The 126,471-nt window shown below is 48.2% G+C and overlaps 4 protein-coding genes and 1 non-coding gene across 11 annotated transcripts; 3 read left to right on the forward strand and 2 right to left on the reverse strand.

Annotated features, from left to right (window-relative positions):
- The first annotated feature begins 178 nt into the window (after nucleotides 1-178).
- On the forward strand, nucleotides 179-250 carry Trnap-cgg. The gene has a single exon. It is a non-coding gene; the product is annotated as a tRNA-Pro (tRNA).
- Nucleotides 251-33,854: 33,604 nt separating this feature from the next.
- On the forward strand, nucleotides 33,855-88,802 carry LOC122369063 (neurotrophin 1-like). Its single transcript, XM_043343441.1, has 9 exons — nucleotides 33,855-34,111; nucleotides 52,685-52,745; nucleotides 54,008-54,134; nucleotides 59,468-59,549; nucleotides 68,683-68,769; nucleotides 85,323-85,426; nucleotides 85,775-85,921; nucleotides 87,228-87,355; nucleotides 87,724-88,802. The coding sequence occupies exons 1-9, from the start codon at nucleotides 34,097-34,099 to the stop codon at nucleotides 87,930-87,932; spliced, it is 960 nt and encodes a 319-aa protein (XP_043199376.1). The 5' UTR covers nucleotides 33,855-34,096; the 3' UTR covers nucleotides 87,933-88,802.
- A 442-nt stretch (nucleotides 88,803-89,244) lies between these two features.
- On the reverse strand, nucleotides 89,245-102,093 carry LOC122369064 (peptidyl-prolyl cis-trans isomerase E-like). Of its 4 annotated transcripts, none has more exons than XM_043343444.1 (7): nucleotides 100,424-100,467; nucleotides 94,146-94,289; nucleotides 93,391-93,510; nucleotides 92,200-92,388; nucleotides 91,575-91,592; nucleotides 91,186-91,341; nucleotides 89,245-90,604 (listed from the first exon to the last, which is right to left on the reverse strand). In XM_043343444.1, exons 1-7 carry the CDS (start codon nucleotides 100,439-100,441, stop codon nucleotides 90,299-90,301), a joined length of 951 nt encoding a protein of 316 aa, XP_043199379.1. In that variant the 5' UTR covers nucleotides 100,442-100,467; the 3' UTR covers nucleotides 89,245-90,298. The 4 variants fall into 4 exon arrangements, with proteins under 4 accessions (XP_043199379.1, XP_043199378.1, XP_043199380.1 ...); XM_043343443.1 differs by lacking the exon at nucleotides 91,575-91,592 and adding an exon at nucleotides 91,402-91,432 and having other exon boundaries at nucleotides 91,186-91,328; nucleotides 100,424-100,466; XM_043343445.1 differs by lacking the exons at nucleotides 91,575-91,592; nucleotides 100,424-100,467 and adding an exon at nucleotides 101,974-102,093 and having other exon boundaries at nucleotides 91,186-91,359.
- A 4,730-nt stretch (nucleotides 102,094-106,823) lies between these two features.
- On the forward strand, nucleotides 106,824-114,232 carry LOC122369065 (putative nuclease HARBI1). The gene is made up of 7 exons (XM_043343446.1): nucleotides 106,824-107,053; nucleotides 108,723-108,848; nucleotides 109,161-109,363; nucleotides 109,686-109,881; nucleotides 110,258-110,377; nucleotides 110,814-110,942; nucleotides 112,961-114,232. Exons 1-7 carry the CDS (start codon nucleotides 106,992-106,994, stop codon nucleotides 113,145-113,147), a joined length of 1,023 nt encoding a protein of 340 aa, XP_043199381.1. The 5' UTR covers nucleotides 106,824-106,991; the 3' UTR covers nucleotides 113,148-114,232.
- Nucleotides 114,233-114,385: 153 nt separating this feature from the next.
- On the reverse strand, nucleotides 114,386-118,225 carry LOC122369066 (variant surface antigen E-like). 4 transcript variants are annotated; one of them, XM_043343449.1, is made up of 5 exons: nucleotides 117,948-117,985; nucleotides 117,722-117,812; nucleotides 116,035-116,197; nucleotides 115,613-115,705; nucleotides 114,386-115,186 (listed from the first exon to the last, which is right to left on the reverse strand). In XM_043343449.1, the coding sequence occupies exons 2-5, from the start codon at nucleotides 117,800-117,802 to the stop codon at nucleotides 114,540-114,542; spliced, it is 984 nt and encodes a 327-aa protein (XP_043199384.1). In that variant the 5' UTR covers nucleotides 117,803-117,812; nucleotides 117,948-117,985; the 3' UTR covers nucleotides 114,386-114,539. The 4 variants fall into 4 exon arrangements, 2 of the variants coding, with proteins under 2 accessions (XP_043199384.1, XP_043199382.1); XR_006254347.1 differs by lacking the exon at nucleotides 116,035-116,197 and having other exon boundaries at nucleotides 117,948-118,007; XM_043343447.1 differs by having other exon boundaries at nucleotides 117,722-118,225.
- Nucleotides 118,226-126,471: the final 8,246 nt, after the last annotated feature.

Below are 126,471 nucleotides of genomic sequence, written 5' to 3' on the forward strand. Positions count from 1 at the left end.
TTCACAGCCGGCATTAATGAGCTTTCATATAACGTACCACGCCTTTCACTGTGCGGCGTTGACGGATCTAGTCCAGATAACGGCGCCAGCCACGCCTCTCCTTCCGGATAGCAGGACGGTGAAAGTAACGGTGCATCAAGTAAGTATTGTCGGCTTGAAGTCCAATCGTTTCCTTGTCGGCTCGTTGGTCTAGGGGTATGATTCTCGCTTCGGGTGCGAGAGGTCCCGGGTTCAAATCCCGGACGAGCCCAATAGTGTTTTAATAGAAATACATAGGTACAGTGGATCTAGTAAGGATCTCCAGACGAAACTAGATGGCGTTGAGCCTCAGTCGAGTCCATGTGAGATTCAAGGAGAGGTCACTACCGAGCTGAGCCCGGTGGGGAGGTGGGGAGGGGCGAGGGGGCGGGGCGGTTGGCGAGGTCACGGTGCGGGTGACCTGTCAAACAGCCCCGGCGCGGTGGGGCACTGCCGCAGGCAAATGGCGCACTCCAGCGTTGTTCCATATCGCGGAGGTGGGCCGGGCGGCCGGCTAGCTTGGCAGTTGGCTGCTTGGAAGGAAAGGATAATGAGGCATGGGTTTGCTGTGGCCGGTTTATCTACTGTCAACTATGATGAACCCAAAGTAATGCAAATGTGATGTTTGTAATGCAGCTGGCAATGCAATGCTAGCGAATGCTCCGGGCGCCCAGTAGCTATAACGATTAATATTATTTATGTCTCCTGAAATTTTCATTGAATATAATTCAAGCAATAGAAAGATCGTATCGTTCGCCAGTTTTTTGACCGGCTGGCGTTTCTTGCGTAGAGCGCCCTTTGGTAAATAATTATCACGCAGGTGATTTTTTTACTGGTAAGATGGGCCTTTCAGGTCAAATCAAGTCGCTAAGAGAAGATGAGGAAACGTAAACGAATGCCACATTTTTGTGCATGAAGTCTCGAGTTAAAAAAGCTAAAAGTTAATATACGTGTAAGCAAAAAACAATCAGATCAGTTAATAAAAATATTTGACCCGAAATTAGCCTCTGTTTTGTCTGACCATGATTGCGTGTAAGACACCGGTCCAACAGGGTTCAACCCGGCCTAACCTGGTTCGGCTCCCCCTTCTTTTAATATTAAATTTGGCCCGAACCTTCTGAATGAAAGGAATCACAAGGACAGAGTCCCCGCTAAGCTGAGCTTGTTGCGTTGACCCTGCTCTCTACCCTCCGATCAAACAATTCCTGGTCTATGGCAGAATTAGAGTCCAAATTTTAACGTGCCGCACATAGCCGCGCACGGCCGGTCCCCTCAATGACTTCGCCTGGCAGCGGCCTGCCACCAACCACAACCATACCCGTCAGGAGGCTCAAAAACGTCAAACACACGTCGCGTTTCGAACCCGGACTTTTGTAACCGGGACGAGCGCTCTCACCACATAGCACATGGAGTCCAACGCTCTACCGACCGAGCTACCGGGACGGACATTTACCTTGCGGTTTCGCCTCGTGACATTGACAGACGTCAGACACTTTGGCCGAATTCTAGCCGAAACACTGAGCAGGCTGCGCAGGGCGATAGGTGCTCGTAGCGTTGAGATTGGGTAACCTGTGAGCTGAATGCGATGTCGTGAGTTCGAGCCCCACTCCCGGGTCTGGTTTTATCTCGACACGAACCAAACCTTTCCTTCTACTGCAACACAGATAAGCACGATGACATCTTTCCCGAATATCTTTCCCTTATATCCTCTCAAAAAGTCAAAATTATCGCTTATAAATGTTAAGCAAAGTTTCATTATTAAGAAAATATTTTTGGACATTTTTCTGGAGCCGTTTCAAATCTTTTTTTCTTTTCTGATTCTTTTCGGCCCGATAAAACCCGCCAAAACTGATCGTGCCAAATGAAAAACATCTAATTCAAAGAACAGTTTAGAACAGCCTCATCATGCATCATGAAAAGCATCATGCAACTATCGACTGAATAGTTGCATGCTATTAATGCGTCCTAGATTTCAATTACCTATCATTGCTTAACATTTTGGCTGGAACTGACGCTGCCTCTGGCTTGCCCGTTTGTTTGAGATAATGATTCCCTTCAGTCGCATTCTTGCCGGTTCCACATGAACAGGATACCACCATACCGGAGTGAACGCACCCGCAACCATCATCCCCTCCCCTCAGCCTGTTGTTGTTGTTGTTGTTGTTGTTTCTCCCTCTGCTCCTCACGGGAGCATAGCCAGGCGGCTCTGGAAGCGTCTGGCGGCGGCCGCCAGGGCCGCCACCACTGAGGTCTCCCGGACCTCCTCCAGCCTGGGATGGATGTGACCCAGGGTTGAATGTCTCAGTCGCATCAGCGCCGGACATCTCAGCAGCACGTGTGCCGGCGTGTCAGGCTCCTCATTGCACAGGGGGCAGCGGGCCGCCACACAGCCCTCGTCGCGGCAGCCCTCACATCCCACAGAGGGAACGGCCCCGATCCTGTGCAGGTAGGCCCTGGAGCCCGACCAGTGCCCGGCTCGCAGCTGGTGGACGTCCACCGCGCGCTCCCGGTCCAGCCCCGCCACCGGTGGGGGGAATCGGCCCCCCATCAGCGACCGGAACCAGCCGGGGGGCCAGGCCCGGACCGTGTCGTCGCGGGCGGCCCTAGCCACCGCTCGGGTGATTGTCCTGATGTCTGCAGGCACGCTGTCTTGTGGTAGTTCCGCGGCCTCTCAGCCTCGGCGCAGTGGCGGGCGGCCCTGGGCGGCCCACTCCCGGCGCTACGCACGCCCCATGCGCCGTGATACCGCGTCACTCCCCCTCCCTCCTTCCCCCACAATGACCGGTGACCTCACTTCCCTCGGGATTTGGACTCGCCCTACCCCGACCGTAGCGCCACGTGGTGGCTCTGGAGATCTTAAATAGACCCACTGTACATACTTGAGTCCCGAATCATCAAAGAATATTGTGGCTCATGGTGATACCAAAGCAGCTAGTGGTGCCTATCGGAACCTGGACCTTCGGAATTCTGATTTTATCCAATGTCCAATTAGGAATTTGGTTGGAGAGAGGCAGCAGGCTTTGAAAAAAAAAAAATGGACAAGTCAATCACGCAGGTACCGAAAACCAGTGCGTAGATGAATGATCGGTTATTAGCCGTAACAAATATACGTTTTTTTATTATAACTACTTACCATAGATACTGTAGTACGGTGGTCATACCCACTGATAGATAATTAGAATTAAATGTAGGAAGAGGAACTAACTACCTAATATATTAACCCTGCTCGATGTCCCAGCCCGCCCATCTGGCACCTGGCCTCTGCTGTGAACTACACTGTAAAAAATATTGACGAGCTATGTGTCAAAACAAGGGTCTCGAAACAGTCACCAGGTTGTCAATGCTTCCGGTACCTACCACTTGACTAGTTACCGCTTAGTTAGCTTACAGGCTGAGAACTATCCAGATCGTTATGATCCGGTATTGTAATGATACCCTAGGTGTACCTTTGTTTTGAAGTGCTGAATTAACTATCAAGGTTGTTTGACGTTTGTTTTCGCCTCAATCCGAAACGAGGAAGACCCTCATCAAATTATTAGGTGAAAGCCAGCCTCAGGATGATCAAAATACTAGGGGTAGTTTTGTAATAGTAATCTGTGAAGGTTGAGGAACAAGCCGTAGCAATGCACTCGTCACTAAACCAGCCTGAGATTATTCGCCAGGTAGCGGCTGCGTTTCCCTACTTGCTGAATCATGTTAGCAACTTTCCATTTCCAGACACTTTTTACGGCAAATAAATTGTTGGGTTATTTGGAAGGTGAATGACAATTTTATTTCTATAAGTCAATACATTTGTATTTCCGATTGCCCTAAAACTTTTTTTTTAATCGTTTGCGGTAGGTTTTTATTGTTCGCAATAAAGTTGCGCACCTGTGAATCCTTCACTTAATGCGTTCCCGGCTTCCCGGCGCCAGCTGTTGCGCTGTGCCGTGCCGCGTTCGGTCGGGGGTGCGCGAGTCTGTGCAGTGCGAGTGTTTATCACTGGGCAAACCTGTATCGTTTCCATTTGTGCAGTGTCTAGTTATGAAGAATTGCTTGCCGATATATGACCTGCAGTGATCGACGTTCTGATTCAATAACTTGCCATAAGCCATTATTCTCAACCAAATCGCGCAGAGACGTTTGCAAAGTTGTCGAGGGGGGGGGGGGGGCGAAACAAGAGCGATTTTAAATGAATTGCTCTCCATGCAGTGCAATAGGACTTAGGTTTAATTTTTCGAAAGTTGTGGAGCCGCCCCCGGTGTCCGGCCTGGCCAACTCTCTCAAGAACCGACAGCTAATTGAACACTGAAGTTTCACTACGACGATTTCCGCCAAAGTTATGAAGAAAGGGCAAGTGCAAGAAGTACAAAACTTCTCTTGGTAATCAAAACTTAGGTTTGGCAAATTCCAAACCCTAAGTCACTACAACTGTGGAAATAAATAAGCTGGTTATTGACGGCCAAGCTCTGGCCAATCTGAGGTTCAGACCTATCATCAAGTTCATGAGGCAGCTGCGGTTGGGCGGCTCACGGGCTCCACTGCATAGGCTCAGACAGGTAGGTACTCTACAAAATGTCGTCTGTGTTCTTAGGTTCAGATCTATCGATAGGTATGTGCATGCTTCTGATTCGATTGATAACTGTAAACGGGCGCTGGAAGTGAAAGATTTGCTTGATATACGAAAGGTGCATTGCAAGAAAGCATATTATTTCAGAAATACACTTTCATTTTATCTTGAGCGTTTTTGGAATGGGCCGGATGAATTCGTCATCAAACTGGTAAGGGATTTCGTTTGAAGACCACCGATATTTAATAATATGATGGTCTTCAAACGAATTCGCTGGCAAATTCGATGACTGGATTGGGCGGCGTAGGATCTGCTGGTCATCTGACTATGGGTTGAGCAATACGTTAGTTTTGACCTAGTTTGAGCTTCATTCGTTAAGTAGGAACAAGACGATGCTTCTTTTGAGCATCGTCACTAAACAAGCCGCCCTCGTTTTGACATTGTTTTTCGTTATTATTGTTACTAGGTACTTTGTTACCATACACAGCATTAACGAGGACCTGCTTCCAAAACAAGGCAGAAACGCTCCAGCTATTTTTGGGACGTGGTAAAAACTAACCGACACCTGGTAACTGTCATCTGACGAACACAAAACAAGCCAGGGGCTCGCAGCGTGTGTCAAAAGTAGGATGCAAAACTAGTCTGTACCCCCGACATTTAGCGTTGAGAATCATTTGACGAGGGGCTAGTCAATATTTTTTACAGTGTACAGGTCAATGGCCCAGGCGTTCTGACCTCTTGACCTCAACCCACCTTTCGACTTGACCTTTCGGCTCCAGTGGCCAGCGGACCTGTCACAGGTGCGAGAGAAGCACGCGCTAGGATTTTCCAGGACTTGACAGTTAAATAGCACACACCTAGCGGAAAATTAATATTGTCTTTGGCTTACTCAACGACGCGTGCCGGAGTTTTCTCTGGCAATTACCGTAACATCACCAGACCTAGAGACAAATTGGTCGACGGCAGGACGGCACGCGCTGGGACTTTCCCAGGATCCGGCGATAAAATCACCAGACCTGGCGACACAGAATGGGTCAGCGGCCACGGTCCAGCATGCCTCCACCTGTCGGACTTCCCGAACCCACCAGCCTGCCGGCCGGCAATACAGCGACAAATGAGCGCCCTTATAGCGCTACTAACTCCAAACTAGCTGCTCAGAGTCACAGTAGCAATTGTTCGCCATTAAACAGCGGCGTGCCGCATTTGTCTGTTCACACTTGGAGCGCAGCCAGCCGCGCGCGGTAATCTGGTGTGCGGCAGTACCGCGCGGTAATCTGGTGTGCGGCAGTACCGCGCGGTAATCTGGTGTGCGGCAGTACCGAGCGGTGGCACGGGGCGGGGATTTCCGGCATCCGACGCCAGGCTTGTAATGACCGGCCTGGCCCACCAGTGAACAGAACTCACACGGCCACGGGCCAACTCTAGTTAAAGATATCACGCACACACCGCAATGGTGTGTTAAAAAAGTGGAGAAGTTTGTTTTGACGGTAATCAAAGCTCAGTGCAGGAAACGCCAGCGTTCGCTTCAAATTTGGGGCTTGTGTCATGAGAACGCATTTAAGATGTGCTCAAATCTAATCTCAAATGATGTCTTGGGCTTGGCACCAGCTCGTAGCTGCATGCTTATCACCTCCTGAACACGGGGTGCTTCATTGAAGTTGCGGCTTTCGACTTACGCCGGGCCTAAAATGGCCAGCGGCGGCGAGTGGCAGGGCTGCGCTGCTATAGGTATTACCATCACTAGCCCACTAGGGTTTCGGGCCTGAAATAGACCATATACAAGGGAATCTGACATGAATCACATGACTGTGGGCGTATTTACAAATTGCAACCGAGCTCCGCCGTGGGGTAAGGTGGGCAGGGGTTTTTGCACTACGGCTGCGGTTGAACTACCGTCTGTGGTAGAATTTTCAGGACGATGGCGCGTTTCATACGAAATCTGGCGCAATGTTTGTTTGCTTCTGAACTTGTACTGTTATTGCTGTGAATTCTTGAAGTGGGAGTGTTTCAATAACAATTTGTGGATTATTTGAGTTTCTTTATATTAACATAGAAAAGTATTATGAAACATTTTGTGGAAACTGCAAATACTGATATGATCAATTACTTAGTTTGGGAATTGATACACATTTTGTAGAGTAGTCTGGCAAATGGTGTAACAAACAAACCTCAAGCCTATCATGATCTGAAGCTGTTGTAACAAATCAAAATTGCTTTGATGTTACATAGTACCTTGTTGGAAAGACTGGAGCATGGTTCAAGATGATGCGTAAAAATTCAAGATTTGTGCGAAAGCTTGTGACTGAAGAACGAAAACAGTTTGATATGATGGCTCATTTAAACGTGGAAATGGACGACAAAAGTAGAGTTTCAACATTCCAGCATGTGAGAATAACTTCAGAAATTCATAGTTCTTGTAGTATTGCATTCTTCTTATGTACAGTTATAGGTTTTGTTAGGGTATTTCAAATTCATTGTGTCAGTTGAGATATAGATGGATTGCGGAAAAAATTTAGAATCATTGCATGGTAGCTAGGTACTTGTTCGGTAAAAAGGTATGCGATGAATGCCATGAGAAGGTTTTTTATTTAATATATGGTCGTTGTTGTACCTACAAAAATGCAAGCTTACTAGCAACTAGTTTCTGAATCAGAATCAAATCGAAAGTATTTGCCATGAATGTAAATATGTACCTGCAAAGTATGTCAATAAATTTGTGTGATGTTGACCAGATAGTTTTATCATCTGGGCATTTATGTCGCTTCTTACGTTAGGTGTTAATGTGATGATGCCCCCCTGGGGGTCCGGAAGCGGTGGGGAGTATGTTTTCAAAAAAATTTATATTGTTTAATAAAATTTCGTTCATCGGGGGTGTTTTCTGTCCGAGATGGTTGCCGACCTGCGCCGTTCTCTGGAACGACCTCAGGTGAGTGTTTTCGGCTGGTAGATCCTCAAATGGTTGATTGATGAGTTGATTTTCTTGCTGTTTGATTTCTCTCTTGTTCAAACGTAATTACACACCCATTTCCAATTGCTGGTCGGTCCGTTGGTTTCAAGCTGACCGATTCCTTTCCGCCACCGTTCCTTGCGCCTGGGGCTCGTCACAAACAATATTTATAATGAGGCTGGCTTGTCGCTTGTCAACATATAGTCTTCACTGCCTAGGATGGTATCTGTCTCATAAGGAATTTAGGACACGGATGTCTCCCCAAAGCATATAATTTTGATGCCTCCATTGAGGACATAACCTGAAGCCACCATCTGATACCTGATAGCTACCCACCATTCTCTCCCTTTCTAATGCCTATCATCCCAAAGATAATCGAGTACATCCCCATTTAATGTCGCCCTCAATGCTGAGATTAGATCTCCCGCTGGTCCTTACACTATATGACGCATACCTCAATCTCCCTCAGACTCACTCTCTTTGTCATACCTCTCTCATCCCACTACAATAAATTTGATCCCGCGTCGACCTCTCAGTCCCTCCCAGCAATAGTTCTAACTCCCTCCAGCGGTACATATCAGGGACAATAAACGCAATTTGTTCAATAGACTCCGTGATTAGGGTAAATTTCATCTAAGCTTACTCTTACCTCCCAACGACTTATCGCGCCCTATTCCAACATTGGAATCGTGTGTGCTCTTCCTAGCACCTCTTGGGCTCCCTGGCCCAATATCCTCGAACACCTACATCACCTGACCCTGATTACTTGTCTAAAGGTGCAACGCAGGTAGCGATTACATTATTAGCGTTCGTCGATGGATGTGATTGGTTCAATCAATCTCTGCCGGCCCACTCTGTTCGAACACCTACATCATTTGACCCCGATTACTTGTCTAAAGATCGACGCGGGTAGCGTCAGTTATTAGCGTTCCTCAGTGGCTTATGATTGGTCCGTCAACCTCTGCCGCTCACGGCACATCTCTGTTTCCCTACTAAAACCCCGCGGCCGGACGTTGGTTACTGACCCTTGCAGCCCTTCTGTGAGAGACCGTCTTACGCGTTTTCACCTAACGAACCGGTGGACACAATCCTGCTGCCCGGCGACCGCAGTCTCACTGGGCTCATAGACAGGTACCTACTCCGTACTCTCATGCAGTCATGGCACCCGCAAGTGGCGCCTTTGAATCATTGACCGGTGTGACTCGAAGACTCCATGACTGAATCTATCCTACAATTTTATCCGACGCCGTGGAATCCTGTCCTGCAGATGTGTGTTCAAGCGCGTTAGCGTCATGAGTGATACATGCTGCGATCCTTTCCGACGGTGGACTTACCTCACCTCATCCTGGCGGAATTACCCCTTCGCCTCAATCTATCACCTTCGTATTTTGTCACTCACCTTCGGCGGAGTGCCCCCTCGTCCTGTCTCTCTGACTCACCTCTCAGCTTGGGCGTCTTATGGCGTTCTTTGTTCTGATATCTGCCTAACATATTTACTTACTTACTCCGTAACGTGAGACAGTCCAATCCTAGAAGACTTAGACGTATCAGCAGAGTCAAAAACACATGAAAGTGTTGCAACATACCTCCTCTTCGGCTAGCATCCATCCTTAGATCTTTCCTCCCTTTGTAATTCCGGTTTCAATAGCTATCGACCACTTCAGGGTCACTCCTTCTGTGTCTCCTTACCTGTCTGACCCGTAGAATCCCTTCAGTCCATGTGCGCACCGCTGCGCGGTACGAATCAATTGTTACCCGCGACCCGAACAAAAAAATCATTGGATAGAGAAATCTGCGCCGCCAAATACTCAGACCATCTACTACTCCTTTCATCTACACGATATTTACGCCTATCAGCCGAAACGTCTCTACCGTAGCTTACTATATTCACTCAGTGACGTCATATTTCTAGGAGATTGCCAGTTTCATACTTGTTGATCGGTAGTGACGTCATAAGATCCTGTCGCCTGCGGGTTAGTACATCCTGACCTCTCATCGTTCAACCTTGGAGACGCTAACTTTGATCGGAATTTCAACTCGACTATTCTGAGTGTTGCCTGTGTTTTAATGAAGTAATTCTCAGTAGTGCCCAATCATTTGTGATCATGAATATTTTTATGTGGATTGTTGTCTGGCGTCCCTCGCCACGTTGTCGCAAATTTCTCTGGGGACGTAAGTATTTGCATCAAGGGAATTCTAAGGTAGTGCGCCGGATTAGTCTCAATTTGGCATTTCAATTTAAAAACAATCCGACTCATGTGATTTCATGTTATCTTACTGAACCGATTTATGAGAGTCAATTTTATAATGCAGATTTTTATTGACATACTCGACCAGATGATTTATTAACTTGCAATTGACAATCGACTTGTGGTGTTCTAATTTAAGGAAGCTCGGTTTACCGATTGCTATGTTGTTGAAGGTATACAAATTTTGGCAAACGTGATATCCAATTATTCGAGTGGGAACATCAGCAATGAGAAATGTTTAATATCAAATCAAGGGGGGGTTGTGTCCAGTCCTGAGGACATGTTAAACTTTCAGACAATTTTATGCTATGTAACTGGGATTGTGCGGTCGGTTGGCAGGCCGAGTTCAGCACAACAAGCTATGCTTAGTGCGAGCTCTGATTTTTCAACTCTGCCCATTCACCCATTCAGACTAAATTAAAAAAAAAGGCAAGAGCAGCAACTTTTAACAAGCGGATGGGAACTGGCCAATGGGGAATGGTGCTAATTTCAAACTAACTTGATGGCTCGGCAAAGACTCGACTGGTGTAATCATCGTTGTATCTGTTCCGTCACCTGACAAAGTTTGTCATGTTCAATGATGCCTTATAAATTTCAATTCCAGGATATCCCTTTTAGGTGAAACCGCACTGGTCTGAAACTGTTTTGCTAGCATCCAAGGCCAGATATGAGATCAGTGTGACCTGAGGGGTCAATGGTCATTGACATTGAAATTCCATGTTCAATAGATCATGTCAATAGAAAGAGATCAACTAACGGATGTTACCGGGAATAATATGACTTGAATTGTTGCATGTTACTGATTTATCATCTGAATTCATTAATTTCAGCGTGTCCCTCCAAAACTTTGTAAGTACAGTTGTCAGTAGCTTTTCACACCACGCTTGACATGAGATGACTGTCTCCTAGGCTTGGGGTGGCAATGTCAAAGTGTTAGTGATGCGCGCTCAATCATAACACAATTAATTCTCCATTCCTGCCTTTAGCCTATAATTGTCTGCTAATCTGAGTCGGTAGCATGCCTCGCGGGGTAGAGTTTGGTTTCGACTGACAAAGGGAACCAGTTTCTCCCAGAATTAGACCGTAGAGTTGTTCACCAAGATTTGCTAAAATTGGATCATATGCGACTGCTGTCTATTTCTCCCCTTTTTGACCACCCACATTTTTGTCCGTCTTTTCTACTGAGGTCATCGTGGGTCAATCGTTAAAAGAAGGGTTCGTCCAGCTGTCTTAACAGATAATTTGTTTCTCTCAACAGGTCCATATTGGTGCATTGTTCGCGGTGCAGCTGAGGGCCGGGTACCAGCGCTCTTTCCGATCCAGCGGCGAGAGACCGGGTTGTACTCGAGATTCAACTGCCCTTGCCGTTGGCCTTATCTGGGTTATATTAACATGACGGTCACTTTGCCTGCTGGTTAAATGAGTTATCATACCCTACTCGGATGTTTACGATAAATTAAGTGTAATTTAAATGCAATGATCACTAAATGTTATTTAGATCATTTGAGAATGTGCCCTGTGATCAAAAGCTATCTTGTTTGATTCCCTCATATGTTAGATGTTGAAACGAAGTTGAAACTCAGACCTTTGGTTTGTTATTGCTCTGAATCCTTTAAACAAAAGATATTTCATCGAATCTATACGATATCTGTAATTTAAGCCAACGCAGAGAGTTAGGTGATAACCATTTTTAAATGCTTGTAATTATGAGCTTAGCGGGAATCTGACCTTGTTCCACACCTGACCGGCGACCATTCTCGACTCATCGACTCATCGAGCGTCGACTCATCGACGCTTTTGGCGCCGCCTAGTGGATGTAGTTGTAGGTTATACGGGCTAGGTGGCAGTAGAGTGCCACGCATCTAATTCGTACCAAAAGCTTCATTTATGGGGTCGATCTTTGTAAAGACTGAATTAAAATGTTTTGCTTCGACATCCTCCTCCCTCTTTCTCTCTCTCTCTCTCTCTCTCTCTCTCTCTCTCTCTCTCTCTCTCTCTCTCTCTCTCTCTCTCTCTCTCTCTCTCTCTCTCTCTCTCTCTCTCTCTCTCTCTCTCTCTCTCTCACTATGATCATTCACATTCGCTCTCTCACTCACCCACTCATTTCAGTCAGTCACACGCAATTGCGTGCCGACACGAGGGACCTCTTGCGGCAGTTTAGGGAACCAGCTTGGTCTATTTCACGCTAGGCGGCACTGCTAGTACTGTCAGCTGCATCTGAGCGCTGTCGGAGTTTGCACCGGAGGCATTAGACCTTGTAGGTGGCGCTAGTGGTGCTACCGTTGGTGCGTCAATTGACCTGTTAATTGTTTAAGGTCATGTTAAGGTCAAGGGTCATACATTTTTCATATCGCGCGGACTACAATCGCTCAGTTTTTAGTAAAACTCACGGGGCCCAACATACTCCCAAAATTAATCACAAATTACTTCAAGGAACGGGTGGGCGTGGTCACGTTCACGATCCCGGTGTTAACTAACTCGAGTGAGTTGGAAGTGTAGGCAAATGCTGCCCGGCGGCATAATGCGTGGTGTGACCGTGCACGTTACATGGTTCCTGTCAATTAATTGGGGTCTGCAGACTGTTCAGTAATCCGATCTGAACAAAACGGTCCTTATCATACCTGAATGGTGATTAATGGGCGGTGATAATTTCTCGCTTCCCTCCGTAACCAACTCTAGTTGTGTACAACCAGGGTGACATTTTCACGTCATATTGAACGGTAACTCGCTTGACGTTTATGATTAAATTGTCTCAAATGATGCATCAACTTAACAACCGTGGCATTTGTACGTTAATCTTTGATATACCTCGAAGGGAGCGAGCATCGACATCTGTTAAATACCGATAATGCTAGGAGAGAAAGGAAATTGATGGACATATTCCGAACAGCGATCAATTTACAACGATTGAAATGGCGAATCAGCTTGGCTTCGGCTATATAAACTCGAGTCACGAAACGGCTCAAGGCTGATTTAATAACGAACCGGAAGGCGATTCAGTTTCCCCATGTTCTTGTTCTGGCGCTGGGCTGCCGAAGGAGCAGAATAATGTTTAACGTTTACGATGTTTTACTCTCCTTATCCAATTGTAACTGTAACACTAGATTGATAATGGATTGAAACGCTGGTCTACCGGGCCCAAACTAGTTAGATAATGAAACAGCTTATGCTGACCTACTAGCAAAAAAAAAAAACGAATTTGTGGTGGTCGCGTCGTGAGGGCGTGATCATTGCGTTTCCGTTGATTCGTGATCAGATCGCCGCGGTGTAGTCCCGGTGAGCCTGTGATGTGATGCCGGCGTACGGTCGTATGGTCGACGTGACAACTTAAAGATATTACGTTAGCGGTCTCTGTGAATCCGAATCAGCAACATATCCGGAGTAACCCTCCCTTCTTTCCCAGACAGATTATTGAATTTTCACGCTATATTTACAAACGGACGATACAATGCTGGTCATTTTCAACCGGTGTACCACGATCGGTTGTCAGCTCGCCAATGCCAACTTAGCCTTAAATCTAATCCTAACGCCCTAACCGCAAAAAGATTATTTACAAAACATCGCCAATTGGACTGTCATGACGTCATCTGACGTAGTTTGACGCGTCAGTGGTGACCAGCGCCCCAAAAAAATGATACCACCTGACCGGTTCCCCTCCCCTTTAATACATTGAATTTCACACCTCACTGCGGCCAGACCGCGCGCGCGATGGCCGACAGATAGTGCCACCCCAATACCAATGTAATGGTGAGCCATTAGCCTACACTGACCATTACTGACCCGCCCGGGCTGTCCCTCTAACCCCTCTGTCTATCCCATAGACAAGGCCGGACCAGTCAGGCCCATTAGCCCCTTCCCGCCTTTACAAACAGACGCATCACTGCCGCGCTGCTCGGTCGGGAGCGGAATGTAGCGACCATCTGCCCTCCCTTCCCTGCCGAATAACACTCCCACGATGTTAAATCCATTACCCTCTAATGGTGGCTCAGGTTAGACCCCAGGGAGTGGCATTTGTAATCCAGATCAGAGACATCCGATGGGTAAATGGGAGGTGAATTGTCCATGACGGGGAGGCAGTCTTGATGAGGCGGACAGATGAGATGACTCACTTGACAGTGTTTGATGATTGCTGTCCACTTTAGCTGAGGTCCGGTGCAGTGATGATCCGATCAGCAGAGAGGCCGCTCCGGCCGAAGCCGGGCGGGGCGGTGTCCCGCGCCGAGTCCCGAGGCGTCTCTGGTGGTCGGCCTCTGGTGGTCGGTCTCGGGTCTGTCTCCCCCTTCTTCTCCTTCTGCATTGAGTTTTGTTCTCCTGTGATTTCCGGGCCGGAGGTTCCGGGCGTCGCCGGGCCTCGCTGACCGGGGCAGAAAATTGGCGACATCCCGTCTCGCATCCGGAGTCGAGACCGTCGCCCTCCTCCTCCATTCCGCCGGAACGTGACGTCATCCTCACTTGCTCGGCTCATCCGTCTCAGCTGTCTCCTGCCGGATGACGTTTTCACACTCGATTTTCGCCGGATGTCGGTCCCTGCCTGTGCCGGACGGCTGACCGCAACGACATCCTCCCATCTTCCTGTCAGCTGCGTCGGCAGGATGTGCGTGGCGCCAGGCGTCGGGAGGCTGGTCCAGCACCGGGAGCAGGTGTTTCCGGCTGCGTTGCGTTTTTCGGCGGCCACTGCGCCGGCCCGGATGGGTGTGTTTGTACTCCACCCTTCGGCGAGCCTTTGATCTTCGCTAATGGTGACCGGCCGACGGGTCGGGGGATCGTATGGTCGACTCCCTCCCCACGCTGGCTCGGCGCCGCGGCAGGCAGTGTGATCGTCCTTACGTATAGAGTGTGAGAGATGTCCTTTTTGATGTACGGAGAAAAAAATGTCACAGCTTCCAGCTGTTACATTTTCAGGCTTCTTCTTTTAATTGTGCCCCCACAATTAAGGATGGGCTTGTTCTGCATGGTAGTCGGCTGGCCTTCTTCGTCTGCCTTGGCTAGGACGTTGACGTCCTCTGCCTCCCTGCGATGCGAGGGTGCTGTTTCTGGACTCCATGGGTAACGTCTCCTCGATCCTCCGACAGCTGGTTGTGGTGTAGCCATCCCCCCCCCCCCCCGAGGTCAGTTCCCTTGCCACCATTTGCCCTAACCTAGCTTACACCCTAACCATCCCATTAGTGACACTCCCCCCTTTCGGTATTCCATCCCCCGAGTTAACTACAGCAGTTCATGTCCTAATCGTTTTCCCCCAACATTCGTAAGGTGGTTGCCTGACAAGCCGAGTAACCAGTAAGTATAACACATCTGTTTTAAGTACTACACACCATCAGATATCTACCCCTACATAAAACCTAATGACACACCGCGCGCATATTGTCACATCGGTACATACGTCGCTCCATGTTGGTACGACGGCCCGTGGTGGCTCCTTGGTAGCCACTTGGATGAGAGGTCTTGGGCCTTCCCACCGATCGCCGCCTGGCGTGACCCCCTTGGTTGCTCGTGTCCAGGCCGGGGTCGGTCGTCGTAGTCGTGTAGTCCGCTTTGTTGGCGCTAGGGCATCGGGCGCTTTTAGAGTAACGCCTCTGCCAACGCCTTGGTCGATCTGGTTCCCTCCATGGTTGGGCGCTGTTGTCGTGAAGTCCGGTTCGTTGGCGCCAGGGCATTGGGCGTCTTTGAGCAACGCCTCTGCCAACGCCCTGATCGATCTGGCTCTGCCATGGTCGGGCGCTGTTGTCGTGAAGTCCGGTGGCGGTAACCCGCGAGGGTGCTCTGGAGCTGCACGCCTCAACGCCACAGTGGTAACGTTGCTTGCTCTGATACCTGGAACAAAAGAGAAGGGGAGGGTGCTTCTTGGGTCGAAGGGGGGAAGAAGGAAAGTATAAGGCGGTTGGACATGACCCTTGGAGTGGGTAGGATGGAGTTTGGGATGGTTATTGAGCAGGATTGGTTTTACTGGGGTCTGTTGTTCGTCCTCCATGGAGCACATCAACTCTCCGTACCTCTCCTTGGTGACCATGCCTTCGTTTCTGTATTGCAGTTATCTGGGCGGCCTGTTCCTGTTTCACCAGCTGCTCCGTGCGTTCCCATTCGTTCGACCCACTCAGCTGCCCCGCATGCCTCGAACTTCTGGTTTCCAAGGATTCCGTTCGGTGTTTGCGCGACTTGGTTAGTCGGTCTTCGAATTGGTTTGTTGCAGGTCAGCTCAACCCGATGTTCGATGGTTCTATGACATCACGTCCTCAGGTTCATAAAGGCGCTGTTGTTCGTTTATGTGTTCTGCAGCTGTTTCCTTCTTATCCAAACCGAGCGCCTTGGTATCCAAAATCTTCGGATCCATACTTCCTTCGTCCCCTTTTCCCGCTTAGCCAGACATCCGAGTGTTTTGTTCGCTGACACTACGACTTCTTGACCTTCGTTACAGTTGGTGGTCTTGATCTTTGGTCTTCGACGTCTCCTGCTTGGGTGGTGGGGAGTTTAGGTGAGTCTTCTGCTGGTGGGTGACTTTTTTCCACGGCTCGTCTCGACTCAGATGCTGGTGGCGTTGCTGGCTGGCTGGATTTTCTCTCGAGGCTCGGTTGGATATTCCTTCGTTACTGCTTGGTCGACTTCTCTTCTCGGAGTGATGTTTCCTCCTGGAACAATCCATCTTGGTCCCTCCTTCTCCGACACCGGTTAGGTAGAGGCCGCCGCTTTCTTCTAGTGTCGCCTCCTTCCGGCTTCCGTTCTCCAGGATGGTTTTGTTGGCTACAGAGATCCAAAGCTTTCTATTGACTGCTCGACGATGATGCTGTTTTTCAGACGAAGCTAACTCCGATGATGGCGTCATGGTGAAGTTCGGCATACGGGAAGGCGTCATGTCTTCTTCTGTACTCCTAACTTGAAATTTACTACTGTTTCTCAGGTAACCAGTTATATGACCTGAGGCGGACCGAAGAACCACGCCCGCGATTTGGGAAGACTGGCTGTTGATGTCTGACGTGCGACGCGAGAATCAGTGCCGGTTTCCTTTGGACCTCCTTTCGACGAGAACACTTTATACGTCGGTCCGTGTCTCGTGCTGTTGATGTAGCAAGGTGGTGGGCTTCCGTGACCAGGTTAGCTGTTTTCTCCTCAGGCTGTCTTCGATCACCTCTGATTGAGATTCCCGTAGATCCTGGCGTCGTTTCCTGTGGAGGTTGAAGGAAAGTTGCGTCCATTCGTTACCGGCTGATTCCCATGCGAATGATGATGTCAGTGTCCTTGATGCCGTTGATTGTCCGGGAGGCATTCGAAGGCTCGGTGCCGCGGGTGGTGGTAATTGTAGCACATACAGAGTAAGTCCCTCTCTCGCCTGGCTTGGTTGTCGTATTTGTTGAACCCCTGCGGTCTTGAGGTCCGGTACGTCGCCATTCCTGTCCGATTGCTTGGCTTTGCTCTGATCGACTTGCTCTTGGCACGTAGACTTCTCCTTTTCACCGTACTCAACGCCAGGTCAGTTTTTGTTGTGGAGTTCGGAACCGCAAGATTAGCGTTGCATGGCTGGTGTGTTTCCTCCCGCTCCTCTTGATCTCCCCCTCAGATTTTCCCGTTGCTCGCTGGAGGCAGGCTTTGCTCTTCGCGTTCCAGTCGTCCCGACGGCGCAGGCTTCTTCTCAGGTTCCTCCTCCCGCGTTTGGAAAAACTGCCACGATCTGTCCGACCACTTGTTGCTGCGGATACGGGAACCTTCTTGTGTAGCAGCTCAGGACCTCCCCTTCCCGGTGGCTGGCTCCCACTGCTTCTTCTTCATCTGCCATTTCACTTCATTGTCAAATGTCTTGCATTTCCTGCACCCTTGATCTTGATCTTGTTGTGATCTGGGCTAAACCAGTAACATATGCTTGCGCGTGTACGAGTTGGATCCTTGTGATCAGATTGCTGCTCCTCTCGAACCTCTAGATGTTATCTTGTCTTTGTTTCTTCGTAGTGCAGTGTCTCCTCTAATCTCCTTTACCGTCGATCTTGTTTCTTTCTGAGCGGCTTCTCGATAAGTGCGACTCTGCTGATTGCATGTTGCATTTTGTGACTGCAGTTCCCTTTGAATAACTGGGTTCAAATTTGTCCCTTTGATCGCAAACTTCTTGAGATGTCATGATGGTTCTTCATCTTCTTCAGTCTTCTTTCTCCCCTTCCTGGCTCGGTTAGGTGTAGCACTGTTGATTGTAGGTTCCGTGCAACATAACTGAAACGCATCTGAACAGCTCGGTATGATTCTTCATTCTTGATTATCAATGCCTGGAACGCAACGTCAATGCTTTTCTTAATTTTACCCGTCTTAGATTTCGCTTTCCTTGATTGGATTTTGTGCAACATTGCTGAGTCCATGTTGCTGTTGCATGCAATAGAACTGCAACGCCACCGCACGACTGGATCCGTCTTTCCTTCTTGCCCGCAGATTTCTTGGACACAACGCCAATACTTCTTTTTACTTCTCCGGTCTTCGGTCTCGTTCTTCTGGATTTGGATTTGTGCAACATTGCTGGTTCCGTGTTGCATGCAACCGCCTTGCAATGCCTCTGAACAGCTGGACCTGCTTCTGTCTCCTTGACCACTAACTCCGTAATTGTTAATGTTCCTCCTTAAATTTTCCAGTTTTGACCTCGTTCTTCTGGGTTTGGATATGCGTAACTTCACTGATTGCATGCAACAGAACTGCAACCTTTCTCGATAGCCGGATTCAATTGTGTCCTCTTAACCTCAGCCTTCTTGGATGTTATGAAGTATTTTTGAATTTCTTCTGTCTTCGGTCCTGTTTTCTGGCTTCGGGTATGTGCCACATTGCTAAATTGTGTTGCACGGAACTTGCAACGCCTCGAAACAGCTGAAGTACTTTCGGACATCTTGACTATCACCTCCTTGAATAGTGTTCTTGAATGTAGCATGGTATCCTCCTTGATTTCCAGCGTTTGGTTTCGTTTTTTTTTTGTTCCTGTATGAGCAACATGGCTGATTTTCATGCTGTGTGCAACTGGACTGCAACTTCTCTGTACTGTTGGGTTATATCCTGTGTTCATAGCCATAACCCCAGTTGATACGTGGTTCTTCTCCGTAGCTCCTCCAGTCTTCGATCCTGTTTTTCTCTGGCTCGGATATGTGCAGCTCGGTTGATTGTATGATGCATGCAACTGAGCTGCAACTCCTCTGGGCTGTTGATGACATCCTGTTTTCATAGCCAGTGGATACAACGTGTCTCTTCTCCGTAGCTCCTCCAGTCGTCGATCGTATTTTTCTTCTTGGGCTTTGGTATGCGCAACTCTGCTGATTGCATGTTGCATGCAACTGGACTGCAACTCCTCTTCCTCCTCTGGACTGTTTGATGATGTCCTGTCCTGTCAGTGAGTACAACCTGTTTCTTCTCTATTGCTCGTTCAGTCTTCGGTCTTGATTTTTTCTTGGGTTCGGGTATGTGCAACTCTGCTGATTGCATGTTGCATGCAACTGGGCTGCAACTCCGCTGGACTGCAACTCCTCAGGACTGCTGGATTATATCCCGTCTTCATAGCTAGTGGATACAACGTGTTTGCTCTCCATAGCTCCTCCAGTCTTCGAACTTGATTTTTTTTTCTTTGGGTTCGGGTATGTGCAACTCTGCTGATTTCATGTTGCATGCAACTGGACTGCAACTCCTCTGGACTGTAACTCCTCAGGACTGCTGGAATATATCCCGTCTTCATAGCTAGTGGATACAACGTGTTTGCTCTCCATAGCTCCTCCAGTCTTCGAACTTGATTTTTTTTTTCTTTGGGTTCGGGTATGTGCAACTCTGCTGATTTCATGTTGCATGCAACAAAGCCATTGCCCCACGTTGGGCGCCACGAGTGTGATGATGCCCCCCTGGGGGTCCGGAAGCGGTGGGGAGTATGTTTTCAAAAAAATTATATTGTTTAATAAAATTTCGTTCATCGGGGGTGTTTTCTGTCCGAGATGGTTGCCGACCTGCGCCGTTCTCTGGAACGACCTCAGGTGAGTGTTTTCGGCTGGTAGATCCTCAAATGGTTGATTGATGAGTTGATTTTCTTGCTGTTTGATTTCTCTCTTGTTCAAACGTAATTACACACCCATTTCCAATTGCTGGTCGGTCCGTTGGTTTCAAGCTGACCGATTCCTTTCCGCCACCGTTCCTTGCGCCTGGGGCTCGTCACAAACAATATTTATAATGAGGCTGGCTTGTCGCTTGTCAACATATAGTCTTCACTGCCTAGGATGGTATCTGTCTCATAAGGAATTTAGGACACGGATGTCTCCCCAAAGCATATAATTTTGATGCCTCCATTGAGGACATAACCTGAAGCCACCATCTGATACCTGATAGCTACCCACCATTCTCTCCCTTTCTAATGCCTATCATCCCAAAGATAATCGAGTACATCCCCATTTAATGTCGCCCTCAATGCTGAGATTAGATCTCCCGCTGGTCCTTACACTATATGACGCATACCTCAATCTCCCTCAGACTCACTCTCTTTGTCATACCTCTCTCATCCCACTACAATAAATTTGATCCCGCGTCGACCTCTCAGTCCCTCCCAGCAATAGTTCTAACTCCCTCCAGCGGTACATATCAGGGACAATAAACGCAATTTGTTCAATAGACTCCGTGATTAGGGTAAATTTCATCTAAGCTTACTCTTACCTCCCAACGACTTATCGCGCCCTATTCCAACATTGGAATCGTGTGTGCTCTTCCTAGCACCTCTTGGGCTCCCTGGCCCAATATCCTCGAACACCTACATCACCTGACCCTGATTACTTGTCTAAAGGTGCAACGCAGGTAGCGATTACATTATTAGCGTTCGTCGATGGATGTGATTGGTTCAATCAATCTCTGCCGGCCCACTCTCTTCGAACACCTACATCATTTGACCCCGATTACTTGTCTAAAGATCGACGCGGGTAGCGTCAGTTATTAGCGTTCCTCAGTGGCTTATGATTGGTCCGTCAACCTCTGCCGCTCACGGCACATCTCTGTTTCCCTACTAAAACCCCGCGGCCGGACGTTGGTTACTGACCCTTGCAGCCCTTCTGTGAGAGACCGTCTTACGCGTTTTCACCTAACGAACCGGTGGACACAATCCTGCTGCCCGGCGACCGCAGTCTCACTGGGCTCATAGACAGGTACCTACTCCGTACTCTCATGCAGTCATGGCACCCGCAAGTGGCGCCTTTGAATCATTGACCGGTGTGACTCGAAGACTCCATGACTGAATCTATCCTACAATTTTATCCGACGCCGTGGAATCCTGTCCTGCAGATGTGTGTTCAAGCGCGTTAGCGTCATGAGTGATACATGCTGCGATCCTTTCCGACGGTGGACTTACCTCACCTCATCCTGGCGGAATTACCCCTTCGCCTCAATCTATCACCTTCGTATTTTGTCACTCACCTTCGGCGGAGTGCCCCCTCGTCCTGTCTCTCTGACTCACCTCTCAGCTTGGGCGTCTTATGGCGTTCTTTGTTCTGATATCTGCCTAACATATTTACTTACTTACTCCGTAACGTGAGACAGTCCAATCCTAGAAGACTTAGACGTATCAGCAGAGTCAAAAACACATGAAAGTGTTGCAACATACCTCCTCTTCGGCTAGCATCCATCCTTAGATCTTTCCTCCCTTTGTAATTCCGGTTTCAATAGCTATCGACCACTTCAGGGTCACTCCTTCTGTGTCTCCTTACCTGTCTGACCCGTAGAATCCCTTCAGTCCATGTGCGCACCGCTGCGCGGTACGAATCAATTGTTACCCGCGACCCGAACAAAAAAATCATTGGATAGAGAAATCTGCGCCGCCAAATACTCAGACCATCTACTACTCCTTTCATCTACACGATATTTACGCCTATCAGCCGAAACGTCTCTACCGTAGCTTACTATATTCACTCAGTGACGTCATATTTCTAGGAGATTGCCAGTTTCATACTTGTTGATCGGTAGTGACGTCATAAGATCCTGTCGCCTGCGGGTTAGTACATCCTGACCTCTCATCGTTCAACCTTGGAGACGCTAACTTTGATCGGAATTTCAACTCGACTATTCTGAGTGTTGCCTGTGTTTTAATGAAGTAATTCTCAGTAGTGCCCAATCATTTGTGATCATGAATATTTTTATGTGGATTGTTGTCTGGCGTCCCTCGCCACGTTGTCGCAAATTTCTCTGGGGACGTAAGTATTTGCATCAAGGGAATTCTAAGGTAGTGCGCCGGATTAGTCTCAATTTGGCATTTCAATTTAAAAACAATCCGACTCATGTGATTTCATGTTATCTTACTGAACCGATTTATGAGAGTCAATTTTATAATGCAGATTTTTATTGACATACTCGACCAGATGATTTATTAACTTGCAATTGACAATCGACTTGTGGTGTTCTAATTTAAGGAAGCTCGGTTTACCGATTGCTATGTTGTTGAAGGTATACAAATTTTGGCAAACGTGATATCCAATTATTCGAGTGGGAACATCAGCAATGAGAAATGTTTAATATCAAATCAAGGGGGGGTTGTGTCCAGTCCTGAGGACATGTTAAACTTTCAGACAATTTTATGCTATGTAACTGGGATTGTGCGGTCGGTTGGCAGGCCGAGTTCAGCACAACAAGCTATGCTTAGTGCGAGCTCTGATTTTTCAACTCTGCCCATTCACCCATTCAGACTAAATTAAAAAAAAAAAGGCAAGAGCAGCAACTTTTAACAAGCGGATGGGAACTGGCCAATGGGGAATGGTGCTAATTTCAAACTAACTTGATGGCTCGGCAAAGACTCGACTGGTGTAATCATCGTTGTATCTGTTCCGTCACCTGACAAAGTTTGTCATGTTCAATGATGCCTTATAAATTTCAATTCCAGGATATCCCTTTTAGGTGAAACCGCACTGGTCTGAAACTGTTTTGCTAGCATCCAAGGCCAGATATGAGATCAGTGTGACCTGAGGGGTCAATGGTCATTGACATTGAAATTCCATGTTCAATAGATCATGTCAATAGAAAGAGATCAACTAACGGATGTTACCGGGAATAATATGACTTGAATTGTTGCATGTTACTGATTTATCATCTGAATTCATTAATTTCAGCGTGTCCCTCCAAAACTTTGTAAGTACAGTTGTCAGTAGCTTTTCACACCACGCTTGACATGAGATGACTGTCTCCTAGGCTTGGGGTGGCAATGTCAAAGTGTTAGTGATGCGCGCTCAATCATAACACAATTGATTCTCCATTCCTGCCTTTAGCCTATAATTGTCTGCTAATCTGAGTCGGTAGCATGCCTCGCGGGGTAGAGTTTGGTTTCGACTGACAAAGGGAACCAGTTTCTCCCAGAATTAGACCGTAGAGTTGTTCACCAAGATTTGCTAAAATTTGATCATATGCGACTGCTGTCTATTTCTCCCCTTTTTGACCACCCACATTTTTGTCCGTCTTTTCTACTGAGGTCATCGTGGGTCAATCGTTAAAAGAAGGGTTCGTCCAGCTGTCTTAACAGATAATTTGTTTCTCTCAACAGGTCCATATTGGTGCATTGTTCGCGGTGCAGCTGAGGGCCGGTGACCAGCGCTCTTTCCGATCCAGCGGCGAGAGACCGGGTTGTACTCGAGATTCAACTGCCCTTGCCGTTGGCCTTATCTGGGTTATATTAACATGACGGTCACTTTGCCTGCTGGTTAAATGAGTTATCATACCCTACTCGGATGTTTACGATAAATTAAGTGTAATTTAAATGCAATGATCACTAAATGTTATTTAGATCATTTGAGAATGTGCCCTGTGATCAAAAGCTATCTTGTTTGATTCCCTCATATGTTAGATGTTGAAACGAAGTTGAAACTCAGACCTTTGGTTTGTTATTGCTCTGAATCCTTTAAACAAAAGATATTTCATCGAATCTATACGATATCTGTAATTTAAGCCAACGCAGAGAGTTAGGTGATAACCATTTTTAAATGCTTGTAATTATGAGCTTAGCGGGAATCTGACCTTGTTCCACACCTGACCGGCGACCATTCTCGACTCATCGACTCATCGAGCGTCGACTCATCGACGCTTTTGGCGCCGCCTAGTGGATGTAGTTGTAGGTTATACGGGCTAGGTGGCAGTAGAGTGCCACGCATCTAATTCGTACCAAAAGCTTCATTTATGGGGTCGATCTTTGTAAAGACTGAATTAAAATGTTTTGCTTCGACATCCTCCTCCCTCTCTCTCTCTCTCTCTCTCTCTCTCTCTCTCTCTCTCTCTCTCTCTCTCTCTCTCTCTCTCTCTCTCTCTCTCTCTCTCTCTCTCTCTCTCTCTCTCTCTCTCTCTCTCTCTCTCTCTCTCTCTCTCTCTCTCTCTCTCTCTCTCTCACTATGATCATTCACATTCGCTCTCTCACTCACCCACTCATTTCAGTCAGTCACACGCAATTGCGTGCCGACACGAGGGACCTCTTGCGGCAGTTTAGGGAACCAGCTTGGTCTATTTCACGCTAGGCGGCACTGCTAGTACTGTCAGCTGCATCTGAGCGCTGTCGGAGTTTGCACCGGAGGCATTAGACCTTGTAGGTGGCGCTAGTGGTGCTACCGTTGGTGCGTCAATTGACCTGTTAATTGTTTAAGGTCATGTTAAGGTCAAGGGTCATACATTTTTCATATCGCGCGGACTACAATCGCTCAGTTTTTAGTAAAACTCACGGGGCCCAACATACTCCCAAAATTAATCACAAATTACTTCAAGGAACGGGTGGGCGTGGTCACGTTCACGATCCCGGTGTTAACTAACTCGAGTGAGTTGGAAGTGTAGGCAAATGCTGCCCGGCGGCATAATGCGTGGTGTGACCGTGCACGTTACATGGTTCCTGTCAATTAATTGGGGTCTGCAGACTGTTCAGTAATCCGATCTGAACAAAACGGTCCTTATCATACCTGAATGGTGATTAATGGGCGGTGATAATTTCTCGCTTCCCTCCGTAACCAACTCTAGTTGTGTACAACCAGGGTGACATTTTCACGTCATATTGAACGGTAACTCGCTTGACGTTTATGATTAAATTGTCTCAAATGATGCATCAACTTAACAACCGTGGCATTTGTACGTTAATCTTTGATATACCTCGAAGGGAGCGAGCATCGACATCTGTTAAATACCGATAATGCTAGGAGAGAAAGGAAATTGATGGACATATTCCGAACAGCGATCAATTTACAACGATTGAAATGGCGAATCAGCTTGGCTTCGGCTATATAAACTCGAGTCACGAAACGGCTCAAGGCTGATTTAATAACGAACCGGAAGGCGATTCAGTTTCCCCATGTTCTTGTTCTGGCGCTGGGCTGCCGAAGGAGCAGAATAATGTTTAACGTTTACGATGTTTTACTCTCCTTATCCAATTGTAACTGTAACACTAGATTGATAATGGATTGAAACGCTGGTCTACCGGGCCCAAACTAGTTAGATAATGAAACAGCTTATGCTGACCTACTAGCAAAAAAAAAAAAAAACGAATTTGTGGTGGTCGCGTCGTGAGGGCGTGATCATTGCGTTTCCGTTGATTCGTGATCAGATCGCCGCGGTGTAGTCCCGGTGAGCCTGTGATGTGATGCCGGCGTACGGTCGTATGGTCGACGTGACAACTTAAAGATATTACGTTAGCGGTCTCTGTGAATCCGAATCAGCAACATATCCGGAGTAACCCTCCCTTCTTTCCCAGACAGATTATTGAATTTTCACGCTATATTTACAAACGGACGATACAATGCTGGTCATTTTCAACCGGTGTACCACGATCGGTTGTCAGCTCGCCAATGCCAACTTAGCCTTAAATCTAATCCTAACGCCCTAACCGCAAAAAGATTATTTACAAAACATCGCCAATTGGACTGTCATGACGTCATCTGACGTAGTTTGACGCGTCAGTGGTGACCAGCGCCCCAAAAAAATGATACCACCTGACCGGTTCCCCTCCCCTTTAATACATTGAATTTCACACCTCACTGCGGCCAGACCGCGCGCGCGATGGCCGACAGATAGTGCCACCCCAATACCAATGTAATGGTGAGCCATTAGCCTACACTGACCATTACTGACCCGCCCGGGCTGTCCCTCTAACCCCTCTGTCTATCCCATAGACAAGGCCGGACCAGTCAGGCCCATTAGCCCCTTCCCGCCTTTACAAACAGACGCATCACTGCCGCGCTGCTCGGTCGGGAGCGGAATGTAGCGACCATCTGCCCTCCCTTCCCTGCCGAATAACACTCCCACGATGTTAAATCCATTACCCTCTAATGGTGGCTCAGGTTAGACCCCAGGGAGTGGCATTTGTAATCCAGATCAGAGACATCCGATGGGTAAATGGGAGGTGAATTGTCCATGACGGGGAGGCAGTCTTGATGAGGCGGACAGATGAGATGACTCACTTAAGCATAGTAATTACGGATGAACTTTGTGCCAATATCTTCAATGCACAATGTATGTAGCATGTCTACAACCCTCACTGATCCTGCTATAGCTATAGGTGCATTTGGCACCAGCTTGACCAAGGGCATGAACTTCACAGTTGCACAACCTTTTGTCATGTACCACCAGTCACTTTTTTACTTAAGGTGCACATAGCAGTGCACACAACAATGTGCAGAGGGCGTACACAAAAACAACATGAATAGTGTGCACTATGCACAGCATTGTACCCTGATTATTTGAATATTTTGACCACTTAACAGTCAACAGTCAGGAGATAATTATTGAATATCACATTTATTATACATCACTTGTCAAACAAGAGCATGATGACACACATTTTGACAAGCAATCATGGTAGTATTTCAATAAGTTGGACAGTCACCTCCCTGGGCGTCATTTTCCTAGGAAGGTACCTCTGCAGGTGTTGTGGTAGGCTAGGTTGAATTGGGTTAAGTTAGGCGAAGTAAGGTGGTTAGGACCAGGCCAGACCGTAAGGACTGGTCAGGTTGATTTTAATCTTTCATTCTAATTTGACATAGATACCTATTACCTATGTATTTGCTCCAGCCTGAATTTCATTAGGTAATGAGTTAATTTTGCTTTGTTTTTATCTGTCTTGTTTTGTGTTTTTGTCCCTTATATTTTGCCCCATAAGCAAGGGTGGAGCTTTTCCAGGGAAGGTGGTGGAGCATGATTGGAGGCGCTCAACCAGACGGCATAGGATGGCACGGTTTCTGAACGCGCACTGATGCCTGATTCAAGCCACGGTGTCTTCATGCGGGGCGGCGCGCTACTTAAAAGTCCCTAAAAGAACGGGAAGTGATGCCGATAGAACCTTCAATCATTCTGGGCTAACGCTTATGACTTGGGAAAAGTCGCGATCCCAATTCAATCGAAAACCTGTGGGCTCTTGTTCAGCAGGAGGTGCATGAAGAGCCACCCGTCATAAGCACTGCTCCACCGCAGGCACAGGTTTAGACGGCGTTGGTCCGCATCAAAGCCAGTGTGCTGGAGAATTCATTGGCTGAAATGCTCCAGAACATTCACCACTGTGTTTTTATGAAAGTTGGCTACAAGCTCAGTTAAAAGAAAAAGTATCAGATTGTTTTGCTTTTTAATTACAGCTGCAAGAAAGTTGTCCGAATAATTTCGTTACACCCCCTGTAATGTTCAAGTGGTTGCTAAATTCGAAATCAGCTCCAAAAACTAGCCTAGAAACATGTAAAACTCGAAAAATGAACCGAGGTCATCAAAGGTCATTGAGCTGACCTGACCTTCAGGTGACCTTGACACCCACCCTAATGCATGGGACCAGCATCATATCACATGTTTCAACGGTTGAAACCACGTGAAGACTGCAACCGCGCGGCTAATGCGAGCCGACATACGCCGAATCGCGATTCGGGCCAAACATGGTCTCGAGAAATAGGTCACAGGTCAAAGGTTATTTGGGTCAGGTCATGAAATTTTCAGGGTAGGTGTAAAATTGATAAAATCGGGGGCATTGAAAGTTTCGTCGCGATCGGACGGTTTTTACGCGAGTTACTCACGAAAAACCGATAAAGCGCACCCGAAAAGGCAGAAATATGCACATGCGATATCCTATACTGCGAAAAAAAGTGCATCATTTTTTAACGTCGCCGACAAATTGTAATTACCCTAAGCTCAGGCAGATTATGGTAGAAAATCCCCCAAGTGAAATACACTACGGCGGAAATAAAATACCCTACGGCGGAGCTCGGTTGCAATTTGTAAATACGCTGACTGTGGTGCTGTGCAGTGTGCAGCACTCAGATATGCCTAATTAATGCGTACGTGCGATTGCTGACGTCACTGGTCCTATGACATCAGCTTTTATGTTTCAACATCAATATAGCCGGCACTAGCGCTGGGTTCTTTTCTACTGACCACTATACATATTACATAAGCAGGCTGCCACTATTCTCCGACCCCTCCCGCACAGACGGACCACCTCTATTACCGCACTGTGTCGCATGCAGACGGTTGTAGTTACGTTTCACCTCTATCTTCCCATCTTTTCGACACCGACGGTTCTCGTTCCGACTTCTGGTGATCGTTTGGATCCCAGAACAGACAGCATCTGTCCTTCTGTCCCCTCCCAATTCCAGTACAGCCAGCCGCCTGCGGTCATTGTTTGGAGTTTACACCCCGACCGACATTGCGACACACACAGACACACCCTCTGTGAGGCGGTGGATGTGCAGTAGAGCCATATGGTACGAGATGGGAGGATAGGAGGGAGAGGTCTGCAGCATAACGAGTGACGTCACTACCCGGAACTGGTGACGTCATTTTGGGGATCAGCTGTCCATGGGCAGAGTCCGCCTGAACGAGAAAATCAGCTAGTCGATAACCGGTAGCCATTAGCCAGTCTGTTATAAAGGCCCATCCTTACCACGTTTAACCCACGAGCCGCTGGGGGGGGGGGGGGGCATAAAGTTGCCCCCCTTTACGTTTTGTAAAATATCTCCGAAACCTGATAAGCTACGAACGTGAAACTTGGCATAGCTTCAAATGAATACCTAGGCAATGTTTGAGAAAAGTTTGGTGGTTGTAGCACCTAAGATGACGTCACAGTGACGTCATAAAGTTTTGTCGTTTTCCGATATGGATCGTTTCTGATGACGCTGAGCATGAAACTCAACTGTAAATGAACTAGATAGCACTTGCTGTCATCCTAAAACATCTAACTACATTCCATCTAGTTTCTGACCAATAATCGACCCTTTATATTCGGTCCCATATATCTGATGTATCGTGAGGAATATGAGAGTCGCAAATCTATAATTTCACTTATGACGTCACTGTGACGTCATTTCAAATGGGATCGACACCAAATTTGGACACAACCTCGGCTAGGTATTCAGGAAGGTGTGTGCAAAGTTTCGCTTCTCTATCTCTTCGCGTTGCGACGATAGCGTCGCAGAAGTAAAGGGGGGGGCAACTATATGCCCCCCCCCCAGCGGCCGGCGGGTGGCGCGGAGGCCCAGCGGCCGCCGGGTTAAGAGGGGTGAACAATGAACACAGGCGTAAAGCGATAGTTGCTTGTGCTAAATCACTAGTAAAATGCGTAGGTAAATATAAATACCTACAACGTTATGAATATCAACTCGGATCTGCACGTTGCACAATAAAAATTTGGTAGCATGTATTTAGCAGAGACCAGAGAATACTTTGTATACGTGCGCAAAGGCCTTAGTGACGCAATCGATGAGATAATACGTAACGCTATATAATACCAACCGACCAATCGTACTAGATTTGGAAATCATCATCATGATGTACTAAACATAAACTTGGTGCCCCGTTTGCAGTATAGTAACACAATTTGTTCATACATTTGCCCTGATGAGATGATGGCTTGGATAAAAGTGCACAATACTTCCACTTAGTGTGGGTTAGTATGGATAACTCTGCTCACTGAAAAAGACCAAAAATATATAAGTAACTATAGGAAAGGTGGATGGTGGAGTGTGGCAGCCGAGGCAAGAGCCAAAAGTTTGCTTCACAGTTTCACAACGCGCATTGTACAAGCAACCGCAGCAATTAACTCCTAATCTTCCCGATGTTTTTCATTACACTGTGGGAATTTCGGAGGCTCCTTAATGTTGACCAAATAATCCAGAATTGGAGGATCCGGAAATTCACATTGGTGGGTCGCTGAAAAAAAGTTCGGCTGAACCTGTTTGTATGATATAAAACTTTATCGGAATTCACTGGGATTGTATTGCGGATGCAAGTCCAAATATTTCGGCCAATATTGTTTGGCCTTGGTCACTGGACAACTACAATAAATAGCCTTGAATAACCCTATAAGTATAGCTCACATTGCAGCGATACCCAAAAAAAAATTTTTTTTTGGGTATCGCTGCAATGTGAGCTATACTTATAGGGTTATTCAAGGCTATTTATTGTAGTTGTCCAGTGACCAAGGCCAAACAATATTGGCCGAAATATTTGGACTTGCATCCGCAATACAATCCCAGTGAATTCCGATAAAGTTTTATATCATACAAACATAAACCTGGGAAAAATATGACTCTAAAACAGCACTGAACCTGTTTGTCAGTGAGTATGTGAGTATGTGAGTGAGTTTGTCCAAGCTTTTTTGGACCTGGAATCAAAATGGGTGGACCGATCGGGACGAAAGTGGGACCGTTTGATTCGTCTCCGGCGAGGTAAACTTTTGGTGCTGGCCTTGGTTCGCTCGGTGCTTCGTGGCACATGCTATTCCGCTTCAAAGTTTCGGTGACACGAAATTTTTTGTCAAGGCTACAGGTCAACCCGAGGTCACCGGCAAAGCCATACTGGCGGGACACATCGGTAACACCTTGAACCAGTTTCCAGGGTGGTCACCGTCTGCGAGGGGTGCAGGCTGCACGTGCTGGGGTCGGAAAACCGTTTTGACGTGAGGTCCTCTGGCTCAAAGAAATTTTAAGCTATCAACCTCAAAATCGGTTCAATGGTAGTCCCAGGCAAGGCCTCCAAAATAATGCACATTTGGTTGAGCTTAACTCTGTGGTGCATGAGCTATGCACGTGCAAGCCGATTGCACCCCTTCGTACGTTGCCACGCCTGCAGGGTAAACGGCAGCTCTAACTGGTTCAAAACTTGCAGGTCATAAGAAGAATACATTTGATCACGACATTCCGGCGAGATAATTTATCTGTTGGTTTGGAGTTCGACAGGGGCATTAACCCGCGCCCGGCTGGGGGTCCTGGATTTCCACGCCCTGCTGGGGGGGGGGGGGTTGAACACCCCCCCCCCTTGTAACTCGGCTCCTGGGCCACGTAGCGATACGCGGAAGGCGGCGTTCGAAAGAGCGTCAAAAATAATGACGAAATCACTTCGGTCAATTTTTTGGTCAGGTCAAAGGTCAGGTCACCAGAGGTCATTGAAGGCAAAATTTCGCCGATTTCCAGGTCGAATGTCGACAATTTCCAAGAAGCCAACGCATAACTCGGGAACCAATAGAGCTACAGCGAAGCGGAAAAGCGCATTCGATAGCACTATTAACGCCCTTTCTGAGTAATTCTCTCAGATTTGACCTAACGTCAACGGTTTTGCCTGCAGGGGGCAAAAACTGCAAAAATAGAGCCGATTTTTTCGGAAACAGTTTTTCTGCAATAACTTTTGACCCAAGCCCTGTACGAGCTTACTTTTACCGGCATCGTGTTCCTCTCGTCAAGACGCATCGAATGAACTATAACTTGACCTTGAAAGGTCAAATTCAAAATTTGACCTCAGGTCAAGGTCATGACCTGACCGGAAAGGGTCATGTTGCATATCAGTCGATCTGTATCGTCGAGCTGAACACATCTAAGGCGTTTTCATCGCTCTAGCATGCCCCTATCAAAAGTTATTTGCGAAAAACTGTTAGATACCATTCGTGACCTAAGATGACCTCAGGGCATACATTAGGGTCACGGACACCATTTTCATGTTCAGTGTGTCTAATCCACTTGTAATTCGGTGTTTGGGAGTGTTTATAATGTCTTTCGTCCAAAAGAGGCGCATTTCAATTTTCTCCCATTGACTTATAATGGGGAGGTCGCAAAATTGACCTGACCTTAGGTCATCGATATCAAAATTCTGAGATATACATTTTGTACATGCTATTGCTCTTAGCAATCGCTGAAAGTTTCAAAGCGATCGGTCATTCGGTGTAGCTATGACAGACATTGAAACTTTTTATGAGGTGAGGTCACTTCAAGTGACCTGGTGACCTGACCTTAAATGACCTAGGTCTGAAATTTTCACAACATGTGTAGAATTGATGTATGATAAGGTGTACCAAAAACGGCGGCGCTCCGCGCCGCCGTTTTTGAGATATTCGCAAAAAACACAAGGGGGGTGTTCAAACACCCCCCCCCCAGCAGGGCGCGGGTTAAATTTCGACTACAGGGTCGAATAGAGACGACATGCTGCATAGTGCATTCGACCTCATTATTTCGTTTTAGACGGTAATCATTATCATTAGAAAAAGCAAAACGCTTTCTTTTTAATGAAGTCATTGGGCTATGGATCCTCCAATTCTGGCCCAAGGCAACGCACGAGCGCTGCCGGCATCTAGTTATATAACGATGCCGCTTTGGACCCTGATGGCTGATAGCCTCGTTCAGTACCACGAATGGTATTAGGTTCCCGATGTCGTGACGTGGTGTCGTGACTTTTTTGTTACCAAAATCACAAATTCCCAGCAAGGCTGCAGCCTACACAGACACATTTGTTATACTGTTGCGTCCTAAGCACGACAGCGGGGCCCTCGTCACCAAATATTGCAAACACCAGCTGATTATTTTCAGAGCCCGTAACACCCATTTCCTGGCTACCCGAGATAGGGGACACCGCCGGTGACGTAACACTGTCGTGGGAACTCCGCCACTGGCCGTCTGTTCTGTGTCCCAGTGACGTCATTATGACGTCAGAACAGCCGCACAGTCTGCCTGACTACCGGGCGGACGGCTGGTGTTCCATGCTCTGTCCGCTCATTATGACGTCACAGCAGCCACCCTGACTACCGGACAGCTGGTGTTGCGATCTCTGTTAGCATTGCAGATGTGGGAACGTCTATATTCAGATTGGTTCTGCTGAGCCGAGGTCCGGAGCGCCGCTCTCGTTACTCCGCGGCCTTCCTTCCAGTTTCCTCGGGGTTTACCTGGGGAAAGTACTGTACCCTGCGGACCGCTCCGGTCGGGTCCCTGCGGTGAACGGGGTGCGGGCTCCTCCACATGGCTGTGCGCTGTCAATTATCAGACACGGAACCGATCCAGGCGCCCCTGCCACCTTTGGGAGTGCGGTCAACAACCTAACCTCCAGACATGTCGCATTCATGATCTGTCATTAGTTCAGGCTGGTTCAGGCGGTGTTCATTACCACCCCCGTGGTCAGCGTCTTCATTTTTCAGTTTGCTTTCCTAATTCACGTCCATGGCCCACGTGCGAAGTCCATGGTTTCTGGCGTGTCTAGTCTCCACACTCCACAGTCTACACTCTACAGTCCAATCTGTGGCAGACTGTGCTGGCGACTTTCCGAGCTTCGCATTTTTAGCTATGGGCCCTATCTTATGTGCTGCTGTTATGAATATATGGTATATATTAGCTTCTCGAAACATGTCACTACCACAGTGACATTGATCAGAACATTGTGACCTGAATTTGTCTAAACCGAGCTGTGGTTTTCCGATCGTTCACCAGCCTTACTCCGGCAATAAGTCGAAATTCTGTGGGTAAAACGCACGGCCATTCGGACTATTGTTCAGTTCCACCACCCCGGTCCGATATATATTATCCGCGAAAACGTGCTGTGCATTATGTATGATACGAGTAGCCTGTCCAACTCATTACGTATTGACCATCGACCATATGCAACGTCTCAGTGGTAAAGGAGTCCTGTGACCTCTCGCCCGTCCAATGCCGTCCCATGAGAGGCGCTACGTGCCACGGGTACCTATATCCGACGGTTCCTGCTCCGTTCCGTGGCACGTGCTGTGCCCCTCCCCGCCGTGGTGCCACGTGCCACGGCCCGCCCCCCCCCCCCCCCAGTTGGCCGCGTGCCGCCACATGACCCCAAACAATCACCGCTGCAGTGTTTCCCAGACGCCGCCGTCTGGAAAGTCTCTGTCTGGGGCCGGGAGCGGAGCGCCGGGTCGGAACCGGCCCGACCGGACTTCCCGCGCCGCCAGCTGACTGTGGGTGTGTGTGACGTCACTGGTGGTGGTGGCGGTGACGTCACTGGCCGCTGCGGTACGGGCCCGGCCGGCAGACGGCGGTCAGTCGCTGCGCCGCCGCGCCGGTGAGGGTTGTGCTGCCCGTGTCGGGAGAGAGGGAGGAGCACAGGGAGAGAGCGGGAGAGCTGGTCTCGCACACACACAGGGCGGCAGACATGAAGGTGCTATTGGTGAGTAGACCACGAGACCCATGTCATATGGGTGTTCGAGAAATAACCGTTATCGCCGTTTGATATTATGTAAATTGTTTGTAATTAGATGTATTTCTTTGTCAAATGACGTGATGACGCGAATTGATGTTTATGAAAACCAGAACAGTAGTTGGATAACGCTCTGCACGAGCGGGTAACACTTTTCGCAGTAAAAAGAACAACTAGTTTTAAATACCTGTTATATTTTGAATATTATCAAAAAGTCAAAAGCTCGTGTGATTATAAACAATTAACAAGGCCATACATATACAAATTAAAACATTGATGCCACAGTAGTGAAGTAAATAGCAGCGCCGGGCTGTCACCTGGCCATTTGAAAACTACCGATGTTCCGATATCCCAGGTCGCATTACTTTTGTTTACCTATAGATTACGGAGCTAAATTTACTTACATATATGGACTACCAATAACACGCCTTTCGGGGCGGCAAACAAGCGAGCGAGAGGGTGAGCCTTGCACGTGTGGAATGGCAAGGGGTACTTGCAACCGACTTGTGCACGGCACCCTACTAACCGGTCTAAGGCAGTGAGCCAAATTTGAGCGCGATCGGCCCACTCTGCGCGAGATCTGGAAGCGGCACCCTGCACTTGCGCAAGTGCAAGCTGGGTCCCAACTCCAAACTGACTTTTGCACGGCACCCGACTAACCGGTCCAAATTTGAGCGCAATCGGTTCAGCCGCTCTCGAGATCTGGAATCGACCCCTGCACGTGTGCACGTGCGGCGGCACCCCAACCGTGAAACATGGAAATGCGTTGCCTGGTGGGTGCCTACTAGAGACGTCAATCGGATACCAACTTTTTGGTATACCGATACCAAACCGATACCAACTTGGTATTTGGTATTTCAATCCTAATGTGTTTGCTATTTTGTTGGTATCATGAACCCTCACTAATGTATAAGAGGCTAAGAAATCGGTATAAAGTTGGTATTTCCCTCATTTTCGCAAGTTGGTTTGGTTTGGGTATTTCCCCACGGTTTTGGTTGGTATTTGGTTTGGTATCGGTATTTCGATTTTCCGTAATTGACACCACTAGTACCTACTAGTGATGTCAATTACGAAAAATCGGAATACCGATACCAAATCAAATACCTACCAACCAAAACCATGAGGAAATACCGAAACCAAACCAACTTGGAAACATGAGGGAAATACCAAATTTTACCAATTTCTCAGCCTCTTATACATTAGGGAGGGATCATGATACCAACAAAATACCAAACACATTAGGATTTAAATACCAAATACCAAGTTGGTATCGGTTTGGTATCGGTATACCAAAAATGGTATCCGATTGACATATCTGGTGCCTACCTATATACCTAGACATGCCAAGTTTCAGCGCAATCGGCCCAGTGCTTTTGGAGATATTGCACTTGCTGCAAAACTGACACCTCTTTGTTTTGCACGTGGCACGTGCATAACCCTCGCCCGCACATGGGGGGAGGGTAGTTGCCACATTCGCTCGCTCGCTCGTAATCAAGCAATAAACCAATGAAATTTTTGCCACTAAATAAATGCCTATAAGCACCTAAATTATAGTGTCCCAATCAAAAATATAGAAATACAAATAAAATTAATAAACGAAAGATCATAATATATCTATAACAAATAACAGAATGCATGACTGTCTGTTTTGAAAATATATCTCCTTCAATTTCCTATCCAACCCATGTTGTCAGCTGGAGACATCGGCATGTTAAATATCAGCTAACGAGATATGACGTCATAAATGAACATCTCTACCTACACTGCACAGTTCACAGATTTGATAGTGCTACAATTAGCGACGCTTTCAATGCCAGGAAACATCTGCAAAACGTGTTCAGCAGGCTGCAAGTTTCCTGGCTCTACATGGTGCTTTGTACAGCTACAGATTTTCCTTTTCATACCGACCACTTGGGGTCAGGTAGGTCACGTAGGTAGGCCTTATAACTCAATGGGAAATGGAGCCGCTCATTTTCATCGGAACCACATAATTTAAAATCAGTTCATCGGTATTTTTATAACCCTCGCTGACAGTGGTTACTCTACCATCTTCGCCGGCAGGAGGAGAGGGGAGGGGAGGGAGAGGTGTTTAGTGTGCTATATGTACAGTGGATCTAGTAAGGATCTCCAGACGTAACTAGATGGCGTTGAGCCTTAGTCGAGTCCATGTCAAATTCAAGGAGAGGTCACTACCGAGCTGGCCCGTTGGGGAGGTGGGCTAGGGGGGGGGCGGGGTGGCGAGGTCACGGTGTGGGTGACCTGTCAAACAGCCCCGGCGCGGTTGGGCACTGCCGCAGGCAAATGACGCACTCCAGCCGGCCTGTTCCATATCGCGGTGGTGGGCCCGGCGCGGCGGCCGGTAGCGTGGCCGCTTGGAAGGGAACTGGGAAGGATGATGAGGCGTGGGTTTACTAAGGCCGGTTTATCTATTGTCAACTATAACTAACTATGATGCACTCAAATAAATGCATATGTGATGTTGGCAATGCAGCTGGCAATGGAATGCTAGCGAATGCTGCGAGCGTCCAGTAGCTCTAAGGATTAAGGTTATTCGTATCTCCTGAAATTTTCAATTGATATAATTAAAGCACTAGAAAGATCGTATCGTTGGCCGGTTTTTGACTGGCTGGCGTTGCTTGTGTAGAGCGCTCTTAGGTAAATAATTATAACGGCAGGCCCTTTTTTATGACGGGCCTCGGTCAAATTTAGTCGTTAAAAAGAAGATGGGGAAGCGTGGGCGAATATCCTATTTTTCTGCATTAAGTCTTGCATTAATAAGTTAAAAACAATAAGATCATTTAATAAAAATATTCGACCCGAAATTATGTTTTGTCTGTAATGTAATGTAATGTATTTAATGAGACAATCCTCGATGTACTCGGGGCTATTACAGTCTCAGTTATGTAGTACAAAGCATGCAACATATGTACACAGCATTTCCTGCCCTATCATAAACCACGCCTAGGTTGCTGTAAAATATAGCACATCTTATACACACACGAGACGAATCATCCACATTTAACAACAATCGCTCGATAGTCATTGCTCTAATAGTTCGGACATCGGACCACGTCACTCTTGCCCAGTCACGGTGCGACTGTCACATAGGTGGCTTACTAAGTGACTCCGGAAAGCTGGCGTCGAGCGTAACGTCAGATCATGTGGCAGCGCATTATACTGGCGAGGTGCACGACAGCAGAAACGCCTTCGTCCCATCTCTGTATGTGACATTGGTACGTACAATGTGTTGTTTTGTCTAGTATTGCGGTCACGGGTCTCTGAGCTTTTAATGAGATTTTCAGCCAGTGCTTCAGGTTCGCCTGCGCGACGTACTCTATGAACCATGCACATAGTGTGGTACTGGACGAGCTCATTAGCTTTCAACCAACCCAAACGTTGAAGCAGATCGGACACATGGTCAAATTTCTTGCGACGGAAAATGACTTTGGCGGCATAATTGATCACTTTCTGAATCCGAAGAAGATTTTTGTTTGTGGTATTACCATAAACGGATAAACAGTAGCGGATATGAGATAAAACTAAGGCATCCACTAGAATAGAAATGGTAGATGGCGGTAAATGGCCCCTCAATTGCGACAATCCGGTAAGAATTCCGAAACAACGGTGCACAACAACAGAAACATGAGTGTCCCAGCTAAGGGCACAGTCAAAATGAACTCCAAGATTCCTCGCTTCGGAAACAGGAGTCAAATTACAATTATTAAATTTTACAACATAGCTGGAAATGTTTCGCAAATTCTGTGGGCTACCTAACAACATTAATTGAGTTTTCTCAGAATTAAGTTTGAGCCCGTTAGCTCGGAACCATGACCCCAGAGATTCCAACACTTGTTCCAGCCTGCTAACAACAAGATTGAATTCCGCCTTTTTACCACTGACTAAAATTTGTGTGTCATCTGCATACTGCACGATCATCGCATCATCAGCAAATAGACTGAGATCGTTTGCAAAAATGCAGTAAAGCAATGGACCTAGCGCTGAGCCCTGAAATACACCGATATTATTAGGGAGCGGCTTGGAGCATCGGAGGTTTCCCAAGCTGTCAGAAAATGTGACACTTTGCATATGGCCCATAAGGTAGCTTGAAAACCATGAGACATCAATCCCATGTAGCTGTAATTTTGTTAGGAGTTTGGAGTGGTCAATTACGTCAAAGCATTTACTTAGATCAAGCATGCACAGGAATGAAAGCTCTCCTCGATCATTAGCGGAGAGGATATAATCAGAGACGGTCAGCAGAGCTGTTTCGGTTGAATGGCGTGGACGAAAACCATGTTGAGTAGAGGAAAGAAGATGATTACTAGAAACATAACTGTAAACTTGCTGGTGAACGGCTCGTTCTACGATTTTGGCGATCACGGGAACTACCGAAATCGGTCTATAACTGGATGGTTTAGAGGATTCTCCTGACTTAAAAATTGGAGAAACAAGTGAATGCTTCCAAGAAGAAGGTACTTCAGATAGAGAAATACTAGAATTGACAATGTGCAGGAGCACATTGCCAATTGCAGCAAAAGATATACGGATCATGTGGATATTGATGCCATCCTGGCCACTGGCAGATGATCCGCTCATCTGAAATATCACATCACGCAGCTCTGGGAGAGTCAGTGGGGTGAGCTTAAATGCACAGGCACCCACCCGCGGTAGGCGACATGGGAGGTCAGGGGTCGGCCCTGAGTTCCTTGCCTCGCTCGCCGCTCGTGGGCCAACGCTAACAAAATATTCATTCAGCTGATCAGCCGTTGCTGTAGGTAAATTTCTATCAGCCTGTTTTGTGCCCACAACAGACCTTATTGCTCGCCATGTGGAATTTGGACCTCCATCATTGATCCGCCGCTGAATGTCTAGCCGGATGTCGCGTCTGATGGCCGATCGTACAGCGCGATTCAGATTTTTGTACTCAGATGAGGTATGACCGCCGGTGGCGAGTGCTGCACGGCGGCAACGCATGAGCTCTCTCGTTTCCACACTTACTGGCGGGGCTGCAACATTTCGGATACGGAATGTTCTCAATGGAGCATGTACATCGAGAATAGATAAAAATAACTGGAGAAAGTACTCCCATTTCAGACTGACTGTTGGTGCAGCAAATACCTGATCCCAATCAGCTAGAGTGAGGTCAAGCTTAAATGCATCTAAGTCGATGCGACGAAGACAGCGAGATCTAGTGATACGACGAGGCTGGCGGACACGAGGGATAGGCATACAGGCGAAAACAATCTTATGAGGGCTAAAATGACAAAAACTAGTGTAACAATGCTGAATCATCTGGTTGCAGTTTGTCATCAAAACATCAAGCAATGATCCTGTAGAATACGTCGCATCAGTCACACATTGCACTAGGCAGTAGTCTGTGATAAAATCGTGAAGACTTCTTTTACAGTGGTCAGAGCGTGGTTTTAGCAAATCACAGTTCAAATCACCACAAAGCACAATTTTAGTGAGTGGATAAGCACTTAGTATGCTTTGATACTGGTTGTCAAGATCCATAAAATCGGCCTCGACATCCCCCACAAGCTTCCTTGGAGGCCGGTATAATATGCCAATGATTAGCTGCCGTTTGCTCTTGGCCTTTACAATTGTCCACAGTGTCTCCAGTTTACTATTTGGAACCGATTCGGTGGAAATTTTTACCAACTTAACATTCAACCCTTCCCTGGCGACCAGTGCCACCCCTCCATACCCACTGTTATCAGGACGGTCGGCGCGGTACAGATTGTAGCCCGGCAGGACCAGCAGGCGATTCGGAGTGGCCGGTCGTAGCCATGTCTCACAAAGACACAGCAGGTCAATTTGATTGCAGTCGAGGACGTCAGATAGCTCTAGCAGCTTGGGCTTGATTGACTGGATATTAAGTATCCCGAGAAGAAGTCCCTTTGCCGTCAAAGTGGTAGGGATCTGTGCGCTGTGCTCCTCGTCGTTGTGGTTCTCACGACGTCTGTCCTCGATTCTCTGTCCTTGTTGCGGGGCCTCAAAGTGCTGGTGGGCCGGTGTATTGGCCGAACTGGATGTCCCGATTTCAAACTTTTCGCTTTCATTTCCCCCGTCTAATCTAAAAAACCGTTCACCTCGCTGATGATCACCTGAGACACGTTTCTTGCCCCTTCCCAAGTGTACAAACAGCCGGTTCTGTTTATTCCTCTGTGAGCACACTCGCTGAGGCGTGCCCGCATATCCAGATACCGCGCTCCATATGTTTGACACAGAGATGGTAGTTCATCGTTTGCGAGATGGAGTCTTTCGCTCGCAGCTAGACCCAAGTCGCGTCTTTCCAGCAGCGAGCAAACAATAACATCGCGAACGTTGTGTCGCTCTTTTGCCGTTGTTATCGTATGAGCGAGTCCTTCTAGTATGCAGTCTACCTCAGAATTGACAACGTCGCTCCCTTCTAGGTGGATGACTACATCCACGGCTTCAGCGTTGGTTTTTCTTACGGCGGAGATAAGTTGCCGGCTCATCTCTGCGCTGCTAGTGTCAGGCGAAGACGAGAAAACAACGTTCTTTTCGAAGTTGAATTCTTCTCTAGCTGCTGCACTTATACGGCGTACATTCTCGCCTCCAATGAGAATGGCTCCGCTTGGAAAGGCCTTCCGACTCCGTGCACGCCCTTTCACTACAGTCCAGTCGGAGTCGTCATCTCCGTTGTTGCCCGGTAGAGCCTTTTTACCGGTGGCGGCGTCTTTGGTGGCCCTTGTCATCATTTGCGAATTCTTTGCAGTTTCTCGTTCTTCGGTGGTCATAGCTGTTTGAGGCTTCACTGCAGAATCGTTTCTCCCTGCAGATGTGTTTTTTGGCACAGGCATATCCGGCCGCTCAGCTGCGTTGGAATCAGCTGCGCTCTGTTGCTCGGTTATCGTCTGATGTAGTTTTGTCCCAGCTGCTACCATAGCAGCCGCGCAGAGTGCCCCAAGTTCATCAACTGTTTTGGTGAGGTTCTTACAGTTGACATGTCGGTCTTTCAGCTCGTTCACGTCCCGATCAATCCTCTTAACGATGCTGTACAGTTGATGTGTGTCCAGCTGCTCTGAAGCAAGATCAGCGGACAGGAGCTTGTCTTCCTTCAGTGCTTTTAGCTCGCACACCAGCTCCACCATTTGGACATTCATTGCTGCGATCATATCACCTTGACTGGTTAGCTGATCTTGGAGTATTTTCATTTTCTTCTGTAGCTCCAAATTTGTTGATGTTTTCTTCTTCATCGCAATACCGTTAATTTCCTTGCGTTTCTTGGTGGAGGAATGCATAGTTTATTCAGGTTTCGTAAATTAGGGAACGTTAGCTCACAACGTCACGTTTTGAAAAAAAAATACTTTCAGGATTCTCAGTCAGTCGAATATCTGAGGCGGGGCAAATATGACGCATTCAGCCTTATCTTGCTGATCTTACCGTATAAAAGATGAAGCAGTTTATGTGCCATACAATCGAAATCTTGTGATAAATTTAATATCAGCAATCAGAGCGCACTTTAATCAACAAAATTAGTCAGGTTCTGACCACAAATAAACGATTATTTGCTATATATAAGCGATCAAACGCGGAGCTCACGACCATGATTGCGTGTAGGACCCCGGTGCAACCTGGTTTAACCCAGTCCAATCTGGTTCGGCTCCCTCATTTACCTTCGGGCTATAGCCTCGTAACATTAAGACGTCAGACATCCAACCAACAACTTTGGTCGAAACACTGTCCAGCACTTGGTCCAGCAAGCTGCGCAGGGCGATAGATGCCCGTAGCGTAGAGGATGGGTGACCTGTGAGCGGAAATCGATGTAGTGAGTTCGAGTCTCACTCCCGGCTCTGGCTTTATCTAGACACGAACCAAAACGTTTCCTTCTACTGCAACACTGACAAGCACGGTGATTTAGCTTTTCTCAGTATCCTCTCAACAACGTTAAAATTGTCGCACCTAAAGGTTTTGCTAAGTTAATCTTTAAGAAAATATTTTTGGTCATTTTCTGGCCCCATATCAACCCTTTTTCTTTTCTTCTCCCTTATTTTTTTATTCTTTTGGACCCGATAAAGCCCACCAATGCTGAGCGTGCCAAACAATGAATAAACATGGAACTCAAAGGACAATTTAGAAAAGCCTAAGACAGCATGCAAATGTCGACTAAAAGTTTAGGTCCTAGATTTCAATTATCATTTGTTTAAGATTTTTCTTAAGTGAATGGCGTTTTTCGCTTGCCCGTTTGTTTGAGACGATTATTCCCTTCAGGTGCATTTTTTTCTGGCTGCACATGAAAAGGATATCACCATACCGGAGTGAAGGCACCCGCAACCATCATCCCTTCCCCTCAGCCGCGGCGCAGGTGGCGGGCGGCCCACTCCCGGCGCACGCACGCTCCGCGCCGCGATAGCGCGTCACTCCCCTCCCTCCCTCCCCCACAATGACCGGTGACCTCACTCCCCTCGCGATTTGGACTCACTCCACCCCGACCGTAGCGCCACGTGGTGGCTCTGGAGATCTTAAATAGACCCACTGTACTCGTAGGTACAGCCCCTTCGCGCTCGGCCAAAATTGAGCCAGCTCTTTGTTTACATGATATCATGTGCTGCTTTCGACGGAAAGTAGCCGACTGTATCCATTTTAGGCTTACATATTGATAAACGTATTGCTCACTGGTCATCTTGGAGCTCAGCTCAAATGCTTCCATTCAGACTTATTGAGAAATGTCCGAGGCAGAGGTCACCTAGAGCCAATGACCTCAGATGATCTCGGATGACTAGGACATACAATGAGTGAAAGATTATGCCTTCATGTAGTAGACACTGATGTCAAAGCTGGCATACCTACCTTTCACTCTTAACAGCAATAGAGAGGCTCAATATAATGCGACCATTGTGCTTGTTTGCCAGAGCTACGCCAACACGAGCTATAACATCATAAGTGGGATTGATTGATCAATTGCACATAACGGCCAGTAATCCCTCACTGCAGAAGTGTTATTCCAGTCCGAGACCCTTGACCTTGGTCGCCCCGTACCACTTCCCGGAGCTGTGGGTCGGTCGAACCGGACCCCCCCCCCTCCCCCCTCCCCCGGACCAGCTGGGAGGGGGATCAGGGGCGGCTCCAGACCACCGACCGGGGAGGACGGCGGCCGGGATGGCCTCTTGTGCCCAACTGCGGTCTCCCGTACGCACAGCGGAGCGTTGCCTAGCAACGGCTGTGTTACCATGGCAACCAGGTGATACCTGCTGTGCTCCACTGCAGTCCTCTCTATAGTCCGTCGGGCTCCTTTGGAATTGCCAATCGGCAAACCATTCCTCAATGAACACATGCTCCTGTGTCACTAGAGCTCCTATTTTTTTTTCTCCCCAGCTCCAATCGTCCTAGCCATTCCAGTTTTTTTTTACGGTGCACCTCTAGCGTGGGTTGCGTGTGCTTTGTTGTACCGATTTGGCTGAGGCGGCCGCACCTTTTCTGCACGGCACTACACCACAGCAGCGTATTATACGGCTAAATGGACAGGTGCGGTACCCGAGCCCACTACTCCCATCAGTGGTAAACATTGTCATGGAGCAGTTGGGCGCGCTCTTAGTCACCCTCCTCGCTAGTCGAGACTCACCCATCTGGTATTCAGGAATAGGTACATCATCCTGATCCGCTTATCCCACACTAACTCCCGCATGTTCAATTTACATATAACGACGTGTTGCCGGCCCAGAGTAGGTACAGTCCACAGCAGAAGTAATGTGGGGCTTCAGTCATGGGCATATTCTGCTTCTGAAGCTTAGGAACGATTAGCCAGACTACAATGAAACATTGAATGTAGCTTATATGTATCGTCACCCTTGAAGCTGCAATTTTAGCTATTGACATCTTCTTTTCGATCACTCCGCATTAAACAGTCGCCAGTCAAAGCCAACCGTTGAGATTGGTAAAACCCTACATTACTTTAGCGGTGGGCTGTACATACCTGCTCAGTTTTGGCTTCAGCCTTCATGGTAAGAGTTCCTATTTCGATTTAATGGCTTGAACTTCGCGCCACCCCTCTGCTCCGAATCCAGTTCCTAAGTTTGGTTTATTTCCTTGTGTGTGTGTCGTGTGTTGTATTTCCGGGAGGAATTCTTACTCCATGATTTGCACCATATGTAGTTACGGCAGCCAAGCTATGTTGGTCGTTCCAGCTTTCGTCCATTGTTTGGCAAGCACACACTCAATTTATTACCCATGATAATAATCATGCAAAGCCATAGTCACCATCACGATTCAGAAAGCAGAGCCGATAACTACGGATGTGCACTGGCTGCTATCATCGTCAAGGATGTGGATTTGTCGTTGATGCCAGTTTACACAGGTAAATTATGTGTTGTGCACCTGCTGTAGCTGGCGGCTGCACCTCCCTGATACTTGGACCGTGTTTTGTCTGATGACGCGGCATGACATTGACCGCGGCACACACACAGCCCCGCTGTGAGTGTGTGCCTTAGTGACAGTCCGGGTGGGTGGGAGGCGCGTCATTGAGGAGTCACGGGAGGGTAGGAGGCGCGTCATTGAGGAGTCACGGGAGGGTAGGAGGCGCGTCATTGAGGAGTCACGGGAGGGTAGGAGGCGCGTCATTGAGGAGTCACGGGAGGGTAGGAGGCGCGTCATTGAGGAGTTCGGGAGGGTAGGAGGCGCGTCATTGAGGAGTCACTGGAGGGTAGGAGGCGCGGCATTGAGGAGTCACGGGAGGGTAGGAGGCGCGTCATTGAGGAGTCACGGGAGGGTAGGAGGCGCGACACGGAGGAGTCACGGCCGGCGGACTCTGACTCGGCGGCGAGTCGGTTTACCGAGTCGGACTCAGCTGTGTGAGACTCTGAGTCTCACACAGGCTCGGACGGGGATTTGTGTTTAACCCTACTAGTGGCAGGGGGGGTTGTTTTTATCCACCCCTCAGGTTTTTCGGGAATATCTCCGAAACCGCTGAAGCTACGATGCTGAAATTCTCTGACTTTTCCTAAAACTAAATTGGGCACATTCCCTGAAAATTTCAAGTTCATAACTTTACCAGGGGCGGCTCCAGAGCACTGGGAATTGGGGGGTCCTATTCGTGAAGCGAGTCATTTGGGCGAAGATCACGATGCTGCACCAGTTTTACGAACAGTGAATGAAAGGTATCATGTGATAACATATACAAAGTTATTGTTCATCCTCTTTTGACACGTTTTTGCTATAATAGGCGGATCCAGGCGTCCAAAAAGGGGGGCTATTTTTTACCTCCCAACATAGGTGCCCTGACACCGCCTATGCATGACCAATACAATTTTAGTCGTTCTCTCATAAGAAAATTGTAACATAACAAGACCATTGCCACCCTTTTTAGAAACAGTACTAACAAAAACCTTATTTACTATACTTTTTGTGTACCCCCAATCTCAATGATCTGTATCCGCCTATGATTTTTGAAAATGCATATTTTTAGGATCCATGTGAATTCCTGGTTCATTCTCTATCGATCGGCAAAAGTTGCGTTAAGATTGGTTCAGAAACCTGGCCGTGATAAACAGTCTAAAATGTATCTGCAATTTGCCCGTTTTTACCCCCCTCTACCCCCCTATTGACATTTTTTTTTTTAGAAATGTAGATCTCGTTGAGCCAAATCGAATGCCGTTTGAATTTTGAAAATCGGCCGGTTAGATCTCGAGATATCAAGGGGGGGTCGTAAACAGCCCCCCCCTGCCACTAATATGGGGTAGCCAGGAGCCTGCCACTAATAGGGTTAAAGGGTGAACACGATCCCTTTCACCTTATACATGCGAATGCCGTAGTGCTTTGCTCTACAATTAGTCCATGACGGGGCCACTTTTCACATTGGCTTTCTTTTCGTTTTTTTTTGTGCTTAGGCTAGTGGAAGGAGCAATTAATCTTCCCTTCTTTTTTCCCATGCATGAGAACCATGCGTCAATAATATTCAGGTGCATTATAGTAAAATATGTTCTACTTATTTCTGCAACTGTAGCGTGCTGGCTAGATCTATGAGTTATGGCTCATCCGGTTTTTACACGCCACCGGTCTTGGAACACATTTGTTTTACTTGGAACACATGTTTTGTAGATTAGCACATGCTATTTCGTTTATAATATTTCGTGCTGTATGCCTATGAAGAAGTAGGTGAGGGAAGCGCAGTCCCAAACGCTCCTCGCTAAGGAGCTAGTTACTTTCTGCCTACAAAGCTACGTTTAAAGACGATAGAGAGTACTAGTCAATGACACATACACGGCACACGCTCTATATTTCCACGTTCTGTGCTGCCCGACCCGGAAACGGCTCTCAAGCCCTATGATGCTGCACTGTTCCACTAGCGTACAAATAAGCAGAACTCTGCCTAAGTAGATACTGGTGGTATTTTTTGCAGCTACTTGACAATGTGGTATCCAGGTACAGCTCCACAGTCATCTATTGACGAGGTGTGTGAGGCATGTTCACTGTTCCAGCGCTGATCCGGGACATGGGCTGACGCCTTGCGTCATGAAGATCGACGGTATTAGTTCGTCCGCGGCTTGCAGCTGGCCTTTCAAGACGGGTGGTTTCGTTATCCATCGTAGTGGATGACATACGTAACGTCGCTGAGTTCTGACGTCACAAGGCCTGTTTTAATCAGCACTGGCACACCTGTTCCCGTTTATCGGTTGTTCCCCGCACTAACCCCGGAGTGGGGCGGACCTCACCAAATCCGGGTCAAACAACTGGCTGTGGGGCACCCAACCGAAGAAGAACTGTCTCCGCTCGGCTACCGCCACCGGACGGAAAGCCCGCACGGGAGCCGGACGGCGCCGGTCGGCCTCAGCCGCGCCACGGTCGCCGCCGATACAACTGCGGTGCATCCGGCTGCGCCGGGATCGTCCGCCGCCGCCGGCCCTGTCGCGGTGGCGGCGGCGGGCTTCTTTTCTTGGGTGACGAGTCGTCGATGTCCTGCGGTCGAGCTCTGCTGGTCAGGGTGACGACAGCTGGGCCGGCAGCTATTTTGGACCGGTGACGTCATTACAGGGAGGTTGTGGCAGTTGAGGTTCACAGACCACTGAACAAAAATCCAGTACATCAGTAGTGGACCGTGGTGACATTTTTCTTATTAGTAACAAGGTCTATTAAAGGGACCCTCCCACCTTCAAAAAAGTTAATGAATTGGCATGAAAGTGATGTCCCTTGGTTCAGAAAGAGCGAAAACGAATATCTACCAAATTTCACCGAAAAATATTCACTGGTTTTCAAGATATTAGGCTTTTACTTTTGTTTACTTTTTGGGATCTCCCCTGTTACTAGCGACTTTATTTGGAAGCAATAATTTGGCAGCCTTAAAGTGCGGCAGACGTTGCGCGCAAAGCAGCGTATACCACCACGTGTTAACGATGGTTTTAGTCTAAGATTTAAAAATCGTTAGATCTCCGCTGACGTCACAAATTCTAAGGGGGCATTCCAATGCATTAGCCCCTTAGAATCCGAAAACTGCAAGTTTGAAATTCCATATCTTCGAATTAAAGCATTTTTCGATGTTGTGAGTGCCCAAACCGGTAGTTGCAGGCCATGGCCACCAATTTGGCTATCTCAACTCAAAACTAATGTTAAGGTGGGAGTGTCCCTTTAATGTTTTCTCCAAACACATGATCCAGCTGTCAACTTTTTTGAAGGAGAATTAGCTAATTTACACTCAAATTCCATTTCTTCAATAATCAATATACCTACTTTAGTTTGATAAACACAACGGAGCATGAGGACACGAATGCATAGGCATTAGAATGATGATAACACAGACCTGTTTAAATATTTTTTATTTAAATTTAAAAGGGCCACATAAAATGCGTCTACACTGCATTTTATACCATGCAAGGCAATACCACATCCATAGCAGTAATGGTCTGCTTTTTGAAATGTGTACAGCTAGCCCTCATTGAAAGTCACAGTCCATGCCAATAAGCTTGAGAATGTCTATGTGATCCTAGCCCATTATCTGCATATCCGATCTCCAAGCCAGTCTGTCCGTGCCATTTCGGTGGTCCTTCCCGGAACGTATCGCGGTGGACCAGCCATAACCTCGTGTAATCCGTCCGCTAGCCGCTGTTTACACGTCGTGAGCACGTCAGATCTCCGTCAGCAGCGATCGCCGCAGTTCTGAACACCTGGACTGACCTCCCCCGCTCCCGGACCGGTTTTCAAAACCCAGTGATTTCATGCGACGAAATTACACTTAAAAGGGCAAAGTCTTGCAGTGGATGAAAGATTGAAGGGCATTTGTGTTGTTTGATGTTATGAGTACATTGCTACGGTGCTTTGGTACACTATTGCCGCGAAATGAGTCGCATTGGGTTTTTAAATGTGCCGTCTACGAAGTATGTCACGTATTTAGGGCGCTCAGAAGATTGAACGTCTCCTGCAGCCTGCCGCCGTGCACTACCTGTACCCTTATTTCCGCGTGTTTCACGCACCGCCGGCCTCCCCCGGCCGTTCAGCTGCTTTGGTGGCGCCCCTGCACTGCGGCACATATGTCGCCGCCGCGCGGCGTCACAGAGCGGCCACTGCGGCGCAGACGTGACGTGCAGTGGCGCAGCCGTGACGTGCAGTGGCGCAGCCGTGACGTGCAGTGGCGCAGGACCCACACTGCCGACACCAATTCAATGGACCGTGATTTGCATTTGATTTTGGCGAATTGTCCAGGAAATGGGCGGCTCTCACGCTAGCCGTTCATTGCTGTACAGTTGGTTTGGTTATATATGTGCGGTGGACCGATAATGGCCGTACTACGAATTAACCGAACCGAACTGACCGGCCGCCGGGTGACTTTAGTCGTATGGCGGGTTATTAATGGCATTGCCAACACGGAGCGGGACACAGGTCGTTGGCTTCTGATATCAGCGGTGTTCTCTATAGTATAGCTAGGGCACGAATAGGCGCCTACATACAGGCCCATAACTGGTGTAGTGCTACATAGGCAGTTTGAATTTTGCCTGTGTTACCGTCCCCTCTGCAGTCGCCCTTTTCTCAGGCGTCTAGCTGCATACAATCATTTCTATTTTAGCACTTTCGCTTTTTCGCAGCAAGAACCAGCGTCGTTCGATGCTACCACTTACTGTAAGCGTGTGAGCGACCGTCTTGACTCTTGAATATGTCTCAGTACGTATGTACTGTGCATTGCTTGCTCCATCGGAATTCGTTTGAAAACATATTTCTGAGCGGGGACAGTGTACATACAAGGGTGACGACACTCGGAGCCACGCGAGCTATGCACCAACTGACACTGGGTGACACTGGGTGACACTGGGTGACCTGCTCTGGAGTTATCGCCTCAGGGCACCAGGGAAAACATAAACACAGCACCGACCAGTAGCCCAGCCAGACCAGATATCCAGGAACAGTGCTATGCTGAATTTTATGTACATACAGCATTATAATATCCTTACTGAGTCAAGCACACTTTCCGGTGTGTGTGAACACAAACCGGTTCTGCCAATTGGCTGAAATTATCGGTCTGCTGCTGTTCGCTGTCTAGTGTCCAATAAGCCAGGCCGTTGCCGATAATGTTGATTGACACAGTGCCACAGGAAACGATAGGTTCTTTAGCTCAATACAGAACTCAGAGGGGAGCCAACTCGGCAAGGTTAAGGTGTCGCTGTCATGACCCGCGCGAAGCGATGAACACTGAGTCGACTAGCAGACTTTGCAGAGTGTTAGTAAATGACAATGTGTCATGACTCACCCTTTTGTCGGGTGCGGGAAGTGGTGGTTCATGTTTCAAGTTTGGTCACGTTCGGCGCGTCTCTACTGAAGTGTTGATGGCTCAGCAGCGGTCACTGTGGACGTTCTCCAAACCCGTAATAGCAGAACTTGGAAATGTATACAGTGAACACCGAGACTCAATACTCGAGTGGCCGTTTATGGGAGCGCTTGACTTTCAGTCTGCATCGGTGGTGCATGTGCATTCCAACTCATTTAACTTAAAGGAAATAGTTCACTTTCACGAAATTATTTTTTTTTTGCAACGGATTTATGATTTTTTATGTTCAAAATAATCAGCAAAGAAAATAAAACTGTGGTCGATTTCACAGCCAGTTAGATAAAAGATAGATATTATTGTCAATATCAAGCGATGTTAACACAAAAGTAGTCGCACTTCACAGAGGGCTGGAACTCCCCAATAACGACACCATTCCATCCCTGGACTCCCCGACCTGCCGTTCCCCTTCGCTGCTCCCACCGCACTGCTGCCTTGCTGCCAGTGATCCCCGATCTTATGCCCTCTCCACCAATCCCCTTCGGCAAAAACCCTGAATTCTAGGGCCTAGCCAATCAGAGATCACCAACACATCAATAAGTCAGGCTCCTTGATCTGGTTGCCATGGCAACATAACAATTGTCACGAACTTCCTAATTCCGAATTAACACTACAACAATTGTCACGAACTTCCTAATTCCGAATTAACACTACACTCCTCCCTGATCATAATTGATCACAACTACATATATCTCGGGTCTGCCGCCTCCTCGTGCTTCTCCTCAGGGCCGGTGGTGGCTCCGCTGTGCGTGTTCCATTGAGACCAGTCCTTTCTACTTGCGTCAGTCCTCCGTCCCTATCTGCTTGAGCGTCCTCGTTTTGCGCGAAACTGTCCTCTTCCACTTCTGTTTCGTCTGGATCGTCTGCGTCCCGCACATGTCCATGCTGTGGCTCTGAGTCATTTTCTGCTCCTCCCAGAGCTCTTCTGCGCTGCTGTACTGAGATCAGCAGCGGCCCGTCGTCATGGTCGCTGTGCGGCGCTGGAGCGGCCGCCCGATCCGGGCCCTGGTCTGTGACGTGGCGCAGATCTCTGACGTGTCTCGGAATGCCGTCCACTTCAACCGATTGAGCGGACAGCACTTGCGTCACCGTGCCCTTGGCGCTCGGTACATCGCATCGCCTCCTGGGATCCTTGATCCACACCCTGTCGCCGATGCTGAACCGACAGGAATCGGCTTTACAATGGCAGTGAGAATTGGTGATGCCGGAACAGGGGGCGGAGATTTGGATCTGCGTTTGGTACCAGAATTCGATGGAGTTTCTCAAGACATCGCCGAAATAGCTTGTGGTCGATTTCACAGCCAGTTAGATAAAAGATAGATATTATTGTCAATATCAAGCGATGTTAACACAAAAGTAGTCGCACTTCACAGAGGGCTGGAACTCCCCAATAACGACACCATTCCATCCCTGGACTCCCCGACCTGCCGTTCCCCTTCGCTGCTCCCACCGCACTGCTGCCTTGCTGCCAGTGATCCCCGATCTTATGCCCTCTCCACCAATCCCCTTCGGCAAAAACCCTGAATTCTAGGGCCTAGCCAATCAGAGATCACCAACACATCAATAAGTCAGGCTCCTTGATCTGGTTGCCATGGCAACATAACAATTGTCACGAACTTCCTAATTCCGAATTAACACTACAACAATTGTCACGAACTTCCTAATTCCGAATTAACACTACAAAAACCTTTTTATAACAAAAGATTATTTTCTATATTTTGATATAGGAAGAACTTTTCAGTTTCTGTAAGGCACACGCGATCCAGTATGAAAAGAGCATGGGTCCCGAAAATTATTCAGAAACAGAGAAATTATCGCAGCCACCGGCATTTGGGCGATCTGCTCGATCTGATAATGTTCCCCTGAATGTCCTAATTGATCAGTACGAGAATTTCTCTAGAGTTCTCGTAGATAATTTCTCTACTTTCTGAAGAATTTTCGGGACCCATGCTCTTTTCATACTGGATGGAAATATATGCAAGGCACACATCCTCAACGCAAGACACCTTTTTCGGGACGAGAAATAGAATATCTTTGCCTAGGGTGATCGTTGGGCTGTAAAAGCTCCTGATTTATGCTCGTCTCAGCCCAAGCTACGGAACTGCTATTCCAGTTCAAAACCCATGTTAAAAAGTGAACTATTTCCTTTAAGTTAGCGGAAAAATGAAGAATTGTGCTTCTGGAAACGGTCATGAAATTCATAGCGTATCGCCGTTTGTAGGGTTGCAGTGGTGAAATGGTGGCTCTGAAGCTGATGCAAAAGGTTACTTCGAAGGAAGGAACGCAACATTAACAACTTTGGTTGTGAATAATGTTTGTTGTAAATAATGCTAATATTGTTTTGTTGGTACTAATTATTTTGTTGATAATAATTCATTTTGTGTTTATAATGGTTCGTAAAGTAATTTATCCAGGCTTTGTCTTTCCCTTTCGAGCGTTGCAGAATATGCATAAAGCGAATTGAGCTAAAGAGAACAGAAGAAGGAAAACCACCGGCCGGGAACGCTTGCACGCTACTGTATTCAGGAGCGCCAACTGCTCGCCTCCCTTGGAGGATAATGCGTGCCTCCACCAGCGTGCTGGGGCGTACCGCAGGGACCTATACTGGCGCTCGCCTTTTCCTCGTGGCTATCTCTGTAAGGCAACTTCACTGCGCAGCGACGTATGACGTCACTGTGGCGCAATGGTGTCACTAGGACGTCACGTCACTATGGGGCTATGATGTCGCTCCGATGTGCTGCAGCTAATCAGTCCCTGCTCTCTGCTGTTCGCAGGTGCTGCTGTCAGCATTACTGCTGGCCGATCAGGCTCGGACAGCAAGCATCATTTTCCCAGGTCAGTCTGCACGCTGTGGTGCTGTGATGTGGGAACGGTGTGGCGACTCACGAAATTGGATTTCACGGAAATATTCGATGACGACTCTGTCTAAACTGGAAGATAATGGCAGGCATCGTTTGTTTGTTTGTTTGTTTTTTGTTGTTGTTGTTTTTTTTACTGTTATTGAACCTGTATTTTAAGCGTTTCTCTTATCCGATTTTTCCACCATCTGATAACCGGTAAATGATATGGCTGTTAAAGTGGCCCACCCGTGGCAAACTTGTTTGTGCTGGCTGCATTTACCGTACTTAATTAGTGAACTGAAGAATCGCTAGTGTGAAATGGTTTACTGATTACTCCAACTCCACTCGTCAATCAAGCACTCATTCATTCATTCATTCATTCATTCATTCATTCATTCATTCATTCCTACATTCATTTAATTGCGTTAATTAATTTCGTTCAATTCGATGTTATTCTCCGTTTCATTCCTTACACTTATTTTGTTTTCAACCGCCCACTTTAATGCCTTAGGAAGGACTATGTAGGTAATGAATCTTTCAGCCTTACAAAACCCCTCAGAGGAATGATCGCACCAGTTTAGCTCTTTTGATTCTGACTAGACCGAAACCAAAGCGGGACCTCCTCAGCAGCTGGAGCCCTCTCAACAGCAGTATCTGACCTCTCTGACCGACAGTGGCCGGACCGGGGCCCTCCCGGCCACCGGAGCCCTCGCAGCCCCCGCAGCAGCATCTGACCCTGTGACCCGCCAGAGGCCGAGTCGGACCCCGCGCAGCAGTATTTGACCTCTCTGACCTTCCCCTGTGACCGCCAGAGGCGGAACCGGAGCCCCTGCAGCAATATGTGACCTCTCTGACCTCCCGCTGTGACCTCCAGAGGCCGAGCCGGAGCCGCCGCAGTATGTGACCTCTCTGCAGTATGTGACCTATCTGACTTCCCCGCAGCAGTATGTGACCTCTCTGACCTCCCGCTGTGACCTCCACAGGCCGAGCCGGAGCCGCCGCAGTATGTGACCTCTCTGCAGTATGTGACCTATCTGACCTCCCCGCAGCAGTATGTGACCTCTCTGACCTCCCCCTGTGACCGCCAGAGGTCGAGCCGGACCCCCTGCAGCAGTATGTGACCTCTCTGACCTCCCCTGTGACCGCCAGAGGCTGAGCCGGAGCCCCACAGCAGTATCTGACCTCTCTGACCTCCAACTGTGACACGGACCCCCCGCAGCAGTATGTGACCTCTCTGACCCCCCCTGTGACCGACAGAGGCTGAGCCGGAGCCGCCGCAGCCGTCGGAGCCCTCCCGGCAGCCGCTGGTGTTCCGCGACACACCGCCGTGCGCCCAGAACCCGACCGGGGTGTGCTCCAGCGAGGACATACACGACTACCCCGCGTAAGTAACCGGTAGGCTATAGTTTAGTGATGTTAATTACAGAAAATCTGAATACCGATACCAAACCAAATACCAACCAAAGCCGTGAGGAAATACCGAAACCGAACCAACTTGGAAACATGAGGGAAATACCAACTTTTTACCAATTTCTCAGCCTCTTATTACATTAGTGAGGGCTCATAATACTAACAAAATACCAAACACGCTAGGATTGAAATACCAAATACCAAGTTGGTATCGGCTTGGTATCGGTATACCAAAAAGTTGGTATCCGATTGACATCTCTACTATAGTTGTAACTGACTAGTAGTGACTAGTCGGCCCTGACCTGCACAGTGCATACTCATCAGGTCATCGCCGGATCCAGGAAGGCGGTCTCAAGGGGTCATACCCCCAAAAAAAGTTCCTCCAAATCCCCAAAACTCCTTGGATGTCGTTTGACAAGTAAGACAAATATGTTACATATAATGCACTTTTGAATGTTGCCCCTGACGGCTATCGTTGGATGCCGGAATTGTCCTGGCGCTTCCGCTCTCCTACGCCGTCTGTTTCTGCTGCCGGCTGTCTGACCCCGTCTATGTCTGACGGACTGCTGTGACCCCGTCTGTGTCTGACGGACTGCTGCTGGCTGTCTGACCTCGTCTGTGTCTGATGGACTGCTGCCGGCTGTCTGACCCCGTCTGTGTCTGACGGACTGCTGTGTCCCCGTCTGTGTCTGACGGACTGCTGTGTCCCCGTCTGTGTCTGACGGACTGCTGCCGGCTGTCTGACCCCGTCTGTGTCTGACGGACTGCTGTGACCCCGTCTGTGTCTGACGGACTGCTGTGACCCCGTCTGTGTCTGACGGACTGCTGCCGGCTGTCTGACCCCGTCTGTGTCTGACGGACTGCTGCCGGCTGTCTGACCCTGTCTGTGTCTGACGGACTGCTGTGACCCCGTCTGTGTCTGACGGACTGCTGTGACCCCGTCTGTGTCTGACGGACTGCTGCCGGCTGTCTGACCCCGTCTGTGTCTGACGGACTGCTGCTGGCTGACCCCGTCTGTGTCTGACGGACTGCTGCTGGCTGTCTGACCCCGTCTGTGTCTGACGGACTGCTGTGACCCCGTCTGTGTCTGACGGACTGCTGTGACCCCGTCTGTGTCTGACGGACTGCTGCTGGCTGACCTCGTCTGTGTCTGACGGACTGCTGCTGGCTGTCTGACCCCGTCTGTGTCTGACGGACTGCTGTGACCCCGTCTGTGTCTGACGGACTGCTGCCGGCTGTCTGACCCCGTCTGTGTCTGACGGACTGCTGTGACCCCGTCTGTGTCTGACGGACTGCTGTGACCCCGTCTGTGTCTGACGGACTGCTGCCGGCTGTCTGATCCCGTCTGTGTCTGACGGACTGCTGTGACCCTGTCTGTGTCTGACGGACTGCTGCTGACTGTCTGACCCCGTCTGTGTCTGACGGACTGCTGCCGGCTGTCTGACCCCGTCTGTGTCTGACGGACTGCTGCTGGCTGACCCCGTCTGTGTCTGACGGACTGCTGCTGGCTGTCTGACCCCGTCTGTGTCTGACGGACTGCTGTGACCCCGTCTGTGTCTGACGGACTGCTGTGACCCCGTCTGTGTCTGACGGACTGCTGCTGGCTGACCTCGTCTGTGTCTGACGGACTGCTGCTGGCTGTCTGACCCCGTCTGTGTCTGACGGACTGCTGTGACCCCGTCTGTGTCTGACGGACTGCTGCCGGCTGTCTGACCCCGTCTGTGTCTGACGGACTGCTGTGACCCCGTCTGTGTCTGACGGACTGCTGTGACCCCGTCTGTGTCTGACGGACTGCTGTGACCCCGTCTGTGTCTGACGGACTGCTGCCGGCTGTCTGACCCCGTCTGTGTCTGACGGACTGCTGCTGGCTGACCCCGTCTGTGTCTGACGGACTGCTGCTGGCTGTCTGACCCCGTCTGTGTCTGACGGACTGCTGTGACCCCGTCTGTGTCTGACGGACTGCTGCCGGCTGTCTGACCCCGTCTGTGTCTGACGGACTGCTGCTGGCTGACCCCGTCTGTGTCTGACGGACTGCTGCTGGCTGTCTGACCCCGTCTGTGTCTGACGGACTGCTGTGACCCCGTCTGTGTCTGACGGACTGCTGTGACCCCGTCTGTGTCTGACGGACTGCTGCTGACTGACCTCGTCTGTGTCTGACGGACTGCTGCTGGCTGTCTGACCCCGTCTGTGTCTGACGGACTGCTGTGACCCCGTCTGTGTCTGACGGACTGCTGCCGGCTGTCTGACCCCGTCCCTGTCTGACGGACTGCTGTGACCCCGTCTGTGTCTGACGGACTGCTGTGACCCCGTCTGTGTCTGACGGACTGCTGCCGGCTGTCTGACCCCGTCTGTGTCTGACGGACTGCTGCTGGCTGACCCCGTCTGTGTCTGACGGACTGCTGCTGGCTGTCTGACCCCGTCTGTGTCTGACAGACTGCTGTGACCCCGTCTGTGTCTGACGGACTGCTGTGACCCCGTCTGTGTCTGACGGACTGCTGCCGGCTGTCTGACCCCGTCTGTGTCTGACGGACTGCTGCTGGCTGACCCCGTCTGTGTCTGACGGACTGCTGCTGGCTGTCTGACCCCGTCTGTGTCTGACGGACTGCTGTGACCCCGTATGTGTCTGACGGACTGCTCTGACCCCGTCTGTGTCTGACGGACTGCTGCCGGCTGTCTGACCCCGTCTGTGTCTGACGGACTGCTGTGACCCCGTATGTGTCTGACGGACTGCTCTGACCCCGTCTGTGTCTGACGGACTGCTGCCGGCTGCTGACCCCGTCGGTGTCTGACGGACTGCTGTGACCCCGTCTGTGTCTGACGGACTGCTGCTGACTGTCTGACCCCGTCTGTGTCTGACGGACTGCTGCCGGCTGTCTGACCCCGTCTGTGTCTGACGGACTGCTGCCGGCTGTCTGACCCCGTCTGTGTCTGACGGACTGCTGCTGGCTGTCTGACCCCGTCTGTGTCTGACGGACTGCTGTGACCCCGTATGTGTCTGACGGACTGCTCTGACCCCGTCTGTGTCTGACGGACTGCTGCCGGCTGTCTGACCCCGTCTGTGTCTGACGGACTGCTGTGACCCCGTATGTGTCTGACGGACTGCTCTGACCCCGTCTGTGTCTGACGGACTGCTGCCGGCTGTCTGACCCCGTCTGTGTCTGACGGACTGCTGATGGCTGTCTGACCCCGTCTGTGTCTGACGGACTGCTGGCTGTGTGACCCCGTCTGTGTCTGACGGACTGCTGCTGGCTGTCTGACCCCGTCTGTGTCTGACGGACTGCTGTGACCCCGTCTGTGTCTGACGGACTGCTGTGACCCCGTCTGTGTCTGACGGACTGCTGCTGGCTGTCTGACCCCGTCTGTGTCTGACGGACTGCTGTGACCCCGTCTGTGTCTGACGGACTGCTGCCGGCTGCTGACCCCGTCTGTGTCTGACGGACTGCTGTGACCCCGTCTGTGTCTGACGGACTGCTGCTGACTGTCTGACCCCGTCTGTGTCTGACGGACTGCTGTGACCCCGTCTGTGTCTGACGGACTGCTGTGACCCCGTCTGTGTCTGACGGACTGCTGCTGGCTGTCTGACCCCGTCTGTGTCTGACGGACTGCTGCCGGCTGTCTGACCCCGTCTGTGTCTGACGGACTGCTGCTGGCTGTCTGACCCCGTCTGTGTCTGACGGACTGCTGCCGGCTGTCTGACCCCGTCTGTGTCTGACGGACTGCTGTGACCCCGTCTGTGTCTGACGGACTGCTGTGACCCCGTCTGTGTCTGACGGACTGCTGCCGGCTGTCTGACCCCGTCTGTGTCTGACGGACTGCTGCTGGCTGTCTGTGTCTGACGGACTGCTGCTGGCTGTCTGACTCTGTCTGTGTCTGACGGACTGCTGCTGGCTGTCTGACCCCGTCTGTGTCTGACGGACTGCTGTGACCCCGTCTGTGTCTGACGGACTGCTGCTGGCTGTCTGACCCCGTCTGTGTCTGACGGACTGCTGTGACCCCGTCTGTGTCTGACGGACTGCTGCCGGCTGTCTGACCCCGTCTGTGTCTGACGGACTGCTGCTGGCTGTGACCCCGTCTGTGTCTGACGGACTGCTGCTGGCTGTCTGACCCCGTCTGTGTCTGCTGTTGGCTGTCTGACCCCGTCTGTGTGACGGACTGCTGTGACCCCGTCTGTGTCTGACGGACTGCTGCTGGCTGTCTGACCCCGTCTGTGTCTGACGGACTGCTGTGACCCCGTCTGTGTCTGACGGACTGCTGCTGGCTGTCTGACCCCGTCTGTGTCTGACGGACTGCTGCTGGCTGTCTGACCCCGTCTGTGTCTGACGGACTGCTGTGACCCCGTCTGTGTCTGACGGACTGCTGTGACCCCGTCTGTGTCTGACGGACTGCTGCCGGCTGTCTGACTCCGTCTGTGTCTGACGGACTGCTGCTGGCTGTCTGACCCCGTCTGTGTCTGACGGACTGCTGTGACCCCGTCTGTGTCTGACGGACTGCTGCTGGCTGCTGACCCCGTCTGTGTCTGACGGACTGCTGCTGGCTGTCTGTGTCTGACGGACTGCTGCTGGCTGTCTGACCCCGTCTGTGTCTGCTGTTGGCTGTCTGACCCCGTCTGTGTCTGACGGACTGCTGTGACCCCGTCTGTGTCTGACGGACTGCTGCCGGCTGTATGACCCCGTCTGTGTCTGACGGACTGCTGTGACCCCGTCTGTGTCTGACGGACTGCTGCTGACTGTCTGACCCCGTCTGTGTCTGACGGACTGCTGCTGGCTGTATGACCCCGTCTGTGTCTGACGGACTGCTGTGACCCCGTCTGTGTCTGACGGACTGCTGCTGACTGTCTGACCCCGTCTGTGTCTGACGGACTGCTGCTGGCTGTCTGACCCCGTCTGTGTCTGCTGTTGGCTGTCTGACCCCGTCTGTGTCTGACGGACTGCTGTGACCCCGTCTGTGTCTGACGGACTGCTGCCGGCTGTATGACCCCGTCTGTGTCTGACGGACTGCTGTGACCCCGTCTGTGTCTGACGGACTGCTGCTGACTGTCTGACCCCGTCTGTGTCTGACGGACTGCTGCTGGCTGTATGACCCCGTCTGTGTCTGACGGACTGCTGTGACCCCGTCTGTGTCTGACGGACTGCTGCTGACTGTCTGACCCCGTCTGTGTCTGACGGACTGCTGCTGGCTGTCTGACCCCGTCTGTGTCTGACGGACTGCTGTGACCCCGTCTGTGTCTGACGGACTGCTGCTGGCTGTCTGACCCCGTCTATCGTCACCTGTGGCTGTCTGACCCCATCCGTCGTCACCTGTTCCCAGGGAGCTGATCCGGCAGGCGCTGAACACAGCTAGCGGTGCAGCGCTCTCAGAGATCACACGAGGCGACGAGGAATTCCCCTCGGTGAGTACTGAGTACTGAGTGCAGCCAGCCGGGGTCGCGGGTTCGATTCTCAGATCAGCCAGCACCGAACATCGGAGAAGGAAACTTGGTTTTTGTTACAAATATCGACGAACCTGGTTTATAATATGAACATATTTCACTTTGTTTTGAAAACCACCTTTCCCTCCTTGAATCTTTAAAGCCTTGAATCCAATGTTAAAAGTGAAGAGTTGTGGTACTTACTGCTTTCATGCTGCTGAATTATTGATTGAACTTTTTACAGAATGCAGTTAGAATACCATGGAGGTGCTCCAGTCAGCGCCTCACGTGTTTCATCACCATTATTAGGGCCCGTTTACGTGTTCCACACACATTTCTTTTGTCGTCGCTCACCCTCACTGACCAATGCTAAGGTTAATGGTCGGAGACCGTATAACCTTCCGTGAAGGAAGGGGGTCAGCCCAGGAGGGGGAAGGGGGGGGGGCGTTGCCGGGTGGTCGGTCAGGTGGCGCGTGGTAATGTCCCGTGAGGATGTGTCATTAAAAACCGGGAATGTAAGGGGCAGAACCTACTGGCGCTAACTAAGGCCAAGTGCGGGACGACGACGCCCTTTCCAATTATTACATTCGTTAAAAATACATTGTATAGTTTGTTATCCAGCCGCTGTGTAGGTTGTATTATAGCAGCGTATGAGACTAGCTAACACCGTTTACCTGAGTTCACAAACCAGTTAAATCCTTACCGACATCTGACCTTTCCGTGTTTGTGTCAGTAACTGCAGAGCCACGTCTTGGCCAGACGGTTTGGTCGGTAAGTGACCGCCCCCACCCTCTGTGGGGAGGGGGGCATGTCCCCTCTCTCTCTCTCCTTCTCTCCTCTCTCTCCCTCTCTCCTCTCCCTCCCTCCCTCGTCTACCTCCCTCTCAGAAGGCGTCTGGAAACCATCTGCGCCGTTCTTCGAAGCTTAACCTAGAAATTGCCTCCCTCCTTCGAAGCTCTGCGTCGTTATCCGAAATCTGTGCCATCTCCCGCGGGGAGAGCTTACAGCGAGCTGTCACGTGCCGCACTTGGCAAACGCCCACGCTTCTGCAACGTAGTTTTATTGGCTGCAGCGAGCAGGGGCGGAGGAAGCGATTGCAAATGGGAGGGCGTTTGCATTGACGCTTGGAGAAGAAGAAAGATGAAATTCAACAGTAACTGAATTGTTTTAATTAGTGACCTCACCCTCGTAGTTTAAATTTTAAAAAAAGTTAAGTCCAAACACTTGTTTATTAATAATTTCGAGCACAGCTCTTCATCAGAATACAAAGCAAAAAAAAAAACATTTTATAGCTTTGTATTCTGATGAAAACTGTGCTCGAAATTATTAATAACCAAGTGTTTGGACTTAACTTTTTTAACACGCGCAGTGGAAGGGTTGCGAGTACTACGCCCAGTGGAAGGGGGGGCGGATGTCGCCCCCCTAAGATCTCAGCTCCCACTGGAGCTAGAAAGACGAAATTTGGAGGGTAGGTGGGGGCCATGGGGACCTCTGTTGTGTGTGAATTTCATGACCCTAGGTCAATATCTTCAAGGTCAAATGAGGTCAAATGTGGTCAAATCTGCCATATTAGCGACTTTTTTGCGTTTACACGCCGATAACTCAAAAAGGTACCGGTTGATTTTTTAAATTCTTTCACTATACGAAAGAGCAAACATTTGTGAGTATGTATGGTGAATTTCTAGATAATCCAACAATAAATATGGCAGGTAGAAGCCTGCTAAGGGTAAGATGTCACCGGCTGAAGCGGCATCGGCCGACGCGGGAAACGCGGCAATCACAATTTTGTGTTTACACACTCATAAAACTCAAGTTGTTACCGGCTGATTTTCAAAATTATTTGACCATATAATTGCCTGTACACTTCTCAGTCTTCTCACCGAATTTGACGCGAATCTAATATAATCAGCGGTAAGGAGCGTGATGTAAAGACGGAACCGTCCCACCCCGGCACAGTCTACAATTCAGGCGGCGCGTAACGGCTAGCGCCGGCCGCCGCGCCGCCGCGCCGCCGCGGCGGCAGGATGTTTGACTTTACACCGCTATTACTAGAAAAGTTGTGAACCGATTTTCTTACTTCTTGCACGAGAAGATCTGCAATTCAATTCTGGACAGGTAGCCGAAATTTCACATTGATATTATGCTTGCGGCGCGAGTTATTGGTGAAAACAGGAGGGGTGGGCGAAATCCGCCCCCCCCCCCTTCCACTGCGCGTGTTAAACTACGAGGGTAGGGTAACTAATTAAAGTGCTCTAATATTATCCTCGCACAAGTGCTGAGAAACTTAAAGAATACAGTAACTGAACTGTTGTAAACCACAAGACTGGCATTGCATTGACATTTATATGATTTGACAAGAACATCACCAGCTTATGCAATATGCATTCTAAGAGTACGCAAGTATGTACCTGTTTATATTCGGATCGAATAATCGGAAGCTCCTAAACGGCAGTCATGCTGTATGGCAAATAAACCGAACACGTTGGTGGTTGGTATACGTTGAACGCATACCGGACAGGCCGCATACAGACCGGACGTAAGCACTGGACACCTGCGGACCAGGGGGCCATAGGTACCGGACACATGTGAGGACAACCGGACACAGCGACCAGGGGTACCATACCGGGCACATTGGTCCGACATAACCGGACACTGGTCCGGACATAACCGGACACATGTCGGCCGCGGCTCTGACCAGCGCCAAAAGCCGAGCCCCCCGGAATGTGGGGATGACGAGATTAATGCCAAGGTCACACAATGTCCTCCAATGCTCCCATCCAACGATCGCATTAGCCGCGGCTCTGAACCGGTATACACAATAGCGGATCTCTTCAGACTCGCGTGAGATTTGAATCTGGATTCGATGTGTCTGGGGATTAATTATCTATTTTTGATAGCGGACCTAGCTTAATTCCTGAATTCCTAATAGTGCTGGCGATGAGTTTTGCAAGTCCTATGAGGTGCATCCTCCAGCATTTTCTCAGTTAATTTATCTGACAGTAAATCCTGCTAACACATGTGAACTGTGGATTGAATATGTTTTTTTTTCGGTAGTTTACGGATATTGTGGTATGACAGTTTGACGTTTGTGAAAAGCGATAATGTGAACACATATATATTGCACAAACCGGTTTCGATATCACTTCATCAGTGTGCAAATATATAAATAAAACACACAAAATACAAAACGGAGACGAAATAGGTACATTTCGTCTCCTATTTCGTCCCGAAATAGGTAAGTACCTATTTCGTCTCCGTTTTGTATTTTGTGTGTTTTATTTATATATTTGCACACTGATGAAGTGATATCGAAACCGGTTTGTGCAATATATATGTGTTCACATTATCGCTTTTCAGTTTACGGATACTAATTTGATATTTCTCCGGATAATTTCACATTCTTGTGTTAGCCTTTGTAACGTTTTTGATGGACCAGTTATTGCCAGTGGGATCTATGGCTCATATCAGTCACATTCATCAGCCATGTACCTATCAGCCGGGAGAGTATCAGTGAGATGATTCCCGATAAGCTGTGGGCTAGTTAATCCGACAGTATACAAACTAGAGATGTCAATCGAATACCAATTTTTTGGTATATCGATACCAAACCGATACCAACTTGGTATTTGGTATTTCACCCTCCTATACTTGGTATTTTGTTGGTATTATGAACCCTCACTAATGTACAAGAGGCTGAGAAATTGGTATAAATTTGGTATTTGCCTCATGTTCCCAAGTTGGTTCGGTTTCGGTATTCCCTCACGGTTCTGGTTGGTATTTGGCTTGGTATCGGTATTCCGATTTTCTGTAATTGACATCACTAGTACAAACACTTTCTCACGAGTTTGCTCAGACCCTCTCCCTCAGACTACTCATACAATCTCAGACTGTTGAGTCCCTTACAGACTACTCAGACCCTCTCTCACAGACTACTCAGACCCTCTCAGATATACCCTCTTGACTCAGACTGCAGTACAATACAAACTGTATACAGTCTCTGCAGTGTTCGGGGTAAGCCTTACGCCGTGACCTTACCACGGACAGAGATCAGAGCCGCTGACCGGCTGGCTGATCGGCGGCGGTGAGACGAGTGGGCTCTAGTGTCAGTACCTACGGTTAGAGATTAGAGCCGCTGACCGGCTGGCTGATCGGCGCTGGTGAGACGAGTGGGCTCCAGTGTCAGTGTGTGCTGAGGACTCGTAACGAGTCGGTGATAGTGTGCTGAGGATTTGTGGCTGACCGCTGGCACCGCTGGCACTGGGACGCTGGGGACGGTGACTACCATACGAGATCCTGCGTGACGGTATGAGACTGGGGGCTGCTGCGGGGGTGTTACTGGAGCAGTAGTGTCGATAGATCAGCATCGCTTGGTCAGAGGGTTGTTGCAATGCAACAATTCTTATCGCTAAAATTATCCCATAGCATTCCAACATTATTGGCTGAATGAGGCCCGTAGCGTGTCTAACGTTGTTGTTTCTTTTTGGTCGTGCGTCGTGTTTTCACGGGTCCTTATCGTGCAACACCTGTGAATGAATTTGAAGTGGAATCTGGTGGTTACACACAATGAACTTCGTATTTTGAAAGGATCTATCTTTCCTCTATAATTTGAAGAGTTTCCAATGACCCAGTGATGGCCAACGAACCCACCGCGCGCTCCTCACAGCGACTATCGCCAGACCGGAAGTGCGGACTTCCGGTCGGCTGCACGCGCTGCCCGCCGCACTTCCGGCGAGACGAGCTGCCTCCGTCTGGTTGTCACTGACGTCACTGCTGTGTTTGCTGTCACTGACGTCACTGCTGTCACTGACGTCACTGCTGTCACTGATGTCACTGCTGTCAGTGACGAACTTCGCCTTTCTGGGGAGGGACATTACGGAAACAAATTCCGATCAAACGATACACAGCATTCAGATCATAAGCCACATCTCACCAAATCTTGCATATCTTTCCTCTGGGCTATTGTCACATGGACTCCAATGTTCTTCGAGGGAAGCTAGTCGCCAGTGCCGAAGTGCCAGGCAAGAGTCCCGTGTAACGCTAATGGGGCGTTCCACGACAAATCGACAAATAAAAAATTAAATTTGCACCCTCATATTTTATTTTTCGTTGAAAACTGGTGTAAGGGGTTGTGATGGGCGGAGAAGCCAGCTGTGGCAAGGATTTTTTCTTCGAACAACGGTTTCCGAGATATAGCCTCGGGCAATTCCAGCAGGTCGCGCTGCAGCCCTATGTTTGGCGGCCTATAACTCAGAAACTATTGGTTTTCTACGATAAAAAACTTTATATGGTTCAACTCACAATCAGCCAACAAACATTTTGGCTATCTCGGATTTTCGATTTTCGAAAATTTTGATCACGTGACCTTTTGACCTATTTTTCGAAGAGTGACCTTGATATTTTCCCCACTCAAAAGTTGACCTTAGGTCACGTGACCTAAGGTCAACTTTTGACCTTTTGACCTTTCGAGGTCAACATACATATGTTTCGATGCGGATCGACGAGAGGATCACGATGCTGCTATTAGTTTGTTCCTAGCTAGGATACCTTGAAAGTTATTCGAGAAAAACTTCATATATATGTAGTGCCGCAATTTTGACTTCCTTTTTGCTCCTGTGACGTCATCTTTGACCTGACCTGAAAATGACCTCGGTAAAAATTATAGACCTTATCCATTTGTAGTGTACCCTGCACCGTTTACCGCTTGTCGCTATCTTGCTTTATTCTCGAGATCTCGCTGTCGCTCCCGCTCGTAATAATGGACAGGTCATAAAAATGACCTGACCTGAGGTCAACGCAAGGCGATATCCACTTTTTTATTTTCGCATATGAATGACAATTGATAATGCTTTAATCGTCATCAGACAAAATTGCAACTTTCAGTGGGGAAAATATCAAGGTCACTCTTCGAAAAATAGGTCAAAAGGTCACGTGATCAAAATTTTCAAAAGTTGAAAATCCGAGATAGTAAAAATGTTCGTTGGTTGATTGTGAGTTGAACCATATAAAGTTTTTATCGTAGAAAACCAATAGTTTTTTAGTTATAGGCCACCAAACATAGGGCTGCAGCGCGACATCCAGGAATTGCCCGAGGCTACAGGGTGTTTCACTAAAAGTGTCAAAAAGTAAAAGGTCATAATGCACATAATAACAATGTTTTATACGGAAATTTGCATACCATTTCATCCGCAATTGTTGGACATTTGAATATATAAAAACGATAGCACCGTCACTCAAACCTATTCCACATATCCGCCCCTTCTTTTGATGCACCGTTTCGGCACGTGTCCGGAGGTGCCTCACAGCCCGTTTTCATCTTCAGCGTCCAAACTGTCGGCAAAGCCTTGAATGGTGCTCTTCAGCTCCCGAAGTGATGCGACTTGAGTCTTCCTCAGCTCTGCGAGAGCTACTGACCAAAACCAGAAGTAAAACGGTGACAGATCGGGGCTTTGCGCTGGCCAGAGGCGGGCGGCGAGGCAGCTGATTTTTCGGTGCAGGAACTTCTAATCCAGCCAGTTCCTGGCGGTTACAGCCATTACCTATAGTGGCTGTTTTTGATAACTTGTAAGGCCTTGGCTATTTCTGATGTTGAAATTAGCTTCTTGTTATCTTCAAAGACCCTCAAAAAGACCCTGACCTTTTCAACGGTTTCCGCCGAGAGGTGGGGGACCCCGTCTTTTTTGGACTGCGACCGGCATCGAAGGAACCCTTTTAAACCTCTCAAGAAGCCCTTTGAACCTTTTATAATCTGGAACGTAGCGAGGTGAGAGAATAAAACGTTTCCTGAAAAGTCGGCATACGGTTTCAATGTTTCTGATGGCACCAAAGGTAAGTGTAATTCACCCCTCCTGTTGAGGTGTAAATAACCTGTTCTTGTTCTGCATAAGGAAAAAACGACTAGTAACTTTGGCCTCCTGCCCTCGCTCCGTATGAGTGTAAAATACATCTTAAATGGACAAAGCATAAATGTCCAAAAATTTGCAACCAAGCCACGTGCGCAACCACGTGATTTGCATATTTTATATAACTTTAATAGGCATTTACTTTTTGACACTTTTAGTGAAACACCCTGTATATCTCGGAAACCGTTGTTCGAAGAAAAAAATCCTTGCCACAGCTGGCTTCCCCGCCCATCACAACCCATTAGACCAATTTTAAGCAAAAAATAAAATATGAGGGTGCAGGGCACTTGTCGATTTGTCGTGGAACGCCCCTAATGTTTTCTCTTCTTTATCAGTACCCCATCTGGAGGTCGTCTCTCCCATGCTAATAATGGCTCCTGGTCGTCTACCGAGAGTGTGCTGTGTCACAGAATGACAGGAGCCAACAGAACAGTGATAGCTCGTCTGGGCCGGTGAACGGACGGGCGCCAGTACACGACCTTGGCGATCGCCGGGCTCTGCTGCACTGCAGAGCGGATTAGCCCGGCCGAAGGGATTGGCACCTCCGGGTCCGGGTGGATCCGGCGGGATACGGGGACCAGTGGGATACAACTGAGATCTATCGGGAGGCTGAGGCTATTTTTGGAGCTCGGATACTCCCCTTGGCCTCTGGTGACCTGCCTGAACTCGGTGCGAACTGCGATCTTCACTAGCTATCGTTGTTTTGTCTCTGGTGGCCGAGCCTGTGTTGATTTGGCTTTGCTCTTACCGGTTGTTGACCGTTGCTTTAGAAATGTCTCTGCTCAACAACGTGCGTGTCGACATATAGCCCATGCGACCTTTCTGGCCTTTTGCATGGTAGGAGGTACATTGTTATTTCTTGTTCTTTGTAACCCCGTTGTTGTCTCTGAAAACCTCTGCCAATCCCGGTGTACCCAAATAACTCCCTAGCTTCTTCTCTGTTGACCTCTGTCAACCCACCATGACCTCTGCTGATCTCTGCTAGTATCTGACTCTCCGTGGCCTCTGCGAACTCACCATTACCTGTACTGACCTACCATCGTCGTCACTGTTAACCTCTGCTAACCCATAATGACCTCTACTGACCCACAATGACCAGTGCTGATCTCTGCTGACCCACTATGATCTCTGCTGAAGTGCTGACCCACTATGATCCCTGCTGACCCACTATGATCTCTGCTGACTCACTAGTCACTATGATCCCTGCTGACCCACTATGATCTCTGCTGACTCACTATGATCTCTGTTGACCCAAGTTATGATCTCTGCTGACCCACTATGATCTCTGCTGACCCACTATGATCTCTGCTGACCCACTATGATCTCTGCTGACCCACTATGATGCTGACCCACTATGATCTCTGCTGACCCACTATGATCCCTGCTGACCCACTATGATCTCTGCTGACCCACTATGATCTCTGCTGACCCACTATGATATCTGCTGACCCACTATGATCTCTGCTGACCCACTACGATCTCTGCTGACCCACTATGATCTCTGCTGACCCACTATGATCTCTGCTGATCCACTATGATCTCCACTGACCCACTATGATCCCTGCTGACCCACTATGATCTCTGCTGACCCACTATGATCTCTGGTGACCCACTATGATCTCAGCTGACCCACTAGGATCTCTGCTGACCCACTATGATCATTGCTGACCCACTATGATCTCTGCTGATCCAGTATGATCTCTGCTGACCCACTATGATCTCTGCTGACCCACTATGATCTCTGCTGACCCACTATGATCTCTGCTGACCCACTATGATCTCTGCTGACCCACTATGATCTCTGCTGACCCACTATGATCTCTGCTGACCCACTATGATCTCTGGTGACCCACTATGATCTCAGCTGACCCACTATGATCTCTGCTGACCCACTATGATCATTGCTGACCCACTATGATCTCTGCTGATCCAGTATGATCTCTGCTGACCCAATATGATCTCTGCTGACCCACTATGATCTCTGCTGACCCACTATGATCTCTGCTGACCCACTATGATCCCTGCTGACCCACTATGATCTCTGCTGACCCACTATGATCTCTGCTGACCCACTATGATCTCTGCTGATCCACTATGATCTCTGCTGACCCACTATGATCTCTGCTGATCCACTATGATCTCCGCTGACCCACTATGATCCCTGCTGACCCACTATGATCTCTGCTGACCCACTATGATCTCTCCGTCCGTTGCAGAATGTTTCGACGATCGGTATTCGTTTCGGCGGCAGCGTCCATGACGACAACAACCTGGTCGACGAGACCGCCGCCTGCGCCGCCTCGGTGGGTACAGACGTTCTGAGACTTTAGGCTTACTCGTTAAAAATAGTTTACGTTTACAATGCAAGGGCGCTGCATTCGACAAGAACGAATAGCTAAAATCCGAGCGCAACGGCTGGAATTCTTTACTTGATAGGTCATCATAGTTGCCAGCCACCTTTACCTGTTTATCTTAACTATTCAGATAATTTGTCAAGATCACGGAACATAATCGCTGGCATTACCGTTGCTTGTTGATTATTTTGTTCGACTGTGGGACACTGCTACGCATGGTATTTATATGTCCGCTGCGGCGCGTACTGATTTTGTCCACTTTAACCCGCGCCGGGCCTGGGGGTGTTTGAACACCCCCCTGCGGTTTTTCGCAGATATCTCAAAAACGGCGGCGCGGAGCGCCGCCGTTTTTGGCACACCTGTTTGTGCATCTTTTCCGCAAATGTTGTTAAAATTTCAGACCCAGGTCACCTTAGGTCAGGTCACCAGGTCACGCCAAGTGACCTCACCTCAGAAAAAATAAGAATGCTTGTCATAGCTACACCCATTGATCGATTGCCTTGAAACTTTCAGCGATTGATTAGAGCAACATTGTCTATAAAATGTATTTCTCGGAATTTTGATATCGGTGACCTAAGGTCAGGTCAATTTTCCGACCTCTCCATTATAAGTCAATGGGAGAAAATTGAAAAGCGTTTGTTTTGCACGAACGTTTTTCTAGACACTCTCAAACATCGAGATATAGGCAAAATGGATACACTGAACCGGAAAATGGCAACTGTGACCCCTCGTTATGTCCCCGAGGTCATCTCAGGTCACGAACAGAATCTAACAGTTTTTCGCTAATAACTTCTGATAGAGACGTGCTAGAGCGCTGAAAACGCCTTATATGTGTTTGGCTCGACGTTGCGGATCGACTGATATGCAACATGACCTTTTCCGGTCAGGTCATGACCTTGACCTGAGGTCAAATTTTCAAGTTGACCTTTCAAGGTCAGATTATAGTCATTCGACGCGTCTCGACGAGAGGAACACGATGGTGGCAAAAGTAATGTCATGACTCTTTTGAGTCAAAAGTTATTGCCGAAGAAAACGTTTTTCGTAAAAACGGCTATTTTTGGAGTTTTTGCCCCCTGGAGGCTAAACCGTTGACCTGAGGTCAAATCTGAGAATATTACTCAGAAAGGTCTGTAAAAGGGCTATCGAATGCGCTTTTCCGAGGCGCTGTAGCTCTATCGGTTCCCGAGATAGCCGTTGGCAGTTTCTAAAATGTTTGACCTTTGGTGACCTCTGGTGACCTGACCTTTGACCTGACCCAAAAAATGACCGAAGTGCTTTCGTCCTTATTTTGGACGTTCTTTCGATTGCTGCTTACCGCGTGTCGCTACGTGGCCCAGGAGCCGAGTTAGAAGGGGGGTGTTCAGACACACCCCCCCCCCCCCCGGCCCGGCGCGGAATCTCAGAGCACCGGCCCGGCGCGGGTTTTAACAATAGCTGACCAACTGGTACATAACTAACGTAATGTATTTATTAGCAATGGGAACATCTGTCCCCAACTTAGCACTGACAATTTATTTATTTTTCCCGTAGCCGGAAATTTAAATATTCCCTTATGAATTGGTGCACTGACCGTTCGCCTGTTGTTACCCGCAGTAGGAGAGTATTTTCCCTTTTAACGTCCCTAAGCTGACCGTTCACCTGTCGTTACCCGCAGTAGCATGGTGTGTCGTTTCGGGAACTAGCGACCCGCGGCCGGGCGCAGCGGAGAGGTGCCCGCCATAGGGTTTGGGGGCTATTTTTTCACGTTTCGGTCTGAATCGTGAAAAGTACTGGTCGTAGCAAATATGTTCCCTGGTTTCTGAATTTTCAGCCCACGTGGAGTGCGATAGGACAAGAGTCATTTTCGTACAGACAAAACTGTGCCCGCGTTTTTTGGTCAAAGTAAAAATGTTCAGCAGCTTTTAACACGTGGGCCGCCGCAAAACAGGGTACACCGGAGGACTTAAGATTCAATATCTCCTAAGCCATCATAGATAGCAAATATGTTCCCTGGATCTATGTAGATAATACTTTAGAGAACACTTCAGGCCAAAAATTGTTTCTCGACAACTTACACCCAGCCCGCGTTTTTGGCCTAAATGCAATGCAACAAGGCAGCCGACCTTTAGGGCTCAGTTAGCGAGTTTATTTTTAGCGAGCACTTCGAGCATTTCAACGTTCGATGAAATGACATATTTTTTCAACGCAGTCGTTTCTTCATTTGCATCTAAACGCGACCCATATGATAATGTGACGGTATCGTCACACTAGAAAGTGTAATTCATCGTAATTTATAGGGCTAATTCTCGGCGCACAGCAGCAGACGGACACCGACTGACCCACCATCTAAAGGCAGTTTGGCGAAGCAGTATCGTGAATCACAGCCGCGAGATGTCCCTAGCGTAGAACACCGTCTGTTTGCCCAGTTTAAATACGTGCTGTTTGCCCTCTGTCAACCCCTGAATCATGGGGCTGGGGTCGCGGATGAATGGGCGACCGCCCGCCGCGCGGGGAGGGGGCTGCTCCCCTGACCCGGACCGCCACGGCGTGGGGACAGACGGTCCCGCGCGTGCCTCACGTCGCCGCATCACACCGGTCAATTACGCTGGTTGTGAGGAACCGCCCATTGTAGTGGTGGGTGATCCAACGCAGACCATGTCAGAACCCCACTGAGGGGGTGTCAACTGTCACCCGTGTCAGCTGGCTCAGACCCATGATATCCCCATACGGAAAGCGACGTTCCAAAGAGCAATATGCCTATAGCCGGTATTATTGATGTTTAATTCGAGAATGTATGCATGTAAGTTCATGATGTGTTAAAGCACTCCAAGTGCACAACTTTGCCCTCTCATCTCGAGCAATAACCTGTTTTTTACTTTTGACAGATCTTTAGTGACTTAACACTCGCAAGTCGCACTTATAGCGGGGTCGAACGGACCCCCCCCCCCCCCCCCCACGGTTTTTCGCGATTATCTCGCGCAAAAAGCGGCCGATCGCGACGAAACTCTCAGTACCCTCGAGTTAATCAATTTTACACATACTCCTAAAATTTCATGACCTGACCCAAATGACCTTTGACCTGTGACCTGATTCTCGAGACCATGTTCGACCGGAATCGCGAATTGGCGATGTCGGCTCACATTATTCGCGCAATTTCCTTTTTTGTGGTGTGGGTTTCAAGGTCACGTGATGGTCAGGTCAAGGTCATTGATGACCTTGATGACCTTGCTTCACTTTTTCGAGTTTAACATGTTTCTAGGGTAGTCTCTGGAGCTGATTTCGAATTCCCATTTGAAGATTTATGAAGTAGTTTTGGTGCCCTCGTAACATGCTACGAAGCTGTCAGTGGTGGTCAACACCTGATATGGATGGCCGCCGGCCGGCAGGACTCCTACTGGTTGACCTGACCTGACCTGACCCGACCTGGCCTAAATACATTAAGACATCATAGGTATGTGATCAAAACTAACATGAACTACGTGTTCAGTACCCCGCAAAATCCCTTTTTCAGCCTCACTTTACGAACTTCCGGCAAATCCTGATTTTCCCGATTTTTGGGTCATTGACCTGACCTGGAAGGTCAACCAATGACATAAATAAGACCATAAAATTGGGCATCGTTGGCTTACTCTCGTCGCGGGCAACACGTTCGTTTTTCTTTTCTGGAAGCTCTAGCTCCACCAGAGGCCAAACGGCAAGGAGGGTCCAACAGACCCTCCTTGCATCCCCCCCTATGCATTAGACGCTGGCAAACACGAATACGGGCGAGGTTTAAAACGAAGGAGAAATATTGTTACCAGCGAACGGACAGCGCAAGCGAAGCGAAATCTTTTTAAGATACTCGTAACGGAAAGATATCAGCATTTAGGTACATATAGCGGCGCCGGCCCGGCCCGGCCTGTAACGCTTTTGAGAGGCATATACCTATGTATTTCAGGCCTCAGTAACCGTTGCAGTGGTTGGGCTGATCGACCTGCCGCCCTTTTTGTTGGGAAGCCTATTTCCTCTACCTCGCAATTAACTTGCCATTTTGCCCCACCAATGAGTGTTTTGCCCCACCAACTTGAGCTGATTTGCAGGACTTTGTTGCTTTTCAAATCAATCATTGAGGAGCTTTGGAATGTCTGTGTTATGCAAAATGTTACATTTGTAAATATAGGAATTGATTCAGTGTTCATTTTATTTAACTTGACAGTCGGTCAGTGTAGGTTTGATGCCTTTTTGCCCCACCAACTTTCCCGGAAAAGCTCCATCCATGGTGGCACGTGTCACGCGAAAGCTGTTTTGTTGAAGTAGCACTTTTGAAAGACCTAAACCTTTCTAGTAGAGGTTTTACCAATGGGTCCACAGAGCAGGAATATTTCTATTTTGCACTCCTCTGAGAGCTAGAGCTTCGCGGAAAAAACGAGCGTGCTGTCCGTCACAAGAAGAAGCCGATGAGATGATACCCAATTTTAAGGTCCTAGGTCATCGGTTGACCTTCCAGGTCAGGTCAATGACCCAGAAGTCGGGAAAATCGGGACCTGTTAGAAAGTCGTTAACCCGCGCCCCGTTGGGCTCTGCCGAGCAGCGCGCCCCGTTGGGGGGGGGGGGCAATTTGCCCCCCCCCCCCCTAAGATCTCGAGAACCACGCAACCTAGCGACAAGCGGCAAACGGTGTTGGATAGCCCTATCAGGGTACTACCTTGTGACCCAAATTTATTGACCCAGGTCAAACCGATGACGTCACAGGTCAGGTCAAAGGTCGAATTTTCACAGTTTACAGGCATTTCAAGAAATGCGTTGTAAAATCGAGTAAAATGCATTTTATTGAAAATCATCGATGGGGAAATGTTCTTCAAACACATATTTTGCTATTTGAGGTCACTGATACCAGGTCAGGTCACAGAGGTCAGGTCACTGGGGGGGGGGGTCACAATATGAAAGTGTCGTGTGATACATGTTTTATGGTCCATTTTACATGACAAATGCGATTATGTGGGTCAGGCAGACTTTTGAGCCAGCTTAGGTCACGTTTTGGTCAAGGTCAGGTCAAGGTCAGGTCAAATTAGGTCAAATTTCAAAGTTGATATTTTGCATAAAAAGGGTATCGATATCATGCAGCTCGTCACGGGGAGTTCAATGGTGGTCTTGCCCTACGTGGTCTAGAATCGCTAAAAATTGAGTTGAAAAATTTGACGTCATCATTTTTGAACAGTTTTTCGCTATAACTTGGCCAAAAAACGAGATATCGATCTGAAATTTGGGTGTATATAGAAGAGCACAGGGACTATCATATATTTCCGTTTTTTTTCAAAATTCGGATTTTTTTGGATTTTTTTTAGTTTTTCTAAAAAATCAATTTTTTGAGTTTTTGGGGGTCTAAAACCCAAAATTTTGAAAATCCGAGATTGTAGTTTTGTAGCGCCGCTTTTTGTCTGCTAGACCATATAAAGAACTTTGAAATTGCTTGGTAACTGCAAATTTGGTGAGCGTTTCAAGATTGCATGCTTTTTGCTCATTTTTGCTCGAACATGACCTCAGTTTGACCTCAATAGCTCCTGACCTAAGGTGACCCAAGACTTGAAATTTGGTGCGAAGGTGTCAAATTGATGCCCGGGAAGGTACTGAAAATTTGGCGACGCTGCGCGCCGCCGTTTTCTTGCTATTCAGGAAAAACCACAGATGGGGCCCAAATGCCCCCCCCCCCCCCAACGGGGCGAGGGTTGTGTGGCTGCTATGTGATTTTCCCGGGGTGCCGATCACGAATATCGTTTTAGTTTTGATCACAGATGATGTCATTGAGCATTTAGACCAGGTCGGGTCAGGTCAGGTCAGGTCAACCAGTAGGGGTCGTAACTGGTATTCGAAATACGTGTCAACTGCCTCTGACAGATTCGTACCATGTTACGAAGGCACCAAACTACTTCGTAAATGTTCAAATCGTTGCTGAATTAGAATTCAGCTTCAAAAACAAGCCTAGAAACATGTAAAACTCGAAAAAGGGACCAAGGTCACCAAAGGTCAATGAACTGACCTGACCTTCAGGTGACCGTGACATCCACCCAAATGCATGGGAGCAACATCAAATCACATGTTTGAACGTTTGAAACCACAAAAAGCTTGCAAACGCGCGGCTAATGCGAGCCGACATAGGCCGAATCGCGATTCCGGCCAAACATGGTCTCGGAAAGCATGTCACAGGTCAAAGGTCATTTGGCTCAGGGTCATGAAATTTTCAGGGTAGGTGTAAAATTGATCAATGCGAGGGACTGAAAGTTTCGTCGCGATCGGCCGCTTTTTACGCGAGTTATTCGCGAAAAAACCTTAGGGGATGGTTGCCCCCTGTGCCGGCGAGGGTTAAGCAGTCGACAAAAGGCACTTTTGGAAAATTGACATGTGATGGAGAGTGGAGACATGGATGATGGAAGAGCAGTAAAAACAGCTGCAATGCGTTCAGTTTTACAATGAGCAATCGATTGGGATGCAACATGAGTTTTATCGGTCAGGTCATGAGCTCGACCTCGAATCGGGTCATGGCCCTCGCCGGCACAGGCCATTTTGAGTCCTTCGACGGCACAGGGGGGGGGTACAACCCCCCCTCGCGTTTGACCCCTGGTGGAGCTAGAGCTTCGCGGAAAAAACGAGCGTGTTGCCCGTCACCAGAGGAAGCCAATGATACCCAACTTTAAGATCCTAGGTCATCGGTTGACCTTCCAGGTCAGGTCAATGACACAAAAATCGGGAATGTCGGGACCTGTTAGAAAGTCGTAAAGCGTGGCTGCTAAGCGGTTTTCCGGGGTGCTGATCACGAATATCGTGTTAGTTTTGATCACAGATGATGTCGTTAAGCATTTAGACCAGGTCGGGTCAGGTCAGGTCAGGTCAACCGGTAGGGGTCGCGACGGGTATTCGTAATGCGTGTCATCCGCCTCTGACAGCTTCGTCACATGTTACGAAGGCACCAAAACTACTTCATAAATGTTCAAATGGTTGCTAAATTCGAATTCAGCTCCAAAAACTAGCTTAGAAACATGTAAAACTCGAAAAAGTGAACCGAGGTCACCAAAGGTCAATGACCTGACCTGACCTTCAGGTGACCTTGACACCCACCCTAATGCATGGGAGCAACATCAAATCACATGTTTGAACGTTTGAAACCACGAAAAGCTTGCAAACGCGCGGCTAATGTGAGCCGACATACGCCGAATCGCGATTTCGGCCAAACATGGTCACGGAAAAGAGGTCACAGGTCAAAGGTCATTGGAGTCAGGGTCATAAAATTTTCAGGGTAGGTGTACAATTGATCAATGCGAGGGTACTGAAAGTTTCGTCGCAATCGGCCGCTTTTTACGCGAGTTATTCGCGAAAAACCTTAGGGGGTTGCATCAACCCCCTCCCCTGTGCCGGGGGGGGGTAAAAATGTTCATCTTTGGAGGTCAAATTACGCACCATTCTACACCATTAGACGAGAGAGACATGGAGCAAGCGAAGCGAGCGGAGTCTTACGTAGAATAACGGAAATTTCTGAGTATGAGCGCCCGGCCGGCCAGCTGTGGTCACGATTTTGCGACGCTTATATCCCAGCAACCACTTGACCGATTTACATGCGGTAATTTTTGTAGGGTAGCTTCATTCCTTCTACCAAGTATTGGACCATTCCCGTTGCATGTTGGTGACCCCTTATGCACGTGCCACGTGCAAAACGAAGAGGTGTCAGTTTTGTTTTGTGTCAGTTGTCAGTTTTACATGGTTGCAATATCTCGGTGACTACTTGGCCGATTGCGCTGAAAGTTGGCATGTAGGTAGGCACCCACTAGGCAATGCATATCCATCCATCCATGTGAGTTGGGGTGCTGCTGCACGTGCGCACGTGCAGGGGTCGTTTCCAGATCTCGAGAACGGCTGGACCGATGGCGCTCAAATTTGGTACACGGTTAGGGACCAGTTAGTAGGGTGCCGTGCACAAGTCAGTTGGGAGTTGGGACCCATTCTGCACGTGCGCACGTGCAGGGTGCCGCTTCCAGATCTCGAGAACGGCTGGGCCGATTGTGCTCAAATTTGGCACATCGCTAGAGACCGGTTAGTAGGGTGCCATGCACAACTCGGTTGGAGGTACCCCATCGCAATTTCGTGAGTCGCCCCAAAAGGCGTTGTACTGATGCTAGCACAATTGATTGTTTTTAATGCCTATGTACAGCCCACCGCTAAAGTAATGTAGGGTTTTACCAATCTCAACGGTTGGCTTTGACTGGCGATTGTTTAATGCGGAGTGATCGAAAAGAAGATGTCAATAGCTAAATTTGCAGCTGCAAGGGTGACGATACATATAAGCTACATTCAAAGTTTCATTGTAGTCTGGCTAATCGTTCCTAAGCTTCAGAAGCAGAACATACCCATGACTGAAACCCCACATTACTTCTGCTGTGGACTGTACCACTACCCACAACAATGACAACAATGCACCGCTGGGCTACGCTTCGCTTGCGTTCCAGGACCATAGTGACGTCACAGGAAGGGACGCGGGCGGACCCCTGATGACCCGCCCGCTGTCAAAGGGCGGGCTGGGTTTGACGGGCGCACAATAGCGGCCGCGCGCGTGTTCCTGGAAGGGTTAGCGAAGGCACGGGCGCCGGAAGGGTTGGACGCTTTGACCCTCTCCCAGACCTCCCGCTGTTACTGCTACTGAGAAGGGAAATAAGTGACGGTGGTATTCACACAGGCTTTTCACTAATTTCTGACGTTTCGCACGCGTCGTCAACAAGAGATACTTGCACGAACACTAAGGTAACCGGGCTGTTTGTTAGCTTGAAACGCCGCCATGGAAAAACATACTGCTCCATGGTATAATTTCTTCCACGTGTGACCGGTCTGGAGCCTTTTCGCATTATGATACTTGTTCTTATCGATATAGGATCTCCATCGATCTTAGAATTTGCGATCTGAATGATGGGGCGGAGCAAGATTAAAATGGGTCTGAGCCAGGACAGTAGAATTGGAGTTGGACCCAGAGTCACCAAAATCTTACTAACTCCGACTCCAGAGTAGAATCGACATCGCTAACTGAATGGCTCAAAGTCATACCCGAAGCCAGTCTGCCGAAAAATAGCCATTTTCACGACGGGCTTTCTGGCAAGTGGACTTAGGTATATGGCAGTCTTCGCCATGGGCCGGGCCAGCCCAATGGGTCATGGGCTGGGCTGGGTCACGGGCTGCAGGCTGGGCCCTCAAATACCTATAAATAATCGATGGGCTGTGGATGGGCTGGGCCAAGGACTGTAAAGTGGACAGAGAGGTTCGCGACTGGGCTAAAAACCACAACTAGCTTATTACTGTGCAAGACTAAAAAAAACGAATGAAAGCATATATGTGCAACGTGCATTGTGCATAGGTACTGCTCCCAAAAGATTGTTTCTTTGCACCTATGGGTGACATATGTAATACCTGTTTGGTGTCCATGACTTTTAAAGGTAGTGTGCCAGCTTTCTTGGACCATATGGAGTTAATGACCCGGATAAGGAGAACCGGATTTTTAGAACTTATCCATACCTTCAAAACTTATGGAAACGTCTTAAATTCTTCAAATTTTGAGTACCCCAATGCGAAATTCGCCCCGACGGGTTGTCGGTCGTACCCCAACCACATTTCACACCACTATGAACAATAAATGCACACACTAAAATCGCTATTACCGATAGGCTCATCCAATCAAGTTTCGATAAACCCGTTCATCATCATCTCCTGCGGTTTCGAACACGCCTGTTAGGTGGCTTCTGATGCTCGTCGAGGTCGGAATTTCCAAATACGCGTGGTGCGTCGGGCCGCGCGCTCTGACTTCGGCCAAGAAAAATGCGTCAGCTGATCATTGTCATTTCTGCCACTTGCGTGTGGTGTAATGGGGTCATAACTTAAGAGACGGCTGTTTCATATCAATTATTTTACATAAAATCATATTTCAAACCACAAATTAATGTTCGACAGCCAAATTTAAGAAACAATACCAATACAGGCTTACAGTTTAAGGCTCGACATTGTGTTGTCTACGATTAGACAGCTGATAACTCATTCCCGTACGTCGTATGGTCGTAACACTATAATGACATTTGCTTATTGTCACAAGTGCGCCGCATTCGCGATTGTTGCCCGACGCCTGTTTGCAGGTGAGCCCACTACAGTTGTTATACATATCTAAAAACCGATAAACTTTTAGGCGAAAAAGGCACTATTCCAGGCCCATTTTTGATTTTTTTTTTTGCGATATTAGGTAAAAACAGAAGCTTCTTATCCTAGGAAAAATAAAACGGGAAATCTTTCAAAGGTGGCACACTACCTTTAATCCATTCATTTTTGACGGGCTGGGCTGGGCTGGACGGGCTAGGCCGGGCTGGGCTTTAACAATTTTACTATGCATGGGTTCGCGCTGGGCCGGGCTGGACTGGGATTTTGCGGCCCGTGGCAAACACTGTTATATGGACTAAATCTGCAAAAAATATTTACAGCAAATATGTTAATATTTATCATGACTTTATTTTAGTGTTTTAACCCTCGCATGTGTAGGGGTAGTTGGATGGACCCGCCCCCTCGGTTTTTCGCGAATAATCTCGCTCAAAAAGCGGACGATCGCGACGAAACTTTCAGTACCCCCGAGTTGATCAATTTTACACATGCTCTTTTTTCATGACCTTGACCAAAATGACCTTTGACCCCTGGCCTTTTTCTCGAGACCATGTTTGACCGAAATCGCGATTCAGCGTATGTCAGATCACATTATCCGCGCGTTTCCAGTCTTTTTTGTGTGTTGTAAACGTCCGAACATGTCGAATGATGTTCATCCCGTGCATTACGATGGTGAAAGGTCAGGTCAAGGTCATTGACCTTTGAGGACCTTGATTCACTTTTTCGAGTTTTACATGTTCCTGGCATCCGATTGAACATTTACTTAGTAGCAGACATGTGCATGGATCCGAGTGATGCATCTATGATCTCAGTGGATCTCGAAGCAAAGTACTAGTTGGGATCTATGATCCCACCGGATCCGGCGTGAAAAATACGTCTTGGATCTATGATCTCATATGATCTGACGATAAATTAAGAACATGGATCTATGATCTAAGTGGATCCCACCATGCACCACATTTGAAACCATGTTTTAAAGGGTTTCTATGCCAACAAGTGACACAAAACTAGGGATTATGACGTGCGATCACATAAAATCACCAAAACAGAACGTTTGTGAGTTGAAACAAGTGCTTTTTTGGGATATATGTGTTGACAAAAAAGTGAGGATCTATGATCTCACTGGATCTTAACCCGCGCCCCGTAGGGTGGCCGAAACGGCCCCCTGTCATTTTCCGTCGATATCTCCTAAACGGCTGGAGATATCGCCACCAAACTTTCAGAACCCGTCTGTGCATCAACTTTACACATTGTGACCAAAACTTTTCCAGAGGCTATGATAGGTTGGCCACAAATGACGTCAGAATGACGTCATGTTCTAGGTAGTTCCCCGGTGGGGCTATCGAACGCCGTTTGAACTTTGAAAATCGGCCGGTAAATTTCTGAGATCTTAGGGGGCCGAAACGCCCCCCCCCCCTGCGGATTGTAGGGTCCGCCGATAGCCCCACGGGGCGCGGGTTAAGACTCGGATCTGTGATCCCTACGTATCTCTCGATAAATTACAGAACTGGATCTATAATCCCGTCGGATCTGAGATCAGGATCCGTGGGATCAGATCCCAGATCCATTTTCTCGGATCCATGCACATATCTGCTTAGTAGTTTTAGTGCCTTCGTAACATGTTACGACGCCGTCAGTGGTAGTTGATACCTACTATGGGGGCGTTCCACGACAAATCGACAAGTGCCCTGCACCCTCATATTTTATTTTTTGCTTAAAATTGGTCTAATGGGTTGTGATGGGCAGGGAAGCCAGCTGTGGCAAGGATTTTTTTTTTTTCTTCGAACAACGGTTTCCGAGATATAGCCTCGGGCAATTCCTGGATGTCGCGCTGCAGCCCTATGTTTGGCGGCCTATAACTAAAAAACTATTGTTTTTTTACGATAAAAACTTTATATGGTTCAACTCACAATCAACCCACAAACATTTTCGCTATCTCGGATTTTCAATTTTTGAAAATTTTGATCACGTGACCTTTTGACCTATTTTTCGAAGAGTGACCTTGATATTTTCCCCACTGAAAGTTGCAATTATGTTTGATGACGATTAAAGCCTTATCAATTGTCATTCATATGCGAAAATAAAAAGTGGATATCGCCCTGCGTTGACCTCAGGTCGGGTCATTTTTATGACCTGTCCATTATTACGAGCGGGAGCGACAGCGAGATCTCGAGAATAAAGCAAGATAGCGACAAGCGGTAAACGGTGCAGGGTACAAATGGATAAGGTCTATAATTTTTATTTAGGTCACGTGACCTAAGGTCAACTTTTGACCTTTCGACCTTTCGAGGTCAACATACATATGTTTCGATGCGGATCGACGAGAGGATCACGATGGTGCTATTAGTTTGTTCCTAGCTGGGATACCTGGAAAGTTATTCGAGAAAAACTTCATATATATAGTGCCGCAATTTTGACTTCCTTTTTGCTCCTGTGACGTCATCTTTGACCTGACCTGAAAACGACCTCAATAAAAATTATAGACCTTATCCGTGTGTACCCTGCACCGTTTACCGCTTGTCGCTACTTTGCTTTATTCTCGAGATCTCGCTGTCGCTCCCGCTCGTCACGTGACCTAAGGTCAACTTTTGACCTTTCGACCTTTCGAGGTCAACATACATATATTTCGATGCGGATCGACGAGAGAATCACGATGGTGCTATTAGTTTGTTCCTAGCTGGGATACCTTGAAAGTTATTCTAGAAAAATTGTCACATTGTTCGTTATCAATACGGGCGAATTATGTTTATTTTGACCTATTTGCGAGTTAGCTCATTTATTGTTATCTGCACTAAATGCATTGAAAGGAATGGATTGATGATAATAAACTACCGGTTGAACCCCGGACAAGGGAAAACTTCATATATATGTAGTGCCGCAATTTTGACTTCCTTTTTGCTCCTGTGACGTCATCTTTGATCTGACCTGAAAATGACCTCAGTAAAAATTATAGACCTTATCCATTTGTACCCTGCACCGTTTACTGCTTGTCGCTATCTTGCTTTATTCTCGAGATCTCGCTGTCGCTCCCGCTCGGAATAATGGACAGGTCATAAAAATGACCTGGCCTGAGGTCAACGCAGGGCGATATCCACTTTTTTATTTTCGCATATGAATGACAATTAACCCTCGCCCGTAAACGGCGATCTGCCACCTTCGTCCATGCAGGGGGGGGGGGTTGGTGCGACCCCCCCCCTTGGCGTTTGAATACGGAGCGTCGTAGAGCTTAGCGGAAAAGACCAACGGATTGCTCTCGCCGAGATCTCGCGATTGGTGGTATATTTTTTGGTCCTAGGTCAACATTTGACCTACTTTTGACCGGTCAAAGGTCAAATTTTCGGAAAAATATACTTTTTTCAACTTTCCGCGGCGATTGCGGCAAAACGGTGGGAGATATCGACTTGAAACCTTCACTATCGTGTTCCTTGATCAATTCTCTATCGTTTGGTATGTATTTCGTTTCCCTAGCTCTAAAAATGGCGCGTTGGGAGCGCCGGAAGTCGGCAAGGTCACAGTCGGCGGCAGAAATTCGAAAAATCAAAATTTAAATTTTTGAAATCTGATTGTATTTTTGGATTTGGAAGGTCCATTTGCTCCCTATAGAAGCTAATATTGCTGCATATTCCCATTGAGGTGACAAGAATTAGCAAAATAGTGGTTCGGGCGCTTTTCAAAAATAGTACCGGACGCTGTTCCTCTTGTGACGTCATAGCTCCGTGACCTGACCTGACCCGGTCAAGTTTCTTATACCATATGATAGCCAATACTTGCCCCAACATGCATGGGAAGTTTCATCACGATCCATCAACCGATGTCCGTACCACCGGCAGGAAACCTCGGGCGTTGGCACTCAGTTTGTGAAAATCCGGCCGGAGGCTGTTCCCTTTGTGACGTCATAACTCCGTGACCTGACATGACCCGGTCAAATTTTTTTATCAAAAGATGCGCAAGGTTTGCCCCATAAGTTACCCAAAATTTGGCGGCGCTGCGCGCCGCCGTTTTTGCACTATTTCCGAAAAACCTCAGGGGGGGGTTGCACCAACCCCCCCTACATGGGCGAGGGTTAATAAGGCTTTAATCGTCATCAAACAAAATTGCAACTTTCAGTGGGGAAAATATCAAGGTCACTCTTCGAAAAATAGGTCAAAAGGTCACGTGATCAAAATTTTTCAAAAATTGAAGATCCGAGATGGCAAAAATGTTTGTTGGCTGATTGTGAGTTGAACCATACCAGTATAACGCCTTTTGGGGCGACTAACGGAGCGAGCGAGAGGATGGGCCTTGCACGTGCGAACTTGCGAGGGGGTACCTCCAACTGACTTGTGCAAGGCACCCTACTAACCGGTCTCTAGCGATGTGCCAAATTTGAGCACAATCGGCCCAGCCGTTCTCGAGATCTGGAAGCGGCACCTTGCACGTGCGCACGTGCAAAATGGGTCCCGACTGACTTTTGCACGGCACCCTACTAACCGGTCCCTAACTGTGTACCAAATTTGAGAGCAATCGTTCGAGCCGTTCTCGAGATCTGAAAACGACCCCTGCACGTGCGCACGTGCAGCAGCACCCCAACTCTGGCACATGGATATGCAGTGCCTAGTGGGTGCCTACCTACATGCCAAATTTCAGCGCAATCGGCCAAGTAGTTACCGAGATATTGCAACAATTACAAAAGTGACACCTCTTCGTTTTGCACGTGGCACGTGCATAAGGGGTCACCCACATGCATCGGGAATAGTCCAATACTTGGTAGAAGGAATGAAGCTACACTACAAAAATTACCGCATGTAAATCGGTCAAGTGGTTCTGAGATATAAGCCTCGCAAAAGCGTCCGCACGGCCGGCCGGCCGGCCGGCCGCTCATACTCAGAAATTTCCGTTAATCTAAGGAAAGACTACGCTCGCTTGGCTCGCTCCGTAATAAAGTTTTTTTTTTCGTAGAAAACCAATAGTTTCTGAGTTATAGGCCGCCAAACATAGGGCTGCAGCGCGACCTGCTGGAATTGCCCGAGGCTATATCTCGGAAACCGTTGTTCGAAGAAAAAAATCCTTGCTACAGCTGGCTTCCCCGCCCATCACAACTCGTTACACCAGTTTTCAACGAAAAATAAAATATGAGGGTGCAAATTTAATTTTTATTTGTCGATTTATCGTGGAACGCCCCTATGGATGGATAGCCGGCAGGACGCCTCATGGTTGACCTGACCTGGACTGACCCCAGCTAGCCTTAAGTCAGGTGAAAGTTCAGGCCGCCAAAGGTCAAATTTTGCCAATGTCAACATTTTTTCTTCAAAAAAAGTGGCGTACAACTCGGAAACCAATAGAGCTACCCAGCCGATAACTCAAGAACCAATAGACGCAGCAAAACGCACGAGGAGGCAACCGAAAGAACGCGACGAGACACTTCCGATGAGTACCTGAAAGTTGAATTTCAAGGCCACAGGTCGGGTCAAGGTCAGGTCAAACACATGAAATTGGGCTTTCAGTAGCATGGGTCCAAAACACCTCTGGTGACCTGACCTTTGACCTGACCGAAAAAGTGACGCAAGTAATTTCGCGATTATTCCTGACGCTTTTTCGAACGTTGCTTTCCCCGTATCGCTACATGGCCCCGGAGCCGGAGGTATTGGCAGTCCAATGACGTATACGGCATGTCTGTATGTCTATTCTGTGATTTTATACCCATGATTTTTTAAACATGTGTCGTTTTTTGTTGAAATCTCAAATCATGACGTCACTAAAACCTCGATATTTCAAAATATTTTGAACTGATTTTTGGAAACTTTGTCACAATAAACATCTATCAATTCCCTACATGTAGTATGTCGGTACCTACCTGCACAAAATTTGGCACAAAAAACATCGTGCCTATGCTAAAATTCTGCAACAGCAATATTCCAAGTGTTCGTGCTTACAAACGGGCCAATTGTCTATATTGACTCTCAGTTGCTCCCGGGTCATGCGCAGCGCCTCGCCGACTGAGCGTAGCCAGGCGACAAGCCAGCCCGGCACCGCAAGAACTGCGCTGCCTCCCCCCCCCCCCCCCATCCCTCCTCCCGACCCCGTCCCCCGACCGCCGCGGCATTCCTCAGGCCACAATAGTGACTCCCCTCCCTCAGCTGACCCGTCCTCAGGTGCGGTGTAGGTACACTGGACAAATACTTCTGCCGGGGCTAACGGGGGTCCATGTTTGAACAAGGGATTAAGGGAAGCCTTCAAACATCTCAGACGGAGTTTTCGCCGAAACTACCAGCTAGCGCCATCCACCGGTGAACGGCGGTACTAAACTTCATTCGCTAGTTCCCGAAACGACACACCATGGAGAGTATTTCATCCCTGTGCTGACCGTTCACCTGCTTGTTCACCCGCAGGAGGAGATAATTTTCCCGACGATGGCGATGAACGATAAAAAGGAATGGCTGTACGTGGCCAATGTGGACTCAATGACCCAAGGCATCCGCGTGGAAAAGTGCCTGTAAGTACCTCACCAGAGCATCCGCGTGGAAAAGTGTCTGTAAGTGCCGACAAACTGACGGATTACGGGAGCTACTCAATACTGAAGGCGGCAAAAGGGCCGTTAGACGTGGGGCAGTCGTATTTTTCGGTTGCATCTCATTACTGTTTCTTTCATATATTGAATGTTGAATAGAGTCTCGACCAATATAAGTTCTAGCCTTTGATATATCACGATTGGCACATAAGGCATGACAGAAAATTTTGCTACTAGTGAAATATCTCCCTGACCCTACCATTTGTTTTGTGAATGAGTCAGTATCATCCCCATGTGAATTCACCTGACCCGGCGACCTCGCTGCCCCGACAGGGACGAGGGCAGGCCGTGTAAGATAGGGGAGCTGTTCACAGTCTGCAAACAGAAGTACATCTATCGGAAAATGCTGGCCATGGACGCTAACCAGAAGCTGGAGGCGGACAACTTCCGCATCCCCAGCACCTGCGCCTGCTTCGTCAAGTGAGTCCGTGACTCGAGTCAGGTGTCACAGTACCATCGTGATCCGAGTCAGGTGTCCTATAGTACAACCGTGTGACCCGAGTCAGGTATCCCAGCAGTCAGCGCTGCTTCGTCAAGTGAGTCTGTGACCCGAGTCAGGTGTCGTAGTACCACCGTGACTCGAGTCAGGTGTCCTAGTACCACCGTGACCCGAGTCAGGTGTCCTATAGTACAACCGTGTGACCCGAGTCAGGTACCTATCCCAGCAGTCAGCGCTGCTTCGTCAAGTGAGTCTGTGACCCGAGTCAGGTGTCGTAGTACCACCGTGACTCGAGTCAGGTGTCCTAGTACCACCGTGACTCCAGCCAGGTGCCCTAGTACCACCGTAACTCCAGTCAGGTATCCCAGTAGTCAGCGCTGCTTCGTCAAGTGAGTCCGTGACTCGCCAGTCAGGTGTCCCAGTACCACCGTGACTCGAGTCAGGTGTCCTAGTACCACCGTGACCCGATTCAGGTGTCCTAGTACCACCGTGACCCGATTCAGGTGTCCTAGTACCACCGTGACCCGAGTCATGTGTCCTAGTACCACCGTGACCCGATTCAGGTGTCCTAGTACCACCGTGACCCGATTCAGGTGTCCTAGTACCACCGTGACCCGAGTCATGTGTCCTAGTACCACCGTGACCCGATTCAGGTGTCCTAGTACCACCGTGACCCGATTCAGGTGTCCTAGTACCACCGTGACCCGATTCAGGTGTCCCAGTACCATCGTGACTCAAGTCAGATATCAAAGTTCCATCGTATGACCCGAGTCAGGTATCCCAGCAGTCAGCGCTGCTTCGTCAAGTGAGTCTGTGACCCGAGTCAGGTACCTCAGCAACTGTGTGACCCGAGTCAGGTACCCCTGAACCCGTGTGACCCGAGTGAAGTATCCCAGTTCCACTGTGTGACCCGAGTCAGGTCAGCTAGCCATCTAAGGGAGGCAGATGGGTTTGTTGTGTCTGTTTTAGATAAGGAGTCAAGGGTGTGGAGTGAAGGAGGAGTTTTGTGAGGATATCGCACTTGCCCAACTGGTGCGATATCGCACGACCTTCAGTGGAGGCACACATCTAATACTGGGTAGGAGCACACATCTGGTGGGCACATGACACTTGACAGCCGGTTAGGGGCTTCCATCCATCGCTTGGAGCATCACTTGTTGGCGTACCACATGCGAGTTATTTGTGGCCTAGCCCTACAAACAACTAGTAAGCCGCCGCCACACTCAGGCCTGCTTATCACATTCCCGTCGCTACCAGTCCCTCATGTGCATCTGGTATCTATTTCAGGAAGCTGACGACGCGTTTTAACGCCGGCGGCAACAAGTCGTCGCGCCGGGATAAGCGCCGCTCCCGCTCCCGGTCCCGTCGCCAGACGGCGGACAGCGGGTTCGCCTTCTCCGGCGGAGAGACCGACGGTGAGAGAAACTCCCGGGATGGCCGGGGGGGGGGGGCTGACCCGAGCGACGGTTATAATTCGCGGCTTTGGGCTAATTGGGAAGCTTTTATTTGAATTTGGAGTACTCCGTCGAGTATTCAATTTCATACTGCGAATTCCTAGAATTCCTAGAATACTAGGGTTTGGTGCTACCTTGACTGCATTTTATGCAGCACTGGGAACTGTTATTACGAAGAGCTGGCACGTAATGCCATTGAAGCAGTCTTGTTCAATGGGTTCCTGATTCACGCAATCCGTTCAGAATCCATTTGTGTGAGGAGATCACCCCCCACAACCCGTTCAGTGCGCCATGCCACGTCTCTAGCCCCGTCCCGTCCCGTCCGGCAGGTCTGAGCGGCTCGCCGCTGGACAACTCGCTGTCTGGCGGCGCGCCGGCGCAGGGCACCGCCCAGCAGAGCATCGAGACGGAGGAGACGCTCAGCCCCTCCGACACCATCGGCAGGCAGAAGGTCCGCTTCGCCGGAGAGATTGTCGTCGAGTCCAACCCCATCATCGTCCAGAAAAAGCCGCCCAAGTCGGCCGGCCGGCGGAACTGAGCGCGGCGCCACCTGTGGACGGCGGCCACAAGCTGCAGTTCCAAAACCCGCCGTCGTGGCGCTGCTGTCGGCGCGGGGAATATGGCGGGCGTGGCGGTGATTTGAAATGTGGCTGGATCTGACACGGGATCCGAGAGATCAACAACGACTGAGTGCTGCCGTGCGTTGCGGATGGTACTCGTGTGTTCACCGATACTCGGATATATCTGAAGAGCTTGCACCGAGCTTTCGAGGGAACACCAGGTTCTAAAAATCCCGTTCTTTTATGGCATCTGAAGAGGTCTCCGGTATGATGGGCTGTCGAAGGGCAAGTTTCCAAACGAGAATTACCATACGCGTTTTATTTTAGGACTAGTGTTTATCTTTGAAGATGTGTTCCGTTGAATAGTTTCGAGCTGCGTGAGATCAGAGTGCTGTAAATTACTCTTATTCAGAATGTGCCGTTATGGCATGTATCATTAACGCACTGTACGTCTACGCGCCCAGGCGCGGTTGGCACGAACAGTAGACGTACTTTTTGTCTATCTACCGCATTGTTTACATCAGATCCATTCCACAGCGACAGCGTAGCTTATTCCGTGGAAAGGATTTTATTCAGATAGCTTTACAATGGGCACGGGCAATTTACTCTATGATAGGACGAACGCGGAGGGCGATGTGAAGTACGGCTTATGACGACCTGCTAGGGGACGCTTCCATAATAGCAAGCGTAGAAACTGTGCTTGATAGCCTGTGTGAGAGGTTCCCGACGTTCCCAGGTCACTGTCGCGGGCCCGAAGACAATAATCCGCTGTGAAGTGTTATTCAGAAAATGGTCATTTGTGAGTTACAGTGGCCCACGTTTTACATCGATACCCTACGACGAACTTTTTCAGACATTAGTTACAATAATTTTATAATAAAATGTATTAAAAAAGGATGTGTTTTCATATCCAGATACAAATATCTCTTTTATGAAGGAATTTACCAAGAACTGAAGTCGATGGTAAAAAAGAAAAGAAAAACATCGTCCTATCGACTGTGCGATATTCAACTATTCGACAGTTCCCAGCAAGAACATAAGTGTCAACTTTTTCGAAATCGAGATTTCTATACCACTCGGCTGAGTCGAATGATATAAAAATCTCAGTTTCGAAAAAAAAATTGACACTTAGGAAACTTGCTGGGAACTGCCGCATTGTTATTCACACGGCAGTCAAATAGAAACAGCACCCATGTCACCAGACGGCATTGGGCTCGTGCATGTGTCGACACATTCTACCCAGCCCTGTCCTTGAGGATCTGTAACTATAGATTGATCAACACACATCAGTCCATTATCAACACACTATATTTAGTGAGGCATCTGATGGTCACGTGATGAACAAATGGGTAATTGGGATGAGTGAGCGCCACGTCTCATTTACAAATGTACAACAGTGCGGCGATGATGTGTATAAGGCCAATGAGCTCCACCTCGGGAGCCGGCACGGGAACGGGTCCACGGCGCAGCCCCGTACTCCAGTCGGGGAGTCGACACAAACTATCGGGAGCCGACACAAACAGTCGGGAGTCGACACAAACAGTCGGGGAGCCGACCAAATTACTGTCGGGAGCCGGCACGGGAACGGGTCCACGGCGCAGCCCCGCTACTCCAGTCGGGGAGCCGACACAAACAGTCGGGAGTCGACACGGGAATGGGTCCACGGCGCAGCCCCGTACTCCAGTCGGGGAGCCGACACAAACTGTCGGGAGCGGACACAAACAGTCGGGAGTCGACACAAACAGTCGGGGAGGCGACACAAGCTGTCGGGGAGTCGACACAAACAGTCGGGAAGGCGACACAAAGACACAAACTGTCGGGAGTCGACACGGGAACTGGTCCACGGCGCAGCCCGTTACTCCAGTCGGGGAGTCGACACAATCTGCATTCTATCCGACAGTCGCGCCTGAACTCTCATCTGGCTCTGGCTTTACCATCACATACACGCCTGACGATCCATCGCCCCAGTACACTCCCAGCATACGTCCGCAAACACGCTGATACAAAGCCATCAATATTGATGACTTTGGTTGAAGGTGGAGCCGTTTCGCGCCATCACCCTCCTGGCTCCTACATTACATCCATCCGTGATTCACGGCACACGCTTCACTCCCGACTCCTATAACACTCTCACCCCAAGCCCCTTCCCCAATCCTCTCCTCCCGTCACATCGTCTCTACGCAGTTGCATCACCAACTTCTCCCCGTGTTCCCGGCCTATCCTTCTCCCCTCTACCTCACACTTTATTCCCCCCCCCCCCCCCACACACACACACCCTATCCTTCTCCATCGTCTCCCTACTCTTCTCCCCCGTCCCTCACATCATCGCCCCCTGTCCTTCTCGTCACACCATTTCTCCGCAGCTGTGAATGACCACCTTCTCGCCGGTTTTGCCCGACTTGGATCCCAGTCTCTCCACCTTTTTCACCACGTCCGCGCCTCCCGTTACCTTCCCGAACACCACGTGTTTGCCGTTCAGCCAGTCGGTGCGGTCGGTCGTGATGAAGAACTGCGAGCCGTTGGTACCGGGCCCGGAATTGGCCATCGACAGGCAGTACGGCTCGTGCGAGAGGGTGAAGTTTTCGTCGGCGAACTTGCCGCCGTATATGGACTTGCCACCAGTGCCGTTATTGGCCGTAAAGTCGCCGCCCTGTTAACGAGGGAGAGAAGGGTGAGAGATGGACAGAGTGGCAGGAGGACAGCGAGTTACACAGAGAGTGTCGGGTGACCAATATGAGCGTGACGGAATCCATGAATTACTAACACCATCACATTGTAACGCAACTGCAAACAGATCACGCAATTTGAGCACCCTAAGACTATCATGGTCTATCACAAACACTTTGGTCAATCTATCTCTGTTTGTCTCACAAACAGAATAAAAACAATTCATCCCAAACGCGTAGATCAGTTACAACTCAACACTCCATGCGCCAAATCAAACAGCGTAGTGGGGCCCAAACACTAGCATTTCGAGACGTTTATCTGTTCACAAGCAGTCCTACCCACCTGCAGCACCAAGACATGGTGGAACACAAACACATCTAACCACAACTGCAAACACCTTCATCTGACAGTCTCTCTGAACCAAAAACACCGCCGTCCGGCAGTCTCCCGCACTCACAAACATTCCACTCCCTACCTGAAGCATAAGCTCGGTAAAAGCCCGTGGATTATGAACATACCTAACGGACACACCTCCACCCGGCATTGTGCCCCACAATCACCCACCTGCAGCATGAAGCCGGGTATGACTCTGTGGAAGGTGCAGCCCTTGTAGCCGAACCCCTTCTCGTGTGTGCACAGACAGCGGAAGTTCTCGGCCGTCTTGGGTACCACGTCTGAGCGCAGCGTGATGATGATGCGGCCCAGGGCGGTGCTGCCAGCCTTCACGTCCAGATAAACCTGCAGAGACACGTCAGAGGGGGGTAACTCGCCAGCCCAGGGCGGTGCTGCCCGCCTTGACGTCCAGGTACACCTGCAGAGACACGTCAGAGGGGGGGGGGGGGTAACTCGCCAGTCGCCAGCCCAGGGCGGTGCTGCCAGCCTTGACGTCCAGGTACACCTGCAGAGACACGTCAGAGGGGGGTAACTCGTCAGCCCAGGGCGGTGCTGCCAGCCTTGACGTCCAGGTACACCTGCAGAGACACGTCAGAGGGGGGTAACTCGTCAGCCCAGGGCGGTGCTGCCAGCCTTCACGTCCAGGTACACCTGTAGGGGGCGGGACACGTCAGAGGGTTGGTGACTGGTAACTATCCCACGCCCACCCAGAGTCGTGCGTCAAGGTACATATGTACACCCGAGAAGACAGAGAAACACCATAACAGTGGAAACGTGAGTATTGCAGAATTATGTCCAACTTTTCGCGCATTAGAGAATGTCCGACACGATACAGACAAAGTTGTAAGAAAACACACAATCAAACGTTATTACATGAAAAATACAATATGGCTTCAAGGAGAAACTCTACCTTGTGTTTGCCAGTGGAGAAAGTCAAGCTGAAAGTAAATACTCCGCGTCCCTTCCCCTCTACCCCTACTCCCGGCGCGCCACCCCTGACTGACCTGCGGCAGAGGAGTGCCCTCGCGGGCGGCGCGACTACCCCTACTCCCCGCGCGCCACCCCCGACTGACCTGGGGCAGAGTACCCTCGCGGGCGGCGCGACCACCCCTGACTGACCTGCGGCAGAGTGCCCTCGCGGGCGGCGCGACTACCCCTACTCCCGGCGCGCCCTTCCTGACTGACCTGCGGTAGCGTGCCCTCGCGGGCGGCGCGCGGCGCGATCTTGGAGACCACCCGGCTCTCCTCCTTGTCTCCCTGGGTCTCCTTCTCCAACGTCTCTCCGGCGTGCTGCTGCAGCCAGTTGTCGTCGGCCCAGACGGGCCGCGAGGAGCCTTCGCGGACCCGCAGCGGACGGGCCAGGTTCACACGGATCTGGACACAGCGGGAGTCCAGTCAGTACCACCCGCAGCGGACCCGCAGCGGGCGGGCCAGGTTCACACGGATCTGGACACAGGGAGACACAGTCAGTACCACACCGGGAGGGACCCGCAGCGGACGGGCGGTCAGTACCACACCGCGAGGGGAGGAGCCCTCCAGGTTCACTCCAACAGGCCAGCTTCACTCGGGTCTGGGTGCAGCACAGCAGCGGGTGCTCTAAACGTGTGCAGGTTGGAGTCAGGACTGCATTATGGGTAATTGGCACACCGATAGGTATGATACGATACCACAATTTGACAAAGCACTTTCGGAAACGTACGAAATGCGTTGCACGTAACATTCTATAGTCCAAAACTATTAAAAAAAGAATATGAAAGTGATACCTGTATTATGCCACTTTAGCCATTTGATGCACCCAACTAGACTACCCAGCACTATTTGATGCACCCAACTGGCCTACCCGCTGCACTCGGACTGACACGCCACACATGTCGCTGCCTTCACGCCGGGTCAGAGAAGAACACCCGGTCCGCACAGCACCGTTCGTTTGTCCCCGTGTCGCCATGGCAACCGGCGCTCACCGTGCGTCCGAACAACTCCGACTCGTGCATGTTGTCGACGGAACTCCCCCTGTCCCCGTGTCGCCATGGCAACCGGCGCTCACCGTGCGTCCGAACAGCTCCGACTCGTGCATGTTGTCCACGGAACTCCCCCTGTCCCCGTGTCGCCATGGCAACCGGCGCTCACCGTGCGTCCGAACAGCTCCGACTCGTGCATGTTGTCCACGGAACTCCCCCTGTCCCCGTGTCGCCATGGCAACCGGCGCTCACCGTGCGTCCGAACAGCTCCGACTCGTGCATGTTGTCGACGGAACTCCCCCTGTCCCCGTGTCGCCATGGCAACCGGCGCTCACCGTGCGTCCGAACAGCTCCGACTCGTGCATGTTGTCGACGGAACTCCCCCTGTCCCCGTGTCGCCATAGCAACCGGCGCTCACCGTGCGTCCGAACAGCTCCGACTCGTGCATGTTGTCGACAGCGGCGGCGGCGTCCTCGTTTTGTTCGAACTCGACGAACGCGAAGCCGCGGTGCTTCTCCGTCTCATAGTCGAGCGGGATCTGGCGGGAAAAAGGCGCGGGAGTCAGGGGCGCCCGCACTTTACCATCGGGCGGGATCTGGCGCTAAATGAGAATCTGAGGTATCGACAAAAACTATAGTGTCCTAAAATCGAACGGAATATGGCGGGAGACGTCCGCGGGAGAGTCAACCATAGGAGGTTGGAGGAGCTATGGGAGCATACCCTGCCACCCAACTATGGTAGCATACCCAACCACCCAATCATGGCAACATACCCAGCTTCCCAATCATGGGAGCATACCCAGCCACCCAATCATGGGAGCATACACATTACACAGCCACCCAATCATGGGAGCATACCCAGCCACCCAATCATGGGAGCATACCCAGCCACCCAACCATGAGAGCATACCCAGCCACCCAACCATGGGAGCATACTCAGCCACCCAATCATGGGAACATACCCAGCCGGCAGCCACCCAATATCTCTCAATGTGGCGATTACTCTGCATTTGCAGGTAGCAAATAGTAAGTGTCAGCTACAGTGCAGGGACAATTACACCCTCAGATTCTACTAGCCAGAAGGCTATAGTATAAAACTTCCAAAACGAGCACATCGTACTATTTCTGACTAGGTACCTAGGACCTGGCCTGACCTGACTGGGAGCCTGCTGACCTGGATGTCCTGAATGTCTCCGAAGGGGATGAAGGCGCCCTGGAGCACCTCCTCCGTGACCTCGTCGGCCAGTCCGCCGACGTAGACGGTCCGCTTCTGCGCGCCCACCGACGTCATCACTACCAGCTGTCGCCGATCTGCGGACTGGGCAGCGTGGGGTTAGAAGGCATGGATATTGGACAGTTAAGGACAAACAGTTTTGCATGGGAAGATGGAATGGAATGGTCTGGTGTGGTCAGCCTTTACTTGCCACTATTTAACTTAAGGAAAAGGGCATTTTCAACTAGAAAAACAATAAACCAACATGCAGCAAGTGGTAATAGGTATATCATAAGCATCTTATAGGGATACCTATGGGCAAGGTCATGTCGACTTAAAGGAAATATACCACTTTTAACAAGGGGGTTTGAAATGAGATACCAGCTTTGTAGCTTCACCTGATACTACCACGAATAAGGGGCTTTAATGGGTCTATGGTCACCCAAGGCAAAGATATCCTATTTCTTGTTCCAAAAAGAGTGCCTTGTGAAGGAATGTGGTGACTTGTAGAAAAATGCCAAGAGTGCAGGCACCTGTAGCAGATGCCAAAGCTCAGTCATGAGCCAGTCAGCATTCAGTTTGAACTAGGTCACACTGGTACAGGGACCCGCAGTTGCTTCTGTACACACTAGTATTTCAGCGTATTCTTTGCCTGTGACACCGTTGGAGGCGAATTGGGAAATTATTGTGTGCTTATTAAAACCACCATCTGAAGGGCTTTAAAATGATGTGCTGCTCTCCTAATTCAGTGAACTTTTAATGGCTATATCAGCAAAACATTGTTTTCAGCGCTTTTTCCTGCCCCATTCCTTCTGAAACCTGGAACCGCTTATTCCATTTACTCCTGCCATCTGACGATGGTCGTGCTGATTACTAGTTCCGGCGCTAGTTACTGCTCCAGTTTTGCACCCGGCACAAACTCAGGCGGCACCGGGCCGTGGCTCGACCAGGGGAGGGTCGGACCGAGCCGACTGCCTGGGGCGCGGTTAGATCGGACGCCCTGCTGGGGAAGGGGACGGGAGTGAGGGGGAGGGGAGGAGGTGGTCACGTGGTCCGTCCAAGCTCGCAGACGGCCTGTCCTGCGCCCAGCCATGTTCCGTGATCCAAAATGGCACGAGAGCTGTGGAATGCCTGGAGGAGACGCTTCGAAAGCGAACTTCAGCAGCACTAATTTACCATATTCTGTGGAGATAAATGAATATTATCTTAATGCAGAAAAAAATGTATGCCCAAGCTGTATAGGCTGTATCTTTTTAAAAGTTGTAAATAGGATTATTCTTAGGGACAATTATAGGTTTCGTATACACAGTGAATTGTGTTACATTGAGCCGTTTCGCTGTTACGGTTACTAACTGAAGAGTTATCCTTTTTTCTCACAGGGAATGACAATACAATAACAATACGAATAAAACCAGACGTTTCGCACAAAAAAGTGCCTCCGTCAGTGGCAAGAAATAAGTAATTAGGCATACATGTTTTCTTTCGCTAAAATCGATGAAGCAGTTATCTTTATTTTTTAAATCTTTTTAGCAGTCTTTTAAGCGCATCATGGAAGCTTATAAACATTTGTGTATTTTATCGGCAACCCGGCTGGCCAGACCGAGACGGTGCCGCATATAGTTCTCATCGATGTTAAACCTATACACTTATTTTTCTCCAATATTGTCATTGTCCGTGAGAAAAACATACTCTTATGGACTGGTCTCAGTTCATGTAGAAATTGTTGCATATTCATCAACACAGATAAAATGAATATTAGCCCTCACCACACATATAAGTAGATGTAAGTAGACCGCGCCCCCTGTTTTTCACCAATAAATCGCGGCAAAGCGAAGGATTGCGACGATTCTTTGGTGCCCTGGAGTTAATCAATTTTACAACTTTCCAGAAAAATTAAATAGCCCTTATTATTTGTCCATCTTGTCTGAGAATTTTAAATCTTTGAACCAAATTACCTTTAACCCTCGCCCGTAAACGGTGTTTTGCCACCTTCGCCCATGCAGGGGGGGGGGGTTGGTGCGACCCCCCCCCCCTGGCGTTTGAAAATGGAGCTTCGTAGAGCTTAGCGGAAAAGACCAACGGATTGCTCTCAACGAGATCTCGCGATTGGTGGTATATTTTTTGGTCCTAGGTCAACATTTGACCTACTTATGACCGGTCAAAGGTCAAATTTTCGGAAAAATCTAACTTTTTCAGATTTCCGCGCCGATTGCGGCAAAACGGTAAGAGGTATCGACTTGAAACTTTCACTATCGTGATTCTTGATCAATTCTCTATCGTTTGGTGTGTATTTCGATGTCATAACTCTAAAAATGATGCGTTGGGAGCATCCAGTAACCTAGGATCTCAGCATTGACCGGGACATAAAAATAATTGGCTTTCTCTCGTTAGCGATGACCAGGACCCTCAAATCATCGGATTTCTCTCGTCACGAGCAGCTCGCTCTTTTTTTATTTTTCAGCGAAGCTCTGGCTATTTTTATCAAGGGCCGAATGGCTGAGGGTTTCTACGCCCCTCCGCTACATGTAAGACGCTGAAAAGAAATGCCTAAGTGGGTGAGGGTTAAATATCGATTGGTTTTTAAGTGCCGAAGCCCGAAACACTTTAATTTACTTCGATAGCAGTTTTTAAGACCAACGAGCTCAAATACTATAACTTCTTGAACAATGTAAGCACCACATAAAATGAATCGTAAGAGAAGCGGCTCAAGATTAAGGAGCTATGAGACACTTAATAAAAAACGGCATAGATTAGAAACTGCACCTAACCTGCACTGAATTTTAAACCTTTTCGTTGCAGACTGGTAGATTAAATTTTAGGATTGATTTCAGCTGATGCTCAAATGGAGCTATTCATTCGTTCATTCATGCGACCATCCAATTCCATTCATAAAAGAAGCCAGTGACAAAATTGTTCATTTTAGATAAGTGTGAAATACAAACTCAATAAAAGTTTAATGATACGGCAAATTTGACAGCTTTTATAATGAACAGACAAAAAACTTTAACAAATCAAAGTTGAGAGCCCCAAATAGGGGAGAGTGAGGTAAGATGAGCCAAGGGGCAATTTTAGCCACCCCATGTTTCTCAGCTCCTATGGCGCTAATTGACTTGAGCTTCCATGTGCCGTTTGCTTACGATGTTCACGTCTTTCACGTCTTTCACGTGAGACGGCAACGTTCTCGCGCTCAGCCCCGGTAACATGTGGTATCACCCCTAATAACTAAGACATGTTTTGCCTTTAAAATGAGATGGTTGTTATCTGTGGTGCATGGTTATTTTCCTTAGCAGGTGTCAGCCATTAATCGAAAATGACCACGGGTGGGGTAAGATGAGCCATTTTCACCTGGGGTAAGATGAGCCGGATAAGCCATTGTTGTCTCCGCTGTCGAAAACCAAACTGAGCTGCGCTTGTTTCTGCTGAATAAAAATGGTAGGAAATTGTTTTTTCTTTGTTGATTACACAAGTTGTAAGTGATTTGCAGATTATCTGAAGGATAATATGATTTCTTCCTTGATAGAAAACTTGACGAGTTATTGGAAGGCTTTAAACAGTAACTTTTTGATGGAGGAAAAAACGTTGCCATAAGTATGTATGCCATGGAGTAAATAAAAGAGCCCACTCTTCGCCGCGCCCGGGAAAAGAAGAGGTTCGCTTTTTCTATCCATGCTCAACTTTCCCCACGACGTGTCTCAACTTACCCCGCCCATGGGGTAAGATGAGCAACGTGCAAGATGATTTTTGACGCAGCCTTTCAGTACAAAAATAAGCGGTATGAAACATTTCTGGCCACCATTACATGCGCAAATGACCAAAAGTCCGTCCAAAAGTCCGTCCAACCCGTAAACGCAGAAAAATGATCAGTAAGTTAGCCTGTAGCTTACGAAAAAAACGGCTCAACTTACCTCATTCTCCCCTACGTGACACAATTGAGGGCATTTTTTTTAGGCCATCACAGTATTTGTCAACAGTTGTTGTTTAGGGGACTGGGGAGGGTGGTTACTGGCTCATTAACCGCCCCCGCCCCCCCCCCCCCCAAAAAGGAAAGAAAACGAAACCGATCATCCGCGAAAAGAACTATTGAGCTCGAACCAAGGTGACGAATCGATTTATAGGTATGCAGGATGACTAACGATGCCACTTGTTGACTTCTTGTGTCAAATAAATTCCATCATCTGGATAGCACGTCAACTCTGTGGTATCACTATTTGACATTTTGCAACAAACGTATACTATTTGGCGCGACTAGCCTCATAAATGTTCTGAAACTAAAACCGTTTCTTCGCAATTAACTTGGACGACGTCATCCCAGCTTATGCACGACCAAAAAAAGATATCGCTTCAGGATCACTGGCCCGAATTCCAATGCTTAACCCGCGCACCGACGGGGGGGGGGCGGATATCCGCCCCCCCTGAGGTTTTTCGCGGATAGCGGGAAAACCGCGGCGCGTAGCGCCGCGAAATTTGGTATGACTAGTCTCTCATCAATTTTACACATGGTGTGCAAGTTTGAACCTCCTAACTTTTAAGGTCAGGTCACCAGGTCACTTTGAATGACCCAACCTCAAGTCACTTTTTTGCAACTTTGTCACCGTGCCAGAGCTACAGTAGATGTCGGAGGCCTTTGAAAGTCGCAGGATGTTATTAGGTCATTAGTACCTACAATTTGTATATCTCGGAATTTTGATGTCGGTGACCTAAGGTCAGGTCAATTTCGCGACCTCCCCATTATAAGTCAATGGGGAAAAATCAACTCCCTGTTTTTACCACTAAAACGGGTCGGAATGGCCCCATATACCATACATGACTTCACATACGATCAACCTTCACTACCTTGAGGTCTGTTTTGCTGTTGGGCAGCTGTAAGGTCATGTGACGTCATCAAAGGTCACCAAAGGTTTTTTGCCAATAACTCCTTACAGGAACAAGATACAGCCGCGCGGATGGTCTCATTGTGTTCAGCTCGTCAAGACGCATCGAATGATATACATGATGACCTCGAGGTCACGTGACCTGAGGTCAACCTTTGACCTTGACCTTTCGAGGTCAACATATATATCATTCGATGCGGATTGATGAGAGGATCACGATGATGCTCTTAGTTTGTTCCTATCTTGACTACTTCGAAAGTTATTCGAGAAAAACCCTCTCCATATCTAGCGCCGCCATTTTGACTTTTTCGACCCCTGTGACGTCATCTTTGACCTGACCTGAAAATGACCTTAGTAAAAATTGTAAACCTTGTCCGTGCGTATCCGATGCCGTTTACCGCTTGTCGCTATCTTGCTTCGTTCTCGAGATCTCAGGGGGGGGGGGCGGTCATCCGCCCCCCCCCCCCGTCGGTACTAAGTTGGCGCAGACCCCCGTCGGTGCGCGGGTTAAAGTTTACTCAAAGCCGGTGTGGCTGAGGCACTCTTCGCTACATCTCGTGACGGCCACCATTGTGTTGCATTTTTCGGTAAGCTATAAGTTAATAAGGAAAGGATTGGTGAGTGGGTTGAAAACAGCCCTCACCCTCCACCTTCTTCTGGAAACATAAGTAAACGAAAGATCTGGCGATGGTTTATCCACTCTCCTCTGCCGCCGCGCTGCAAGGCCTCGATTCGATCGGTATGTGGCTTCCTGAGCGGTCCTCCCCGGAGGCAAGGTGAAAGGTCATGGCCTGTATCATAAATTTATACGTTGCTGAATATGTTTTATAGTTCTTCCAAGGCCTTGGACACCGTTTTATTATATCGGATAAGCATTGCACTTTCTTGTCAATCAATACATCTAAAGAAAACTTGATCATAATCTTATACTGCGGCAATTGTAGTTCTGCTTACGGTTGCCTCTTTATGATACGGGCCACCATCACCTCCACTGCGCTGGAGCTCTGGCGTTCTACCCCTCCCCGCTACGGACCGGCCCTCGGGCTAGGTGTGTTAGTACTGAGCGCAAACCTGTAGTAGTCACGTGACTTTCATTCACGTAGCGGGAACGGAAGCTATAGGCGATACCAAGGACGGGCTCTGGGGAGGCAACCGGCGCGGAAAAATAGCACGATTGTAGTTTTGGAAGAATATCTGTTGCGGTAAGAGGAATTATACAAAACAAACGTCCTAGGAGCAAACATGTGTTATTCCTCCATACTTTGCGCTACATTTCATTTCTCCAATGGCCAGCACTTAGCAAATAATAGCGCAATTCTAAATTGGTAATATATGTGTACAGTAGCAACTGCGGGTCCCTGTACCTACACAATATGATTGGTCCATGTGTAATAGCCTCTGCAGCAAACTATGTGATTTAGCTGTGCAACATTATTTAGCATCTACCAAAGATCGAATATCGCCCTTCCAATTCATCTTCACATTAACTGCTTAGTTCTGGTGGTGATGCCAGGTTTACCAATACCAACAAAATGTAAAACTGTAGCAAATAAAACAAAACAAAAAGCAGAATATTTCCTTTAATAATGTCATCAGTCATTTTATTTAATAAGTAAAAAAGTGCTTATTGTGCTGGCCTAAACAGATAGGTAAAATGGTATTTGTCAAGATAAGGTCCCCTCTACAGTTGTGTTGCGGCCCTGTTGATACGAATATGCAACAGCAGAAATTTTAGGTTGTAGGTTAGGTTAGGCTGGCAGTTTGTACGTTTTAGGTTATATGTTGGTAGGTTTTTAGGTTGTAGTTATCAGGTTGTAGGTTTGTACATTGTTAGGTTGTTAGGTTGTAGGTAAGTAGGTAAGGTTAGGTCAGGTTTGATTGTTTTCTTTGCGAGACATTTATACATCATTTATGGATTTAGGATGTCAAAAAATGAAAGAATATGAAAAAACATCCTTGAAATCTTCTGAGGACTTTATCTTGACATTTACTGGTAAATGTTGCATGTCATTATCTACATACTACATAGGTACGTACCTACCTGGCCGTACTATTTTCTGGACAATTTGCCAGCTGGCGCCTTATGGTGGGGTGGCACTAGGACTTCAACTTAGCAGAGCTTGTCATATTTCAATGCAAGATACCTACAAACAACTAAATATCCCAATCCATCTTTTAATTTTTCTGTGAATTGGAATGCCATTTTACATCTATATTGATATATCCATCTCTTACCATGTTTATATCAATAAATAACATAGCTATCATACATCACCAGCTGGCCGGCCAGCTGATTTTGTTCAGTTGTTAGCAGGGCTGCGGAGTCAATGGATTTTCGGCGACTCCGACTCCATTTCCGGCTTTCAAAAACCAGCTCCGACTCTGACTCCGGGCAGAATTGTCGACTCCGACCGACTCCAACTCCCGACTCCGCAGACCTAGCAGGGCTGCGGAGTCAACAGATTTTCGGTGACGCCGACTCCGACTCCGGCTCGGGTTTCTTAAATCGACTCCGACTCCGGTCACAACTGTCGACTCCGACCGACTCCGACTCCGACTCCGCAGCCCTGGTTGTTAGTAAGGTCCTACTCCCACCCAATCCCTACCTACCTACCTACCTAATCTGCTTAGCGGTTGCTTCCACCCATCAGGTGTGCCTGCACCATCAGGTTGTTGCCCTCCCTGATGAATGACTGATGACCCTCTGTTATCCCCTATCTCAATTTGATATTGCTGATGCACTAGTGAGAATGATAAAAATGGTAAAAATAGTTAACATGAGTGCATTTTGAGGTAACAAGTAAAACAGTGTACCTAACACTATCGAGTAGGTATTGGAAAGGCGTAGAAAAAGAAAAGAGTCAAAAACCATGCAAAAAGTTAGTAGCTAATTAGCATATTGATGTGTAGGTACTTACTCGATTGACAATTATCAATTAGGAATAAAATTGATATCTTTCCAACCAAACCACACCAAACCACCAAACCAAACGTTTTCGAGAATGCTCATGCCGGCTCTCTCTATCGTCTGGAGGTTTCGAAAGATGCTCTCCAGAGATGGCGCTAGTAAATTTGGCTGACATGACGTCATGCTAAAAAGTGATGGGTTTTGTGAGAGCAAATGTAATAATAGTTGTAAATTTTGTACTTTTGCTTAATTAAGAATGATAAATATACAATTGTTCAAAACAGCGTTTTCCTCATTCATCCTTCATTGTTTTAAGAGGAATATAGACAGTTTAAATCTTTTTTCTTGACCGCAATTCGCACACGCACTAAATTAAAAGCTGGAGTTTTGTGCGTTCGTAAATTGTGATTTGAGAAAATAAGTTGACAATAATCTTTTGCACTTTTGCTTTACAATCATTTTCAATGCAAATTAATGCATTGTTTATTCGAAAATAGGCATATCTTTGAAATATTATGATTTTCCACAAGCAAATTTTCCCAAAAACTTGAACTACTTACAACTGACGAACGCATCCAATAATCTGGATGTCTTAGGATGAGTTCGTCATTTTTTTCCCAAGGAAAAACGATACAGTTCAAGCTACTTTACCGATTTATTAGGGTACTTTTGCCAATGAATTAATAAATAAATGACAACAATTAATCTCATTATCAACCATACTCGGAAGAATTTTCTTCGCATAAGCGCGAACACATCCGCGCTTTCATGAAAAGTCACGCCTGTAGATGTCAGGACTGCTGCTTTATGTTTCGCAAGGTGGCGCAGCGCGCAGGGTACCGACTACCGAGGCTGAGGTCTCCAGACTCTCCACCACGATTTAGCTTGGAAATGGCCGATGGGGAAGGTCTCACCCATAAGCGTAACTTTATATCTCTTTGTGGGTGCTCAAGCACCCCCAATCCTGAGCTCAGCACCCCCTGCCTTCTTAAAGCACCCCCAGCCTCCTCAAAACATTCCCAGCTGACTCAAGGCCCTCAATAATCGGAATGTCCATCTCCTAGTACTGTAATGAGCCCAGTGAATCATCCAAATACTATGCTTTCTCAATTCAGTGACTAAGAGAATATGCATTGAATAAATCACCACAAATTAAGATGCATATTTGTGTTAATACATCTGATATTATCAGGGGCCCGGGAACGATTTTTAAGTTGGGGGGGGGGGGGGAGCCTAAAATATCTGACATGATGCATATGAAACAGTGGCATAGCTAGGGGTCTAAGGGGACACGTACCCCCTCCCCCCATCGGGTTCAAAGGGACCCTCGGGTCCTAGAGGCCCTGCGGCGCCATTTGACCGCTGAGGGTTAACGATGGCCATATTTCTACTCAGAAGGGCCCCGTTGGGCTCGTTAGAGCACCACATGGGCCCTAAATAGCCACACTATGGTCTCCATAAGGGCCCCACGCTGACTTCTGAGGGCCTCTTGCGGCTTTTAAGGACACCTCGGTGGTCTCCAAAGGCCCGTTACTGGCCTCTGAGAGGTTTTACCGGCCTATGAGGGGACAGTTCTAGGGGCATTTCCCACCTGTGATGGTCCCACACTTACTTTTCTAAGGGCCCCATAACGGCAACTGTGGGGGCCCTCATCGGTGCCTATGAGGGCCCACACCGGTGTCTCTGAGGGTTTCACACCCCCAACTCCGAGTGCCTACACCAGTGGCTATTAAAGCCCTATATCGGCGGCTCTGAGGACCCACCCAACGCCTGCGCATCTAAAGGCCACCCACTGATGACTTGAGGGCCCCACAACACAACGGTGACCCTGAGGGCCCCACCGGTGTCTGACAGTACCATGCCGGTCTCTTAGGACCCCGCAGGACTTCTTCTGCCGGCCTAAGACCCCTTGCCGGTCACTGAGACCCCCTGCCGGCTTGTAGACAGTTCGCGTCAGCAGCTCTAAAGGCCCCACACCCGTCTGTAACGGCTCCACACCAGCGTCTATGAGGGCCCGGAGCAACGCCTGTAAGGACCCTCTTCGGCGCCTCTGAGAGAATCACACTAGCACCTCTGATCGCCCACACCGGCACCTGCATGCAGCGGCCCCACACCGGTGCCTCCCTTACCGGCGGCTCTGAGGGCCCTACGCCGGTGATTCTGAGGGTGCCACCGATAACTGAAGGCACCACACAAGCCCTTAGTGTAGCTGAGCTTTAATCCCATACCGGCCCTCCGAGGGCGCCACGTCAGTGCACTCATTGCCCCACACCCCTCCCTCACACCCGGAGCGGGTAAACTGTGTTATACCTATAGCAACGATTTTACCACCGTTGTACGTTATGTATTTCTCAAAGTTGACTCAAAATGGTCCAGTACAAAATCTGGCCTGCCAAACTTATGGCCAAGGTCAGGCCCAAACACGTTTTGGGCAATCAGGCTCAGTCCATGACTCCATTCTTCGGCAACTACGGTGCAAGGCCGATACTGTAGAAACTTGCAATTCGTACCCTTGACCTGACCTTGACCTTGACCTCAAACTTTAAATTAAGTACATGTTTTTAGTTATTCGTGATGAGATCTTTCGATTGGCGTTTGAATTTTCCAAATCGGACCATTAGTTCGGGAGATAACAGGGGGGGGGGGGGTAAAATTAACCCCCCCCCCCAGCCCCGCGCGTTCGGCTGGAGACCCCAGCCCCGTGCGGGTTAATGCATTGGGTGAGCCAAAATTGTTTTACAGTGGCGCTTTTAAAACAAGCTCTCGAACCGATTTAACATCATTTCTTGCATGATGCCTGATGACTACAGTAAAAAAGAACATCTAAAAAAAAACTACAAAAACTATGGCATGCCTTTCTGAAAGCTATTAAGCACCCCCAATGATTTTTGGAAAACTACACCCATGGTCTCACCCAAAAAACGGACGCCCTTTTACACAGCTGCATAAAGAGAATGAATTATTGGCATAGCTAACCACACGTCCCCTCCCCCTCTCCGCCCCAGCTCAATTGGAAATATCGCCTATTTTCCTTAGTCAGTTATATTCTGACTAATTTCTCACTCTTCCCAGTAAACCTTAACATGCATGATGCAGATGTCCACTGCGTAAGTCGTGTGCTTCCGTAAGTGCGCCAACTATATAGTGTTGCCTACACTCTACAGTGCCTACTGCTTCCCCATTGTCGTTATAATTGGTGATTCTCAGGTCAAAAGTTACACAGTGGTCTCAGAGAACAATCGTTTCAACAAATTAACGATTCAAACCGTTGCATTCTACTTATATTCCGGTCAGTTCTGCTACTAAACGATTCCGGCAAAACACTCTTTAGGTTATGTATTAGCGAACCACCACACAAAATTCGCCCAATCAATGGTCAGTTATTACTGCTGGGCTGAACCGTCATACGCTATATAGCCTATTGCAGTCAATATTTTCAGAACGATACTGACTGACGAAACACAACGTATTCGCGGATTCGCACATACGTTGGCACCCAGGTGGCCTGTCAGCAGCCGCACAAATTGAGATGGTACACCGTAAAGCATGCCTTTCCACACAGGCACAAGCACAGGGACACAAATTCTCAAAATCCAAACTTATTCCAATACTGGTCAAATACGAATAGGCATAAAGTTTTGAGGTTTTCTCATGTTCATTCTTCTTTCAACACACGCGGCAGACTGCAGCAGAACATCTCACAGAGCTGCGCTGGATGCAGTCATGAGCTGGGACACGGTTTGTGACCAATGACCGATCGGGGGTGCCAGCCTCCTCCCGGCACGCGATGCACTGGCCGCCGCGCAGTCGATGTCGGGGCACCGCCGGCATTCGCCGACAGGGTTCCATCCGATTCGGTGTATTGGTGGCAGCCCGAACAGTGACCCACGCGAAGCTGGTGGACGTCGATGGCCGATGAGCGATGCCCTTCCGCGACCGGCGGTGGCAGTCGGTCCCACATCAAGAACAGATACCAGTCATGCGGTCAGTCGGCGACGGCGCTGTCGCGAGCCGATCTGATAGTCGCGCGGTGGGCGTTGCCGACGTCCACCGGGACCGTCGACTGGGGGAGCGCGGCCGCCTCTTGGCCGCCGCCTCTGGTCGGCGCGCTCGTTGCGCTGTGGGACGGCATCCACTGCAAGTCGTTCACTGTGAAGCGGTCGTTTGACCGGGCCTGGCAGGTAGGGAAAGGGGGCCTCAGATGAAGTAAAACCATCCCTCAGGCCAGCTGCCTCTCCACCTCATCATGGCAGATAAGCGGACACCCTCGTGATCATCGCAGCGATGATTGCCAATTGGTGTGTCATTATGGGAGAGGATGCCAGCCTCCTTTGCAAGATAGTCTGCCTTTAATATAGTGCAGCCCGACCCATTGCCTGTGGTGCAGACTGGGCTTGATAATGCAGTGCAGGACACACCAAACGTAAGCGGCCATCTGTACCCCCTGTGCAGTAGGGCTGACTCAAGAGCCCAGAGTTGCCCTCCCCCCACCATTCTGTGCACGTGATAACTGGATGGGACATGCCATGGTCAGCATCTGTTCAAAAGCTGCCCTAAGCATGTAAAGCTCCACTGGCATGCTCAAGCATGGTCACAGTCAGTTCTCACTTCTCAGTTGAACCTCCAATGGAAACCCATCACAAAGTAGAGATCAGGGCGCCTCTCACACTGCAGCACACTCAACGACTGAGGCACCATCTCATCACTTGCAGGTGGTTCTTGCCAGGAGCAATGCCAGCCACGCACATCTGGGCCCAGTTTCACCAAGCTCTGTTTGGGGTAGTTTCGGCGAAACTACCCCAAACCAGTTTCACCAAATGGGGTAGGTTCTGATTGGCCACTTCCAAACTACCCCATGGGGCAGTTCTTATTTTACCCCAAATTTGCCATGCAAACAGATGCTCACGGTCCGTGAGCAACTGAACAAGCCAATCAATCAGCTGATTATCGTCGGTTCTACCCCAAATATCCGACCAAAATTACGGCTGACATTCGTGGGGTAATCTGTGATGAGCGATACGTTTCGTGATGAATCGTGTGGTGCGACCAAGAATAAATGGCGACGAAGACCTTTCACCCACTAAGTTCAGGTAAGTATTTCAGTATATTGCCGCATACTGCAAATTTTCACTAATTTTCTTGCATGAATGTACCTACGCCACGCCACCTATGTACGAAGCTTGCGCCACCTACGATAGGCCAGGTACCAACCACTTTATGTAGATGTCGCTCTTAATTGAAAGTAAAATGCCTTTTCACCTACTGAAGGTTTTCCTTTAAAGTGACCTTGGCTACTAGATGATGATTATTAAAACCTTGAAATGTAAATAAGACAGACGTCAGACTCAAGCTCATTCTAGTGGCCAGTGCCGTGGCTGTTTCGTTTGGTCGCCATTTGATCTATTCGAATCCGAAGTTACGGAGCCTCAGCTTGCATTAATATGCCCGGTGCAGTTTAAACACTTCGAATGAACTATGTTTGATTCAATATATCATCCGAGCAAGTGGTATCAAGCAGTCAATATGCTCAAATGCTCGAACTTTGGATCATCGTGCTCATTATCCGGTGGCATCGGGCATGGCGCATACTAAATGCTTATGGTTTTTTCGTACAAATTCCTGAAATGCTTTTAGACATGGGTGGCTGACGCAGGGTGTCTTTCATGTTTAATACTGATCTTACCACCATGTCGTAGGTTTTATATTATTTAGTTTAGAATGTATCAGTATGTCACTGAAATGTTAGTGAAGTATTTAGTTTAGAATGTATCAGTATGTCACTGAAATGTTAGTGAAGAATACAATTATAAATCAAATGCTTTTGATGCATTTTATGGTGCTATAGTTAAGTTATGTACCTTAACAAACTGTTCAAATTGGAATGCCGGGAGTTGTTGCATATATAATACAGTCTGATTTGGTTGAAGTTGTTCTGTTGCAATATGAGGAAAGTTGGGGGATTATCACAGAATGAGTGTCTAAATCTTACACACATGAAATGATCTCCCATGACTTCCTAAAGCTAAGTATTCTTCAGTGATGTTCTTGTGCATGTTTGACTGCGGTGAATGTGTAGATGAAGTCCAAATGGTCCGAGGAAGATAAAAAACAATCTAACTTGACCTGCCTACCAAACTACAGCCTACCAGCCTATAACATACATTGACATGCCTACAGCCTACCAACCTACCAGCCTAGGCCTACCATTTGGATTTCATTTACACATGAACTGTCACTGATACCTTTGTAAATTGTATGTGATTGCATAGGCGGCGGAATGGGGGCGGGGGCACCGTGCCCCCTTTGATTTTGGCATTTTAACATAAGCCCTATGGGCGTTGCATTGTAAGAATGGCACCAAAAGTTAGCAGTCCCCCCCCTCCTAATTAAATGTGTTCTGCCGCCACTATGTGATTGCATGCTTTTTTTGTTGTTTGCTACTACACATCATAATTCATAAGTGTAATGATTGTCTGAGGTGAAGATAGTAAAAGGTGGCAGGACCCTGCCAACAGTGGTTAATAGGTCCTGAAATTATTGATAGTTCATATTTGAACTGTACTGATAACAGATATCATGATCTTGCAGAAATGTAAGCTTGTACCTAATCTGAATTTCTGGAAAGAAGTTATTTAAAGTGTCCTCTTGGAGCGAATGCCTGTAGCTGCCATAGATTATTGACGGCATTTCAGGTTGCTATTACAATAAGGAGCCCTGATAGCAACAATGGAGCTGTTCAAAATCTGTCATCAATTTCAGGGAGAGATTTCGTCTGGAGCGAGCTGTAGTGGAGAAAATCCTCCACTTCATCGGTGACGACCTGGCGCACGACACCGATAGAAATCACGCCCTCACTCCCAAACAACAACTACTCCTGACACTACGGTGGGTGCAATAGCATTGTCCTGCTTTTTAACACTTAAGGTGATAGTGGCTGCCAGATGGCAAGTGATGGAATGTGTGCTAGTGACAACTTTTGTTAAGACAACAGTAAACACAGAATTTGTGCCAACATGCATCTGAGGGTATATTGTGCTTTCTCAACAAGTTCAGCCATGGCCTTGATTATGCAGTTGCAAAATAAATCTCAGGACATGAGACTAAGGACATTATGTAACTTATGTAGGAAATGGTCTTGTGAGCAAGGTAATTTTTCATTAGGTACTGATCCTATTGGAACCCATCCGTCTTTTTCAGCTTCCTGGCAACAGGAAGTTTCTACCACGTAGTGGGTGATGCGCACGGCCCAAGCAAAGCCACGGTGTACCGCGCAGTGCACAGGGCCGTGGAAGCGATTGTGAATCGGTTGATGGGACTTATAGCTTTCCCCAACACTCATGAGGCGACCCGTGCCCTCCAGGCACAGTTCCATGGGAAAGCAGGGCTGCCAAATGTCATTGGTAAGTCCGCAGTGTTAACAGGAGCACAGCGTTTTAAAAGGAAGGTGCCATGTCCCAGTGCTGGATTCAGATAAATGAGATTTAGTGTTAAGTTTTTGTCAAAGAACATGCTGTGCATGCTTTCATTGTAAAGATGTTGAAGCCAACAAAAACTAACATAAAACCATTGCATATTTCAACAAAGCCAGCAAGGAAAGAAGCTCCATGGTTTTATGTAGCTGATTGTCCTAACATACAGTATTGTAATGGATTGAGAAAACTAATAGATAAATAATAGATAATTGAGATAACTGTATGTGCATGTGTGGTGTGTGATCTACAGGCTGCATCGATGGCTGCCACATCGACCTGCGGGTCCCCACTGACGTGGAGAACGCCTACATCAACCGGCACCAGAGGACGTCACTAAATGTCATGGCCGTGGCTGGCGCAGATGGCCGCTTCCTGTGCGTGAGCGCCCATGCTGGAGGTCGCCAACACGACTCAAGGGTGCTGGCGACCTCTGGACTTGTTGAAAAGTAAGCCAATATGAACTAAGTGTATTATTGAAACACGTCAGCTTCACTACTATATTAGAGTCATGCAAGTTAGGATAATGATGTAAATAATAAACCAAATAGTACAAATCAAATATATTCAAAAACAAACAGTTAATTTGGTTTCAACAGGCGTGCACAGGCGTGCACATTTTTCACGAGGCGTGCACTGCTTAACCTTCGCTTTGGGTTAGGTATTTTGGCCACCCTCGGCAGTTTTGTGCGTGTATAGCGAAATCCGCGGATCCCATAGGGACGTGAACTGGCCTCTAGTGACCATATCACCGAGCTAAAAGAGTAGATAGATAAGCTTGCAAGTAAAGTTTGTGACAATCGCCTTCAATTACTTATATTTCAGGTTGGAGACCGACTCTCTGGTGCCGGTTGGTGGAGGCGTTCTGCTCGGGGACAGTGCCTATCCGAGTCGGCGTTACTTGCTGACTCCCATCAACCATCCCGGGACTGCAGCGGAGGAGAGGCAAGTGTTTGCTATGCTGGCACGATTCCACGTTTCATATCATGTACCATGTCGCCAATTAATGTTGATATTGAGGTATTATTAATATCGATTTAACGTAAATGAACCTCGATATAAACACTGTTCGTTGTTACCGTATGCGTAGAAATGTAGATAGCACTAGTGTTTCCGCCATTATACAGTCATTGCGCGAGACAACCAAGAGTCGTTGGAGAAAAAACATGCACCACAAAGAGTGTTGTCTGCATAAAATCTGAATAACTGTCCCCCCCCCCCACGCACACCCGCCAGGCGCCCCTTGACCCACTAACAATTACCGTATTGTCGAGCACCGGAAGCATGACCACATTCTAGCTTATCAATGAAATGTGATGCGTCACGCCTCTGCTACTTGCTCGTTGGGATGTATTTATAAAATGCTTCATTTCTGTTGCAGGTACAACAAGGCCCACTGCAGGACTCGAGTTTGCGTCGAGCAGGCCTTCGGCCAGTTGAAGATGCGGTGGTGGTGCCTGAAACATGGCCTCCGGTTCCACAGGGTCGCCGACTCAGTTCGCACCGTGATGTAAGCTATATCATCGAGGATAGTATTATAAATAACTGAGAAGACACTAGTTCGTCGTAGGTCATTGCGAAGACATTAAGTCTCTCCCGGCTCTGTTGCTCATTGCTCAATCTGGTATAAGTTGTTTGGCGAAAACGTCGATTAACCGCTTGTGACCCCAGTGACGCCACGGGTCACATTGTCAGAGGTTCACTCCACCTTTCCATATCTGTTACGCTGAATCTATGCCCGCCTGCCACCAGATTAGTAACTAGTGTATTAATCTGAGGGGCCCGATCTGCGTCGTTGACTTTCACCATGGCTCAGTCCGGCATCTGCCCTCTCGCACGGAAAGATTCGTTCATCGATGCCAATATATTGTCTTGCCAATCACTGTCGAACTTATCACCGAAACAATCTCTTACACCAGCACAACCTCGGACCAATCATCGTCCCATCCCTCGCACACGCAAGTCTCGTCGCGTCACAACATTAACCCGCGCCCCGCGGGGGGGGGGCAGAATCTGCCCCCTCCCGTTGTTCGCCAATAACGTCTAAACGCGTTAAGCCAGCGACGTCAGACTTTCAGTACCTTAGCATACATCAATTTAAGACGTTTCCTGAAAATTTGAGCGAAATCCTTTGGAAAACTTTTGAGAAAATGACGTTTTAGTGATGTCATGTTCGCCATTTTCGCCTAAAAAACCCTAATGCATGGGAGCAACATCAAATCACATGTTTGAACGTTTGAAACCACGAAAAGCTTGCAAACGCGCGGCTAATGCGAGCAGAAATACGCCGAATCGCGATTCCGGCCAAACATGGTCTCGGAAAAGAGGTCACAGGTCCAGGCGCGGATACAAGGGGGGGGCCATGGGGGCCATGGCCCCCCCCCTTGGCCGATTTTTTTCAAAAATAAAATAAAAAGTTAAAAAGCTGAAAAGGGGGCCTCCTGAAAATAAAGTGGCCGAAATCCGATGAGTTTTTTTTTAACCTACCCACTTAGTTATTTCTTAGAAGACTAGCTGAGAAGACTTCTTTGTTAGAAGATTGGTAAAGCTTTTCATAACTTGGAGGTCTCTTATACTCACAGAGATGACCACTTTTACAGGGCCTCCTAACCTGCACAGAGGGCCTCCAAGCCTGCACAGATGTCCTAACAAACACAAAATCTCTTAGCCTACACAGAGGCCTCCACTCGCATCCGAACAAAGGGCCTCCTAGCCAACACAGAGGGCCTCCTAACTCACACAGAAGGTCTCCTATCCTGCACAGAGGGACTCCAAGCCTGCACAGATATCCTATTCGCCAACACAGGACCTCTTAATCTCCACAGAGGGCCTCCACTCGCATCCACACAAAGGGTCTCCAAGTCTGTACTGAGGGCCTGCGCTCGCATCTGCACAGAGGGCCTCCTAGCTATCACAGAGGGCTTCCTAGTTCACATACAAGGCCTCCTAGCAGGGGCGGATCCAGGGGGGGCGATAGGGACTATAGCGCCCCCCCCCCCGGGCGACTTTCTCATTTTCTTTTTTTTTTTGCAAAAAAAAGCATGATAGGGGGCCCCCAAAAATAAAGTGGACGAAATCCAGGCTTAAACTTTTGGGGGTAGGTAGGGCCCCCATCGATGGGGGGCCCCCGATTCGGAATAGCCCCTCCCTTGGCAAAATGCTGGATCCGCCCCTGCACAGGTCGAAGGTCATTTGGGTCAGGCTCATGAAATTTTCAGGGTACCTAGGTGTAAAATTGATCAATGCGAGGGTACTGAAAGTTTGGTCGCGATCGGCTGCTTTTTACGCGAGTTATTCGCGAAAACCCTTAGGGAGGGGGGTTGCATCAACCCCCCCCCTTGTGCTGGCGAGGGTTGAGATCCGCCTTGTTGAGAGCTTTCGATTGCGCTTTCCCCGTCTTTCTACGACCATCGGTTCGGAAGTTAGACAGGAGGGGCAGAATCTGCCCCCCCCCCCGCAGGGCGCGTGTGGCTGAATAGCCCAGCGGGGCGCGGGTTAATGTATTAATGTTACACCATTCGTTTCAAGGGCCTGCTGCATCCTGCACAACATCGCAAAACTGGAGGGCGATGAAGGCGACTGGATGCAGGACGTGGCCGCTGCCCAGGACCTCGGAGAACCGGACGCACCCGAGCTGCCGCCACCAGAGCCAGTGGCGGCGGTGCGGAGGCTGGCCTTCGCCCGGAGAGCCGAGTTCGTCAGGCTCTTCCAGTAGCCGCCGCCTGGCCTGTGGCTGGCGGACTGCGCAGTATGATGCGAAAATGTATATAGAGTGCAAAAATACTTTTGTGTTCAGTATACGAATAGTGCATAGTGTATACGAATAGTGAATAGTGTACAGTATAGTGCAAAAATGGTGTGCGGTACTACTGTAACCGAATAAAACTTCGTAACATTTGAAAAAAATGACTGTGTTTCCTAAGAAACTTTTATCCTACAAGTCCGTAGATGGAACAGGCATCCCCCTGTAAAGCAGCAACATGCTACGCCAAGCAGCATATCCACTATTATCACAAAACCATAAAATCTGCCCGTCTTCGAGCATCCTGAGTGAGTGAGATTTTCTGGTTTTGTGATCAAGTAGAAATGCTGCTTGGAGCATGTGACATATAACTGCATGTATGGCCTAAACTTTTGAATTCATTTTAAAAGGGATAAAAACGCAACAAATTACCCAACGTTCCGCATTTATTGCTTGGTGATGCGAAACGTTGAGTAATTTGTTGTGTTTTTATCTCTTTTAAAATGAATTCAAAAGTATAGGCCATACATGCAGTTATATGTCACATGCTCCAAGCAGCATTTCTACTTGATCACAAAACCAGAAAATCTCACTCACTCAGGATGCTCGAAGACGGGCAGATTTTATGGTTTTGTGATAATAGTGGATATGCTGCTTGGCGTAGCATGTTGCTGCTTTACAGCGGGATGCCTGTTCCATCTACGGACTTGTAGGATAAAAGTTTCTTAGGAAACACAGTCATTTTTTTCAAATGTCACGAAGTTTTATTCGGTTACAGTAGTACCGCACACCATTTTTGCACTATACTGCACCTTCGCATACTGTACACAACATAATAAGGTGTACACGAAGAAGGCTATTTTTCTGTTGCTTAAACTGGCCTCTTGTGGTTTCGGCGAGATGCCTGCAGCTGCACACATTAGGTCCGTACACCGATTTGCCTGCGTGTTATGTGTGTCTTGTGCGCAAACCTGTTATGGTGCAACAGGAAATAATAGTTCTCAACCTCGTTCATAGGTGGCGGTAGGGTTGGGTGGATCGTTTCGGACTGATGCCCGATGTACCTCAACCAGAGCTTTAAATATTGTTTTTGTTGTAGTTATCTACGATATTGTTGTACTTATTTATAATACTTCGGGTGGTGTTCAGTTTCAGCACATCATCGATTCTATGCGTCTCAGCAAGAACCGTTCTGTTGTCGAAAGAAAGTGTCAAATAGAAATCGCTTGTTTACCAGAAAACATCATATTCATTTTAAGCCAACAACATTTGCAGTGGCCAGCACAAAAAAAAACAGCTTCAGCGAGTTAATAGAACAGCGAAAGAGTTACGCGTGGGCGTGAGCGAGCGTCGCAGACAGCGTAATCAGAGCAGCGACATGTTCTTGTAGGTGATCGCCCTGTAATGTTCGGCCACCTCGGTGAGCTCCTCTGTCAGGAGGCAGTCGAGCGGTGCAGCTAGTAAAAGTCTGCGACGCTCGCTCACTTCCCTGCGTTCAGCTACGAACGACTCAAGGGTCCGTGTCGTGACGGTGCGGTCGGACAGGGTGTCGCGAAGACTGCGGGCGGCCCTCGCTGCGGCGGTGGGCTGGGAGGCGGTAGGCTGGGAGGAATGCGGGGCCGTAGGCTGGGAAGCGATGGAGGCGGTGGGCTGGGAGGTGAGGGAGGCGGTAGGCTGGGAGGGATGCGGGGCCGTAGGTTGGGAGGCGTAAGGCTGGGAAGGGAGGGAGGCGGTAGGCTGGGAGGCGGTGGGCTGCGATGGGAGAGAGGTGGTGGACTGAGATGGCTGAGAGAGTAGGGATGTGGAAGGCTCATCAAGTAGTGAGGTGATCGACATAGGTGACACACAGGAAGGATGAAACGGAGAAGCCCCGGCCACGCTGTCCGACCCGGTGCCCAGCCAGGTCGCTTCCGACACCGCCGCTTCGCTGCCGCGGGCATCACCTCCAGCACTCTCTTCCTGCGGCCGGGGAGCGATGCTGCTCAGCGCGCCAGGGACGACGAAGTCGTAAGCTGAAAAAGTGCAAGCATGAGAGAGAAAGTTGCCCTTATGCTTACTTCCCTGTCCTTCCAGATGCGTTGGCCATTGCCACGAAACCTAATTTCGTATTTCATAATGTGCAGCCATGGGCTCCGCCACTGGGGGGACGGGGGGAAAAGTCTCCCAATATTTTACATTTTTAACATTAGGCCTATGGGTGCTGCATGGCAAGAATCGACTTCGAACGGCCTTCGTCCTCTCCCCCCCCCCTCACAACCATCGGGTCGTGACGGAGCTCTGTATAGCCACCATAATTCAACTTTGATGCCATTAGACTGGCATATGGTTGTTCTATATACCCTGGGCATATGTGCACGACGCGCCGATGGGAAGCCTTCGGAGTTTTTCATGTTATCATCGACTCCTTTTGCAAATAAGGGCAGCAACAAAGTACTTACTCCCATCGTCGAGGCTTAAAGCAACCTCGTCCAGGTCGGTCAAACCGCCCGACTCGCCACCAGTACCAGTCGACCTCAATTTGTTTCGCTTGGCTGTAAAAAGGACACAGGATATTGCATCGTTTATTGCAAAATCAAGGAAAACCGAGGTTGTGAGTTCCTCATCTAAGTGGAGACGCCCTTATGCAGAGATGCAAGAAATTTCCAAAAGCCAAAGCCGGCTCCGTCCTGAAACGGCAACTATTTTGGACAACGAATATTCCTGACTCACAGGATGTTTATCGAGCACGGCATCCGACTCAGCAAGCAATGCTGTTGCACACAATTCGTCACGAAAGGCATCAGCACAAGTCCAAGCACGTTTATAATTGCAATGCCAGCATGCATTTAAACACAACTTGAACTAAATTTACAACAGTTACCTCTGCTCCGTCCAATTTGGTTTTTTAGGAGAGAGTTCCGCATTTTTCTAACATCAGCGCCATGCGGGATTAGGCCCAGCAAAGCGGCCAGGTCGCGGGCCTCCTTCCATTTCGTGGCGCGAGCGGCCCCCGCTCCCGGTCCGCGCAGCTTACCGTAGAGAATCTGTACGCAGTTACAACGCAATCAAGCGGATCGCCCGCTATGCTCATATACATGTCGTTATGAATGCTGTTGCACGTAATGCCAGATGTAATGCCTACACATGAATAAATAAGACAATTAAATAGGGGACAGTGGGGTATAGCGGACCACTGGGGCAAAGCGAACCACCCACCCTGTTGTACGCATTAGAAGCGCCGTCCATTCTTTTAGATAGCCATTAGAAGTGTTTCCCATCCACGCACTTCCCGGATCAGCGGCAGCCTGATCCGGGCGAGTTCCTTCGCTATTGAGCATAAATGTTTTTCTAATTTTCCTGCTAATTTGAGTGTTATAAAAATGTCATCATAATTACCATATAGGTATATGCCATTATCTTCATGAATGTCTGTGCTCTGGACATGCATTTGTATGGCTGTAATTGGGTTGTAATTGCTGTAAGCAATCATGATTTATCGCATGTTCTATAATCTAAGCAATGTGTGGTCAAGCAAAAATTTGAAAAAGGATTTAGTTGACCATATGTTAATTACTGTAATGCTGGAAGTGCCTATTTAACTGTCAATATTTTATATTTGCTGGAAAATATTGACAGTGAGTCAATATTTTTCAGCATGAAAATATTGACTCACTGTCAATATTTTCACTTAATAGTTTACGAGCCTCAGAACAATGTAGATACAGTGATTTAGGAGGGCAACCATTATTCTGGTTAAATGGGGCAAAGTGGACCAACAGTGGACAGTGGTTCACTTTGCCCTACAATTTTTTAAAATCATGGTCAAATTTCACCACTTTATACCAGACAATGACAAGTCATCAAAGGAAAGTTAGAGCTAATACATGGACCTTTCTATTTGTCATTTACTTGGAGATCCCTATGGGCGCTATGGCCAATTACATGCAGGCTTGGGACATTTCTTAGCAACCCCGCTTTACCCCACTAGGGGATACAGTTTAAAGATAATGTAGTTACAGTTGCACTGGCCAGAGCTTTGTGAAAATTGCACAATTCCCCACTAACTGTCTAATCTAAATTTGCTTTATGCTTCGTTATTTGCATAGTCATGTGTTCAGTTATTTGGGTCCAGACTGGTTTTTGATTCACCTTTTTTGGATCAATTCAATCATTGCTTCATTTGATTTTTGTTTGATTCAATCACCGTTTGATTCCTTCAACAAATTTGGTGAATCGCTTCCTTTTGATTCAGAGAATCAAAAAACAATAAAAGGAATGATTCATGTTTGATTCAGCCAATTTTTTTTTGAAAGATTCTTTTTTGATTCAATTAAAAAATAAAATATACAAAATATCAGGGATAGTATTGTATTTGTTGTGTTCTTTTTGTTGTCGTGTAATGGCAGTATTGTTAATATTTGTTGATAATGAACTATATTCGTTCACTTAAATTTTTTCAATCCAATCGATTCAATCACAGATGAATCAAACACCAATCTAGGTTTGGGTCCCTCAGCTCAATTGAAAAAAATACAGAAAGCTTTTTTACAATATTGGTACCTACTTACCGACTTATTCTGAGCTAGGAACCGGAAAAGTTCCAGCTTGTTTTCCTCTCTTCGTTGGCGAGCTCCTCCACAGGCAGGCATTTCGGTCTGGCTGGAGACCCAATCAATTAAAATCAAGAAAGACCGTATAAAAAAGCTTCAAAATAACCACTACTAAGATAAAACTTAAGGTTATAATTAACAAGAACAATCCAAATATTTACATATTACACGAATAACGCCTCACCTTTGATGAGAAACCTGTGCACTGTATTGTCTAGGCCCACAAACAAAAGAAGAAAATAAACATTGTATTCTACGAAGCATACCCAATGCAACAGCGGAATCTCGACCAATCAAAACGTTCCGCTGTTTCGCTGATGCTGCTTGCTTAGCAAACATTCACAAGAGACGCCGAAACTACCCCATTGGGGTAGTTTGAGCTGGTGAAACTGGATTCTATCCCATGGGGTAGAATGGAAATCTACCCCATGCCGAAATTACCCCACTTGGTGAAACTGGGCCCAGGTGATAACAGCAGTGTACAACTGCAATCTACAAGCATCCATGTTCTTTCTGGTTTTCTCCTGTTGAGATCCACTGCCATGCATGAACTTGATGGGCTTTTGTTGCGCTCCTCCCATGTGCAGACAGGTTTCTGCTGAAACAAAGCAAAGCAAATGTGATTAATAATGGCCCTGTTTCACAATCTAGACACTGTGTGCACTGGTAGCTACGGCATACCATAGCATCACTCAAATGACGTTGCATGTGATCTCTTAGTTTATGATGAATCGCGTTTGGAACAGAGTGAGAGGTTCTGAAAAACCGTACCAAGAACAGAGGTTTGAGTTCAAATACTGCTAGCATGCTGCTGGTGCTGGTACCGCAGCGTGCTAGCGTTCTGGGATGCTGTCATAGCTTAGCGTCACAGTGAAGTTTGTTGACACTGCCATGGAAACCCAATGCTCTGACACACGCATGACGCAGCGCACTGCAGTGCTCTGCCGTGAAACACCACCCATGAACGTTGGTTGCATGACCAGGATCGGAGCAGTGTGGCAGACAGTGATTTTAATTTTAATTGCACTTCCTAGAGATTAAAATGTTGTTGGTGAAATTGCTATTCATTATTCCTATTACCATTGTCTAAATTTCACATTTCAAGACAGCATCAGCATTGACATGTTATATAAAATAAGGTTTAGACTTCAGGTGGTCCCGGGTTCAGCTATTAAGTAAAACAAGGGCAAAAAATTGTCAAGAAAAAATATTTTAAAAAAATACCTGCCTTCATCAACACCTCATCTAATCTAACCTCATCCTCATCTTACAAGGCCCTAAAAGCAAAAACCGTTTGAATAACAATGTAATATTTTGCAACCGCTGCACCATTACTGTCACGTACGCTATCCCTAGATTGGTTGCTGGTAAGTAGTGGTTGTCGTCATCAACTCGTCATGCAGCAGCTGATTGGGATGGGCGGGGCCTATTTTTATCCAGACGATAGAGAGAGCCCTCATGCCAAGGCGTTAGGCATGTTTTGACTGAGTTGCGTCACATTCAGCACGCTGCCATATTTACTGCACACTTTTCCCTTTGCTGTGGTAGGTCGTCTCCTTCGTTTTAGGCAGAAAAATTCACGGCCAAGATATACCTACCCCGCGTTCGATGTCTCTCGGACGACGAAAATTCTACGTCGTCCGGGTCCGGCCAATCCTGCACAAGGTCAGCGGGGGCTCGGCTGCGGTTATGGAACATTGGAACGTGATTGGCCGGACGACGTAGAATCTTCGTCGTCCGAGAGACATCGAAAGCGGGGGCCGGGGATAATGAGTAGGTAGATAGTAAATACAAAGTAATCTTGGATATAATAGCTGCGTTTACATAGGGATTGTTGCAAGCTTATCCCGCGCCCCGCTGGGCTATTCAGTATTCAGCCATACGCGCCCTGCTGGGGGGGGGGGGGGGGGCCGGGGGGCAGATTCTGCCCCCCTGTCTAACTTCCGAACCGATGGTCGTAGACAGACGGGGAAAACGGCAATCGAAAGCTCTCAACAAGGCGGATCTTAACCCGCGCGGGGCTGGGGGGGTAAATTTTACCCCCCCTTGCGAATTTTTGCGATATCTCAAAAACGGCGGCGCGCAGCGCCGCCAAACTTTCAGTACCTTTTCTTACATCAATTTGACACCTTCCCTGAAAATTTGAGCGAAATCCGTCGGAAAATTTTTGAGAAATTGACGTTTTAGTGACGTCATGTTCGCCATTTTCGCCTCAAAAACGGCAAAAGTTCAAACGCCGCTAACATCTTCATTTTTAAAGGAATCAAGACGTAACAAAAAGGTTATACGTAATTTTACTTTGTCTATCAAATGGCTATCTCGGTTTTTTGAAAATTTTGGATTTTGGCCTAATTTTTTTTCAAAAAACTGATTTTTTTGGGAAAATCATTGTAAAATCCAAAATTTTGAGTCTATCAAAAAAACCGGAATATATGTCAGAGAAGTGGTCTATGTGCACCTACATACCAAATTTTAGAAGAATCGGTTCAAAAATGTGGGAGTTATTCAAAATTTTATGACGTCACGACACACAAAATTTTTGAAAAATGACTTTTTTGGAAGTTCTAGACCTCGTACGGAAACAAAAATAGCACCATTCGATTCGCCGTGAAAAACTGCATCAGATCGACACCTTTTTAGGCCTTAACAACCAACTTCAAAATTTGACCTCATTTGACCTGACCTTGACCTGACCTCGACCTGAAATTCATCCAGAGGTGGTCCATATCACTTATTGAGTGTGCCTATTGAATTCTATGAGTAAAATGACCCATAAAACATGTGTCGCACATGCCCTTTTCTATATTTTGTTTTTGGTGACCTGACCTGACCTGACCTGACCTTGAACTTGACCTTTGAATGACATTGTATGCAACGAATATTGTCTTGGTAGTCTTAGAACACGTTTTGGGCAATCAGTCTCAGTCCATTCTTCGGCAACTACGCGGTGCAAGGCCGATATACTGTAGAAACTTGCATTTTGTACCCTTGACCTGACCTTGACCTTGACCTCAAACTTTAAATTAAGTACATGTTTCTAGTAGTTCGTGATGAGAGCTTTCGATTGGCGTTTGAATTTTCCAAATCGGACCATTAGTTCGGGAGATAACAGGGGGGGTAAAATTTACCCCCCCCCAGCCCCGCGCGTTCGGCTGGAGACCCCAGCCCCGCGCGGGTTAACCCGCGAGTTGCTGGGGGGGGCGTTAAACGCCCCCACTTTTTTCGCCGGGCCACAACATAAAAACGGCGCGCCGCAGGCGCGCCAAATTTTGGGTACCTGTAGGGAATTGATTGAAGTTTATTGTGACAAAGTTTCAAAAAAATCGGTCGGAAAATTTTTGAGATATCGAGGTTTTAGTGACGTCATGATTTCTGAGTTTTCGACCAAAAACGGCATATGTTCAAAAAATCATATAAAATCACAAAATGGACATACAGACATGCCGTAAACGCCATTAGACTGCCAATACCATGATCAATCAAATGGCTATCTTCGATTATTGATTATCGTTCCGCATTTTCCAAAATCTTGAACTGAATCTTGGCAATTTTTCGTGACTATTTCACGACCATGGTACAGGGACCCGCAGTTGCTTCTGTACACACTAGTATTTCAGCGTATTCTTTGCCTGTGACACCGTTGGAGGCGAATTGGGAAATGATTGTGTGCTTATCAAAACCACCATCTGAAGGGCTTTAAACTGATGTGCTGCTCTCCTAATTCAGTGAACTTTTTATGGCTATATCAGCAAAACATTGTTTTCAGGGCTTTTTCCTGCCCCATTCCTTCTGAAACCTGGAACCGCTTATTCCATTTACTCCTGCCATCTGACGATGGTCGTGCTGACTACTAGTTCCGGCGCTAGTTACTGCTCCAGTTTTGCACCCGGCACAAACTCAGGCGGCACCGGGCCGTGGCTCGACCACGGAGGGTCGGACCGAGCCGACTGCCTGGGGCGCGGTTAGATCGGACGCCCTGCTGGGGAAGGGGACGGGAGTGAGGGGGAGGGGAGGAGGTGGTCACGTGGTCCGTCCAAGCTCGCAGACGACCTGTCCTGCGCCCAGCCATGTTCCGTGATCCAAAATGGCACGAGAGCTGTAGAATGCCTGGAGGAGACGCTTCGAAAGCGAACTTCAGCAGCACTAATTTACCATATTCTGTGGAAATAAATGCCGGGCCCACGATAAATGCCGGGCAGAGCACGCGCCGGGCCGGGGGAGGGTCTGAACACCCCCCCCCCTTCTAACTCGGCTCCTGGGCCACGTAGCGACACGCGGTAAGCAACAATCGAAAGAACGTCCAAAATAAGGACGAAAACACTTCCGTCATTTTTTGGGTCAGGTCAAAGGTCAGGTCACCAGAGGTCACCAAAGGTAAAATGTTGACTATTTCAACATTTTGGAAACTGCCCACGGCTATCTCGGGAACCGATAGAGCTACAGCGCCGCGGAAAACGCATTCGATAGCCCTTTTACAGACCTTTCTGAGTAATGTTCTCAGATTTGACCTCAAGTCAACGGTTTAGCCTCCAGAGGGCAAAAACTCCAAAAATAGCCGTTTTTACGAAAAGCGTTTTTTTTCGGCAATAACTTTTGACTCAAAAGAGCCATGACATTACTTTTGCCAGCATCGTGTTCCTCTCGTCGAGACGCGTCGAATGAACTATAATTTGACCTTGAAAGGTCAACTGGAAAATTTAACCTCAAGTCAAGGTCATGACCTGACCGGAAAAGGTCATGTTGCATATCAGTCGATCCGCAACGTCGAGCCGAACACATCCAAGGCGTTTTCAGCGCTCTAGCACGTCTCTATCAGAAGTTATTAGCGAAAACTGCTAGATTCTGTTCGTGACCTGAGATGACCTCGGGGACATAACGAGGGGTTACAGTTGCCATTATCCGGTTCAGTGTGTCAATTCTACCTACATCTCGATGTTTGAGAGTGTCTAGAATAGCGTTCGTGCAAAACAGACGCTTTTCAATTTTCTCCCATTGACTTATAATGGAGATACCGCAAAATTGACCTGACCTTAGGTCACCGATATCAAAATTCCGAGATATACATTTTATAGATAATGATGCTCTAACCAACCACTGATAGTTTCAAGGCAATCGATCAATCGGTGTAGCTATGGTGAGCATTCGTATTTTTTCTGAGGTGAGGTCACTCGGCGTGACCTGGTGACCTGACCTAAGGCCACCTGGGTCTGAAATTTTCACAACATGTGCGGAAAAGATGCACGAACAGGTGTGCCAAAAACGCAGGTTTTTTGTTATTTTGTTTTGGAGATATCTGCGAAAAACCGCAGGGGGGGGGGTGACATTTGTGTATTTTATCGGCAACCCGGCTGGCCAGACCGAGGCGGTGCCGCATTTAGTTCTCATCTATGTTAAACCTATACACTTATTTTTCTCCACTGACGAAGCACGTTGTTGTCCGAAACATTTGGTTTTATTCGCATTGTTTTTACATTGTCATTGTCCGTGAGAAAAACATACTCATATGGACTGATCTCAGTTCATGTAGAAATTGTTGCACATTCATCAACACAGATAAAATGAATATTAGCCCTCTCCACACATATAAGTAGAGGTAAGTAGACCGCGCCCCCTGTTTTTCGCCAATAAATCGCGGCAAAGCGAAGAATTGCGACGATTCTTTGGTGCCCTGGAGTTAATCAATTTTACAACTTCCCGCGGAAAATTTAATAGCCCTTATCATTTTTGCATCTTGTCTGAGAATCTTAAATCCCTGAACCAAATTACCTTTAACCTGTTATTATTTTTCTCAAGATCATGTCAGGCCAGAATAGCAATTGAAAGTCAGCGCACATCTTCTGTGTGTTTCCATAGTCGTTTCGTGATAAGCAACGTGACAACATGTGAAGTATACTATCTAATGTTTGTCTCATTGATTGTTGTGGGTGCCAAGGTCACGTGAAACTCAGGTTAAGGTCATTTACTTGAAATGATCTCGGTTAACTTCCTTAAATTTACACCTTTTTACTGTGGTTTTAAGAAGTGTTGGTTTGCAATTTAGCACCCATTTTAGCATTTGAAAACTAGGCATACTTAGGTATCAGTTATAGTGCCTATGCAATATGTTGCAAGGCTGTAAGTGCTGGTTAACATTCTATGGATAGCCGGCAGAACGCCTAATGGGTGATCTGGCGTGACCCGTCCTACCCCAAATGCCCTGATACATCATCTTTGATCAAAGCAAGTGCAAATTCGGAGTTAGAAGCAAGCCAAGTCCCAGCAAACTTCACTTGTAGAAATTCTAGCAGGACCCAATTTTCCGTGCTTTTGGGTTATTAACCTGATCTGGGAGGTCAACCAGTGACCTAGGATCTCAGCATTGACCAGGACATAAAGATAATTGGCTTTCTCTCGTCAGCGATGACCAGGACCCTCAAATCATCGGCTTTCTCTCGTCACGAGCAGCTCGCTCTTTAATAATTTTTCAGCGAAGCTCTGGCTCTTTTTATCAAGGGCCGAATGGCTGAGGGTTTCTACGCCCCTCCGATACATGTAAGACGCCGAAAAGAAATGCCTAAATGGGAGAGGGTTAAATATCGATTGGTTTTTAAGTGCCGAAGCCCGAAGCACTTTAATTTACTTCGACAGCAGTTTTTAAGACCAACGAGCTCGAATACTATAACTTCTTGAACAATGTAAGCACCACATAAAATGAATCGTGAGAGAAGCGGCTCAAGATTTAAGAGCTATGAGACACTTAATAAAAAACGGCATAGATTAGAAACTGCACCTAACTTGCACTGGTTTTTATCTATCTTTTATTATCTTCCCCAAATAGGGTAAGATGACCCAAGGGGCAAGTTTAGCCACCCCATGTTTCTCAGCTCCTATGGCGCTAATTGACTTGAGCTTCCATGTGCCGTTAGCTTACGATGCTGCAGTCTTTCACGTGAGACGGCAACGTTCTCTCGCTCAGCACCCGGTAACATGTGGTATCGCCCCTGATAACTAAGATATGTTTTGCCTTTAAAATGAGATGGTTGTTATCTGCGGTCAGCGGTGCATGGTTATTTTCCTTAGCGGGTGTCATTAATCGAAAATGGCCACGGGTGGGGCAAGATGAGCCATTTTCACCTGGGGGAAGATGAGCCGGATAAGCCATTGTTGTCTCCGCTGTCGAAAACCAAACTGAGCTGCGCTTGTTTCTGCTGAATAAAAATGGTAGGAAATTGTTTTTCTTTGTTGATTACACAAGTTGTAAGTGATTTGCAGATTATCTGAAGGATAAAACGATTTCTTCCGTGATAGAAAACTTGACGAGTTATTGGAAGGCTTAAAACAGTCACTTTTTGATGGAGGAAAACAACTTTGCCATTAGTATGTATGCCATGGAGTAAATAAAAGAGCCCAATCTTCGCCGCGCCCGGGAAAAGAAGAGGTTGGCTTTTTCTATCCATGCTCAACTTTCCCCACGACGTGTCTCAACTTACCCCGCCCATGGGGTAAGATGAGCAGCGTGCAAGATGATTTTTGACGTAGCCTTTCAGTACAAAAATAAACTGTAATGAACATTTCTGGCCACCATTACATGCGTAAATGACCACTCTGTCCGTCCAACCCGTAAACGCAGAAAAATGATCAGTAAGTTAGCCTGTAGCTTACGAAAAAACAAAAAGCGGCTCAACTTACATCATTCTCCCCTACGTAACACAATTGAGGGCATTTTTTAGGCCATCACAGTATTTGTCAACAATTGTTGTTTGGGGGACTGGGGAGGGTGGTTGCTGGCTCATAAACTGTCCCCCCCCCCAAAAAAAAAAGAAAAGAAAACGAAACCGATCATCCGCGAAAAGAACTATTGAGCTCGAACCAAGGTGACGAATTGATTTATAGGTATACAGGATGACTAACGATGCCACTTTTTGACTTCTTATGTCAAATAAATTCTATCGTCTGGATAGCACGTCAACATTCTATTTGACATTTTGCAACAAAGGTATACTATTTGGCGCGACTAGCCTCATAAATGTTCTGGAAACTAAAACCGTTTCTTCGCAATTAACTTGGACGTCATCCCAGCTTATGCACGACAAAAATAAAATAATGCTTCAGGATCACTGGCCTGAATTCCAATGCTTAAAGTTTACTCAAAACCGGTGTGGCTGAGGCACTCTTCGCTACATCTCGTGACGGCCACCATTGTGTTGCATTTTTTCGGTAAGCTATAAGTTAATAAGGAAAGGATTGGTGAGTGGGTTGAAAACAGCCCTCACCCTCCACCCCCCCCCTCTCCTTCTTCTGGAAACATAAGTAACCAAGAGATCTGGCGATGGCTTATCCACCTCCTCTGCCGCCGCGCTGCGAGGCCTCGATTCGTTCGGTATGTGGATTCCTGAGCGGTCCTCCCCGGAGGCAAGGTGAAAGGTCATGGCCTGTATCAGAAATTTATACGTTGCTGAATATGTTTTATAGTTCTTCCAAGGCCTTGGACACCGTTTTATTATATCGGATAAGCATTGCACTTTCTTGTCAATCAATACATTTAAAGAAAACTTGATCATAATCTTATACTGCGGCAATTGTAGTTCTGCTTACGGTTGCCTCTTTATGATACGGGCCACCACCACCTCCACTGCGCTGGAGCTCAGGCGTTTCTAACCCTCCCCGCTACGGACCGGCCCTCGGGCTAGGTGTGTTAGTACTGAGCGCAAACCTGTAGTAGTCACGTG

Source organism: Amphibalanus amphitrite, unplaced genomic scaffold (genome assembly GCF_019059575.1).
Source record: "Amphibalanus amphitrite isolate SeventyFive unplaced genomic scaffold, NRLGWU_Aamphi_draft 001003F_arrow, whole genome shotgun sequence".
NCBI classification, from domain to species: domain Eukaryota; kingdom Metazoa; phylum Arthropoda; class Thecostraca; order Balanomorpha; family Balanidae; genus Amphibalanus; species Amphibalanus amphitrite.

Bases quoted from the DNA above. Each gene is read 5' to 3' on its own strand.
- LOC122369063 (XM_043343441.1), top strand. The intron at 52,746-54,007 runs GTCAGTCTGCAC...TGTGACCGACAG, and splicing joins AGCAAGCATCATTTTCCCAG to AGGCTGAGCCGGAGCCGCCG. The intron at 59,550-68,682 runs GTGAGTACTGAG...CGTCCGTTGCAG, and splicing joins GCGACGAGGAATTCCCCTCG to AATGTTTCGACGATCGGTAT.
- LOC122369064 (XM_043343444.1), bottom strand. The intron at 93,511-94,145 runs GTCAGCAGGCTC...TTTTCCCGCCAG, and splicing joins GAGACATTCAGGACATCCAG to ATCCCGCTCGACTATGAGAC. The intron at 90,605-91,185 runs GTGGGTGATTGT...CCTCGTTAACAG, and splicing joins TACCCGGCTTCATGCTGCAG to GGCGGCGACTTTACGGCCAA.
- LOC122369065 (XM_043343446.1), top strand. From the start codon at position 106,992: ATGAATCGTGTGGTGCGACCAAGAATAAATGGCGACGAAGACCTTTCA. The intron at 109,882-110,257 runs GTAAGCCAATAT...CTTATATTTCAG, and splicing joins ACCTCTGGACTTGTTGAAAA to GTTGGAGACCGACTCTCTGG. The intron at 110,943-112,960 runs GTAAGCTATATC...ATTCGTTTCAAG, and splicing joins GACTCAGTTCGCACCGTGAT to GGCCTGCTGCATCCTGCACA.
- LOC122369066 (XM_043343447.1), bottom strand. From the start codon at position 117,802: ATGCCTGCCTGTGGAGGAGCTCGCCAACGAAGAGAGGAAAACAAGCTG. The intron at 116,198-117,721 runs GTAAGTAGGTAC...AACTGCGTACAG, and splicing joins TCCTAGCTCAGAATAAGTCG to ATTCTCTACGGTAAGCTGCG. The intron at 115,187-115,612 runs GTAAGTACTTTG...GCACTTTTTCAG, and splicing joins TTTAAGCCTCGACGATGGGA to CTTACGACTTCGTCGTCCCT.